At 40.2% G+C, this 144,179-nt stretch overlaps 1 protein-coding gene across 16 annotated transcripts; it reads left to right on the top strand.

The window, feature by feature from the left end:
• Positions 1-29,194: 29,194 nt before the first annotated feature.
• EPB41L2 (erythrocyte membrane protein band 4.1 like 2) lies at positions 29,195-140,110 on the top strand. Of its 16 annotated transcripts, none has more exons than XM_081942837.1 (24): positions 29,195-29,298; positions 72,191-72,630; positions 75,548-75,739; positions 85,257-85,361; positions 90,337-90,379; positions 93,601-93,676; positions 94,427-94,645; positions 95,805-95,892; positions 98,657-98,809; positions 100,957-101,054; positions 114,423-114,595; positions 115,799-115,956; positions 117,169-117,234; positions 119,962-119,994; positions 122,586-122,732; positions 126,022-126,192; positions 127,573-127,626; positions 127,844-128,389; positions 129,467-129,589; positions 130,592-130,684; positions 132,466-132,546; positions 136,453-136,558; positions 136,756-136,798; positions 138,730-140,110. In XM_081942837.1, exons 2-22 carry the CDS (start codon positions 72,205-72,207, stop codon positions 136,555-136,557), a joined length of 3,150 nt encoding a protein of 1,049 aa, XP_081798963.1. In that variant the 5' UTR covers positions 29,195-29,298; positions 72,191-72,204; the 3' UTR covers position 136,558; positions 136,756-136,798; positions 138,730-140,110. The 16 variants fall into 16 exon arrangements, with proteins under 16 accessions (XP_081798963.1, XP_081798974.1, XP_081798975.1 ...); XM_081942847.1 differs by having other exon boundaries at positions 29,271-29,294; XM_081942846.1 differs by lacking the exon at positions 29,195-29,298 and adding an exon at positions 29,329-29,487.
• Positions 140,111-144,179: the final 4,069 nt, after the last annotated feature.

Here is a 144,179-nt window from a genome sequence, read left to right as displayed (position 1 = left end):
TTAAGAACGGGATCCTATATATTTCAGTATGTCAGCGGATAGGATTTCAACCCAAGACTGAGGTGCCATGCACTAATATCTAAAAGCATAATAATAAAATATTCATTGCATCATAAATGACTACTGAATTTCAACAGAATATTAGGAATATTAACATTCATGAAATTCATTAACCATTTATGATGGTATTCTATATCCTTGTGTAAGTAAAACCCATTATATTCAATTCTAACCTAATAAGGTTAACACCTGTATCGTAGGAACCCCACTAAAGTGAGTATTAAGTGTATTTGTGAACAGAAAAGTTTAGGATAAGGACATAAGAAAAGCCTTGCTGAATCAATCTAAAGCTCCATTTGATCCTGCATTCTTTGTCATATGCTAGCTAACCAAATGCATCTAATCTATTATCTAGAAATTTGTATTTAGGATTCTAAAAGTAGAATCCTAAATTAGAATTGCAGCCTTCCATATTCAATAGGAAATCTAAGATTCTCTAGTAATATCTGATCAATATAAGAATTGGTAAATAAGTGCAAAAATATGGAGTTAGTTTTGCATGTTAGTAATTTATGAAGTTGAATCTGAACAAATATGCATCCAAATTTATTAAATGCTACCCAAGGCTTGCCACTTGTTTCTGTGGGGATGCAAAGCTGAGGGTTCTAGATCAGGATGAAGCAAAAATTTGGTTAAGATACTGGGGGATACTGAAGACCACATTAGGGAACAGAGCAAAGTAGGCAAGACCATGTAAGATATAAAGGTAAGCATTGTCTTTTCTAATGGTCTTGCATTCAGAAACATAGGGTTTCCTTTTATTTTAAATCACTTGCCACTTAAGATAATAGTTTCTTTACCAGTTTGCATAGATTCGGTGAATAAAAGACTCAAAAAATCTCCAATGTTGCAACATATGAATTAAAGTACATGGTCATCTGAAAGCAGTCCTGTTGCTGAGATTCTATGGTTTTTCTCTATCTTCTTTCAGTAAATATTGAGATCTAACACTCTAGGAAAAACTTTCTATTGCTATTGAAGTGGGTAGACAAGGTTTACATATGGTTAAAATTGCCTTAAATTAATGAGTTGGCTCTAATACAAACGCCTATGTAATCTAAATCAGATTACTATTCTGTAGGTCACTTACGAACCTCCCCAACAGTCCCAATCATGCTCTCAAAGTTCAGTGGCAAGATTATTCATTCCTGGTGGTAGAAATTGGATATGCCACCCTCAAAGCTAAGGATGGTGACACTAGCATTACTTGGCTGCTCAGCCTACCTACTCCTCCCACTATTTTCCTAGCCCCTTCCTTTCCTAACATCCCCTTTACTACCACCAATAATTTTGGGGTTTTCCTTTTCTCATCCTGAAGCATTTCTTGCCAAACATAGATCGCCTAGCTATCTGCACACAGAATAATGTGCATAGAAGGTTGCATAGCTCTATATTTTTGTAATTTGACAGTTGATGTATGGGAGGTTAGATATGGGTTGGCAGCAATTCCATGCACACTTGTAGCATGTTCTGCTCTGTTAGGTGCATTTTTTTCCTTATTAGATTGGGAATTCTAAAAGTAATTGGAAGAAGAAGGCAACGGCAAATCCCTTTCATGCTGATTTCTAGAAAACTTCATGGATCTCAAAGAGGCAAAGTTTGAAGGTGATTTAGTTGAAAAAAACAAAAACAAAATAATTAAGATGCATCTCTTTATTACGTCATTTGATTCTTCCTGATGAATTTGCTTCCAACTAATTTGTGCTATTTCTATTTTCTAGTTTGCATTTCATTTTCCTAGTAAATCATTTTGTGCTCACTGGAGAGCATTATGTAGTGAAATGTGTGTTCTTCTTAGCCTGTAGGCTTAGCCTGAGTGCAGTGTGATGAATTTGGGATGTTTACTTTTTTAACTATAGCAATTAAGTTTTCAAAATTGTATTCTTGTGGCTCTTCCAAATTCCCTAACATGCTATGGAAAACTGGTGTTTACATCTATTATAGCTGGGGTATTTTTTAATCCTCTAGGATACGAAGACAATGGTTTCAGTTGTCTTATTTTGAAAACAGGTAATCTTAACTTTTGTATGGAAACAAAGAATGATGAAGTCTTTAATTGGACTGCTGTGGCGCATGGCTTTTTGATGGAGCACTTCTGTTTACTTACAACTTATCTGATCCTATCAGAGAGCTTTCTGTATGCTTAGGATCCAAGATGCCTCCAGGCCTTATTGATCTCCAAGTAGTATTTCTCAGCATTGCATGGTGAAGGTTTATTACTCTTCCAAGCAAAATCCATATAGCTTACAGTTTCTGAATACAGAGTTTTGACACCATTCCAGGATGCCACATTGCATTACTGCATGAAGTCAGCACAAAGCAGGAAACTGTTTCAATGGGATGCCTGTTGCCTTTTTTGTTTCCTGCCTTTCGAAAAGAAAACGTATCTCTAAGTAAAAGGATATGCGCTTGAGAGGCCATTATCAGAAGTTATTCACCAAAGCAAGATGCCATGAAACAGCTTACTAAAATCCAAAAATCTCATACTTTTGAAACAGGTTGATGGGGGGGAAGTGTGCCTCTCTTGTACAACAACCCTAGCAAATCTTTGCACTCTGAAGAGAGAAAGGGGGCAGGGGTAGGATGGAAATCGTCCAACGCTGTAAGCATTTTGAATTAATTTTCAGTCTCAAATGGACTGCAGAGAAAATATGTGAAATGTAACATTAAAAAGCAACATCCACAATAAAAGACATAATTTCAACTTGATGCATATGCTGTGTAGTGATTTCCTTTCCGAGAAAAAGGCTGGATTTTGCATTTTTGCTCATGTGTATACATAGCTATCCTTTCCAACTAAACAGAACGCTCTTAATTGATTTCACTGGGATTTTCAGGGAGGAATGCAGAACTGGATCCAACATTTTTCTTGTTCCAGTTGGAAGAGATGCATTTTTGCAACCTAGTAAAACCATTGTTTTAAGACTAAATTCATTGTTGGATAAAAATCCAGATGTAAAACCTGCTTCCACAATATTATTTTTTTGTGAAACGTTATGGTTTCTATTTTTCTATGTATATTTTTTTCAAAATTTATCCTTCATTACTGTTATTATCTTTAAAAAAATTTTTTGGGAGATGTTTACTTTTTATCTGTCTAAAGACCTCTGTTGTGAAATAAAGGATATTGTTATCTCTCTATTTTTTTTAGGTGCGGAGGATATTAACAGTGTTGGAAGTTATCACCCAGCCCTCTCCCAGAAAAATGAAATATCCTCGGAAATATTGAAAAGGCAGAATATTATATTTTCCTGGATGTGAAAAAGGGAGAAACACACTGTTAGATATTAGCATATATCGTAGTAAGTCTCCCCTCTGGTCCGCTGCTACAGCGGGAAACAGGTATCGTTCTGATTGGTCGAGGGGCGTACCCGATCCCTATAAAAGGGGAACCCTCCGACCACAGAGCAAGCTGGATCACTACTACTATTAATAAAGAGCTGTTAAGTCACTTCGTGTCCGCAGTCTGTCTCTCGTTGCCCAGATCTAACATTGGCGACGAGGGTGGGATCGAGAGGCAGATAGGACGAAGAACGCTACCTCCAGAATCTCCGGATTTGATCCAGCCCAGGAATTCGGCAGAAATTCCGGCCGCCATATCAGATCACCGCAGCGCGGCAAATTCAAACAGAGAAGATGGCGATGCATGCTCCCCCCGCTCCTTTCGACCCAGAAAACGACGAATGGGAAGCCTTCATGATTCGTTTCGAGTGTTTCCTCGAAGCGAACGAATACACGGGGATTACCGACGCAAGGAAGAAAAACATTTTCCTCGGCTACTGCGGAAAGGAAGTCTTCAATACGGCCAGAGACCTCACCGCGCCTACTCCAATACAGGCAGTATCATGGGCGACGTTGCAACAAGCTCTACAGACTCATTACGCGCCAAAACCCTCCCGCCATGTTTGCCGCCAAGCGTTCAACACGAGGAACCAGAAGGCGGGAGAATCTATCAACCAATATGTTGCAGCCCTGCGTAAAGCAGCCACACATTGTGGATTCAGAGACCTGGATGAGCAGATTATGGATCGACTCGTTAGCGGGCTGAGAGACATTTCCCTACAAAAGCGGCTGTTAGCAAAAACCAATTTAAGCCTACAGATTGTACTCGAGGAGGCAAGAGCTTCAGAAGCAGCAGACAGATCAGCGGAAACAATTCAACGCGGGTTCAACACTGGCCAGCCAGCGCCAAGACACACCAAAGTTCATTACGAGGACACAAGCCCCGCCTACGAGGATCCCGAGTTCGAGGACAGTCACCTGATGCGGAGCAGTCACATGAGGCGTGGGGGGAGACCTGGATTCCGCTTGCCGCCCTGCGCAAGTTGCGGAGGGAATCACCTCAGGTCTACTTGTAGGTTCAGGAACGTTGTTTGTTCGCACTGCAACAAACTTGGGCACATCGCACGAGTGTGCCGGAGCGGAGTCCCTGCCTCATGGCAGCCACCCATGTACCGCCAACAGAAGCCCAACCCAGGGGCTTGGCGGAATCAGAAAGGGCGCCCAGAGAGAAATCCACAAGTGTATACCCAGAGAGAAAATTCCCAAAGAGCTGAGCGAGCGTATCCCCAGAGAGATTACTCACAAGGAGCTGAGCGAGCGTATCCCCAGAGAGAATACACACAAAGAGCTGAAAGAGCGTTCTATCAAGACGCTCAACGAGAGTATTTTCAGGATGTAGACGATGAGATAGAGTTGACCCAGAGAGAGGAGTTGCGAACGTATCTCACCACAATACATCAGGTCCGCCCTAAGCGGCCCAAAAGGCTGAGAGTCACAGTCCTCTTGGAGGGCTCACCCTGCGAGCTAGAAGTTGACACAGGATCGACCCTGACGATTATTTCATGGGCATCCATGAAACAGGCTATCCCTAGCCTCAGAAAGAGCCAACTACGCGCTCCAGACGTCCTGCTACGAGACTACCAGGGGAACCAAGTCCCCATCGTGGGCCAAGGCACATTCCACATCCGTTTCAAGGACATCGAAGCCCAGCTGCCCGTGACCATCGCCAGCGCACCATTACAGAACCTTCTGGGGCTTGATTGGTTTGAAGCCCTGGGGTTAGAAGTCACCGGAATCAACGCCGTGAGAAACAGCAGCGCTGAACAGATTTTTAAGGAGTTCGAGGATGTGTTCAGCCCCGGTCTTGGTAAGTATGTGGGTAAACCAATATCATTCAGTTTAGACCCCAAAGTGGCGCCAATCCGACTTAAACCGAGACGAGTGCCTTTTGCACTCCGCCCAAAAATAGATAAGGAAATAGATAAGTTAGTGGAGCAAGGAATCCTTGAGCCGGTAGATCACGCGCGCTGGGAAACACCCATCGTGACCCCAGTCAAACCAGACGGATCAGTCCGCATCTGCGCGGACTATAAATGCACAATTAATGTCGCGCTACAACAGAGCGCATATCCTGTGCCTGTAGTACAGCACTTATTGCACTCGTTGGGGCCAGGAAAGGTATTTGCTAAGTTAGACATGGCACAAGCTTACCAGCAACTGCCAGTTGATAGCGCCACAGCGGAGGCCCAAACTATAGTGACGCATAGAGGAGCATTCAAATGCAACCGGCTACAATTCGGCGTGAGCATTGCCCCAGGATTGTTCCAGAGCGTCATGGAACGACTTTTGCAAGGGATACCGGGAGCCGTCCCCTATTTTGACGACATCTTGGTGTCCGCTGCAAACGAGGAGCAATTAAATAAAAGAGTCAGAACTGTTTTGGCCAGAATCAGAGAAAAGGGTCTCCGCCTTAAAAAGGAAAAATGCCAAATTAACGTGCCTAGCGTAGAATTCCTGGGTTATAGAATCGATGGTCAGGGAATACACCCCACTTCAAAGAAAATTAAGGCGATCCAGGACGCCCCCACACCACGAAATCAGACCGAGTTGCAGGCCTTCCTCGGATTACTTAACTTCTACAGCGTTTTTCTGAGGCAGAAGGTGACCGTTGCTGAGCCACTACACCGTTTACTCCAGAGGAACGCACCATGGAAATGGGGACGATCCGAAGCTGCAGCTTTCGCCGGGGTAAAGCACCTGCTCACCACTGACTCACTGCTTGTCCAATACAGCCAGACCCTACCGCTGGTATTGACCTGCGACGCATCACCCTTCGGAGTTGGAGCAGTCCTCAGCCACAGGATGCCCGACGGAAAAGAAGCACCCATCGCCTTCTACTCCAGAACTCTTTCATCGGCCGAAAGGAATTATAGCCAAATGGACAGGGAAGCGCTGGCTGCTGTAGCTGGAGTAAAGCATTTCCATGAATACCTCTACGGCCGCGATTTTGAACTAATTACAGATCACAAACCGTTGTTGGGACTTTTGGCGGGAAACCGCCCCACCCCGGTCTCCCTTTCTCCACGCATGACCAGGTGGACTGTTTTCCTGGCTGCGTATTCATACAAATTGATTCATCGACCGGGCTCCACTCTCGGACACGCAGACGCACTCAGCCGTTGCCCATTACCTGACATTCTGCCAGACCCCACTCCAGAAGTACCGGTATTGCTCATTGACTGTTTGGATTCTGGACCGGTTTCTTCATACGACGTTGCAAGGTTCTCCTCTAAAGACAATGTAATAAAGCAAGTTCAAACTTGGGTTTGGAGGGGGTGGCCGAAGGGAAACGTGGGCCCGGAATTCAAAATGTTTTGGTCAAAACGGGACGAACTCTCAGTGTTACAAGGTTGTTTGTTGTGGGGGGATCGAGTTGTTATTCCGTATGTTTTACGTAGGAAGGTATTAGATGCTTTACATGTGGGTCATCCGGGGATTGTTAGAATGAAGGCGTTAGCAAGAAGTTACGTTTGGTCGCCAAACATGGACAAAGAAATAGAGGAGTGGGTGGCCACTTGCGACCCATGCCAGGAATCGAGACCAGCACCCCCGGAAGCGCCCGCCACAGAATGGGAGAAACCTAAAGCACCCTGGTCGCGAATACACATCGACTTCGCAGGGCCATTCCAAGGTCAGACTTTCCTTATAGTTGTGGATGCATACTCAAAATGGCTAGATGTAGTCCTAATGACTTCAACCACGGCAGAGGCAGTCATTAAGGTTCTACGGCGACTTTTCGCCACTCATGGCCTGCCCGACCTCCTAGTCTCCGATAACGGGCCCCAATTCACGGCCATGCATTTCGAAACGTTTCTAGCAGGTCAAGGAAGTGATGTCCCGGTGTTTGGAAGCCGTCGGGGTCTGGATGGGGGACAACAGACTCAAACTCAACCCCTCCAAGACCGAGTGGCTGTGGTTGCCGGCACCTCGGTTCAGCCAGCTGACTCCATCGCTGGCCATAGGGGGCGAACAGTTGTCCCCTGTGGAGCGGGCGCGCAATTTGGGTGTCCTCCTTGATGCCCGGCTGTCAATGGAGGACCATGTGGCAGCCGTGGCAAGGGGGGCATTCCACCAGGTTCGCCTGGTGCGCCAATTGCGCCCCCTACTGGACCGGAGTGCCCTGCGCATGGTCACTCATGCGCTGGTGACGTCTCGCCTGGACTACTGCAATGCCCTCTACATGGGGCTTCCCTTGGGACGCATCCGGAGACTGCAGCTAGTTCAGAACGCAGCCGCGCGGGTTATTATGGGAAGTACCCGTTACTCCCACGTAACACCTCTCCTGCGCGAGCTGCACTGGCTACCTGTGGCCTTCCGGGTGCGTTTCAAGGTATTGATCACCATCTTTAAAGCGCTCCATGGCAGAGGACCTAGTTATCTGCAGGATCGCATCCTACCACACACGTCCCTGCGACCTATCCGCTCACACAGGGAGGGCTCCTCCTGGTGCCGTCTGCTAGGCAATGTCAGCGGGCGACACCTAGGAGTAGATCCTTCTCTGTGATGGGCCCAACCCTCTGGAATGACCTCCCCCCAGACATTCGAACTACCACCGACCTCCGTTCCTTCCGGCAAAAGTTAAAGACTCACCTATTTCAATCAGCTGGCCTGGCACTCTCTTAGTTTTACCTCCCGGGATTTATTTATTTTAATTGGGTTTGGGGTTTTAATAGGCTTTTAACGTATTATATTTATTATTCTATTACAGTCTCACAACCTCCTTCACCTACGTATTTAATTTAATTGTTTTATGTATGTATTTTACAACGTATTTTAGTGACTGTACACCGCCCCGAGTCCTCTCCGGGAGAGGGGGCAGTCTATAAGTGTGAATAATAAATAAATAATAAATAAATAAATAAAGGAATTCGGCATGCCCTCGTCGCGCCATTCCATCCGGCATCAAACGGACAGGCGGAGAGAATGGTGCGATTCGCAAAAGAGGCCCTCGCTAGGATGGGTCCAGGTGATTGGCAAACACGCATTGACCATTACCTCCTAATTCAGCATATTACCCCAAGCGCAACGACGGGTAGGAGTCCCGCTGAACTACTCATGGGCCGCCGTCTACGGTCTCACCTGGACCGTCTTCACCCAAATTACTCTGCCACAGCTCCCCCAGACTCCACAAGCAAAATTCGGTCTTTCAGCATAGGGGATTCAGTATATGCCCACAACTATGCAGGGGGAACATTGTGGATGCCGGCAAAAGTCATTGGCATCACAGGTCCACGATCGTATCTGCTGGAACTAGAAGATGGGCGGAACTGGAAAAGGCACATCGATCAACTTCGGGGTCGCCTAGCACACTCAGACCTTCGAAACGAAGACGAGACTTTCCTACCTACAGAAAGTCAGCCACGCGAGAGCCCCATCATAGAAAACTACGACACCTGCGAACCAAGCGGGGAACAAGAAAACACGCACGAAGCAGAGCAAACCCCAGACATCGCAACCGAGCAGACTTCAGAACGCCCTAGCAATGAAGGCACAAAACCTCACGAACGTGAAACAGGAAAAGCACCTGATCCTGCAACCACTTCTAGCCAACCCGAACTGCGACGCTCCTCCCGAGCAAGACAAACACCCACATACCTAAAAGACTATGTTACCTACCGCAACGTTCCATCTAGGAGGGGAGGGGTGTTAAATATTAGCATATATCGTAGTAAGTCTCCCCTCTGGTCCGCTGCTACAGCGGGAAACAGGTATCGTTCTGATTGGTCGAGGGGCGTACCCGATCCCTATAAAAGGGGAACCCTCCGACCACAGAGCAAGCTGGATCACTACTACTATTAATAAAGAGCTGTTAAGTCACTTCGTGTCCGCAGTCTGTCTCTCGTTGCCCAGATCTAACACACACTTTAAACACAAAGTAAATTCCTGCAGCTTCCGGCCCATCCTCACTTTATCAATGGGCCATTAAGAAGGCCAAGCTAGTCCACTTTACATAATAAAGAGTTCTCCCCTTCAGCTCCAGGGGGATAGGTGTAGAGTTCTGGCAGTGACAATGAAGGCATGATAATATAAGCATTTATTCAACTGACCACATGGCATCTGAACTCAATCAAACCTGGATTCAAACTCAGCCTAGAGGGTTGCCCTTGCACAGGCCCATGGGAGTCTGGCAACCAATCAGAATACATTTCTTACACAGGAACAGAAAACAGATAGGTGGGGCCGAACAGATTATAAAAATCCCTGCAAGCCCTTCTTCAGTCCTTCTTCTTCTCTTCCCTTTCCTTCTCTTCTTCTCCACCAACATTGAAGCATGTGATCACCTTTTCTGTTCAGGACTCAAGCCATGCGGTCCTGTCCACCATTAAAGCCATCTTTCCAAGCAGCCTCCATGTCTCCAGTGTCTTTTTCCCCACTTGGAGCCGAACCCAGAAGGACATTTCTTCCAACAACAGCATTAGGTAAGATGCCATTAAACAGCTTGCACAGCAGGGAAGCTGAAGTTTTATAGAAGGATAAAGAAAACAGTAGATGAGGGATACAATGAAAAGACATCTTAATCACGGGTGGGCTGCTGCGGGTTCACACGGATTCAGGAGATCCTCTAGCTAAGGATCTGCCCAGTTTGGTGAACCCACAAATCCCACCCCTGGCTGGCCCCTCCTACCCCGCCCCTCCCACCCTGACCCTGCCCTCCCAGAAGTCTCTACATGGGCCATTTGGTAAGTACAGGGCCCGTATGGAGTCTTGGGGAGGGCGAAAAATGGGCCTCCTGAAAGTTCCAGAAGGCCGGAAACAGGCCTGGGGGAAGGCCTCCAGAGCCTGGTGGGGTGTTTTCGCCCTCCCGGAGGCTTGCAGAAAATCCCCACCCCTCGTGGTGCAGGAGGCCAACTAGACCACGCCCACCCAGCAACTGGGCAGAATTTTGCTAAAATTTTTGAAGCCCACCCCTGTGTCTTAATAATATCCAATAGCTACAGAATGCTAATTGACCAAAATGAAAAGAAGTTTACAGAAATTCAGCAACATGTTGAATACACATGCAGTCTCTTTTAAACTCAGTGCACTCATTTTTGGTCTCACTTTGCAAGAGCTCCTCTTTCCCCATATAGTTACCAATTGATTCATTCCTGTATATCTGTGTGGGCACAAAAGCACAGAAAGACACAGGTAGACACTCTCATGTAGAGTCGCTTTCCCAAATTGACAATGGATTTAGATACTGTTATTTTTATTTCACATATATTTTGAATCACAAATTAAGTTCAAATTTTCATTCAAAACTCCAACAATATTTAACAAAAGTAATGCAAAAATACACGTTATTTAAAAAGTAATGAGGAAACTAGGTCAATACATGTAATTTAGGAACACATTTACATGGGAATATAGAAAAAACAGTCGTAATCCTTTGTTCTTTACAGAGGAAAAACTGGATCATTTTACACATCTTCATAGCGTATGAGCTGGCAGACTAACCCTCAACTTAACTCTCTGAACTTAAAACAAATATGGGCGTCCATTCTATGTTTCTCTTTCCAAGACTGTTCCACATTTGAAAGGGAAAGTTGAATTATACATTCCTATTAAAGATCAACTTATTAGATCATGCAAGTTGTTTTTAAGGTGTGTGTGGGGGTGTAACTTGCAGCAAAATAGCTCTTTTAGATAGCAATATCTTGCAAACTTCTCTTTCAATCTGTGCAAGAAGATGCAAGATGCCATCACGTTCGTTCTGAGTATAGATCTTTCCATCCAGCTCCAGAAACTGGTTTCTTTATTTTTTTTCTTGCTCTTTGCACTGTTTGTCTTTGCCTGCTGCTTTCTCTATTTTATTTCTTCTGCCCCCAGTTCTTGATTCTGTAAGCTTTTCGTCACCCTTGGAAAGTATTACTCAACAGGTATAACAGTTTCTTCCACATATCTTGACTTCCAAAGGCTGCAACGCCTACCTTGCTTCTTATTACAATTTATTGTGCTTTGCTCATGGGGGCATAGGTGTTTGGACAGAGGCAACGTAAATGTGGGAGGACATTGAATGAATTATTGACATGTGTAAATTGTAAGCCAAAAATATATATTTGGACTCGTAAGTAGTAGAGATTCATCTAGGCCAGGGTTCCTGAAAGAAGTCAGTATTGACCCATGGGTTGAAGAGACCATTAAAGGGTTGCTAAAAGTTCAGAGATCAGCAGATGAACAATAAATGATTGAAGGTTGATTGTGAACAATTAATCTTTTGGGGATCTCTGTAGAGTTCCACACTAGTCCCTAATCCTGAAGATGAGATGAATATTAATAGTTCCAGTTAAGCTAAATCTTACATTGTTCACATTTTAAATATTACCTACTTTTATGATGTCATTATGATCAATTATTGTTATTCATGGTACTATTAAATTAGTATTTATTAAATTACTTTCATATAGTGGATGTTTGGAGGTCGATGAACAAACTTAAATGAAACTTAATGAAAGGATTGATGAGCTGAAGAGTTTGGGGACATCTGATCAGGCACAATCTTGCTAGGCAATAATATTAACTCAAAATTATGGCATGTACATTGCTAATTTAAATTGATTCACTATCGGTTTTCATAATCTGAATCTCGGTTGTGACAGCCAAAATGCAGATCTCTATCCTGTTTTTGATTATAACAAGTTAGGAGAGCCCAATTTAATATTTTGTATTGCTACACTTAGAGAGTGAGGCAACTAAAAGGATAAATATCAGAAGTAGTCATTATCTCCATCATCATTGCTGTCATCATCTTCATCTTCCTAGCATTATTACTGCAAGTGCAGGATCCACTTTTTGGATCAAAGAACGCCATCTTCAAATGACAGCATCCAGGTCATGTCTGCATTTTGACGGAGATGGCTGTAGATGGGTTGGGAGAAAAAAGTGACCAACTGGCTTGTCACCTGGCTTTATGTTAGTTTGATCTGTGTTCACCTTAGCACCGCCCAGGTGAGTGGGCAGTATCCAGCAGCACCACTAAGGGAAGCAGACCTCACTGCCAAATATCATAAGTAGTGATGACCACATTTTTTAAATTATCACAACATTTACAGATTCCTACATAGCACTTAGCAGAGAGTGTTCTTCTATCTTGCACCTAGTGCATTTCTTCTCTGAACATTTCCCATCATCAGGCCAAAGTCACTTTGACTAAGGAGATCCATCACCTTAAGACTCTTAAGAGCCAGTTTTCCTTTATTGCACAAACATTTGAACGTAACTTTTGATTGCCTTTTTTGACAGAGCCAGCAGCTAACCATCATGGGAAAAGCAGATAGACTTTCACTCTTCTTTGCCAATACAAGCTGGTTATATTCTGTGTCTTGGCACTTTTCTGAGTCTCTTTATTCTGGGTCACGTTACTAGAGCAGAAAAGCCTATCTTTTGTCCTTGTTTATAAAGGGATATTTTATTCACAAGGATATACTGTATACAGTACTGATTTGCAAGAGAACAGCTGGACTGAAATTCAAACCTATAATATTGTACTTTGGCGATGGTCCCTGAACGGATAGTCCCATGTTCTGGGTTCCATAGAAACAAGAACTTTGTTGAGATAAAAACATGAAGCTAACCTCTTTAAAAGGAAAATTAACACTTTAGTCTCCTCACATGTTTAACCTGGAGAATATATTTGAATTATGAGTTGCATTAGGGGTGTATATGTGTGCAGAGGGGATAGTAATGTAATGTCCAATGGTAATGTAAATCTTTGGACTGGAAATGGAGAAAAAAAAACATTTGTTTATAGCGATGTTTTGAAATATATCATATTGTGGGTTAACTTTTATTTGTAACTTCACAACAGGGTGCCCTGTCCACCAGCAGAGATACTGTACTTATAGCTCATTTTATTTCTTTAATGTTATTTCCACATTGTAAACCAGATGGTGAACAGAATAAGACACTGCTCTAGTGTTGTTGTATTGTTTTATGCTTTTTAACATTGTAAGCTGCCCAGAGTCATCTCGTAGTGTGATGGATGGCCAAATCTTCTTCTATCTTCTATCTATATAAATAAAAATGTAATGTTTGTTTGTTCAAAATCTCAAATCTTTGAAAGTTCTTCACCAATTGCTTTGAAATTTTGACACAATGTTGCATTTGACTACGCACATGTTTTTATATATGTATATTATAAAGATGTCACACCTGTGACATGTAAAACATGCTTTTTTGTAAAAAACATACTTTTTTGAAAACCAGCGCCATCTGCTGGACGTAAAAGCAACACACGCTATACCATAGCATTCATTTCTTGAGTATAGTATATTCGGAACAGTTCGGCCTCTCTCCAGCTTCGTCCCGATGGTCCCTTTATATGTGTGGCTGGGCTGCGGCTGCACTCTTTTCCCTTTCCGTCCCTCCTCCGACGAGCTTCGCTATTTCTACCAAGGGGAGCCGAAGCCTTTCGGCCTCCCCCTCCCCTCTCTCTCCTCCCCTCCCAACAGGCCTTTTCTGTCTGCAGTGGGGCGGCGCCTGCCCCATCCCTTGGCCTCCTCCTCCCACCCTTAAGCCAGCCTCCCCCAGCCCAGCCCAGTGGAGCTCCAGAGGAGGTGGAGGTGGAGCGTCTTCTCAGCATAGCTGGCTGCGTGCGCTCTCAACCCCCCTCACAGGGAGCCAGCTATGGCATCGCCAAGGCGGCTCCGATGGGGCGGCGGTGGTGTCAGCCTGAGGCGCAGCGAGGCTGGGGCGGCTGCTGGCTGCCCCGTGAGGCGGCGACTGCAGCGGCGACGGTGTCTCTGGATGGGGCCGTGGCCAGCGGGGGCTGCCTTGAATCCGCATTGCCAGGGGCGGCTCTTTCCTCCTCCTCCTCCTGCTCCTCAGGGGATGTTGGCTGCCTCCTCTCGTCGCCACCGCTGAGGAAAGGCGGGGCAGGGGCGGCGGCCACCTTCTCGTCCTCTCCTCCTCAGCTCGGCCAGGCCAGGGCCTGTGGGAGTGTCCTCCATGGAGGCTCTTGCAGGGGCCACTGTGGCTCACTTCCATGCAGGGGCCGCCTCTGCCAGGGGACTTGCGCTTTCTCTTTTCTTTCTTTTCCATTTAATCAGACTGGGCCACAGCAACGTGTGGCTGGGTACAGCTAGTGTATGTATGTATGTATGTATGTATGTATGTATGCATGCATGCATGCATGCATGCATGCATGCATGCATGTATATATGCTGCTCTTGTTGTATTCGGATCTTTTCCTGTGTAAGATTGAGATTGTCTTGGCAACGTTTGCAAAGACAATCTCAATCTTACACGGGAAAAACCCGAATACAACAAGACCAGCATACCTACACCCATGAAAATCGTTGACATGAGGGCTTCTGAACTGGGACAAAGCTCGATGGATTTCATCTGTTCGCTTCAATCCACAGTTCTTTCTGAGTTCACATACTGCCACACACCTTCTATTTGCAGACTTCGTGAAATTCACTGGACAAAGGGATCACACCTTGCTGCTATACACAATGGAAGGCTTTAGCATTTAAATATGTTTCCTGCAATACACATGTGCTTAATGTTATTCCAAGTTGATAGTGTTTAAGAACTAGAATGGACTTCTGTACCTCCTGGAATACTATGTTAAATCTAGAAAAAATTTCTAGAAACATTATCTTTTTAAAATCACTTTATGTTAAGCATTTGTGGATATTCTAACTTTAAAGATTTTCATACATTTTGCAGTATCTATTTGCTTAAAAAGAATTGGCTTGCTTAAAAAATAAATAAAGGTGATATGAAGAGAGCCAAGATGGTATAATAGTTCAGTTATGGAACTAGAACTTGGAAGTTCCAAGTTTCAAGCCCACCCTCAGCTATGGAAATTAACTTTGAACCAGTCATTCTGTCTCAGCCTAATCTTGAGGGGCACCTGTTGCCAATTGTTTCTGCTGGACACCAAATTTAAGCACAGTGGGTATGCTCCAGATCCCTTAAATGTTTCCATCATTGCCTCTGTCTTCAGGAACAGCATTCTTTCAACGGTATGTATGGCACATTTTATTTATTTAACTTAGATGCTGCCCATCTCACCTAGAAACAACTATTCTCCTGTGGCTCTGGAAGGCCTTGTTGTGTACCAAAGCTTGGGGTTAATGTGTTTCTGTTATATTTGTGGTATCCCTATTATAATTGTACCATCTATTGTTATAGTTGTTTTAGTCTGGCCTATCTGTTTATGTGTGTTTTAGTTTTTTTAATTTTTTACTGTTTGGGAGATCTAGCAAGCCACCCAAAAACCTCTGCAATGGGTGGCCGCTACACATCTAATAAAGCTAAAGCTAAAGGTTTGCCCTGCCCAGTTGTGTCTGAATTTAGAGGCTGGTGCTTATTTCTATTTCTTAGTCGAGGGAGTGAGCATTGTCCAAAGATATTTCCATGTGGCCAGCATGACTAGCCACACAGAACACTGTTATCTTCCCATTCCCATTTATTGACTCACATTTGCATGCTTTTCAATTTCTAGATGAGCAGGAGCTGGAACAAGTAACGGGAGCTTACTCTGTCGCATGGCACTTGGGGCTTGAATGCCTGCTGCCAGCTTTCCAGCTGACAAGCTCAGTGTTTTTAATTGTTGGGCCATTGTGCCCCCTCTTAACAAATCTAATAAATTAGTAAAATTAAATTAATTACATTAAATTGTGTTCTTGGAGGCATTATTGGATATAAATGCAGGGCAGGTGGTCCTTGCTCACTGTCTATTTGTTTAGCAATTTGTTGAAGTTGTAATGACTGGTATTTAAGTGCTGCCCATTGTAGCCATCCCATGGTCACATGATCACAATCCACTTACACTTACAATGCTTACAGCATCATGCAATCATGTGATTGCCATTTGCAACTTTCCTTCCTGACCTCCCACAAGCAAAGTCAATGGGGAAGATGGCAGGGAAAGTCACCAATTGCTGTGGTCTGTTCCCCCAGGCTCATGTGATCAGAGCCATGGTGGCGCAATTGTTAAAATGCAGTACTTCAGGCTAATTCTGCTGACTGCTGGCTGCCGGCTGCCTGCAATTTGGCAATTCGAATCTCACTAGGCTCAAGGTTGATTCAGCCTTCCATCCTTCCGAGGTTGGTAAAATGAGGACCCAGATTGTTGGCAATATGCTGACTCTGTAAACTGCGTGGAGGGGGCTGTAAAGCCCTGTGAAGTGGTATATAAGTCTAAGTACTATTGCTATTGCTATGCATTCGTGCCTGCACCATCCCCTCCCCATCCTTCCTGTGCTTGTGCCCTGCTGCACCATCAGCCTCTGACCTTCCTGCACTCACATGCAGCTTGCCTCCCCCATTCCTCCTGCAACACCCCTCCCCTCTGTACCATTCCTGCACTCATACCTGGGAGGCCCAACACTTCTTGCTTAACAACTTATTATGTGGAAAATCTTACCCATCTTGGGGTTACGGCAGCAACTGCCAAGATTATTGCCAATAGTTATGCAGTTTTATGATATCACTGCATCACTTGGTGACAGCAATGCCAGTCCCAATTGCTGTTGTAATGAGATCTACCTGTAATGTCAAATAAAAGATTGCTTTATTTCATGCCAGCCCTATCTGCAACTAAAATAATAAATGTAGCATTAGTGACATTCAGATGTGGTAAGCAGACAAAACTGGTTTTGAGTGCAACAAGTATGGGCCTTGATTCAGCAATAATATGTAATAAAAACGTCGTGATTTCTTATATGTGAACACCTGGCCAAATGTTGCATTGGGACAATATTTCTTAATCACAGGGAGCTCAGTAAATTATTCATATATCATGTCAAATATAAGCTATAATTAAGATTGGTCATCCTTATACATTAAAATTGAACTACTTTGTCTTACCTATCATTTCATAAATGGTAATAAATTGGGGGAGAAGTTAGTTTCTGCAGTACTATAGTTACAGAAATAATAGTGAGTCTTTATTTATTTGTTCTAATTTGCTCAGCATTGCACTAATGCTGACATGGTTTCTTTTTGTTAGATATTAGCATATATCGGAGTAAGTCTCCCCTCTGGTCCGCTGCTACAGCGGGAAACAGGTATCGTTCTGATTGGTCGAGGGGCGTACCCGATCCCTATAAAAGGGGAACCCTCCGACCACAGAGCAAGCTGGATCACTACTATTACTAATAAAGAGCTGTTAAGTCACTTCGTGTCCGCAGTCTGTCTCTCGTTGCCCAGATCCAACACTTTTGATAGACTTTAGTATTTCAATTCAAATAGCAGTGCAGCTTTCTTTTAGGCCAACAGAAAGATGAACATTTGTGTGGTTGGCACTCTTCCCAACTGGTACTTCTTATGTTTCAGAAAATGGGTAGACGCACACTTCTTTTCTACCTTTTATTCATGCACAAATTCATGAACAATGTTAACTGAAATTAATTTCTATAGACATTTCTATAGCCTCTCTAATGGCAGAAAACTATACAATTTTAAGAACACTCACTGCAAATAATGCTTTTATTAAGACTAATGGCACCTGCGTTATAATAGTGAAAGCAATGTATGGAACATGGCCTTTTGCCCAATTTAAACTGCTTATGATACCATTGCTTATGAAAGAATTCTGTATATTTCTTGGATAAAATCCCATTGTAATGGTACATGGGAATGACCTTGGGAGACAGGAGGTATCAGATAAGAGGCAGCTTAGCTCATGGAAGGAATGGGGGCATAGCAAACATTCCAGAAGAGACCCTCTCTAGTTTCTTGGATTGTAAAGTTGAGGGGAATAAGAAGATGTACTTTCAGGTTTGCAAGATTCTATTAATGCAAGGATGGGCAATTAATTTTCCCAAGGAGCCACATGGGAAAATGGGGCTGTTGCGGAGGGCCAAATCAATAAAGTTATGAAGGTGCATAGGCATGCAGGCACACACTTAAATTGGGGGAGAGGGGGGAAAGCAGTTGCCTTCAAAATAGAAGCAATGTAGTTTCACTGCAGCCATGGCATACACTTATTTGTATTTTTAATTTCCGACAGGGGATAGCCAAAGTGTCAATTGTGGCCCTGGAGCCATCAAATGCCCAGGTCTGTTTTAATGTAATCTTACAAGAAAGATAGAGCTATTACTTCTCAGTGTGTATCTTCTCTGGACTACCTACCACTTTGGAATGGATGCTAGCTGGGCAGAATCCACAGTGGGAAACAAGGCAAGGTCTTATGTAGTTAACTGGGCTTCTTTTCAGCTTGTAGAACCTGAGAAAGGGGGTAAGAGCCTTTCTCTTGCAAATTGTCTTCCTCCCACCTCTCTTGGCTCTCTTGGGGTGTGAGCATGCAAATTATAACTTCTTTTTTGAGGGAGGGAGGAATGCTGCCTGCCTTGAAGAGGCGGGAACATACTAGCACCCAAAGACCTCACTTGATCTGACCATTTTTGATCGTTATTGCTCAATCTCCCACTGTCCCTTTTTAAGGGAAGATTATTGAGAAGGTAATGCAATTCAGATACACGGAATCTTATAAGAAACAGTTTATCTGAATCCATGCCATTTAAGGTCCAATCCTAAACATTTTTACATCATTCAGAAATGGCACTGTGTGCTCCAGTTGATGACTGTCCCCAAGATCTTGATGGAGGGAAATCACCACTGTGGGCCCTATTGGCTTTTGATATTGTCAAACCATATTATCCTAATAAACCATCTGCAAGGAGTTGGGGCAGCATACTTTGATGGTTTATCTTCTAGATGGGCAATTATAGCATGCAATCATGTGGGACCAGAGCTGTAACCTTTGGCTGCTCCAGTATACTGATGACATATTTAGAATAAAGAAGAAACAAATCTATAACATGTAAGAAATCTAAGTTTCTGGTTTTTAAGAAAGATGTAAAGTGTTATATGTGAGTAACAACACATTATGTGGAGAATCAGTTTCGGTTGATGGGACTTTTTGTCAAAGATTCCCAGTGTGTTGCTTTCTGTATTATCATCTCAGATTCTATTTCTGGAGGACTTAAAGACTTCTAGAGCAATTTCTTTTCAAGACAGGAAGTATGAGCACAAAAGCATGTTACTGATATGAACATCTGCTTTTACAACATTGGATCTTACTCCCCGAAGAAGTCTAGTTTATTTGACTTTCAGCATAATCCAGTTCGTGCAAACCAATATATTATGATCTCTGAACCCAACTGTACTGACTCTCAAATAAGATTGCAGCTGATACGCGAAAGATCCCAGCTTATAAAGAATGGAATTTCAAACTGTTTTGTACTCAAATAAAATAAAATAAAAACTTGCTTTTGTGTCATCTCATTTAACGTTCTACCGTGTTTCCCCGAAAATAAGACAGAGTCTTATTTTCTTTTGACCTACCTCCAAAATTTTGCTTGGCCCTTATTATCGGGGGGAGGGGCTTATTGGTTTGGGGTTGCCAGGTGGTTGCTGTCTTGCAAGCAGGTGCCCGAAGAGCCGGGCACAGCCTCAGGGGCAAATAGCTGTGTTGCGCTGTCGCAGCAGCGCAACAAAGCCGCCATGAGGTGACCATGCTCATGACCAGCCACCCGGCAACCCCCCTTTCCAGCCGGGCAGAGCGCCACTCACCGACCCAGTAATATCCCAAAAGCACTAAGCCACGTGGCACTCTGCCCGGCTGGAAAGAGAGGTTGAGCGAGAACTTGTTCTGCCTCCAGCTTGCGTGCCACCCAGCCTCACCATGCCCAGCTCTCTCTGCAGAGCCGGGCCAGGGCGCCGCCACCGCCATGCTCCGAGCATAACCGGCTTCCAAATTCCAGAGATCTGCTGCCGAGTCTTCTGGCAGCGGCTGCTCTGGGACTACACTCTATGGTTGTGGGCTGGCTGCGGGAAGACTCTCTGTCCCACCAGAGTCTTCCAACATATTACTGGGTCGGTGAGTGGCGCTCTGGCCTGCTGGAAAGGGCCATTGCCGGGTGGCTGCTCGGCAACCCCCTGCTCCAGCTGGGCACAGCACCACCCACCAACCTAGTGGTATCCCAAAGGCGTCAAGCAATGTGAGCGCCTTTGCCCCCCTCCCCCCAGCTCCTGCGGCTTTGCGCCTTCGGGATTTCACTAGGTTGGTGAGTGGCGCTCTGCCTGGCTGGAGAGGGGGGTTGTCCAAGGGGCTTATTAATGGGGGAGGGTGTATATTTTTGCCCACAGGAAAAATATGGCATGGCCTTATTATCAGGACATGTCGTAATTTCGGGGAAACATAGTAATTTATGGTTTACTTTTCATTCTGAGCTTGAAATACATCTATATCTATTAAAATATGAATAACTAAACAACTACTGAAAGAATCATAAGGTTTGTGGATTATTTGATATAGATAACCAGGAATACTTTATGCCACTTACATACTGTTCATTTCAAAGTGTGGCACAGTAAAATAACAAGACTAATGATAGTTACGTATTAAATATTTTAAGGGGTTGCATTAGAAGCATCACAGATAAATAGGACAAGCTTTGCCGAGAGCATAATTACGCATAAACAGACACTTGAGAAAGACTGCTGGGCTTTCCTCAATAGAATAATAAAAGGCCAAAATCTAAGATGGAATTCTATTTAATGACATAAATAAAAAAAAAAATAAAGGAGTCAGTTTTGAGTTGCATGCTATATTTTCATCTGCTATATTTTTTTCTTCCCTATAATTTAAAGTAAGTGGTGCCTACAATGTTGATTAAATACAGTATGAAATTCATTAAATACAGTTTTAGAAGTTCTTACAATGACCAAAAACACTTCATATGATTATACCATGACCAGTACAATGGTTTTATGTATACATGCAAATATTTTTTATTTTGTGTATATCTTTTGCAAAAAGGAAATTATATTGGAAATCAATGCAAACATTACAAGCTTTGTATACATGTAACAGTTAAAGTATAGGCAGTTTTGAACCTGTATTTTAACAGCCTGTACTTTAACTGCTACATGTATAGTCTATTTAACACGAACATCTATACAGGATCTAGGTAGGTTTTTTTTAGCCTGGGCTAAGCATATATTGGGGGGGACGACTTTTGTTTATTAAAGCATATTTTTTCATAATGATGTTTAGTTATTAAACTTAGATTAAACATCTGATTTTATATGCCATTTGATTAAAAACAAGAAAAATAATCACACTATTCAAACTGGAAATTTGTATACTGTAGTGGAACTATGGTAATCCATTATAATGTAAGGAACCACTTTAATGATATTTCAAGGATTATCAAGTCAGAGTCAAATCAGGGCAGGTGAATTTAGGAATGTTATTTGGTTAGTTCATGACAACTGTAAAGTCACCAATGACAGCATGTAAACGATACCAGACACGCAATGATCAAAATACAATTGAACATCATTTTAGATAGCCTTTCATATCCTAATCAAAGCAATTTGTGAAAGGTGTGAAAAATAGCTCCTTGTTTATTTATAAAAGTAGAAAGATCTATGTAGTATGTAATATATTATGTAAAATAGTATTATCTTAGGTAAGAATAACTAAGATCAAACAATGTTTCTTTCTGTTTCAATTAGGTTTTATTTATGTGTTAGATGAGGATTGCAATGAATTAAGCTGAAAATAACTGACCTGCAAAATAAAAGTTAAGTGGAAAAGCAAATGTTTCATGAATACCAAAACAGAACAAAACAATATAACAAAGCCAACAAGCTGTTTTCCCATTTGGTTTTAGCCACACCTCCATTAGATATTTGCATTTTCAAAAGTGGCTTTAAATTAACTGCTTTTATTTTGAAGCAAAAGCAGCTTTAAGGACTTGTTTTGAAATATGCTTTTAATCCAGGCCAGGTATGTGACAGATGCCTGCTGCCCCACTTCTGACTACTATTTGCCTTTCAAAATGTTCCTTGCAATAAGCTATTTCAAAGGCAATATTTAATTTAATTAAAGTTGAGATGAGACTTTATCTGAATGAAAGCCTAATGGAAGTGCTATCCTGGATCTAAACTTGTCGGATTGGGGGAGGGAGATATAGAATAATCTGCAGGCAATTAACAAATATCCCAAAAAGTCTACATACAATATAGTAGAATGAGTACAAAAAAAACATGTTTCCACCATTTTTAGTTGCTATATAGAAAACTGAAGACAAAACATTTGTATGAAATCTTGAACATCTCAGTTGTACTGAATGACCTCCCTAGATGAATGCTTTGGTTATTACTGTTCTTCATTGGTCATAGATAGCAACAACTTGCCAGATTAGACATAAAAGGGATAAGATGGATGCTTATCCATCTTTAGATGGAACTACTATTGTAAGTAGTGGAACTACTCATATGCCTGTATTGTGCCTGTTCATGGCTGCAATTTAAACTTTCATCAAAGGTCTCATTTGTGAAGATTCTCCTTTATCACATTCTCTGTTATCTACTCACGGTGTGCCTCATACAGGGAGGTATCAGATCTATTTGTCCTCAATATAACATCACTTGCATAGCTCATGAAATTGACTCTGTCTCAGGACTATTTTTCCAGTTTTCTATTGAAACAATTTTAAATAATACTTTAAGAGTGTGGGCCCCATGTTTCTTTTCATGGCTTAGGATACAATAGACTTTTATCTTTCTTCAATTAAGGAGACTTGCTGTACATATTATCAGCCACCTTTCATCGGAGCAATAAATGTTAAACGCTCACAGATGATTTAGTGAAGCTATTTAAATATGCAGCTTCCAAACCAAGCTAATGTGCAAACATTGATTAGAAAGTAGGTAATGGCATTAATGCAAGCAGAAAGAAAATTAAAATGACCTGGAGGTGGGAAGCATTACCCTATGGGGCTTCTACCTCAAAAATACACTTCTGCTTAGTTAGATTTGATGCCATCCAGAAATATAATGCTGTTGAAGGCCCAACCTGTTAGCTGGAAGAAGAAGCTAGACATTATGATCATTAGGAATGGCAGTAGAATGGAGTTAGTACATCCTTGGATGTTAGCGCCTTCCTGCTAATGACTTTAGCATCTCCAATGAGGTATTACTAATTCAGTAAGTCTGAACAGTTGCCCATTAATATGGAACTGGAATCCTCTGCTTTGCAGGAATAGGAAGAAATATTACCAAAGTCCCAACCAGTTAATCATTCATGGAAAAGACAATGGGATGATTGGCAGATCTGAGGGAAAATGTTGATGTTCTCTTATGTATTCCTGATAAATTTATGCTTGCTTGTTCTTTCTAAATACCTCTAATGTTAATTTATGTATTATACAGTATATAATTCCCTTGAACCTGGGACCCATGACAGAAGTCAAAATAACAGACAACATAAATACTTGTTAAATTCATCTTTTAGCTGCCATTCCACCAAACTGCAGCGGTGTGCGTTGGAAACAGATGTTCGTCTCCAGAAAAAAATTCTCAAGAGGTGTTAGTTGTTTTAAGTTCCTCTTTTCTCTAAATAGATTGAGAACCTTATGAATTTGTGCCACAGTTAGTTTTTACTCATTCCCTCTCATGCCCTTTTTATTCTAGGGAAACACAAAAATGCAGTTATTACAATCCAAACTGTTGCTGTGTCCAAAATAAATAAAAAAAAACGAAGAAAAAACAGAAAGCAGCAGCAAACAATAACTAAAAATTTCTAGTTCAAGTTCCTGACCATTAACCCCTTTTGGAAATAGACACCCCCACCCCCAGAATGAATGAACCATTTAATTTTTTTATGGAAGTACAGTTTAATTTTTGGCAGTGAGAGCTGTAAGGAAGCAGTGTCCCTCAAAAGCTTGCTTAAAGCTCATAAATTCCACTTTGTCAAAGCATAAGTGAAAAGCATGACGGAGCAAGGAGACAGCATTGTTGTTTAAACCAACATTGCTGACAGCTAGACTGTTTACTTTCTGCCGAGGTTTTTCTTTTCTCTTTATACAAGCCTGTGTCAGTGGGTCACATTTTCAGCCAAGACAAATGGCTTTAAAAACATGAGAAGTATCAGAATGGAGTCAAAATCTGTGCATGCAATGGAAGGAATGTTAGATACCAAGTTTCTCTGACTATTAAGACAACTGGTTAAGGGAAAATGGGGAAGAAGAGACCTGCAAAATGCTTCCTTCCCTGTTTGGCTTTGTCTTGTCCAGGAAAACATCTTGCTAGCGACAGTATGCTTGGGAGGCTTAATTGAGAGAAGGGGCTCGTAGCTCCAGTTGTTTATAACACGGTGTTAATTAAACCTGCTGAGGCTAGTGTCATTAAAATCATTAAAAGCCATCCTAGCATCAGAGTGAAAGAGGAACTGGCTTGCATGTCTTCTATGCATCTTCAGAGCTTCACAATCTTTAAAGGCAAAAGTTGCTGCTGCTTCTGGGTCAGTGTTGGAGAACATTCTTTCCATTCTTTCTGAGATTTTCTAAACCATAGGGAAAACAGAAATGTGGAGAAAACACATAAGCTGTGTTGACTCAACTGCAAGTGCAAATCTTGCCAAAAGTATGCTGTTGAGAAGTAATTGCTTTGCTCTTCTATGGTTCAAACACAGCAATGGTAAAAATTACTGTGCTAAGCACCATAGGAGGTATCCTGCTACTCAGTTTGAAAATTGGTATGAGAAATGACATTTTGGAAGGCCCATCAGGTAAAATGAAACTGAATTAATTCTGAACTTATGTGTGACAAATCCCCATTTTAATATAAATGGATTATGTTGATTTCTTTAAGGCTAGAGGCAACCTTAACCTACCAGATGTTGGACTGCATCAATCATTATCCCATATCCATGACCATGGTGCTAGGATTTAAAGAGTTTTATATCAAAAGGAGATGTATTTCACTGAATACATTTTTGTAGGGGAGTTCATAATTTTAGGAGGTAAAGTTAAACTCTTTTGTGTTAAAAATCTATGCAATTGAATTTGTTTTATTCTCCCAACTTCACATCAATTTATCTCATTTTGGGTGATATGATACATGATTTATTACTTTAATCCTTTAGGTATGTGAAAAGCAAATAGCTATCCATATGTATCTATATACTTACACATTTATACTAAGCAGAAAATAAATGTTGAATATTGGGCCAATATATACTTCAAAGATTTTGCAAAAGAGCATAGATCTAAATGCTATGAGAGACAAGTCACCTTGAACAGTGAATTATTTTTTTAAAATATATATGATATAAAGTTTAAAGTGGTTTGACTCTTACCTCTCCGGCCGGATGCAATATGTGTTGACAGGGGGGCAGAGATCGACCCCGAGGCCACTCTCTTGTGGGGTGCCGCAGGGGTCGGTTCTCTCGCCCCTTCTGTTCAATGCATACGTGAAGCCGCTGGGCGAGATCATCCGTGATTTTGGGGTTGAATACCATCTGTACGCTGATGATACGCAGCTGTACATTTCAACCCCAAACCACCCCAACGAGGCTGTCGCAGTGATGTCCCGGTGTCTGGAAGCTGTCGGGGTCTGGATGGGGGACAACAGACTCAAACTCAACCCCTCCAAGACTGAGTGGCTGTGGCTTCCGGCACCTCGGTTCAGCCAGCTGACTCCATCGCTGGCCATAGGGGACGAGCTACTGCCCCCTGTGGAACGGGCGCGCAATTTGGGCGTCCTCCTAGATGCCCGGCTGTCAATGGATGACCATGTGGCAGCCGTGGCAAGGGGGGCGTTCCACCAGGTTCGCCTGGTGCGCCAATTGCGCCCCCTACTGGACCGGGATGCCCTACGCACAGTCACTCATGCGCTGGTGACGTCTCGCCCAGATTACTCTAATGCTCTCTACATGGGGCTTCCCTTGGGACGCGCCCGGAGACTGCAGTTAGTCCAGAACGCGGCCGCGCGGGTTATCATGGGGAGGTCTAGATACTCCCACGTAACACCGCTCCTGCGCGAGCTGCACTGGCTACCTGTGGTTTTTCGGGTGCGTTTCAAGGTCCTGATTACCATCTTTAAAGCGCTCCATGGCTCAGGACCTAGTTACTTGCGGGATCGCATCCTCCCACATACATCCCTGCGGCCAATCCGCTCTCACAGGAAGGGCCTTCTCCAAGTGCCGTCCACTAGGCAATGCCAGCGGGCGGCGCCAAGGAGTAGAGCCTTCTCTGTGATGGGCCCAACCCTCTGGAATGACCTCCCCCCCGACATTAGAACCACCTCAGACTTCCGCTCCTTCCGACAAAAATTGAAGACTCACCTGTTCCGACTAGCTGGCCTGGCATGATTATAAATGTTACATCTATGAACTCCTGGTAGTATATTCTCATCTGGTTATTTTAAGGGTAATGTTTTAGTTTTAATTGTTTTTAGGGCTTTTAGCCTCATATTTATTCTTCTGTACAGTACTCTTAATTTTAACCTCCTCCACATACATACATACATTTATAGTTCTATTTATATTTGTATTTTATCTGTGATTTATTGTGGACTGTACACCGCCCCGAGTCCCTTTTTGGGAGAGGGGGTGGTTTAGAAATGTGAATAAATAAATAAATAAATAAATAAATAAATAAATAAATAAATAAATAAATAAATAAATAAATAAATAAATAAATAAATAAATAAATAAATAAATAAATAAATAAATAAATAAATAAATAAATAAATAAATAAATAAAAAAGTGCAAATTAATTAATGAAATAAAAATCAGTCCAAATGGGTTGGGACTTGGCAATTTTCCCAACAATTTGGCAGGCACCTCTGTGTCCACATTTGGTAGATTTTTGGAATACGAAGGGAGCAGGGCATGGGATAAAACTAATGTAGGTGGTGAGCTTCGGCCATTCCAGAGTGGGATGATTCAGGCCCTGGCTCTAGGTCCTTTGTTACTTAACATCTATTTTGGGTTTTGATTATGATCTTTAAAGCGCTTCATGGCCCAGGACCTAGTTACATGCAGGATCGCATCCTGCCCCATACATCCCTACGACCAATCCGCTCACACAGAGGGACTTCTTCGGGTGCCGTCCGCTAAACAGTGTCGGGGGGCGACACCCAGGAGCAGAGCCTTCTCTGTGATGGGCCCAGCCCTGTGGAATGACCTCCCCCGTGACATCAGGATTACTTCCGATCTCCGCTCCTTCCGTGTACAGCTGAAGACCCACCTCTTTCAATTATCTGGCCTGGCTCAACCGTAAATTTTTCCTTATTCCTCCTGACAGTCCTTTTAAATTTTAAATTGTGGTATTACTAATGGGGTATTTTAATGGTGACTTTTAATTGTCTAAATGTGATGTAATTTGTTACCTCCTCCGTGCATGTATGTCTTTATATATGTGTGTATTTGGATGTTTATGTGTTTGCACATATGTTTTATGTTTTATATGTTTTATTGTACGCCGCCCCGAGTCCTGTCTGGAGAGGGAGCGGCTAATAAATTCAAATTTATTATTATTATTATTATTTGATATTTACTTGTCAATCAGAGGTGAGTTATATCAGTATGCTGAAGATGTGCTTATCTGTTAACTGTTTATTAGTCAACTGTTTATTGCCATCCTAGCCAATCTCTGGATGCTATGGAAGTCCTAAATTAGTGTCCAGAAGTGAAAGCAACCTGTGTGAGGAGAAATGAGTTCAAATAATTCCTACCAAGAGTTGTAAGACTCCAGCAGTATGATACGGTTGCATTCCACCATCCCCAATGCTTGTCTGTGACTTGAGCATCAGTGCAAGCCATGGTACCTTTGCTCAGCTCCAATTGATGTGTCACTTATGGCCTGGTTTGGACCAAGATGTTCAGGGGACATGCTCTGATCCTGACAGAACTGGACTATTTCACCCTATTCTACATAGGGCTATCGATGAATTCAAAATGGAAACTACAACTGATCCAAAATTTGGAGCTAGGGAAATTTGCTATTGTAGAATTATATTTATTCTTAGATCTACTGGTTACTAATACTCTACATTCAATTCAAATGTGCTGGTTGTGGCTATTTCTAAACCATGGCATCAGGATATATCCAGAATTGCCAGGCCCATCAAAAAAGCCCTATGGAGAATCCTGCATCCTCCTGCACCCGTTAGAGATTGATGTAGATCAGACAAAATGTCAAGTCCTTTTAATAAGACTCACTGCCTGACCTCCTTTACCTTAGAAATATAGCACGTCCCAACTTTTCTTTTCTTCAGAAAAACATTTTATTTTTTGATGTGTGCCAGTGTCTGTAAAGGATACCTTATTTATTGCCTGGATTTCAAGATACCAGAGACCAGAAAAGGCAGCTCATAAAATGTGGGTCATTATTACATTTAAATTGATTTTAATATAATTTTTCCCTTTTGAATTTTGGGAATCATTTCGTATCCTAGCGATTGGGCTAACACTCCTGAACAAATAAAAATATGAAGTGAGCTAACAAAGATTGCTGCTCGGTCCCCATTTGGTGCAAGTATCACACGTGGCTGCGTTTCTTGTTATCCCGAGGGCAATGCATAAATGGGACGGGAAGGATGACATAAGCGACATTAAAAGCTCCTGACCAAAGAAAACTCAGTCGTCGCGCTGCATCCCGGATTTGCCTCCCGCCTAAAATCGCAACAAACCATTTGGCAGGGGAAAAAAGGAAACCACTGAAACGTTTTAAATCGCCAATTCACTTAGGGCAGCTTATTCTGCCGCCTTCCTCGCCCCCCCCCTTGCATTCCCTTTGCATTTCTCGTCTCCAGAGCCGAAAACATTAAGGCTAAGACAGCGCGCGCCCGGCGGGCCCGAAGACGCGGTTCTTCAAACTTCAAGTCTGGCGATAGCTGGGCGTGGCTAGAAAAAGCAGGAGGGAGGCAGGCAACTGGCCATGCTTGTGATTGACGGGCCAGGAAAAAAAAAGCCCCCAAGAGGGTATAGGTGGGGTCGAGAGCTGTCCCAGGCCCTTGATTGGCTTAGAGGCGCAAAGGGGGCGTGGTTCCAGGCGGAGGCAGTTTAGGGTTGGGGTGGGGCTGACGGCCTCGGCCAGGGAATTTCAATTTTGAGTCAAACTGAGGGAGACGGTGCGCGGGGACGAGCTGGAAGAAGGCAGGTAGGGAGCGCTCAGCGCGTGTAGCCGGAGCGAGTTGTGCCTTTTGGTGGGCTGAGCTGGGAGTCAGGCGCCTTCTCCTTCCCTCGGAGCGTGGGAGGCGTGTGTGAGGCAGGCAGCTGGGCACCGAGGAGCGGGAGAGGCGGAGCGCAGAAGGCGCCGGGTTTCCCCTTCCTTCTTCGGGCGCCGGAGGTGAGTGGAGGTCGGTCGGTTCTGCTCCCTGGGCAGCGGTTACTGCCTCTGCCGGGAGGTGCAGCTCCTGTTCATTTTCAGCTCCAGACTTAGATCGGTGGGTCGGTGGGACATGTGGCCAGCGCTGCTTCTTGCCCTGCTTTCTACTCCCCCCCCTTTTTTTTCCTCCTCCCCCGGCCGGTCGCCTCCTCGTCTTCTGGGCCAGATCGGGGTGATGTAGTTCGAATCGGTGGCGCTTCAGCCTCCATCAAAGTCAGCCCGGGCTGAGGGGGAGAGGAAGAGTGGGGGCTGCAGCAGTTCCGCCAGGAAGGCGCTTGTCCGCTCGGCCTCGGGGAAATCCGTTCCTCTCTTTTCGTGGGATGAAAGGAGGGGTCTGGCGAGAGGAGTGGGGGGACGGACGGACGACGAGCGCACAACTTTCGGGCCGAGCCGGGTTCGAGCTCTTGACGAGTTGCGCCGCCATCGGGGGAGTGAGATGTAGAGATGCCCCGCGGCCCGGAGACGTTTCTTTCGCGCTGAGATTGGGAGCGGCGCCTTCACTGCCAGTTGCAAAAAAAGAAAGAAAGAAATAAAGAAAGAAAAAGAGAGGGGGGGAGAACGAGAGAAAGAAAAAGACAAGGAAAGAAAGAAAAAGAGAGGGAGGGAGAAAGAAAAAGATCACATGTGCGGTCTGAAACTTCCTTTAGTTAAGCTGCATCCTGGAACTGGCGCTAGTGTTTGTTGAAATCTCCCTCCTTTTTTACACCTTGCCGTGTGTGCGTGTGTATGTTTGTGTGTGCTCAACACCCAAAGTGCGCCCTGGGGCGAGGCGACATTTTTTTGGAAGTTCGCCCACAAAATCTCGGGATCATAACTTATTAGGGAAGCCGCTGCAAGTGGGAAAGGGGGAGATCTGTCAACTTTGTTTTTACACATTGGAGACAGCTGCTGTGGTTCGTTTTGTGGGGGAACCTCCGCCCCCACCGGGGAAGATCACCATTAAAAATGGTTTAAGAGGGAAGGCAGGAGCATTATATGAATGCAGCTAACATAGGAATCGTATCAAAATTATTGAGAAATGATGATTCTAACAGTTTTGGAAAAGATTACAGTATTTGTGAGGCTTATATCCTATCTTGTCTGCAGCAGCCCAACACAGTATACAGTAGGTAGTGCTTTCTCCTCCCGTTTTTTTTCTCACAATAGAAACCCTATGAGGTAAATGGAACTGAGAAAATTTATCCAGAATGCTGTGGGTGAAGGTGTGCTTGAATTTGTGCCTCTCCAATTCTACATCTACCACCTTCGCAATCATGCATCAGTGATTCACTTTAAAAATCTAAAAGCCACAATAGCACTCTTACAATGATAGTTTTAAAGGAAGATTGTAAGCTTTTTCTTTTTGTCCTGTTAATCTAAATACTGAGAGGGTGGCATTATGCAACAAGGTTCATTTAGGATTTTTCTATTTAACATTTGATAGGATAAAAGAAAAGGAAAAAAATAACCCTTGTCCTTCTCCCCAAAATAGTCACGCTTGTAAAATCCTAAATTTAATTTATGAAATTTAAAAATGAATATTAGGAGGACACATTTGGTATTAGATTATGCTAACATAAGTCTGAATCAGTATGAGGACATGTACATAGAGAAATGATCACCCAGTATTGTATGCACAGTCTCTGCATTAAAGGTAAAAGTGATAATTCTGGTTTAGGGTAGGTGAGATGGAGAATATAAGGTAGGTGAGATAGAGAAGACTGAAGTAACCAAGAGTTGGGCTGAACCTAATGTCTCATCTTTTAATCTTACCTAGATAATTGTTTTTCATTCCTGCGGGATATTCTAGGCTAGGATATTGTATGGTATGAGAAAATGGAATGGATGGAATAGGAAAGCTGTCACTTATTTATTTTATAATGTTATGGGGAAGCATTGTTTCTGGATAGCTTGTTGATGAAAATGAGAAAGTGGCTAGGAAACTATTAAGGATGGTGGAAATATAGATAATTTTCTTTATTTCAACAGAGCTCTATCTAGGTTGGCTTCAGTTTTGAATGTCAAAGGATAAACTGAACTAATATCTTTCTATTGTGACATACTGTAACAGGTATAAAAGTATGATACAAAGGATTTTGTCTTTATTAGTTTTCCTTTATGTTTTCCTTCTTTGCTTTTTTCAGCATTTTTCTGTAATTTAACCAATCTTCTGCCCTGGAAAAAGTCCAATGTACCTATCTAGGGATATGTCATGTAAGAATGGTACAGATGTGGCTTGAACACTATATTTCTTTGCCACAGCCTTTTTTCCTGAATTTTTGTACATCTTGTCTAATGAAAAGTTTTTCAAACTTTGATCATAGAATTGCTTTGTAAACTTTCAGTTATTTTAATGAATATATCTCAGTATAGTTCATTTAGTGGTTTACAAGTTCAAGTTGTTGATCAGCAGTTTTTGGAATAAACTTAGAACATACTGGAAATAAAATTACAGTCTTAAGTAAAATGATTTCAAAATTGTTTTGGGGTGAAATAATTTGATTATTAAACAATCATGGTAATAACTTTTGAACATAAGCAACTTTTGCAGCAATAATTATGAGCAATTTTGTCCCCTCTCCTGGGAATTGGTTAAAATTTAGCAAACATACAGTACAAAGACGTAACTAGATAAATAGAACAGGGAAAAATTGACAAGTGTACTTTAGTTAATTCAGGTTTTATAATAATATTTCCAAATTTCTGAAAAGTTAATAATGGCCAGATGTAGCATGAACTGTTGTACATGTAAGCAGCAAAAATACCACTAATTTATAGAGTTTAAAAAAAAATCTCTCTCATAAAAGAGTGTATTTCTAGGAATTATTTCTAAATTTTATAGTACTGAATTTCTTTCAAGATCTGTAACATATTGATTATGTGCCAGTCAATGTTAACACTTCCTGACTACGTAGATCTTCTCCTTGATGATTGGTCCCTGACTTTGTTCTTCCCGTCATCTACCAGTATCTTCAACAGAACCACTAAAACATTCTTCCAGGTCTACAAATGTTGTTGTTTTTTTTGTTACAATTGGACTATCAAAAGTATTTGGAGTAATTACCTTATTTGGGATGTATGATTGCTTGCCAGGTTAGGAAAAGTAAACATATTACCTTCCATTGTTTGAAGAGGAGGAATAACATGCCACTCCTTTTGAGACTGTTTGCTTTAATTGTCTTGCTTTCCCTGTTTATACACAAAGACAATGAAAAGTGTAATGAGAAAAAAAGGATGCCTCCCTTATAAGCATACATGTAGAATTACATTTAGGCGTAATTCTGAAATAAACATATTTAAAACCATATTGTTCTTTTTAATTCAACTTTACTGAAATGGGAAGTTTGGTTCTTTTATGCTTTAGGAGACATGCTTTGATTCTTCTAGTTTGAGAAGAAAACGGCTAACATTCATGTGCTCAGAACCAGAGTGCCATCTTGCAAAACTTCAGATGGGGCTTTTTACTTTTAGCACACAGAATGCAGTCCATTCTGATATTAATAAGACATTTATAGTGGCGTCTTTAAAATCGTTAATCTACCTTTTCATAAGCACCTCTATATGAATGTTGCATGAGTAGTTTCCATGTTTTCTTGTTTTCCCTCCCATCTTTTAAAAATAAATGCTATTTTTATTTTGCTTTAGCTTACTGTATTTAAAAGTAAAGATTCAAGTTGAGCTTGATCCTGAGTGACTGCATGGGCAAATCTGTCTTTTTCTTGACAGTTTTATGAAAGTGTTTTGGTGGTCTTTCAATGTAATCCAGAATTACCTAGGTGCTGCAATCTATCTGGCCATATTTTATTGTTATATTTTAATTTCCCTATTATAAAACATTCTGACATTTGCCAAATCTACTAATTTTGCTATCTACTTCTGTTATATAGTATAATAAAAACATATTTACATTGTTAACATTACTTATGTTAATATTATTTTTTTATCTAGCAAGCAGAGATTGATTTAATCTGGCCTTTCCAGGGTTTAACTTTTCCCAGTGGATTCCCTTTGAAGTGTCTTAGAATTTTTACCTGTTTTTTAAACTTGTTTCTTTACATTTTTCACATGCATGTTATGAGATGTGTTTATTAGATTTATATCTCACATTTTGTCCAAGAATTCAAGGCAGCATATATGACACTTGACCTGTCTCTTGACTTTCAAGAAGTTAAAATTAGAATACAGGTAGTCCTCGATTTACAACAGTTTATTTAGTGATTGTTCAAAGTTACAACTGTACTGAAAAAAATAACATCACAATTTTTCATATTTATATAGTTTAACTTTATTGTCATTGTACGTATATACACAGTATACCCATACAATGAAATGCACATAACACCCAGAGACCAGACCCAACACCCATGACAATCCCCTAATACACCCCTACCCACCAAAAATTTCCCACCCCTAAACCACCCAAGCATTCACGCAACAGACCAAATAATGCTATCCAACAGCTTATTGATGGTGAGCCTTAAGTTCATTGTTGGGTGCAATTTTAGCTCTGGGATAAAAACTATTCAGAAGATGTGTGGTCCGAGTTTTAATAGTTCTGTATCTTCTGCCAGAAGGCAACACGATCTGCCAGAAGGCAATATGATCATTGCAACATCCCCATGGTCATATGATCAAAATTCAGACACTTGGCAACTGACTCACAGGGCGGTTGCAGTGTCCTGGGGTCATGTGATCTCCTTTTGTGACCCTCTGACAAGCCAAGTCAATGGGAAAGCCAGACTCACTTAACAACCATGTTACTAAAGTAACAACTGCAGTGATTCACCTAACAACTGTGGTAAGAAAGGTCTTAAAATGGGGTAAAATTCACTTAACAGCTGTCTCATTTAGTAACAGAAATTTTGGACTCAATTGTTGTAAGTCAAGGATTACCTATATGTTTACAAAGGCTTAAACAAAGCTGTGCTTATAGTTCTAGGTCCAAGAATGTTTTAAATTTAGAAACTAGGAAGTTTATTCTATTAGAATATAGTGCGATCTAGTTCTCCCTACTGATTAAACTTCTTCAAAGGTAATGTAAAAACTGTTTTTCTAAGAAAAGGTAGTATACAGTATTCAAGCTCATTGCTTGGTTGAAGTAGGTTCATCTAACTTTAGTTTGTGGCCTTCGTTATAAGAAGATATTGATATTCCTTTTAAGATTTCTGTTAATAGTGAGGCAGTATTGTATATCTTCTCTTAGGTGCTGCTTGGAGTGTCCAAGCATGGGTTAACTTCAGCTTGCTGCCCAAGTACTGAGTTCAAATCTTTGTGTAGACACGCCTCCTGTTCCCCACAGAGGCTCAGTTTTAAAAACTCAGTCGCCCTAAAAGGATGCAGTTGGGGAGTTCCAGTCCTTGAACAGCAAATTGGACTCTCCAAGCAGTTAGTGTAGCCTTTTTCTTATTTTTGTGTTTAGCATATTGTGTTAGGATTCTTTATTTTTCCACTGTATGAAAGTTCACTCCTAATTGAAGCGCGGAACAGGTGCTTGGAGCGTGGCTGCCTTCCGCGACCACCGCGGTCAAGGCACCACCGGGAGGCTTGTCAGTGGCTGCTGGCGAGCTCTGGGGGCAGGTAGGTAGGCTAGGGACCCACTCAAGAAAGCTGTCGGTGGACTATTCTTAACCTGGAGGCTCTACTGAGTCTTCCAGATTACCGACAGCTCCCTGGTGCGCTCCAAAGTTTACGGCAGACATTTTGGACAGGAAAAAAAGCAGCGTGTTCTCAAGCCGTTTGCTTGCCACAATCTGTTTTCCATAGCAGATCGCCGCTGGGAGGGCTTCTTAATTTGGGATCTTGCTCTGGGGCTCCAGGCAGGTTTCTCCCCCTCCCCAGGAAGACTATTGAGAGCAGCTGCAAGGAGTTTGGCTTTCTCGGTTCATTCCTTGCTTTATCACAGCGCAGATCTGCAGCACCTTGGGACTTCCATTTTTGGCGCCAAAAATATTGCTGACGGTTACTGATCCCTGCAAGTCCCGTTTTCCTCAGAAATTGGACTGCGTTAAAGGGGCATACTTTCAGACCTTTGCATTGCTGAGACTAAACAACTAAAACTGACTAAAATAGAGTGCCATGGCCAGGGATCAAGCTGAACCTCCAGCTAACAAATGCAGCTGGCCCAACCCTGCTGCTAAAGGGAACAGTGCAGGCTGCCCTGCAAAAGGGAAGCAGCCCCAAGCCAAAAAAGTCTCAAAAGCTGCAGAAAGATTGGCTGAAAGGAGACAGAAGGCCCTGGAGAAACAGTTTCAAAAGGCAGTTAGTGCCCAGGCACAAACTGTGCAAGCCAGGGAACCACCTCCACCACCAGTCTCTACAGACATTCCCTTGGTGGAAACTCCAAGAGAAGGCTCTCCTTCTCTGGCAGAAGAAGGGAATTTTGGATTTTCTCTCAATCCTTCCAGGACATCCCCCACGTCTCCTATCTCCTCTCTGGAGGAGGTAGACATGGAAGAGGCTTGTTCCCTACTGGGGGAGGAGGCCCCTTCCACTGGCCCTAACTCTGGGGAAGCTCCTGAGCTACTCCAAGCAATGCAGGAGGTTGTTCAAAGGGTAATATCGTAGGGGATTGCTAATGGCATCCAACAACTGGGGTTATCCTTGCCCCTCCTGAGCAAAGCCAGAGGGCAGAATCCTGGGGTTCTCCCTCAACCCTCCGGGGCCTCCCCTCCTGCTTCCTCAGCTGTTAGCAAGGTGTCTGATGAGGAGGAGGGTGGACCGGACGCCCCTGATCTGTGGGAGGATGAGCACCCGGCCCCCGATGCCCCCGCATTTTCTGGCTTATTTAAGCCTACAATGTTCAAGGCCATTCTGACCAAGGCTAGGGATTCGTCCATTCAAATGGGGCTTCCCACCCAATCTGATAAGAATACCACTGATCAGGGTAACAAGGAGATTATAGGACCGGGGGATCCAGGTGCAGGCCTCTTTGAGGAAATCACTCCTCCTCAGGAGTTGGCTCCAGAACCACAGCGACAATGGGTCCAACCGGGTCAATGGCCAATCCTAGTGGGGTGGACAAGAAACTTTACCCTGTAGAGACCATCATGGAGGAGCTCGTAAAGCTTCCGCAAGTGGATGATCCCATAGTGGCGCTAACTTCCAACGCGGTCCTCCCAGCCGACCTACTGGAAGGTCTGAAAGCGGAATACAAAAGGGTGGAGAAAGCCTGTCATAAGATTCACGCCAAGACGTGAACAAGATTATTGCAGTGGTCGAGTACTCGGCCGACACATCACTTAACGCCCCCAAATTTTCCTCAAGTGCTATGGCTTCTAATGTGACCACTCGCCCCTTGCTGTGGCTACGCTACTGGCAGGCAGACATGAAGGCTAAGTGGAAGTTGGCCTCAGCTCCCTTCAAGGGTGGCAAGCTATTTGGGGAGCCTTGGATTCTGTTCTGATTGAGTCCAAGGACAAACGAACGATCCTACCGACGGTCACCAAGAAACCGGACCGCAAAGGCCGTTCCTATTTTCGTAGGCAGCCCTTTCGGAACAATGACTCCCCTTCCACTTCAGGGTTTTTTACCAGGTCCTATTCCCAATCACAGGACCTCACCCAGGATAGGGCCCCCTTCAGGGACAAAAACCAGACAACAGGGTAACCGCAGGTTCTTTCGAGGAGGGTTCTCCAACCCCTCCTTTCGCAGAACCAAGTGACCGTCACCAGTTGCCTCCCATCGGGGGTCGGCTACAGGTTTATGCCGGCCAGTGGGAGGAGACAATGACAAGACGCTTGGGTACTGAACACCATTCGTCACGGCCTCACCTTAGACTTCCTTTCTCTTCCTTCTTGGTCCTTCATTTGTTGTCCCATCCCAAAGTCACCCCACACGCGACAAATGATGCAGGCGTAGATCCAGCATCTACTGGACATAGCGGCCATAGAGCAGGTGCCCCGGGGTCAAGAAGGCAAGGGATTCTACTCAATCCTCTTTCTGGTTCCCAAAGCCTCGGGAGGGGTGAAAGCCATTCTGGACCTCAAGAAACTCAACATCCACATAGCGTACAAGTGCTTCAAGATGCAATCGCTCCAGACCATCTTGGGTTGCATCAGACAGGATGACTTCCTGTCTTCAATTGACCTGAAGGAAGCATACCTGCATGTCCCCATTCATCTAATGCATCACAAGTTTCTGAGGTTCCAGTTTGCAAACCAGCATTATTAATACAAGGCTCTTCCCTTCGGCCTATCATCGGCCCCCAGGACCTTCACCAACCTCCTGGCTGCTGTCGCTGCACACCTCAGAACTTGTCCAGTGAAGATCGTTTACTACCTGGATGACATCCTGTTAATGTCGGCGTCCAGACAGAGAGCATGCCAGGACCTCAACGCCACCGTCCACACACTACAGCAACACGGGTTCTCCGTCAATCTGGAGAAGAGCCATTTGGAGCCTACCTCCAGAATTCAACACCTGGACACTGTGATCGACTCCAGAACCTGCAGGGTCTTCCTCACGCAGGAACAAAGGGACAGCATCACATCTCTCGTACGCCAGATCAGGAAATCCAGGTCAGCACCTCTAGTGACTATCTCAGCTGCTGGGGAAGCTGATCTCGTGCATCGCTGTAGTTCCATGAGCGTGACTGCATGCACGAGAACTTCAGTGGTTCGTTCTCCCCATACAGCGACGCAAAGCCAGCAACTCCAAGAGGGTGGTCACCGTTCCCCCAAGAGTGGTTCGGTCTCTCGGGTGGTGGCACTAGCGAAGGGGTCCCTCTTCAAGGAACCAGAGCGCCTGGTCATAACAACAGACGCCAGCCTGTACGGCTGGGGTGCCCACCTACAGACTCATGTGAGGCAGGGCAGCTGGTCGCAGGTGGAGCTCGCCCACAATATTAACTGGCTGGAGTTCAGAGCCGCCAGACTTGCCCTGTGCCACTTCCGTCGGTTCATCGAAGGCCGTCATGTCCTCATTCTGACGGACAATATCGCCACCACGGCTTACATCAATCATCAGGGCAGCACTCGATCAACAGCCCTGATGTCGGAGGCAGAGGCGTTGGGGCATTGAATGGAACGCCACCTCGAGTCCTTGAGGGCAGACCACATCTCTGGGGAGGACAATGTGACAGCGGACTGGCTAAGCAGGATGACCATCAGCAATTTGGAATGGCAGCTATATTCATCTCTGTTCCACCAGCTGATGCAGAGGTTCCGTTTCCCGGTGATTGACCTGTTTGCCACTCCCGAGAATGCTCAGCTCCCCCGGTTCATTTCAAGGTTACAATGCCCCGACGCGGAAGGGATGGACGCTCTTCAGTGCTGCTGGCCCCCGGGACTGCTAAATGCGTTCCCGCCCCTCCCACTAATACCTCAGGTGATCAGGAAGATCCTGCTGGAGGGGGCCGAGGTACTGCTCGTGGCCCCGCACAGGCCAAGGAGGTCCTGGTTCGCCAACCTGTCAGTCTGTCGGGGACCAAGCATTGGCACAGAGCAGGTCTCCCTTTGCCATGGGGCCATTCCTCACCCGGACCCTCGATGGCTTCAATTGGCCGTGTGGCACTTGAGGGGGAGCTCCTGAGGCAGGACAACTTCTCTGACAAGATCATCTGCACCATCCAGGCATCCAGGAGACCTTCTACTGTGCAGATTTACAATGAGACATGGACCAGTTTTTCGCTCAAAACTGCCTTCCTCGTAGCCATTACTTCGGCGCGCAGAATCTCAGAGCTGGCTGCACTCTCTGTTAGGGAGGACCTTTGTATCATACTTCAGACAGGGTCATTCTGAGATTGGATCCAGCCTTCTTACCAAAAAATAGCTTATTCCACAGAACACAGGAGGTGATCCTCCCAGACTTTTGCCCGCACCCTAGCCATCCCAGGGAGCGGGTCTGGCACAAACTGGATGTGCACCGCGTTGTGCGGGTGTACAAAAAGAGGACGACCTCCTTTCGCAAGTCAGAATTGTTCTTCATTTCATTCCAACCTACTTCCATGGGCAGGAAAGTGTCATCTTCCACCCTAGGTTGCTGGCTGCGCGCATGCATCAAGTTGGCCTACGAACAACAAGCCAGGCCTGTTCCTCCTCATATAACAGCACACTCCATGAGGAGTGCCGCAACGACGGCCTCCAGGGCCACTCAAGCACCTATTGAGGAGATCTGTCGGGCGGCCAGTTGGTCCTCGCAAAGATTTGAACTCAGTCCTTGGCAGCAAGCTGAAGTTAACCCATGCTTGGACACTCCCACAGCGCCTAGAGAACAACCATTCAGGTAAGCCAACGGTCATTCTATAATTTGTACTGATTTATAACTTCATAGGAAATAATCCTGTTAAACCTGTTGCTATTAATTATATGCTGTGCTGTACAAATATTTAATATAATTTATAGAATAGTTTTATATACAGTATATCTTAGAATATATTAAATATAATACAAATTACAAAATCAATTTATTATTTATTTGGATTATTTATATACAATGCTTCTAAAATTTCTCAAAACTAATACATGGTTCAATTTGTTTATACTCTTGGCAAACACAGCCCTTTCTATATGTGAGGCCACAAAGAAACAGATTTCACATTAGAGATATAGGTACACTACAAAACCTTGTGAAGTTGAAATATTGAACTGCTTCTGGTAAGATTGGACCAAGTTGGCTTAATGATAAGTTGTTCTAAAGTTGAACTCAGGACAAGACATTTGGCATAAATATTACAGATTGCATGCTTCTACTATGACATCTGATTACCTGCTATTTTTTATCAGCTATTTGCTATTTTTGCTACCTTGGGAATAAATGAAATGCATGAGCAAAATGTTTTTGCCCCATATTACTTCCTTCAGTGAGTGGACTACCTATATATATATGGATAACCTTTAATTACTTTTCACTTTGTTTAAATAAATTATTGATATTAAATATAACAAAGATTCATCCAATTCATCTCTTCCCATGAATCAAGTTATTTTAAAATAGTGCTAAAACAAAAATGTGGCTTTAATTATTAATATTCTTCTGCCTCATGGATATTGCATCAACTCATTCATTGTCCACTTATCATAGTCTTTTCAAATAGTTTTAAGCACATCTCCTTGGCTTCAAATTTGGGACTTAGGTGCCTGGTTTTTGCTATAAAAGTAAGTGGTCTAACATCATCATGTGTTATTTTGAAATTGATAATTGATATTTGAAACAATAAACCTTGGTATTCTAATTTGAAGTCTACTGCTGAGTTATCCTATTTCAGGTCTACTCTTCTATTTCCCTGGTAGTCAGAGGTGGTATTCAGCCGATTCGGACCAGTTCGCCCAACTGGTAGTGGAAATTGCGGATAGGCCCACCTGCCCCACCTCGATGCCATCCTATTTAGGCACATTTTCAAGCCGTGTGCATGTGTGCAAGCCACACCCATTATCAAAGTGCATGCATGGAAGTCTGAGCGCAAGCGTGGCCGAGCACATTACGTTTTCGCCCTTCCCAGCCCCCAGAAGCACTCTGCAGGCCAAAAATGGGCCAGCTTTTGGTGAAAACAGGCTGTGCGGAGCACTGCAGATGCTCCTGGAGGCTTGGGAGGGTGAAAATGTGATGCATGGTAGGTTTGGGAGGCCAAAAGTACCTGTATTCTGTCTATAAGAAGCACTTAAATTTCACCCATTTTTAGGGGGGGAGGTGCGCCTTATACTCTGAAAAATATGGTAATTTTATGGTACTACTTCAAAAAAAAAGTGGTGTAGCCATCAAACCTCAGAAATACTGTACACTTTTCCATCAAATATAGCCATCAAACCTCAGAAATACTGTACACTTTTCCCAAAAGATTTCCACAATTTTGGCCACTATTGTATACATGCACAAAGCAATGTTAGGGATTTTTTAAAAATATAATTTGAACTAGATTGAATCTGATTTTCAGGAAACCTAGTAGTAGGCCTGCAATCTAACCTTTGCCTTTTTATATGTATTCCAAATGGCAGCATCATACTTGTCAGCATAGTGCTGTATGATCAGAAAGCTGTTCTTTTGTTTCCTGTTGATGGTTTATTTGCTTTGTCTTGCGTAAGTAGTTTTTTTTAAAAAAACACTTGAGATATGCTACTAACACATTGTGATTCTTTTTCTTTATTCAGCAAATGTTGAAACTGATGACAGTGCACATTCGTGGAATGCATAGATGTAAGCTGTGTATTTAAATAAACTGGTTATGGATTACAGCTTCTGTTTGCATTAAAAAAATCAAAAGTAGAGAAGCTGAGAAACAGTTTCTGGGATACTTCTACTGGAACAAGAAACATTTTTCTTTTCTCTTGCATTGTCCTATGCCAGTGGTGGGCAACCCGCGGCTCGGGAGCCACATGCGGCTCTTTACACCCTTTAATGCGGCTCTTCTGTGTGCCGGGTGCCCGCTCCCCTCCCTCCTCTCGGGCTTCGGAGGGAAGCTTCTGCAAAAGCCCGGGCGAGTGACAACCAATTTTGGTCCTATGACTGCAGAATGCTGCAAAATACCATAAATGCAGGCCAGTTGTTGAGTGTTTCAAATGTGATTGGAACACTCAACAAGGTGACCACAGTGTGTGTGTGTGTGTGTGTGTGTGTGTGTGTGTGTGTGTGTGTGTGTGAGAAAGACAGACAGAGAGAGGAACAGAGAGAGGGAGTGAGGGAGGGAATCAGAGAGAGACTGACAGACACACACACACACACACACACACACACAGACAGAGAGGGGGAGGGAGGGAGAGAAAGATAGACAGACAGAGAGACACACACAGAATGAGTGATTAAGTGAATGAGTGAGAGACAGACACACCCACATACACAGAGTGACAGAGAGAGAGAAAGGGAGGGGAGAGAGACAGAGGGAGAGACAGAGACAGACACACACACACACAGAGTGAGTGAGTGAGTGAGAGACAGACGGACAGACACACACACACAGAGTGACAGAGATGTGGGAGGGAGGGAGAGAGAGACAAAGAGCCAGAGAGAGAGAGAGAAAGAAAAAGAAAAAAAGAAAGAAAGTGGGAGAGAGAGATGAAATTAAAAACAACAACATACAAACCTGACTTACTCAAACTATCCAAGGAAATGCAAGGCCAATGTTCACATTAGTGGTTGTGACTTTGTCAGTCATTGTCAGGATGTAATTTTCTCTACATTGTAAGGCAAATTTTTCGGAATTTAACGTTATCGATAAATAATATCGTTCTAAAGTTTTTGTTTTATTAGTTGTGTTATTTGTATCCTCCCGACCTATGTGGATACTTGCATGCAGAATATTCTCAATAAAAACTTATTGAAACTAAAAACAGTGTACCATCCTATGTATTTTCGGTTTTAAAAATGTGGCTCTCAAAGTAAATTTCAATCGTGGTTTTGGCGAGATTTGGCTCAGTTGAAAAAAAAGGTTGCCCACCACTGTCCTATGCTATCTGGAAAATCTACTTTGGTGCATTGTGGTACCTTTGGAACAATGTTTATGAGTTGCCTGTGGGACTTCCAGGAAGGGGGAGCTAGCTAAAACACTTTCTTACTCTTATCGGTATAGGAGTCTTTTCATTCATGGAATGATAATTTTAGTTAGGTGGTATCCCCAATTTCACGAAAAGATAGTTTGTTTTTTGCAATTTGGAAACTCGTTGCTGAACCATCAAGTATACTACTCGTACTCAATGCAGGAGTCGTAAATTGAAATATCTCTGACAGATGGATGTCTAGTTGCTTTAACATATTCAGAGAATCAGAACCCATGACTAGCTGTTGAATTCTATTGAAAGCAACTGTTCTGTTTTTCTCAACTGGTACAAAATATTTGTATTTGTTTTGTCATAAAATCAAAGAATGAAATAAAATGAATCTTGAAATCTAGTGTTTTGTCAAAGCTGCATAAAGGAATGCTTTATGCTGCATATAGCATAAAGGAACTGCATTCTTGTGTATTAAAATGCATAATAATGAGCAAAGGTTTAACCACAATTAATTGAGCATGTCATCATGATTTACATGGTATACAAATCACAGTGGCTGGACTATCACAACATGCTTTCTCAAAGAAAATTATGTTGTGATGTAGCATAAATTTCTTGTCTGTCAAGTTGGCCCATTCAAAAAGAACATGGTAACTAACTCCACAAAAGTCTTTCATTGAATTTGAAATATAGGTAGTCCTCAACTGATGACCACAATTGAGCCCAAAATTTATGTTGCTAAGTGAGATATTTGATAGTGATATTGGCTTCATTTGGGGGACCTTTCTTGCAGTTATTAAGTGCATCACTGCAATTGTTAATGAGTGACATGGTTGCTAAGTGAATCTGGTGTCTATGTTGACTTTGCTTGTCAGAAGATCACAAAAGATGTGGGATACTGGGATACTGCAACCATCAAAAATATGAACCAGTTGTCAAGCATAATTTTTTTTTGATCATATGAAGTTGATACAGTGATTGTTAAGTGTAAAAAATGGTCATGTCACTTTTTTCAATGCCATTGTAACTTTGAATGGTCACTAAATGAAAGTCAAGAACTATTGTAGTTTTATATTGCATGTTTATGTTAAATATCTAATAACCAGTCATTCTTTTTATATAGTTAAATCCAAACTTTTTGTATATTCATCATTGTTGCATGCACATTTTTTCAATAAATAACTTCCCATAATTGTATATAATTCAAAAGGAACCCATGCCAGGCTACTGCTGAGGTGATGCTAGTTAGTTCTGTAGACATGAAAAAAAAACCCTAATGGTTCCTTTTGGGGTGACAACTGTTGTTTACCAAAGAATTTTGCTGGATGATTGGAAGTACTGGCAGTTAGTGTGTAGAAATGCTGAGTGTTGCTTGCTTATCCGTTCTATAGCAATATGAATAACGGAATCTACTTGTCACATTTATATATTTTGCAATTTTATTTAAATTTTAATTGAAAATAATCCCTAATGCAATGCAAAAAGAAAAATTCAAGTACAGATTTGCAAGTGTTCCTATACATATTTATCTGTAGTGGATTGCAATGCATTCATTTTTAATGAAAATGTGTATGTTTAGTAAGCAATCTGAATTACAATATTGAATAAGGAATATAAACAATGTTAGCTCAGAGGGTGCTGTAAAGCACTTATGGAATGGTATATTTGTATATTAATATACCATTGGTATATTAGTATACCAATTTCGTTGTATTTAAGTACAATGACAATAAAGATTATACTTACACTTATAAGTGTTGTTGCTATTATCTTTCTCTGAATAGAATTTATTGCTACTGGTAGTGACCAATCTTTAAAAAGATCCACGAAATTGTATTTCAATCAAAGAAAAAATAACTAAGCATATGATTGGCCAGGCTTTACTGAAAGTAATTTATCAGGGCATTTACATCTTACCAAAATTTTAGAGATTTATTTTGTTTAGATCTAGCAGAAATATGGATGTAGGTGATCATATTGACAAAGTATGCTTAGATTTTTCACAAGTGCTTAAGAAAATTATAATGTTCACGAGATTGCAAAAATTTCTTGGATAAATTTGATTTGGTTTATACTGTCTCTTTACATTTGTATTGTGATAATGTTTTAAATTAAATGAATACTTTTGAAAATGGCCAGATACTAAGTTCACAGTAATATTGCTTCAAATTTAACAAAATCAATATTCTAACTTTGATAGCATTTTTTCTTCTTTTGTTTATATTAAGAAAATTGTTCTTGAAGAAGTGGAAGTGTAATATTTAACATGCACTTATTAGTTTTAACACAATTGAGAATAAAATTGAAGATGCAGTCCAACAGTTCTTGATATTAAGAAATGGAAGCATAACCCGAAATGTATTAAGGCTTAAACTTTAAAATGAAATATTCATTTCTGAGATAACTTTATATGAAAATGTGAACAGACTAATAGTTAAAGTTAATAGCATCTTAAATTAGTTTTTGATCTAGCATTTCATCTGGTAGTTTCATTTTGATTTTAATCTTGAAGTCCTAGTGGACATTTCACTTAAATATGAGCCAGCAGTATGCTGCAGCTGCCAAAAAGCCATCACAGTTCTTGTCTACATTAACAGAAGGATATAATCAAGATCACGTGAAGTGTTTATACCATTTTATAATGCCCTGAGAAGACAGTTGAATACTGCATCCAGTTTTGGTTGCCATGATATAAAAAACTAAAATGCAGAATTGAACAGAAGCTTTTATGAGATAACCCAAACAACAAGAATGTCTTCTCAAGTTTTTAGTTATGAAAGAAACCAAAAGCAAGGTAAATAGGCTGTTGTTTCTGTTGACAGAAGAAAGCGATGAATTGGTAACAGGTGACAAGGCAGTCTTGTCTTATATTTTATAGTTATCTTTTCTTAGAAGAAAACAAACTCCTAGGTGGCCATTATTATGTCTCTAATGAAGTGTGTGTGGGGGGGAGGGGGAATTGCAATTTAAGGTGGTCAAAGAAAGATTTAAAAAATACTTTAAATGAATTCAAGTCTCCCAAGCCAGATGAAATATATCCTAAAATTTTGAACGAGCAGAAGTTAGCACAGAACCAGCATCTGTGATGCTGACTATGTTAACCACTTAGAAAGGGCTATAAAGCATTGGGAAGCAGTATGCAATCTAAATGCTATTACTATTGCTCTTTGTACTGGTTAAGAATTCATGGAGAACTGACAAAATTCCAAGAGACTGGAGGAGAACAAATCTTCACATGTGCAAAAAACAGAAGGGACAGAAAATTGCAGACCTGTCAGTTTGATTTCTGTGCTGTGCCAGGTTTTTGAGCAGATTAAGGAACGTTAATAAACACTTGGGTAGTAATGCAAAAAATGAGCAATAGCCAATATGGGCTGGTCACAAATAAGTAATGCTGGACTATTGCAGGCTATCTCCCATTTGACAGAATAGATAATTTAATTGATTGGGAGACTGATGTAGATGTATTTATTTCTTAGGCTTATATACTGCTCCAATTCTGAAGAAATCTGTTTGGTGAACGCTCCTATAATAAGAATGTTAAAATCAAAATGAACAACATAATTTACTACTATAATTACAATTGTAGTAACATAGACACAGAGGAACAATCCAGCATCATGCCAAAATCCATAATGGAGGCCCATTACTCAAAGTTCCACTTCCAGAACTCTCTTGATAACTGCTCTAACACCCAATAGCATGGGATTTGATCTTGAGAGGTACATTGCTCCAATGAATGAGAGCCGCAGGGAGAATACATGGCCCCTTATTAGTCTTAAGAGAAGTGACCTGGAGGGAACCTATCTTTTTAAATTTTATTGGGCTTGTAGAGAATGACAACTATCACTTTCAATTGTATACAGAAATAGTTTGTGATGTAAAGATATACTGTAGAAGCTCCTACCACAACACCGGTAGCTGAATTCTTGACCATTTGAAGTTTCTGGATACTCTTAAAAGGCAACCACATGTATCATAACTTGCTAAATCTGAGTTAATTAAGGCATAACTGGAAACAAAGGTCTGAAATCCAAGAATGCTTGTTATTGATGCACCAGATGTAGCTGTGTAAAAGTCTCCTTAGCCACACCTGCTACTTGCTCTTTGAACATGAACTGTGAGTTAGAAAACCCTCAAATTACAAACCATCACCTCATGAGGAAATGTGATCCAGAAGCAAGAATTTATTATATCTGGACCTGGAATGTTTTCTACGCCCACAGTCACTGTTTTCTGGAATTAAGGCTGATCCTGTTCTTCCTCACCCAGATCATAACCCTCAGGCATCCGATTAGAGCTTTTATTGGATCTCCTATTCAGCCTGGAATTGAGATGTATGAGTAAATATCATGAATGTAGTGTTGGTACCTGGCCATCTTCCATTCCCCTCCCCCCCCCCCCGCTTTCCCTCCAGGCAGTTGCTTCAAAGAGAAAAGTTCTCTTCAAAGTTGCTTTCAAGTTGAATAGGAGGAGTGAAGGTTTTAAGAACTGTGACATCTCAATCCGAGTATCCTTTAGGGCATAATCTCTTCACCTAAATTACCGTTGACTGAGACCTCCCTGTTAGGAAGAAATGGATACATTGGAAACCAATACTTCATTTCCAGCTCCTAAAATTGTTCAGGAGGATGCCATGAACAGTGAAACCAAAAGCCACAGGCATTCAATACGATTAGGAGAATACTAGTGTCATTGTCTCATACCTACCACACATCATCGACAGGAGTGATCAGTGTGATCACTGACTAAAAAGTGACTAGATACATTTCCTCCACAACTAAATCTGTTGTTCGCTACCTTCATAACAGCCTTCTTTAAAGAGAGGAGGTTTCAGACATGATCATAATTACCTAATAAGTTATATATTGTATTTTGAATTCAGTAAACCAGCCAGTGAAACCTAGAGATAATCCATTAATAAAACCATAAAATATAGGTTAGATGATAAACTATTAGATCCATTATTGGATGAATCCAGAGAAACTTCATACATTATGAGAAATCTATAGGAAATATGGGCAACAGATAGATAATTATTTCCTTTTCCTAAAATTCTTATTTCTGAATAGCAACTGATCAGAGATGGAAGTTTCTGCCTGTCTTGCAAAGCTTTAGAAAGCCTCTAAATGTTATTGGAAGCTAAGTTCAGAAGAGTTCCCATTTTTCAGCAATACAGAGACATCCTGTGAGAAATTTCATTCTTGTGCTATAGTCAAGATTTAAAATAGCCTTCGTGTAAACTGCTTGGTGCAATGTGATCTTGGGAGGTCTTTTGGTAAAGACGCACTTTTTGTACTCACAATATTTACTTCGTACAATACTGCACTGTTAGTTAAAGCAATTTTCAAGCACATTCCCAAGAAATGTTGCTTTGGAAGATTAATAAGAAAACCTGACCAGCATTCCTCAGCTGGTTTAGTATTGGAACAGCAAGTACTATACTTAGTACTAAGTATTATACTTAGTTTAAAACTCGGTTTTATATATTTCTTTTAAAAATACCATTGATCCACTGAAAACATCAGAATAAAATATCAGATATGTTACCACTGGCAAAGGATGATGTTGTCCTCCTGTGTTTTCATGTAGCTATTTAACAGGAATGGAAATAGCACTGATCTCTGTGGTACCCCACAAATGAAGGGCTAAGGATGATTGATGTTGGCCTCTAGGAAGGAAGAGAACCAGCACAATACAGTTGTACCCATTCCCAATCCCTAGTATCAACCCAGAAGATTACACTGGTCAATGATATTGAAATCCACCAAGAGATAAAATAGAGCCAGGATGGATGCACTATCTCCATTCTTCTCCTTCCAGAAATCATCCAAAAGTGCAATCATTGTCATTTCTGTCCTATGTCTGGGCCTGAAACCTGACTGGAAGAGGTCCATATAATCCACTTCCATCAAGGATCTGTTGAAGCTGCTGCACAACCACCACCTCCACAACCTTCCCTAAAAAAGGTTGGATACTGCTTGGTATAGTGGAAGCCAGTAATAGCTTCTTGTGGAGGGAGCAAACCCTCCTTGAGCAGATGACTAAGCTGTCATAAGGGCCCTCTTCCCTTATTCATGTCCAGCAGATTCAAAATGTTCTCAGAAAAGAGAACAAGACTGTCCACAGGCACCACCTTCAGACCTGCAAAATGGCTACCATCTAACTGGGAATGAATTTGAGCAATGTTGTCCAACAGATACACTGAAAATTCCTCTGTATGGCCTTGCAGATGAATCTCTAGATACCCCTTACCTAGAAGGGCTCAAGTCACCTGGAACAAAACTGCCAGGCTGCAATCCTCAAACACAGCAAGGATGGAAAAGTAATGATACTTTGCCACACTTACAACCCCTAGCAACATCTTAAAAGTGGCTGTCACTGGTGTTTGTTCAAGTTCATCCTTCATTGACCTCCAGCGATAGTCTTGGTATCTATTCTCTCATTTCATGTCTCTCAGTTCTTCCACACACCACAGAGATTGACCGATTCCATAGGAAGGAAGAGGTTGCATGAGTACAATCTGATCAAAAACCACAACTGCCTTCTCATTACAAGTGAAAACTAAGGCCTCAGTCAGACTATGCAGCAGACCATCAGGAACAACCCTAACTCTCTTGGGAGCTCTTCAAAGTCTATCAGTCTCCAGGGGCTGAATTTTATGGTTACCAGGACATGATGTGACCATGATAAAAGAAATAGAGGGAGCTTCCCCAACTCCAGATCATGTTGCCACTGCTGCAAGAAGAGGAACAGTTATTTGACCATTGATCCATGTGAGACACTGGATGACCTGGGATAGACCTATAGCTGTCATGTGGGCATGAACTCCTAAGCCACTTCAGGCTCTACTCTCAGGGAAGGCAAGTCAAAATCTTCCAGGACTATAAGCCTGTGGAATTGCACTGCCAACCCTGATACACAGTTGAGGAACTCAAATGAAGAGACAGCCACACAGCAGAGAGGTTGGTACAGTAGCAATACTATATAAATATTACCTATCAACTTCAGAATCTTTTAGAAATAATAGATATGTTTCCATATAAGTATAACAAACAGGAAATGTTTGTCATAATTTTTGGTCTGATAAAAAATATCTTCCCATATCTCAAAAACATCCTTTAGATTATTTGAAAATGTAACAGATGGATTGATTTTTCTGCCATTGCAGTATAGTAAAGCAGCTTAGCCATTAATCTAAGGATAAAATTCCCTGCTTACTATTCTGTGTTATATAAATGTTCTTCTTGTAATCAGCATATAAACCACAACTCTTTAGATTTTTTTCTTATTGTCTTCCAGATTTTCAACGAAGTAATTCTGGTTTTATTTTGATTTTCTAACTAATGATTTTATCTATTTCTGTAAATACTAAATCACAGCACTTTTTAATCTTTAGGCATACCCACCACCACTGTTTTAGATATCAAACAAATAGATCAAAATATATATGAAATGTATCAGCCTGCATTCCTTTTCTTGAAAACATGTATTTTTCCATTTATCTGTATTGTACTGTATGTGTTCTTCTGTATATCATTTAATTTTATATTCAGTAGTTCAAATTGTCTGCAGCATTTGGAGTGTTCATTTCTTTATATGGGCCATGCTTCTGTTTCTACTTATTAGAGGATTGATAATAATATTTGGGGAAAAAGCCCTTCTTAATGTGCATAATTATTTGAGGGGTGTGAGGAGACACTGGCAGCAATATAGCCAAACATTGGGCAGCAGTATAGCCAGTAACTATTAGAAATGCATCTAAACCCTTATGTAAAATTTGAAATTTCCCCTTTTGTAATGAAGGATATAGAATATAGAGACCATAACTGCCTTGCAAAGCAAGTTATTTGTTAATGAGTAGCAGAGACCTTGCAAATTTATGCAGATATTAGTTGACTTACAATCTGTCATTTAGTGACTGTTCAAAGTTATGACATCCCTTGCAAAAGGTACTTATGACCTGATTCCAATCTTCCAACAGCCAGAGCCTCTCCCTGTAGTCATGCAATCACATTTTAGACAATTGGCAATTGGCCCCGATTTACAGCCTTTTGCAATGTCCTGTGGTCACATGACCACAATGTGCATCATTTTTTGTTGTAAACTGGCTTTTGGTTTTGGTAAAAATGCCCCATAGCAAACAGTGGGTTTGTTTCATGACCACAGATTTGCTTAATTACCACCACAAAAAGGGTAATAAAATTGGATTGGTCATGTGAGTAACCTGCTTTATGACTTAATGGGCAAACTCCATTATGATTAAGTAAATTTTTCATATTCATGAGATGAGATTGAGTTTTTGCACTTTGAAAACGGCTGGGTATGGCTGGGATATCAAATTAAATGAAAAAAATCACCTTTGACACTCAGGAAGGATTAAAAATTAATGATAAAATAATTTGTTTTAATACTTAACAAAAGAAAATAGACTTGTTTACTTATACCTATTGTGAAGTTCCCAGAAGATGACCTAATTAATTTACGAGCCTCGAGACAAAGTTCAAAAGAAATCCATTCATTTATTAGGATCAACATTCTGGCATGTTCTCCTGTGGAACCGAAACTGACTTCCGCTTAATTGCGTTTGAACTTTACCCCTGTGACCCCTCCCCTCTGTCTGGGTCATAAATCACATTCACCAACAAAGTTATAGAAATATGAGATCCGACTCTGGCTGAAGGTATGCATGGAATCCTCCCTCCAATGCCAACCTGATAATAGTCATGGCAACGCTTTCAAGTTGACACCTATTTAATATATGCCCATTTAAGGCAGGGTATAAATGTAATAATCTTGTAAGGATTCTTAATATATTTTTCATATACTGTGCTTGGTTTGCATCATAGATTGCATTGTTTCACTTTTCTAGTAAGCCTTCAGAGTGTGATTAGAAACATTCTGTTTTACTTTCAACGGTAATTTTGCCTGAAAAAGGGAATTGCAATTTTAATTATGACTCTCCAAATGCGCTGGATTAGAATTAAAAACCATGAGTTGATCTTTGCTGTTTTTGGACAAAACATAGTTTAACCATGTTATTTCATGGTTTGTTATTTAATTTGATTTTTTGTCTCTAGCATAGAAATAATTTTTCAATAAAATAGCATTTGTCATAGTCATTTATGATACACAATAAAACATCCCCCATGTATGATATAAACTTCGATACTTTCATAGTGAAAATATAAAATAAAAATAGAAACAACTAATTCCGAGTAGTTGTTTTTATTTTTTTAATTGTATATTTTTTATTGTGGAAGTATTAAGGCTTATACCATACATGAGGATGTTTTAAAATATACATAATCACAATCCTCCAAAATAAAAAAAAAGATGCAACAAATGACTTAACACATCCTCTTCAGAAAAACTCCATCTTGAGTAGCTCGTAATGTAGAATGTTAAAATAAATTATTCAGTTATCATATTTATATAGACACCCACCTCATTAATAGCAACTCTATTAGAATACATAATAGTGACTATATAAGGATATGCAACAATAGAATAAAATCACAGATACATAAAACAATCATAAAAATATTTTTAAAATATCTCTGTTAAAAATATATTATAAAAATTAATATAAACCACCAATCTTATTCTAAGAGAAGACTACTCCACAGAGAGTTCACTCCAAATGAAAACCATTCTCTTTTCAGAAGTTGGGTTAATATACTTGGACCAAAATTGCCTGAAATTTTGGCATGGCAATATTACCAAAGCGGTATGACTTTTGGCATAGGACTACTTGTTAACTGATGGAACATACATAGTCCTCGACTTATAACAGTTCGCTTAGTGACTGTTTGAAATTACAATGACACTGAAAAAAGTGACATGATCATTTTTCACACTTATGACTATTGCAGCATCTCCATGTTCATTTAATTTACATTTGGATCCTTGACAATTGATTCACATTTATGAAGGTTGCAATGTTCCAGGATTATGTGATCACCTTTGGCAACCTTCTGACAAGCAAAGTCAATGGGGGAAATGAGATGCACTTAATAACCGTGTTACTAATTTAACCACTGCAGTGATTTTTTTAACAAATCTGGCAAGAAAAGTCATAAAATGGGACAAAACTCACTTAACAAATTTCTCACTTAACAAGATAACGTTTGGACTGAATTGTGGTTTTAAGTTGAGGATTAGATTCATATACCGGTAGCTTTGTTGAAATGAAGAGAATGACCATTGGCTTACCTGAAGGGTCCTTTTCTGTGCACCGCGGGAGAGTCCAAGCAATGGGTTAATTCAGTCTGGTTGCCCTTGGATACTGAGGAACTTTTTTTCTCCCTTTAACCACACCTCCTCGTGTGATTACTGCCAGAATTAATTCCGAAAAAGTCAATCTGTCGAGAGGATGGAGCGAAGGCGTCCAAGATGTCTTTAGTTGAGAAGAGGAACGAATCCCCGGGCCGAAGACCAGGGTGGGTTGGACTCTCCCGCGGTGCACAGAAAAGGACCCTTCAGGTAAGCCAATGGTCATTTTTCTGTGCACCGCTTGGAGAGTCCAAGCAATGGGACATACCCAAGTTATTGTCCGGTTGGGCGGGCAGAAGCAGAGTCCCGGGATTCGGTCGAAGACACAACCCCTTGAAGCACCCTCCTGCCAAAGGACGCCTCAGCCGAGGCGTAAATGTCTAGTTTGTAATGACGGATGAAGGGCGATGGGGAGGACCACGTAGCCGCCTTACAAATGTCTAGGATTGATGCCTGGGTGGCCCAGGCCGCCGTGGTGGCCGCGCTGCGAGTGGAGTGCGCAGTGATGCCCTGTGGCACCGACCTGGACTGGCTTTCGTAGGCCAAGGCGATGCAGGCGCGCAGCCACCTGCCAACAGTGGAAGAGGAGACTTTCTTGCCCAGGGAACCTGGATGAAAGGACACGAACAAGGACTCCGACTTCCGGAATTCGGAGGTGCGGGCGATGTATGTTTTCAGCGCCCTTCTCACGTCCAACATGTGCCACTGTCGTTCCCTGGGATGTGACGGTCGCGGACAGAAATCAGGAATAACAATTTCTTGCGTTCTATGGAACCAAGTATTAACCTTTGGAATAAAGGTAGGGTCTAGTCTCAACACCACCCTGTCTGGGTGGACGGTACATAGGTCCTGGCGAACCGACAGGGCTGCCAGTTCTGATATACGACGAGCTGACGTCACGGCGATGAGGAATGCCGTCTTGAGTGTGAGATGACGAAGTGACGTGCTGAGGGGCTCGAAGGGTGGAGCGGTGAGCGCCTGCAGAACCACGGACAGCTGCCAGGTGGGATAACGGTGGACCGTGGGAGGCCGTAAGTTACAAGCTCCTTTGAGAAAGGAACGGACCCTGGGAACCTTGCTAAGGGGCAAGACCGGGTCACCGGCCCAAACGGTGGAGAGGGCCGCCACCTGACGTCGAAGGGTATTTGGCGTGAGGCCCTTGGCAAGACCCCCTTGTAGAAAGTCCAGGATGCGGGAGACCGGAGCCGTCACCGGGTCTAAACGTAAGGCGTCGCACCATTTGGCGAAGGAAGCCCACGAGGCATCGTAGATCCGGGTGGTTGACGGTCGCCTAGCAGCCTGAATGGTGTGTACTACCTCCCTTGAGAAGCCCTCACGCATCAGCTGGTCCCCCTCAAGTGCCAGACGGCCAATTGGAACCATTGGGGCTCTGGATGAGTTACGGCCCCCTGGCTGAGGGAGACTTGGTCTGGAGGAATCTTCCACGGAGGTGACAGGGAGAGGCTGACCAGGTCGGCGAACCACGAACGACGGGGCCAGTGCGGGGCCACGAGGAGTACCTCCGCCTCCTCCGCGATGATCTTGTGGATGACTTGTGGAATCAGGGGCAGAGGAGGGAAGGCATAAAGCAGGCCCCGGGGCCAAGGGGAGCGAAGGGCATCCGTCCCTTCCGCCCCGGGGACTGGAAGCAGGAGAAATAGCGGTGAACTTGAGCATTTTCCCTGGATGCGAATAGGTCGACCGTGGGAGTGCCGAACCTGCGGGACAGCTGGCGAAACAGAGCCGGATCCAGTTTCCACTCTGCCGGGTCTATGGTGGTCCTGCTCAGCCAGTCCGCCCGGGTGTTGTCGACTCCCGAAATATGGTCGGAACGAAGAGATGCCAGATGCCTCTCCGCCCAGCGTCCCAGGGATTCCGCTTCCTTCATCAATGTCTTGGATCTGGTGCCCCCCTGGCGGTTTATGTGGGCCTTGGTGGCCACATTGTCCGTCATCAATAGGACATGTTGATGGTGAATGTCCTGGTGAAAATGTCGGAGTGCCAGGCGGGCCGCACGCAGTTCCAGAAGATTGATGCTGCAGGAGCTCTCTGCGAGTGACCATTTGCCTTGCACCACTAGATGACCCATGTGTGCCCCCCAGCCGGCGAGGCTTGCGTCTGTGGTGACCACTAACCGGTTGGGCTCCTTGAACAGGTGGCCCTTGAGGAGTGCAGGGGACGTCCACCATCGGAGCGATCTCTTCACTGCTGGGGGAATGCTCACCAGTCGATTTGAGTTGCTCCTTGAGGCCCGGGCAGTCACTTAGATTTGCGGAAGGGCCTGTTAGAGGCACCTCCGCGGTTGGATTTACGGAAGCCAAATTGTTGTCTACCTCTGTCCCTAAAGGAGGATCTGTCCTGGAACCTGTCCCCTGACTGACCGGCCGGTCGGTAGGACGAGGAGAAGGAAGAAGAGGTAGAGGGTTCAGAGGCACGAAAGGGCTGCCTCCTGGGGTATGGAGCGGACTTGCGGTCCTGCTTCTTAGTGGTGGAAGGTAAAATCTTTCTTTTATCTTTGGATTCAATGAGGAGAGGCTCAAGCGCCTCCCCAAATAACTTGGCGCCCTTAAAGGGGGCTGAGGCCAGCTTCCATTTATGCTTCTGGTCCGCCTGCCAGTGGCAGAGCCAGAGCAGGCGGCGTGAGGTGACGTTGGCCGCCAAGGCTCTAGAAGCAAATTTAGAGGCGTTAAGGGATGCGTCCGCCGCATATTGGGAGGCCGCGATTATTTTTGAAATATCCTGGCGGAGGCGCAAGTCTCCTGCCGGGAGTTTGGCCAACAGTTCCCTTAGCCATATAACGGAGGCCCTGTTAAAAAAGGAGGCGGAAGAGGAGGCTTTGATGGCCCAGGCAGCCGCCAGGTGGGCCTTATGGCAAACCCTCTCCGCCTTCTTATCCTCCGCCTTGAGCCCATCCAGCAGATCTGCTGGAAGGGAGGAGTTGGAGGTGAGGGCAGTGATAGGTGGTTCCACGGCTGGGAGAACCAAAAGGTCTTCCAAGGTGGGGTCCATAGAGTAAAGTTTCTTGTCTGCCCCACTGGGGGAAGACAAGGTGGCTGGTTGCACCCACTGGCGTTGGATTACGTCCAGGAATAAGTCTGGAACCGGGACCAGCTCTTGTTGGGGGGCTGGGACGTCGAACATGGCCGCATTGGGGTTTTCGGGAACAGCATCGGCCGAAGGTTGGGCCGGCTTAGGTTTAATCCCTACCCTGGTAGCTAGTTTGGCCTTGCGGAGAATGGACTTAAGGAGAGTAGGTTTGAAAAGTCCGGAAAAAGAAGGGGCGTCCGGGGGGAGGCCCTCGTCTTCAGATAGCTCCAGGCCGTCCTGGTCAGCGTCCTCGATGGCGGAGGTTTCGCTGACCACGGATGACTCAAGGGACGGATGGCGGGCACGCTTTGCTGGAGGAGGGGCCGCCGGGCCCTGGGGGGTGGCCCCTGGCCCTGAAGGGGGAGGGGAGCACTTTTGGAGACCCCCAGCAATGCCTCTGGCAATAGCACGATCGACCAGGGCCTGCACGTGCGGTGACAGCTCAGACTCCTGATCAGAATCTGATTCCGGGTCCCTGGGGTCCTGGAGATGGTAGTGGGAGCCCCCAGCAGGGGGAGCCCTGGTGTGACCCCCTGGAACTGGGTCCTGTTCATATGACCAGGACGGGGCAGGAGAAAATGGTTCCACCAGTGATCTGTCCGGGGACAGATCCTGAGACTCTACCTCCTCATTCAACAACGCCAAGATATCACCTCTGGATGGGGGAACGGGGGCCACCTCTGGGGGGGACCCAGTCCCAGCCTGGCGCCGGGCCTTCTCAAATTGTTTATCAAGGGCCCGCTGGCGCCTCTCAGCGTCCTTGGTTTTGGCTGCAGACGGGGCCTTGACAGGGTGCTTATTAGTGGCCCCTGAGACGGCCTTGCCCACACTCCCACCCCTACTGGAAGGGGGATCCTTGCTAGGGGCCTGAGAGGGGCCGGATCTAGCCTCAAGGGAACCTGGTGGAGGGGGCAGCTCCATGCCAATGACCGCACAAGGATGATGCAGAAAACACAGGCAAGCGGGTAGGCTGCAGCGGAATTCGATTGGCTACACTGAAAGGCATAAAAAAGACAATCATGATTAATAATGCAGACATAGGAAGATTCAATAAATCCATTTCAGCCTAACACTAGTAGCCAAATGAGAGGAGGACACCCAGGAGGTTGAGCTATAAGGTGGGCCCGCAGCTCAGGCTGCAGTAACCCCTGCAGGAGAGACAGGGAAGTCAGTAAGCCAGGAGACTAGATGCTTTAAAAATAAACAGAAAAGGCCTGGCCAGATCTTAAGGATAGAGAAAAAATCTTTCCTGTGCCGGTGCAAAGGACACGTGGTGGCCAAATTACCAGCGCCGCTGATGTCCAGTGAGTGGTGGCCGAGGGTCCGCTGGGCGGGCCCGGCGAGGCCCTGTGGCCACCAGGCGGCCTCCTGCATGAGCGTGGCTGAGCGGCAGAGGCCCAAAATTAAAGGCGCGAACTTTTTGCGCCTAAAAATGGCCGCCGCAACAGCGAGGAGCTGGGCGGAGAGGAAAGCGGCAGCCAGGATCAATCCGGGCCACTCGTTGCTCCGTGGCGGCTGAGGGGTGGAAAAAAACGCAGGGAAGTCAAAAAAATGAAAAAACTAGGCCGGAAAATAACAACCGGGGAGGAAACCGAGCCAAAAAAACAAAAGAAAAACCCCCTCGCCGCTGCTGCCGCGCTCTAGGAGCAAGCGGCAAGTTTCCAAGCCTGCACGAGTGCGAGGCTGTGGAAAGGAAACCTCCCCCACACACGCTTACCTCCTGGCCTTCGAGTTAGCTTGATGTTTGATTGCAGAAGAACAAAAGGCAAGGAGAAAAGTTCGCTTTAAAGAGGAAAAGGTTTTCCAAAAATTTAGGAGAGTCCAAGCCAAAGATTAATAGCCTGAACTCAAATATGCATCCGATCTGGGCACTGAGGAAATTAATTCTGGCAGTAATCACACGAGGAGGTGTGGTTAAAGGGAGAAAAAAAGTTCCTCAGTATCCAAGGGCAACCAGACTGAATTAACCCATTGCTTGGACTCTCCAAGCGGTGCACAGGAAAAGAACACGAGTATTTATAGGTATGTAACTGGTTTAAGAGGGGTGCATTTTTGCAGGTTTGGATTATTGCTGCTTATCTTTAGAAAACACCTCCGGCTGCGGTTCACGCTTCAAACTAAGCAGTAATGGGTTTTGCTTGGTTTTGGCTTAATGTATAGTATGACTCCAGTTATTGTGACTTGTAAACCATTGTATGTTTCTTTCCTCAATGCATAAACCAGCCATTGGGGTCCATTTAACAATGGTTAAGGAAAGACAGTTTATAAAAATGTTGATCTTAATGAGGGTTCTTTTTCTGAGAAGTAGTATTTCTCCACATCCCCCATACGAGTTCAGTTTTAACACAGTAGTGTTATGAAATTTGCATTTCTCACTTTAAAAAACATGGTGTCCTTTCTTTACTCTTCTTATTTTGTACCTGAATATAAAGTGCATGTGCAGGTTGTACACAATATGTAAGAGTCACCATAAATCAAATGATGAAGTACCTTTCTAGTTCTATCTCATGTTAAACATAACAGATTGTTCTTGACCCTTTTGGTCAGAATTTTAATTCACCACCACAGTCTCCTCAGAGCTTGAGTTTGACCTTACATTCTTTCAGCCTTTTTGCCTTGCAGCTGTGCTGGCCAACAGCCATGCTGGCTAGCTGTCATGGGAGTTGTCGTAGAGCAAGAGAAGGAAACAGATTGGGAAACACTGCAAATTTGAACTAAATTTGAGGAATGTTAAAATCCTTCAAAAGTTGTGCTTCAGAAGATACATGAGCTTTGGCTTCTGGAGGAGGAGGTTGTGCATTTAAACACATGCAGTGAGATAGAACTGCACCATATTTTTAGTTTTTGGTATTCTAAGAATTAATATTTACTGCAATGGTGGGAAATCTGTGGCCCTCCAAATGTCACAGTTTCAACTCTTAGTATAACCCAATGTTTCTCAACCTCGATAACTTGAAGATGTGTGAACCTGAGAATTCTGGGGATTGAAATCCACACATCTTCAAGTTGCCGAGGGTGAGAAACTGCTCTGAATGCCGATTGTGCCTCGGACAATTAGGGTTTGGCTAAATATATTTACAGGATAATATCATTTATAGAACTAAAAATTTCTTATTCCTATAGGATGGTGTGTAGGTTTATGAATAATATACTGTACATAGTCATTAACCTTTGGGGGGGGGGGCATAGAAAGAATCTAATTTAGTAGAAATTATGTTTATCAAATGCTTTATGTAACAAAATCTCAAATCCATTAGGATCCATAGATACTATTTTGATAATACGTTAGATTTTAATCAGTTTGTTCTCCTGGGCGCTGCTTGTAGTGTCCAAGCATGGGTTAACTTCAGCTTGCTGCCCAAGGACTGAGTTCAAAGTTTGTGTAGCCATGCCTCCTGCTCCCTTTAGAGGCTCTGTTTAAAAAACTCAGTCGCCCTAAAAGGACGCAGTTGGGGAGCTCCAGTCCTTGAGGATCAAGCTGGACTCTCCAAGCAGTGTGATTAGTGTAGCCTTTTCTTATTTTTGTATAGAGTAGATTAGACTAGTTATTTGCAAGGCATAAGTTTCTTTTCATCTCCTTCACGCGGAGCAGGCTGCTCGGAATGAGCCTGCTGAGGCTTCACTGCGGGAGGGGGGCTCATTCAGCAGCTGCTGTCGAGCTTAGGGCTAGATAGGTAGTTAGGAGGGCCCCACATTGGTTGTCGGAGGACTTGTTAAGAAGTCCTGAGGCTTTTTAAAGTCTTGCCAAACTTCAGATAGCACCCAGTGCTGTTCCGAGTCAAGTGGCAGCCATTTTGGGTGTTTTGAAGTGGCGTGAAAATTTCTCTCAGCCGTTTTATTGCCGCTGCCTATTTCCATCAGCAGATTGCTGCTCAGAGGGGTTGCCTACGCAAGGACCTTGCTCTGGGGTGCCAGGCAGGTCCCCCACTCCCCATCAGTGACTGTATTAGAGCGGCTGCAAGGTGTTTGGCTGCCCAGCTGGCCATACCTTGCTTAAAATTGGCGCAGATCTGCGGGCGCTCCGGAATCATGCAATGGACGCCATTTTGACTTGCTGCAGTCTATTTCAGCACTCCCGGATAGAGACTTGCAGATTGGACTCAGTTCAATTCCTTTTCCAGTGACAACTGTCCTGCGGTGTTGGCCTGATAGTTCCAGATTCAGCATGGCTTCCACCAGCGCAGCAAAGGACATAGCTTCAGCAGGTCCTTCCTCCCCAAAATGCAGCCAACCAGGGCCTGCAAGCAAGGGGGTGGCTAAGGGGCGCCCACCTAAAGGCAAGCAGCCCATAGCTAAGGGGATGTCTAAGGCTTCTCAAAGACTGGCAGAGAGGAGCCAAAAAGGCTTAGAAAAACAGTTCCAAAAGGCTCAGAGGCTTGCAATGCCTCCCTTTCTTCCTGTAGAGTCCATATCTGGGCCCCCATTGCCTCCTCCCCTTAGGGATGTTTCTCCATCCTTGGCAGAGGAAGGAGACTACGATCTGTCCTCAGACCCAGACCTATTCAGGGTGGGCCTGGAGTCACCTTGCCCTTCCCTGGGGGGAGAGTGAGTACACCCAGCAGAGGACCAGAGACAATATGTCCCCTGAGATGAGGGAGATCATTGCTAATGCGATATCTCAGGGCATAGCTGAGGGCATGAGGCAGCTAGGCCAGGGCCTCCCACGCTAGGCAAGACCCAAGCAGGGGACACAGGCCTCAGGTTCGAAGGGCCGGCTGGGAGATCATCCTCTGCGGCTTCTTCGGCTGTCAGCAAGGAGTCCAAGGTGGAGGAGGGGGGTCAGGAGGCTCCGGATTTGTCTGAAGATGAAAACTCTGCTCCTGACCCACCCGCCCTTCTCTGGATTGTTCAAGCCCTCGGTGTTCAAGGCCATCCTCACCAAGGCCAGGGCATCTTCTGTTCAGATGGGTGTCCCAGGCCATAGCAATAAGGACTCCACTGAGCAGGGGAATAAGGAGCCCACTGGTCCCTTCAAAGAAAATGCTCCACCCTAGGAGGTAGTATCAGCCCCTCAGTTGTTCTTGGATGTGATTCAGTGCCAGTGGGCGCAGCCGGGATCAATGGCCAAACCGAGCAGGGTGGACAAGAAGCTCTACTCCATGGAGAGCAGTATGGAGGATCTCTTGAAGCTTCCTCTGGTGGATGACCCCATTGTTGCCTTAACTTCCAACTCTGTTCTTCCAGTGGATTTGCTGGAAGGCCTTAAGGCAGAGGATAAGAGGGCTGAGAAGGCCTTTCATAAGACCCACCTCGCTACTGCTTGGGCTATGAGGGCCTCTTCCTCTTATTTTGGTAGGGCAGCCCTTTTCTGGCTCCGTAAGCTACTATCTAAATTGCCAGCGAGTGATACTAGACTGCGACAGGATGTCAATAAGATTATGGCTGCAGTCGAGTTCTCTGCTGATGCTTCACTCAACACCACAACATTTTCATCCAGAGCCTTAGCCTCCAATGTAATCGTGCCGCCTACTGTAGCTTAGACACTGGCAGGCGGACCTGAAGGCAAAGTAGAAACTCTCTTCCGCTCCCTTCAAAGGGGGAAAGCTCTTCGGGGAGGCCTTGGATTTGGTCTTAATTGAATCTAAGGACAAATGCAAGGTACTCCCAGCTGTCACCAAGAAGTCTGACCGCAAAGGCCAATCCTTCTTCTGCAGGCAGTCCTTTCGGAACATAGACCCTCCAGCCACTCTGGAGGATTTAACTGTTCCTATCCCCAGACGCAGGACCGTACTCACGACAGGGCAGCGCTCAGGGACAAAAATAGACAGCAGGGTAGTCGTAAGTCCTTCCGGGGCAGGTATCCCAATCGTTCCTTTCATAGGAATAAGTGACCATCACCGGTCCCCTCCCAAAGGGGGTCGGCTTCAACTCTGCCGACCAATGGGAGGAGACAACGACGCACACTTGGGTCTTGAACACAATCCACCATGGACTCACCTTATACTTCCTCTCAATGCCCCCTTGGACCTTTGTTCGTTGTCCACTCCCAAGGTCAATGTACAAACGCCAACTCATGCAGGCAGAGATCAAACACTTGATCGAGAGAACAGCCATCGAGCAAGTTCCCGCGGGCCTGGAACAGAGGGGGTTCCTGGTACCCAAGTCCTCGGGAGGGGTGAGAGCCATATTGGACCTCAAGAAACTCATCATCTATCTGGCGTACAAGCGCTTCAAGATGCAATCCCTCCAGACCATCTTGGGTTGCATCAGGCAGGGCGACTTCCTGACAACAATCAACCTGAAGAAGGTGTACCTGCATGTTCCCATTCATCCAGCGCACCGCAAGTTTCTGAGGTTCCAATTTGCAGACCAGCATTTCCGGTACAAGGCTCTTTCCTTCGGCCTTTCATCGGCCCCCAGAACGTTTACCAAACTTCTGGCCACTGTCGCTGCATGTCTTCGATCTCGTCCAGTGAGACTCATTTGTTATCTGGACGACTTCCTGCTGATGTCATCATCCAGGGAGCAGGCGTTTCGGGATCTCAATGTCACCATCCGCACGCTCGAACAACACGGCTTTTCCGTGAATCTGGAGAAAAGCCACCTGTCACCAATCACCAGAATCTAGCATCTGGGCATGGTGATTGACTCCAGACTCTGCAAGGTGTTCCTCACACAAGAGCGAATGGACAGCATCACATCCCTTGTGCATCAGGTCCAGAGGTCCAGGTCGGTGCCTCTCGTCACGCTAGCCCAACTGCTGGGGAAGTTGATCTCATGCATCGCAGTGGTCCCCTGGGCACGGCTGCATGCACGGGGGCTTCAATGTTTCCTCCTTCCGAATCAACGGCACAAGGCCAGCAACTCCAAGAGGGTGGTGAACATTCCTCCATGAGTGCTCCGATCGCTCAGATGGTGGCAGACAATGACGCTGAAGAAGGGATCTCTCTTCAAGGAACCAGAACACCTGGTCATAACAACAGACACCAGCTTGTACAGCTGGGGCACCCACCTACAGACACATGTGACATACGTAGATGGACTCCAGCGGAGCTCGCCCACAACATAAATTGGCTGAAGCTCAGGGCTGCCAGATTAGCCCTGCACCACTTCCAGCGGCTCATCGAGGGGTCTCATGTCCTCATATTGACGGACAATATCGCCACCAAGCCCTATGTAAATCACCAGGGTGGAACTCGATCGAAGGCCCTGATGTTAGAGGCAGAAGCCCTGGGGCGGTGGGCAGAATGCCATCTCCAGTCCATAAGGACAGACCACATTTCGGAGGAGGAGAACATGACAGCAGACTGGCTCAGTAGAATGACCATCAGCAATTTGGAATGGCGGCTTCATTCGTCAATGTTTCACCAACTGACCCAGAAGTTCAGCCTTCCGACAATAGACCTGTTTGCCAATCCAGAGAACACACACCTCCCCCGGTTCTTTTCAAGATTTCAATGCTCCGGCGTGGAAGGGACAGATGCTCTTCGATGCCACTGGCCTCCCGGCCTGTTATACACCTTTCCGCCCCTCCCATTGATATCTCAGGTGATCTGGAAGATCTTACTAGAGGGAGCCAAATCCTGGACTTCCTCCAGGAGGGGTTGGACAAGGGCCTCGCTCCCAACACACTTCGGAAGCAGACGGCAGCCCTAGCCACCATCTTGTCCAGAGACGATTCTCAACCGCTCAGCAGACACCCAAGGGTTCGCAGTTTCCTAAAAGGGGCTACCAACCTACGCCCTCCGACGGTACACCGTTACCCAACTTGGGACATCGATTTTCTTGCAGACCCTAACATCGCCACCATTCGAACCAATTCGCTCTGTTAGTCTACGGCATTTGTCATTCAAAACTGCCTTCCTCGTAGCCATCACAAGAGAAATTTTAATATCACTGTCTGATTAGTTTTGATCTCTATGATAATCATTTACTGAAAGAGAGTTGCTTAATGTTTATGGACCAAATCAATAATACCAGAAAGATTTGTCTGCTCATGGCTCCATCTTGGATTGGTTGGTGACAAGAGAATGTATATGTGAAAGTCTATAGTATATTATTGTTCTAGTAATATTTAAGCAACAGTACAGGGGTTCCATAAATTTGCATTTCTAATTTACAAAACAATATGCAAAACATCTCTTGTGTATAGTACAGTTCAGGAGATACAAAGTTTACATAGGTTTGCAATACTGTTATGAATTGGTTTGAGTCAGTTTAGTAATATGAAAAGAAACAAGACCAAAGATCTCAAACTAAATGAGTACAGATAGTCCTCGGCTTATAAGCACAATTGAGCCCAAAATGTATATTGCTAAGTGAGTCATTTGTTAAGAGACATTTGCCTCATTTTACATCTTTTTTTTGCTGCAGTTGTAAAGTGAATCACTGCAGTTGTTAAGTTAGTCACATGGTTGTTAACTGAATCTGGCTTTGCTTATCAGAAGGTCACAAAAGGGGATCACATGACCCCTCGACACTGCAACTTTCAAAAATATGAGCCAGTTGCCAAGCATCTGAATTTTGATCACATGACTGTATGGATGCAGCAATGGTGGTAAGTGCGAAAAAGGTGATAAATCACTTTTTTCAATGCTGTTGTAATTTCAAATGCTCACTAAATGAACTGTTGTAAGTCGAGGACTACCTGTAATGTAGATTAAATGGCAGTGCTTGAGAAATAAAACAAGAATCTCATTTTAATCTTTATATTCTCCTGTGCTGCTTGGAGAATCCAAGCATGGGTTCAACTTCAGTTTGTCTGCCCGGTGACTGAGTTAATTTTAGAGTCTTTTAGCCATGCCTCCCAGTTTGACTTCAGTTTTTATCAACTCAGTCAAGCCCATCAGAGTGACTTTTGACTCTCTCCTCAGTTACTGAGAAGAGAAATTGATTTGAACTATTCTTTAGATCTCCATTTGTTAATAACAGCAGCAATACAGAGAGAACTGGTGCGGGTATTTCTTGACAGCTGTCAAACGGCCTTTTGAGGCTTGCCAGCAATGAGAGCTCCCCTCAGACCTCGCACGAGATCGGAGCTGTCAAACCGCACCGCCGAACCTCCGTTTGTAAAAAGTGATCGCCCACGAGGTTTGTGACTTTAAACAAGGCACCGCAGCAGCTAGCAGGTCGGCTACCATGTTTTCGGACTGGGTGAGCGTCGCTTACGGCCTCAGCAGGGATCCTGAATGGTCTCCTGACGAGCTTTATTGGTGGAGAAGAGCGCGGCCGCCATTTTTGACACTAGCTCGAGGCGGCCACCATTTTGGATCACATTTTTTGTCACGCCCACCATTTTGGCCGCTAAATCGCAAACGGACAGCATTTTAGTGGCAGAGATAGTCTTTGCAGCGTAGCGAACCCCAGCGGACTCTTGGGATATCAGTGCTGGGCTATTCCTCCTTCCATTTTGCAGCCTTCTCGGGATTCCTCTGCAGCAACTTGAGCAATTTGGAGAGACTTTATTCCTGGCTGAAAGCTCTGGTCTACCATAGCAGCTCCTATTTGGCATTTCATTGCTTGCGCAGCTGTAGCAGTGCCAGCGCCATAGCCCCCAACGAGGCTGCCTGAGTGCTATTTGCAACCCAGCCCCGGGCTATTCCCTGTCCGAGTACTTGGTCAAAACCCAGTGAGGCTGTGGCAGACTCCTGTCCATGAAGTGAACCGCAGAAACCTAGTCCAGAGGTGGTAAGAGGGGCGGTTGCGTTGCCAGCATAATTACCTTCAATTATGGCTGATTGGGGTCATGAGGAGGAAGAACCTTGCCCAGGCCCATCCTCCATCCTTCAGCCTGCCCCAAGGAGGAAAGCGGCTAAGTATCCAAGAGCTCTGACAAGTCAGGCAGGGCCAAGACTTCTTCCATAAGTCCTCTTCAGCTGACAGAGAAGCCACTAGATGATTGAAAGCTTTGGAAAAGCAATTTGCTAAGGCACAGAAAGCCTTGATGGTTAATCCATCTTCCCCAAGACAGACTGAGGCAACTCAGACCAGGGATGAAGCACTAGATTGCCTTCCAGATGACATATCTATTTCCCAGGAGTTTCAGGCAACTTGCTTTGGGGAGGACTTTGCACCCTTTGAGTGTTTTCCCATGACTACGGAGGAGTCTCCTGATAACCCCAGGGAGGAGCAGGTTACACCAGACCCTAGACCAACCTCAGCATGTTTTTCTGCAGAACAGCAGGAATTTATTTTGCAGGCAATAATGCAAGCCATGGAGTTTGCTTTCCAGCGCAGACCCACCTCCACTAAACAGGGAACTCAGGCCCCAGCTCACCAGGACCATAGTAGGGACATTCCTCTCCCCATTCAGGATCCTCCTTCCCCAAAGCCTTCCGTGTGCAATGAGGACTCACTAGCAGCTGAAGAGATGGGCATGGAACAAATCATCTCGGATGATGAGGATATGACTCCTGACAAGCCAGCCTTCACTGGCCTCTTTAAGCCTGCTCTCTTCAAGTCCCTTCTTCACAAGGCAAAGGCGGTCACTAGTAATGAGATGGCTAGTACCTTAGCTGATGCAGCCATAGAACAACCTGTCAAGAAGTCCAAGAGCAGTAATTTATTTTCTGAATCTCCTGCCAAACATGTGGAGATCCCTGCCCTTCAGCTCTTCTTGGATGTTGTACAACGGCAATGTTCTCAACCTGGATCTATCCCGGCTCCCAGTGGCTCTGTAGCTCCTGAATTGGAGAACCTTTTACAGTGGCTCAAGGTAGACACCCCTGTGGCCGCTCTTACGTCCTCTGCGCTCATTCCCTCTGATCTCATGGAGGGGCTGAAGGCGGAGGACAAGAGAGCAGAGTCCTCTTTCAAAAACGTTCATCAAGCTGTGTCCTGGGCCATCAGGGTCTAGGCTTTGGTCTCATTTTTCAATAGAGCCACACTTATGTGGCTGAGACAACTCCTGAAAAAAATTCCCAGGCTCTGCCAGGATTGAAACAAAACAAAGAAGCATTATTCGGCCTGACACGGTCATCCTCTGTCTGGACCCGTCATTTATACCAAAAATAAACACTCACTTTCACAGGTCTGCCTGACTTTTGCCCTAAGTCCATTCACCCCACTGAAAAACGGTGGCATAAATTGGACGTCAGGAGAGCGATTCGACGTTACATCAAAAGAATGGCTTCCTTTCGTCAAACCGAATCATTAGTTATATCCTTTCAGCCAACCTCCATGGGCAAGAAGGTGTCATCTACGGTCATCGGCAGATGGTTGAGGGCCTGCATTGCGCTGTCTTATGAACATAAATCCAAACAACCACCAGGTCGTATCACGGCTCACTCCACTCACAGTGCAGCCATCATGGCAGCCTGGGCGATTCAAGCTTCGATGGAGGAAATATGTAGGGCAGCCACGTGGGTCTCTCCCTTGCTGTTCATCAAAAAGTATAAATCTGACTCATTTGCCTCGGCTGAGGCTTCGTTTGGGTGCAGGGTCCTACAAGTGGTCCATGAGGCTGACAGGGCCCCCGGCAATTCATCATCCCGCCCATAGAACTTAAGCTTGGGTATATCCCATGTTTGGATTTTCCAAGCAGCGCATAGGAGAAGGACTGTTGTCTTAACTAAACAGTGGTTCTCTGTGCACTGCCGGAGAATCCAACCCCACCTGAAGATCCGGTTCCACATCCAGATCAAGTGAAGATGACCAAGTCGACGCACACAAAGCCTTCAAATGGTCCATGTCTTCATTGATTAAAAATTGAAGTCAAGCTGGGAGGCATGGCTAAAAGACTCTAAAATTAACTCAGTCATCGGGCAGACAAACTGAAGTTGAACCCATGCTTGAATTCTCCCACACTGCACAGAAAACCACCTTTCAGGTAAGACATCGGTCCTTCTCTTACTTTGTTACAACTCTGCTTTGTGATTTATTTTAAATGATTGAAAATTTGTGTCCAGGTTATTTGTCATTACAAAAATATATTCTTAAGTACTCAAGAATTTTGATAGGTTTCATCTGAACCGTATTTTGGCCCTCAGCCTTTGTCATACTGAAATCTTATTTACTTTCTAATTTATCCCTTTCTCCAAGAAACACTCAAATTCATAAGTCATTCTGTTAGATTTGTAATTAACACCTCGGATTATCCAACTGTAGCAAATAAAAATTTTCTAGGCTACCAGGAAAGGCTTGCTAAAGGCAATAGAATTGTGTACTCATTCTCCTTATTTACTGAGAAACTTCATTCGTCTGTCATGACAAATTTGAACTACAAAGAAACTTAATGTTGCCTCATAAAAATAGCTGTGGAATCTGGCATGAAGAAAATACCACAGCAAATGGGTTTGATGAGTCATTTCCCACTTCTTTTTGACCTTAAGTTCATTCAGTTCACTGCTGTTTTTAGTTTTTCTCCGTCACTATTTCTGTTGGTTGACTTACATTCAGAGGTAATCAGGGACATGTTGGGATTTGCTCAATTGTAACACAGTTACATTGCATATGTTTATTTGTATGCATAGCATCAGAGGTGGGTTGTTCCTGGTTCGGCCCAGATTGGGTGAACCGGTAGTAGCAGTGGCGGGAAGCTCCCCCACTCGCCCGGATGCTCCTGCGCATATGCGTGCCCGAACCGGTAGTAACAAAATTGGCAACCCACCACTGTATAGCATAAACATCTCCATCTCATATACATATTTTTCTTGGTCTGTACTTGCTTTGGACATAGGCTTTCACTTTACTCTGGAAACAATGCTTATTGTATCCATTCCTGTTCTGTGAATTGTATCTACCAAATTAATGACTGAATTAACTTTTCAAGTAGGAAAATACACTGAAAATAGTAAACGTGTTTCTCTTGCTATTGAATAATCAAAATTTCAGGCCAATTGTATCTACCCAAAAACCTAGCTGACGATATAATATTAGATTTTGTATTCTTCAAGTTTGAATAGTATCATTAAAATAGTTAATGAATTTGAATAATAAGGTTGCAGCGTGCCAGAAACTGGACCACACAAACAAGTGAAACCCAATCCGTGGGATGCAGGCAGCACCCAAAACCACATGCCCTCTGGTCCATGGAAAAACCGCTCACCATGGAACCAGCCCTGGGGGCGGCTGTTTTAGAGTGCTGTTTTATACCCAGTTAGATCATACCCACTCACTTTATGTCAGTGTTGATGTATATAGACTTGCTTCCCATAGTTTCAAATTAGATTCTTTCCCAGTAGTGCTTGCAGAAGACAGGAATGAAACCCGAAGCCTTGAACATTCAAAGCAGAAAGAAATTCATTATACCAAGGGACGGAACAACAATCACGGACAATTGTATATATTTACTCTGCCCTATACCATTTTTTGTGCTACCCTGATCTCTAGGTACAGGGTGTGGCAGGGCTGTAGAGCACTGAATGGTACTTAGCTGACTCTACTACAGCCCCAACCCTACCAAGGAGTGCTGCTGTGCAAGATGGCTAAAAGGACATAGGGAGAGAGAAGATAGGTAGAGGAATTGAAACCCCACTGTGGTCATTACTGCGGACGGTTGCCAAGGGCCCAAACCTTAGATCATGTTTTGCAGTGGCTGCAACTTCAGAGATCAGTTGTAAATCCCTTCATTCAGCACTGCTGCAACTTAAACAGCCGCTGAATGAATAGTCATAGGTCAAGGATTATCTGTATGCAATTACTGGATTACCATGAAGGCCTGGCATAATGTATAATCTCTCTGTAGGCCATTGTAAAATGTTTATCCCCCACAATCATGTAACTACATTGTGAGGACTTAGCAAACAGGTCACCCTTATAGCCACAATTTGTGAGATTTTTTGGTCCACTTTTTTGTCAGTTTCCAGCAAAACCCCATTCAGAAGAATGGCTTTGCTAAACAGCTATGCTGTTTGCTTAACAACCACACGATTCACTTAATGATCACAATAAGCACTTGAATAATTTGATTTTATGACTGCAACAACTTACAACTGGATTTCAAAAGGCCAGTAGGTTGGGGGTCATCATCAGTTCTCAAGAGAAAATATTCCAGAGGCCAAGGGCTATGTCAGAGAAGACATACGTATCTCCTAGCCTCTTCCAGCTAGCATTTCTTGACTGGGCAGAACTGTTGCTTCTAGAAAGACTTGAAATTAGTTATTTTGTGTTTGCACATACTATAGATTAAGAACATTTACATAATTATTTGCTTTGAGTTCTGAGAACAAATTTGTGTACATTTCAGTAACTGAATAATAGATCCAAACAGCAGCAGATTTGCCTAGTAACTAGACATGTCATGATTAATTGTTTTTCTTGGTTTTGTTTCATGTTTTCTTTTGAGATTAGATAAATGGAAACAAGGTTAGCTCATGCATATTTATGTTAGAATGAAAGGAATAGAAAACATTTTCTATTTTCTGTTAAGGTTGAATTCTCCAGCAAAGTTGGGGCTTGAGTGGCACTACATTATAGAGACTGGATTTTCATCTTACAATTGCATCATTTGTAGTATCTAAGACTTGTAAACCACTGATTGAATATACTGGTTTGATTTCCCTAAAACTGTATATAACCTGCTGTAGAAATTAATTGATCAATATGTAAAAAAAATGTTTGAAATAGGATTTTCAGTAATAGGAAAGCATGAATTGGTTCCAATCTGTTGCAAAATAAAACTGTGTTTTTGATTAATAGTCCAAGTTTATATACAGTTTTAATATAAGTAGCATAATGAGTGGTCAAATTGTTTATCCTGGAATAAATCAAATAGTGTAGTTCAAAGCCATACGTTTTTGTGTCATTTGTGTCATTTTGTAATTATTAACTAAAACATATAAAGAACGGTTCCTGGAATTGTGTATGTCTAGTTTGAAAAGAAGGACTAGGCGTGACATGGTAGCAGTGTTCCAATATCTCAGGGAGTCAAGAAGAGGAAGTCAAGCTATTCTCCAAAGCACCTGAGGGCAGGACAAGAAGCAATGGGTGGAAACTAATCAAGGAGAGAAGCAACCTAGAACTAAGGAGAAATTTCCTGACAGTTAGAACAATTAATCAGTGGAACAACATGTCTCCAGAAGTTGTAAATGCTCCAACACTGGAAGTTTTTAAGAAGAGATTGGATGACCATTTGTCTGAAATGGTATAGGGTTTCCTGCCTAAGCAGGGGGTTGGACTAGAAGACCACCAGGGTCCCTTCCAACTCTGTTTATTCTGTTCTGTTCTATTCTATTCACTTTGAAATGAGATATTATGTAGTTTAGAGCTGCAAAAATGGTATAGATATACACCAACATTTTTACTAAAATGTAGTGAATTTCTAAGAAATCGTTACATTCTATTTTATTCCACGTCTGTCATTCCTTCATTAACATCCTTTAGACGTGGTCTGTCCATAGAAGTAGACCCCATTACTGACAACGTTGATATTGTGATTACTAATTTATGGCTCCATTCATTAAGGATCCCCTTGAATATTTCCAATGTTTTAATACTATGTGTCATTTTGTAATTTCCAGTATTAACTGCAATAAAATTCAAACTGAAAACAACCCACAGTAAATGCTTTTTAGACTTCACTGCTAGTTAATTCTATACATGTCTACTTGGAAATGAGTCCCAGTTAGCGTTTTTCTTAGTAAGGATGATCATCCAGGTGGAAGAATGAGATACGTTACTTAAACAGTATTTGAGGAAATGCATATAAACAGCTTCTAATTTTATTTGTAGGGATTAAAAAACTGGTGCATCTGATGACACATATTTGATAGTAATCTTTTAAAATGTGACATATACAGTACATGTGTATGCATGGTTAGCTACTATCTGCACTTTATTATCAACTTTCATTATCATGCTAGTACTTTGCAGCATATTTTTTGCAGTTTTACCAAAACGATTCAGTAACTCAAAATTGAGCTTTTGATACTGTACTTTATCTAGAGGCTTATATTAATTGATTGGAATTACCAAAAAAGTCATGTTTAAAAAATGTTCTAATAAAAAAAAAAATTGTATTTTTGTAGGGCAACCGGTGATAATGACAACTGAAGGTGGTTCAGATAGTGAAGTAAAAGAATCAGAGAATCTGAGGACTAACACAGGAAGTGAAAATGCTGGGGATGCACCAGAAAGTCAAGAAGATCAGCAACAAATAGAAGAAGGTTCTCCTGTCCTTCCAGCTGTAGCTACACAAAAGAGCCCTAAAAGCTTAGGTGGAAAGGGCATTTCTCGTTTTATCCCCCCCTGGCTTAAGAAACAAAAATCATACAGCATATCAGAACCCAAAGATGAAACTAAGAAAAGAGAGCACCTAGCATCAGAAGAAGAGACAGCAGTGGATGAAGGAGAATGTCATCTCTCAGAAGAAGAAGCTCAATCTAAAGGAAAATTAGAGGACATATCTGAGAATCTTCAAGAAGCTGAAGTGGATGGTGATAAAGAAGAAAAACATGTTGAGTCACAGGTACATCCTAGAAAGAAAAACAAAACGAACTATAGGAATCACACTTTAGTGGCCTCAACGTTGTTGTGGCTACCGTTATGTTACATTTTCTTTTGTTAATATGAATTAATACCATTCATTCTGAGGTGTATTTTGATTTGGCAGTGAATCATACTGTTCATTTCTGCCTAACCAAATATTATGATTTTATTACTTCAGTTTCAGCAAAATCTAGCTATTGTACTATTTAAAAAGGCATTGAAATTTACCTAATCTTTATAAACTAGAATACAGTTTTTTTCTTGTTTGCTGATACTTAAATAAGAAACTTAGGGGTTATAATGGCTCAGCACTTAAAGACACTGAGCTTGTCAGCTGACAGCCACGGGTTGAGACCCATGTTGCATGCATCTTCGGTGTATACTTATGCTGGCTACATGACCCTGGAAATGTCTTCAGACAATGCTGGCTCCCTTGCCTAGGAAATAGAGATGAGCACTGCCCCCTAGAGTCAGATATGACTGGACAGGGGAAAGCTTTACCTTTAAATAAGTAAGATAAGTAATACTGTGCACTGTTATGGGTTGTTGGGTAGGTTGATGATAGGTCTCCATTGGTTTCTGAAGGCTGTCTGAAAAAGTTCTGTCCTGAAATCCAAAGATTTTGGCACAGAGTGTTTGCAGCACGAGGTGTGCCAAAACCCTGCTTGGATTTCAGGACAGATCTTTTTCAGCCAGCCCCAAGACAAAAGGACTCCCTTTTGTTTCTAGCAGCTGGCTGTAAATGCCGCATGCTGCAGATGTTCTGTGCCAAAATCCTCCTTGGATTTCGAGATGGGCCTTTTTCAACCATTCCCCAGGAATGATAGGCAATCCATACTTCTTATCTGAGACTTTTTCTGCTTAAAAACCCACAAAATTGTTTAATAACTTCAACTGAATATGCTGAGATTTTGGCCACTGAGTGAAGTGGTCATATGATATCTTCCTTAATGACTGCTTCTTTCAATGACCAAGATTCCAGTTGTGGCAGTTAACCAAAAACTACCAGTGTTGCCATCAAGTTGGTGTCACTCTTATAGATCATGTAGGTAAATTTTCTACAAGATTTGGGTAGGTACACTAAGTAAAACACTTTTCAGAGTCCCGTCCCCCCCAAACATTTTACATTTTTAAATTTCAAACATGATCGTTTCATTTTTCAAATATGTTTAAGTGAAAACTTTCAGATAAGTCTTTCTACCTGCCTAGGTCTGGTTTCTATAATCAGCACTGTGAAACAGGAAAATAAAGGTTTGGAGTTGAGTGTTATAGTTACTCTCCAATCAGTTTCTTTCTCATAGTAATGTATTAATATGATTCAGTTTTCCACAACCTTTAATCTGCAAGCCAATTACAACAATGAAAAACATATTCAGGTTGCATCATCCTTGCTTTTTCTCCTTGTAATTTTTTTTTGCTCAGGTCCTCCTCCTCTCTCCACAGCCAATTTTGCCCAGGTCAGGTCTTCCTAATTTATATAATTTATTTTTCAAACATATGAAAACAGATGTTAAGTAACTTGCTTAGATGATGCAATATGTATGATAGGTAGCAACAATTGTAGCTTCCTTTATTATTGTCTTTTGCATTCATAACTTATTTGACTGCTTGAAAGCCTGCAATAGTTGCTGCTTGTAGAAGAATAAATTAGCTGTATAGATACTTTTTTTATTCTTAAAGAAGGAAATGTGTTTACTTGCTTGCATAGAGTATTCAATGATTCGGATTCTGGCAAAAATGTAGACATGATGAGGAAAGACAAAGTGAAATGACTTGTAATTAGATATTATTTTAAAATGAACAAACTTAAGTATGTGTTTCCACTTGTAATACTTTTGCTTCTGTTTGCCCTCCAGCAAAATAAAGTAATAATAAACAATAAAATAATATTAATAATAACAATAACAATAACAATTCTAAATTCACTTGACTCTACAAAAAAAACATCCTACTTGGAACAACTTATATCCTCCGACGTTACCTTAACAGTTCCTAGGTCCTTGGTTAGGACTCGAGCTGTTGAGCTACCAACCAGCCCCAAAGGCTGTGAATCTCACCAAAGATTAACCACATGATAAGAATAATAAGAATAATTAATAATAATTATTATTATTAATAATAAAATTAATAATTAATAATTAATAACAACAATAAAAATTCTAATAATTGAGTAAGCTAAGGTCTCAACATAACAGGCTAACTAAGTGTCCTACAGATTTGTTCTCTAAGATTGGTAGTCTAAAGGGACAGTTGCTAGGTTGACGTGCAGGCTCCATAGATGTCATACAACGTAGATTGAAACATAGTGTCATATGGTTTCTTTGTTATGAGGTTTTTTTCCTAAGTTGATTGTAAATCATTGTTAAAGAAAGAGCGAGGCTGATGGATAAAAAATTGATTTTAGCCAGTATATGAATATGGAAAGTCACATGCTTGTCTCAAGCTACAGTAGCCCTGTTTTCAGTGGAAGCTGTTTCAGAGCTCTCAATTTATGCGCACTAGTGAGACACATTTGCATTTCAGAATATCTAGACCTAACTGAGCAAAGAAAGAAGTCGAAGCTCTATTTTGTCATGATATCTTTAGGTTCTTTGTGACCAGTCTTCTCTACTTTCATGCAATAGAATCTCAGAATATCTGTCCTGATTCTGTGTATTTTTTTTACTTGCCTGAAGTATGAAAAAAATGTTTTATCATTAGTGAAGCATACTTGATGCCTCCTGCAATTTTTTTCCATAGACAATTTGTATTTTCTCTGAGAAAAATGATATCGAAAACAGATATATGCATATATTTATGTTTATCTGCTCTTGTAATTTGAAATGTGTGTGTGTGCATTTGATTAAATTTAAATTCTGTAACTATAATATTGTATTGTAATATACATTTTCTTGTAGTCTGATAAAGAAGACAAAGAAATTGTTTCTGAAGCTACTGAAAACATTGAAGATCGGAAAAGAGAGACAAAAGAGGTGCAAACAAGTGAAATCAGAGTAGAAAGAATGCTTGAAAAACCTCCTAAGAAGATCAGGATAGTACAGGCTAAAGTTGTGCTTTTGGATGGCACAGAATACAGTTGTGACCTTGAGGTAAGCTAGTGAGCTTTATGTTTTTCTCTAAGAGGAAGTAAGTGCAATACTTTTATAGAAATGGACTAAAACATGTAATGTGTTATATGTTAATAATATACACCATCCCAATGCAAAGTAGATTTATATAAAATAATTTCAGTCTTGGGGTTTTAATTTTCTGTGTTTTTCCTAATGATCCATAGCATGGAATTTTTCTTTGTAATAGTTGTTAACAATATTAATTTAGCCATCCACCATAACCCCAAAAGCATTATTTCTGGTTACTTACAAATAGTTCAGTCCTCATATATAAATGTAGGGTTTTTGCCCTAACGTGCATCACTTTGTTTACTTAAGCTGTACTTGTAATTTGGTAAACATGTACCAAATGTTTTTTTAAATCCTTTAGTCCTTCACAGTCACTTGGTTCTTATGACCCCAGACTCCTTAATATTATCCAGAAGTCAGTATCATTTAACCCATTATAAATACCCCATTTGTGATTTATTCATAAGCCAACATCTTAAAAACCACTGGCTCCAAGAATCTTCTTATGTTCTTCTATTAAAAAGTTACCCATGTATGCGTTCTTTTGTATTTTTATCCAATTAGCACTCCATAAAAAGCATTTCTTCTTATCCTATGAGCACTAAGTTTCAGAATCATTGAAGAACTTCGTTCTTTCAAAACGTGGGTTTTGAAAATCCAAATATCTAGTAACAGCAGGGTCACCTCCATCCAGGTCCTATTGTTTTCTTAGAAAACTCCGCAAGTTTGGAGAATTAGGATTTGTTTATGCTGATTTTTCTTTAACAAAGTTTATTCTTCAATGAACCTATTTATTTTTTCTTTGATTACCACTTCTGTTGAATGGCATAAAGCAGATGTTAAAGTGGCAGGGCTATAATTTCCTTTCCAGCTCTTGCTAGGTCTCTTTGAAACCTGGTATTACACCAGCTACCTTCAATTTCTTTGGCATTGAACCTGTTTTGAATGTTAAACTATATACTTTGGCAAAAGATTAGCAATTATCTTTAAAATTCAAATGTTTATTATATTGTACAACTGATTAATAATCAGTTTTTTCATTTGAGTTTAACATGCATTTTTGTAGAAGATGCTCATATGTAATGCTTAAAACAGCTTTTTAGACATAGGTATGTACCTGAATGTATTAATTTATTAAAATCAGAAAGTTTATAATGAATCTCATGTCAGCAGTACATTTTTACATAGTTTAATAGTTTTTTATTTTCTATAGAGAAGCATTTTTATCATCTGAAATTCACAAGGAAGCCTTACCAATGACTGTTTCACAGCCCTTATTAAATATATTTTGCTTTTCCTTGCATGTTAGAATTGCAGCATGGATCACAATTCCTGATGGCATTGGGTATGTGAACAATTGTTATAGAAGAGAGCAGAGTTTTTAAATTATTCATAGAGATTAGTGTCAGTTCTATAAGTCTAGATTCTAAACATTGCAAACCATTTACTATGAGTTGTTTAAATTTGCAACAGGTTGGGCTATCTTCAGTCAAGAAGACAATTATATTGACTTAATAATTCATGCTTGCTCACTGGATGTATTTGATATCAAAGCAGCCTTTCCTTGATCCCTAAATAGCCAGAAAATTACTTAGGATCTAGTAATCAGCAGGAATACTACATTGTGGTATTTATCTGGCATTCTATGTACAGTTGAACAAAGTGGGCAAAGTTACTTTTTTATTATTCGTGATTGAGACACATGATGCATCAATTTATTTAGAAACTTTAAGTGCTTCCAATTGTACATTTTGTGACACATCTATTCTCCAACACACTGTTTTGCTAACTCAAAAAAATTTGTGCTCACTTTGTTGATAAGAGCCAAGAGTAGGATTAGTTTAGATTCTCAAAGGAAAGTTGTGTGCAGAGAAGGAGGGAAATTTGGTCATCTATTAATATCAAAAAAGGGATTATTTGCCATGGGTTGTGTACCTCCTCCCCTCCCCAGAAATGTCATCAGGGACCCCAAGGGTGAGCTTCCTATTATGACACTCTTTCCGAAAATCTTACCTCTTAAGACTAGAAAAGTTTCTTCCTTTAGAGGGCTTTGGGAAAGAATTGGATATCGAATTGATTCATGAATCAGTAGTGCCAGGATGTATTTCTGTGAGGTCCAAATTCAATAGCACTGGCTCTTTAATACTTCATGATCAACTGATCACAAGGAGGCAATTGGGTCTGGATAGAAGGATTACTTTAGATCTTTGTCCATCATTTTAGACACTCTTTTGTCTAAAAGATTGCTAATCTGTACTTAGTTACTTCTGCCTTTCCTTCTCTGGTACATATATACAGAACATTTGCTTTTTTTAAAAAACTCGCCTACTAGTATGAATTTCCTGTCCCTAAGTTGTAAAGAAATCTCTTTTCTGCTATACTTATAAAACCTGCTTCACTAATCATCAGTCAAGTCACATTCTTTGTGTTGGGAACATTCACATCCCTATGTAGAACTCTTCAACTTCTCATACTAAAATTGTTGTACATGTTAAATCAGCAAATTTTTCTGCCACCAAACCATCTAAGGGGACCACAGTGAGGAGTATTAATGCTTTTTGGCAGATAAAGTCACTTGGAGTTGGAATTTGACTTGGCAGTCCAAGCCACAAGTTGAGTTGCCCATAGCACAAATTTGCAAAGTCATCTGGACTGAATTCAGTTTCATAACATTGAGCACATGGATAAGGCTCTTTAATCTGCTAGTTCAACCACATGATTGTTAAATTCTGGGCCCTCCTGAGTTGTCAGGCTGGCTTGGGAGATGACCAACGGATAATTCCATGCAGTATTATTATCGTTTTTGAAGTAGGATGTAATTTCTCCAGCCTTGGAACAGTTGATAGTATATTCCCTTCTCAAGAGGCCATTACTGGATCTCTCCATTCAGGACAACTATACACATCTCCACAGAAAAAGAACAAGGCAAAATGCACAACTTGCACATTGTATTATTTCTGCTGATATTGGTGCCATGACCATAGTATGCTCTTGTCGTCACCTGTTCTTATTTACTGGAGAAACTACCCATTTTTGCTACATGAAGGAAAAGGTCAGAATGGGGCAATTTGTAACGTCCACCTGATGAACTGCTCAGTTTATATAGCAATGATGAAACTATTGCAAACAAAGTCTGGAAGAACATCAGACAGTACAACTGCCTTTTCCAAATGACATTCTTTGATGCCTTACAATGTGGAATGAATGGAATCCTTCTGGGGCTTTTCAGGGGCAAATCCATAATTCAATGAGGCGTTTAATGCCAGATCCCAACCAGCAAATTTCATTTATTTAAATTTACTTTATGGATCCTTAAGACATACTAAATTTGGAATACCAAAAACAAGGACTGTCTTATTTATACTCTGCTCTGGCCTAATGACGCATCCAAGCCAAGACCAGAAGATTATAACATTGTGCACTTTGGGAGAACCGGTTGTTAACTTTCTGAGCAGTTTGGTGAACTGGTTGTTGGAAGAAATCATTAGAGCAGAGAACCGGTTGTTAAATTATTTGAATCCCACCACTGCATAAAAGGCATAGTGAGGACTCATATCCTCTGCAGGAGTTGCTCTTCAGAAATGGGAGAATATGAAGCAGGATAGAGTTGAACTATAACTTCTCAATGGGTGGTACCCTGATAATGCACTGCTATTAAGGTGTTCAATTGTCATCTCAGTGTCATATTTTTAAATAAATTAAATAATAAATATGCCGCCCATCTCACCAAATATGTCATCAAGTAATATGATTCCAAGAATTGTATTTATCAATAGAGTCATGCTTTGCTCTCACTATATATAAAGGACAAACTATGGAAAATGTGCTGATCCATTTGAAGAAACCAATAATCCAATATGGTTAGCTATGTATCACTTTAAGCCAGTGCTTCTCAATTATTTTCTGTCATGCCCCCCCTAGGAAGAAGAAAACATTTCGCGCGCCCCGCGCAACTGTAAATAGTATCATTTGTCTATAAAATTGTTATAAGTACACCTCTGCATAACACTGTATCCTTATTAACGTATAAGAGAATAAAAAAAAGAAAGAAATGTGGATCAATTTACAACAAAGAATAGCTTTATTAACTGTAGCAGAAAAGATTTAAAGGAGCACAGGATTTAAAGGAGCACAATATTAAAAAAAACTTTAACCTGCAAAACAAAAATATATAAAATAATTTGAGCTGAGCCCCCCTTTACGGAGCCTCGCGCCCCCCCTGGGGGGCCCGCCCCACTATTTGAGAAGCACTGCTTTAAGCCAAGGAAAAAGAAGTGGAAATGTTCTTTAAAAAATGGCAGATCAACCACAGATGTTGCGATCAAAATGTTCTTGAAAAATAAGGAAAAAAATCTATATTTGTCTTGTTACCCATCTCTCTTCTTTAATAAGATGTTTTCTTTTTAAAGTTTAAAATCAAACCTAGCAATCTGCCTATGCCCTTTCTGTTTCTGTGTTTAGGTAAGGAAATATCTCTGAAAGGATGACCCCAAGGATCATAGGTTCCCTAGTTTCACTTAATAAGGCAGCAGATGCAGCTCAAATGAGTGAAATTAGGCCACATTTCAACACTAGAATAACCTCCTTGTAAATTGTTAACATTGACATTTGACATTTATGATTTGTCTGAGAAGTCTATGTAAACCTATTGTGTTTATCTCCATTACTTTCCCTTTATGGAAATGTTGTAGGTCTATTTGTCCAAATTAAGGAACTTATTTTCTCTCTGACTGCTATGAAATATTTGAATGTTAAAAAGAAGAGTTGCAGCCAAGTCAGATATATGATATCTGTCTGTCTGTCTGTCTGTCTGTCTGTCTGTCTGTCTGTCTGTCTGTCTCTCTCGTCGATATATAAATACAAGAATCCTGCACCTTCACAAATATGTTTCAGACTATTTCCAGCTTCCTCTCTGCCCCTGCTTCCTTCTTATAGATGAATTACTTTCAGTCTTATGAGAGAGGAATAAATGTTAACGTTTAATATTTTCATTGCCCTTTATTCTTGGTTATTTACAATTTAGTAGAACATGGGGTATAGTATTTGTCAATAAGTAGAAAATACTAAATCCAGTAACTACATCTTTTATTCATTGAATTAAAATATCTAAATATATGTTTGAGATTATGTACAAGCTTTATTATATAGTTCATTTTAGGCACCCAATCATATAACTATTTATCAAGTCTAAAGAATGCCATAATGAGATCTAGGCAGCTGACGTATTGTAAAAACACTTTCCAAAGCAAATACAATTTTCATTAGAGCGTTCTACACAGGGGCATTCTGTTCTAATTAAAATGTTATGACAAGGACATTTAAATATGACTGCATGGCTATATTTTATGCACGTCTGAACAACTGATGTGTATTGGGCATGACATAACTGTTTCAAGTATTTTGTAGTTTGCTTGATTGAAGTGCAAGACTGCACTTGCTATCTTATAAAAAATTAAATACTCAAGTACCATATGTTTTACAATTTGCCAATGATTTCCTGGCCATAATAAGCTATATCAGGCATGTTTTTAAACATGTAAGTTGTCAATATTATTATGTTCCAGCAAAATACTAAAATAAAATATTTTATTTATAGTTTAAAACTTATAAACTATGTTTAAATTATTCCAAGTATTTTTCTTGTCTCAAACTGTGCTTTCTGTAAAAAGATTTGTCAATCATTAATATATAGTGTTAAATTTAGAAACATAGCTATAATAATGTAAAATGAAATAGCATGCTTGTTTTATTTTCACATAAAGCTATACATACAATATCCATTCTGACAGAATTCTTTTCACATTGATCTTTTAATACAAAATATGACTGAGAAGCTTCCAGCAGTTAGAATTCAGTTTATACTATTTTTCTTCTAAACAATGTCATTTTGCTAGTCCATGATACTAGTCCATGATGGCTCATTGGTCCGATTAAAAAGAATTTATTTATTTTAATATTTTCTTATAAATCAGTTTTTAAATGATAGATGATAGATTAAGATCAATATTTTCTCAGCATGAGTACATTTTCTTTGGATTGTTCCAACAAAATCCTCAACAAATTGGGTGGCAAATTGGATTTTATAACTGCTGCGAGTCATTTGGCAAAATTATATTGATAGTGAAATGTAAAATATCTAGAGTTTTACTTACTAGAATCTTAAATATTATTTAGAAAGTAAAAATGTAGCACCAGAAGCACAAAATAAGAATGCAAGATTTAACTGGTTATGTACGCTATGATTATCTTCTGGATACTGAAGATTTAGCAGTTGTAAATTCAATAGGAAGCATAATAATAATAACAACAGTACTTGTGATGTGTGATAGCTAACTTTATAGTGAAAAATATTTAACTCCTTTCTAATCGTTTTTCAAGTTTTTTACATAAGAAAGAAAACTTATTTCAATTTAATATGTTTGGCACATGGATGTCCTTTTTTCAATACAAGTCTAAACTGGAACATTCTACATATTTAATCCAATTTAGACTAGATTATTTAATTTCTTGGATTTATTTGTTATTACATTTTAAAGTTTTGCTTAAATGATAAATTGAACATATAAGGTGACAAGTAAAATCTCTTGAGCAATAAATACAGGTTTAAAAACTACACACACACCTAATTGTACCTTAGTATATTATTAGAAATAGTTTTGCATTGCCGCGGGTTTATTTGCATTATTCCTTGCGTTTCAGCTGATGAGATATAAAACTGAATGATCCAGTTAAAATTGTAAATGCTGAATATAAATTGAGCAGTTCAGTTCGGTATGAATGTGCTTTGATTTCTTTTGGACAACAAACAATGCTTTTATTGAGCTTGGTAGTTTTATTGCATACCTTTTCTCCCTTGTCCTTTGTATTTGTACAGTGTTTCTCACAACTACTGTGTAGCACATAGCTCAACAGCATAGATAATTCGTTCAGTTTAGAGCTTTCTGTCTCTGACTGTCAGGCACAATAACTTAGTGTTGCAAGAGCCTACACATAGGCACTCGAAGGGACTTCTCTGGAATTGCAGTGGCGTCTATTGAAATCTGTGTGATAAGCAATTGCAAAAATGCCTTTCAGTTGCCAGGTCTCAGAAATGTCACATTATAGTTGCTTTTTAAATGCCATAAATAGCCAAATAGGGATGTAGGACTTGCTTGAAAATGAAAGGCAGCATACTGCACCTCTTGAATTCTGCCAGTAGCAGACACTATTTCAATGTTTCAACAAATCTTGAAAAGCCAGAAAGGCGAGTTGTCTGTTCTCATTTATTAATTCAAGTCAAAGTACAGTACTTTGAATGCCCCAAATTTTCTCCTTTGGATGTTTATACCCATTGTTATTATATATCATGCTGCATTTAATTAATAATAATTAATAAAGATTACTATTTAATAGTACTAATTATTAACTTACTACCCTGTTTCCCCCAAAATAAAATATCTCCGGATAATAAGCCCAATCAGGCTTTTGAGTGTATGTGCTAAAATAAGCCCTCCCCCGAAAATAAGCCCTCCCTGAAAATATTGCAACGCCGCAGCCGTGAGGTGACCATGCTCGGCGCTTCCTGCACCTCAAAAATAATAAGACCTCCCTGAAAATAAGGCCAAGCGCTTTTTTGGGGGGGGGTCAAAAGAAAATAAGACTCTGTCTTATTTTCGGGGAAACACAGTATTAATAAAATTATATACAATATTTGATTCAAACCTAAGAACAAACCTTTTGAAATTTTATCTGTCTACTTATTGTGTACTTTTGCTGCACCAAATTATTTAAAACAGTAATACAGTTTTCTCTGACATTCTGTGTCATATGGAAATGTCAAAAATCATATTAATCAAATCAGTTATTTCTGATAATTTCTTCTATCAGTATCTTATATCCTATATTCTTTAAAATGTTAACATTTTATTTATTCTTTCTTTTTTTGTGTAGTTGGGGGAGTATCTTTGTTAAGGTGGCTTGAAAAAAGTTGGTTCTTTCATGTTTCACTTACAGACTCTGAATCATTCTATTAACTTTTATTATCTTCTAATCGATTCAAGTTTTATTAAGGCTATATGACAATGATGGCGAAACATTTTCGCCTTGGGTGCCAAAAGCATACACGCACGCATGCCCAGCTCCATAATTTCATCCCCCCATGCCATGCTGCCTGTGAATGCCCCTACCGCTGCCCCTCACATGTGCGCACCGCTTTTATGGAGCCTGGGAGTGCGAAAACGGCCAAACTCCACCCACTGGAGGCCGGAAACAGCCCATTTTCCAACTTCCAATGGGCTCGGTAGGTCCATTTTTTACTCTCCCAAGGCTCCAGAAGCTTTCTAGGAGTCTGGGGAGGGTGAAAATGTCCTCCCCTGTCTCCACGGAGGCCAGAAACAGCCTTTTTCTGACTTCCAGTGGGCTCGGTTGGTCCCCAGGCTCCAGAGGCTTTCTAGGAGCCTGGCGAGGGCGAACAATGGCCCAACACAAACCAGACGTTCGGGAACAGACTTCCAGGTTACCTGTTGGGCAATTTTTCTCCCTCCGGAGGCTTCAAGAGGCTTCCCTAAAGCCTCTGGAGGCCGAAAAACGGCCAAAAATAAAAGCCAAAACTCAGCTGGCTAGTGCGGGCATGCGTGCTGGAGCTGACAGGGCAACACCTCACATGCCATTAGAAATGGTTCCATATGCCACCTATGGCAAGCGTGCCATAGATTCGCTATCATGGCTAAATGGTCATGGTTGTAAGTGCACCTGAATGTTACATTTAATGCAAAAAGAAAAGGAAAAGTAATGAACTAAAATAAGATTACTTAAGTGTTATATTTCTTCATTACAAATCTAACATTAGACAATAGTACATTGATGGCTAACAGTTGTTTTAAATATTTAAATCAAAATCATTAGACTTTCGTAAGTCTAATGTTTAAAGCAAAGAGCAAAAATAATGAGGCTTGTGCTACTTACCAAGATATCAGATAATTGAAGGCTGAGCATGTAGCAAAAGTCCCTGAAATGCTGTCTCATGACCATGGACGTGTGCGGTACTCAGAAATCTGGATTATAAGTACTTTATGTGTCCCATTGTAACTTCGAACAGTTGGTAAGTGATAGTCGTAAGTTGAGGACTATCTGTATTTGATAATCAGCAAGTCCTCAGATAACAAACTATACATTTGATTCCTTTAAAAAAAAGTTTTAAGAGACATTGATTCCTAAATGTACAACACTATTTCAGGATTTTAAGAATTACTGCTGATTTTTCATTTGTCCTATTTAAATTTCAGTTATCCAAATAAATATCTCCCCTCTATTAATTAGCACTTTCCTATGTGCTGGGTATAGACTATGAAGCATCTATTCACTTTTGATTTATTTTCTGAAATAGCAAATTGAAACCAGTGGTAACAAAGACAGAGTAATTTTCTTTGGTATTGGTGTGTTTTAAAATAAAATGTATTTAGCATTGTATTATATAAATGTTTCATTGATTTATCCTATTTCTTCCTAGAAAAAAGCTAAAGGGCAGGTGTTGTTTGACAAAGTGTGTGAGCATCTTAATCTACTCGAAAGGGACTATTTTGGCTTGTTATTCCAAGACCATACAGATCAGAAGGTATGTATTAAATGTGTAAGAAAGATTTCTAAACGACTGGGAACTTTTGTAATATATGGAAATGTATTACTGAACATTAGTCTTTTATAGTCCGGAGCCTATATTTCTGAGCAGAAAAGGGGGTAACTATAATGCTATCTCTTATATCATATGGAGCGTGGGAGGGGGGAGGAAGAGCACACAACCTAAAACACCTGCATGTTTAGTTTACAGTAGGGTTTGTGCTTCTATGAGATTCTAATACCTGATGAGCTGAGTGGGTGATGTGGCTGTAAATACAGATCAGGTTTTGCTCATTTGCCTGCCGCTTACCTCCATCTGTGCGTTCCGGTTTCTAACAAGCCATAGACTGGTACTGATCCATGGCCCAGGGGTTGGGGACCCCTGGACTAGATGTTGTATGGATGTGATCAGCTGTAGGAGAGAATGCTGACTGAAAGTATTTGAACTCCAATTTTCACAATTAATTAGAAGGAACATTGGTCCTACCTGAACGTTCTTTCTCAATGTGGCTCAGGAGGGTCCAGTAATAGGTTGTTACGTCTTTATCTGCCCAGAGACTGAGTCATAATTTAAGCCACACCTCCAGTCCTCTCTTGCTTGGCCCCAGTTCCAACGAAGACGTAACTCCAACCTAGAGAATAAGAGAAGAGCAGCCCCTACCCCACAGCTTACCCAACCAGAGTAGACTACGGACCTAGCTAACAGAGAGGAGTCTAGACCCTCATGCCCAATGCTGAGAAAGAACGTTCAGGTAGGACCAATGTTCCTTCTCCAGCTGATGGCTCAGGAGGATCCAGTAGTGGGACATACCAAAGCAGCTATCCTTAGGGTGGGGAACTTACTGGTTCATAGTTCCTGATGGAGCATGCACTTTCTGAAGCACCCTTTGTCCGAAAGATGCCTTGGCGGATGCAAACGCATCCAACTGATAGTGCCTTATGAAGGGCAATGGAGATGCTGCCCATGTAGCTGCCCTGCCTATGTCCCCAATAGGGGCTGAGTGTTCCATGCGGCGTTTCTAGTCAAGGGTGCTTCAATGCCCAATGATAGAAGGGGAGACCCTAGAACCCACTGCAGAAGGCTGAAATGAAACGAATACAACCAGTTGTTCATTTTGCAGAAATATATAATTTCATTTAACAGAGGATGAGACATAAGAAATATCCTTCATGTTTTCCTGAAGTATTGGAGTTCAGTGTGGTTAAGTTTGTACAATAGACAAGGAGGCAAGGATTTCTAGCCCTGTAGTTTATATCATACAGAGGAGTCTTATGTTTACACTATGCCCATGATGGCGAACCTATGACATGCATGCCACAGATGGCATGCGGAGCCATTTCTGAGGGCATGCAAGGCATTGCCCTGTCAGCTCCGCTGATTTCTGCCATGATTATCTGCCATTTTCCGCCCTCAGGAGACTTCCCTGAAGCTTTTGGAGGGTGAAAAACAGCTCAATGCACAAACCGGAAGTTGGAAAACAGTCCGTTTGTGGCCTCTGGAGGGCCTCCGCGGGGAGCGGGGAGAGTGTTTTTGCCCTCCTCAGGCTCCTAGAAAGCCTCTGGAGCCTGGAGATGGCAAAAAATTGGTCCACCAGTTCGCCAAAAGCGGGGGGAGAGCGGGGGGTCTGGGCGTTCATGCACGGGGGGTGCATAGAATTATGGGTGTGGGCACATGCGCGCACGACCCTCCCCCCCGTTCCCCTTGCTTTTGGTACTCCATGGCAATAAGGTTAGCCATCACTGCACTATGCTCTGTTTAGGAATCTGCTCCTGCCATATAAGTCAAAATATGTGATTCCATTTCTCATCAGTTTTTGAGTGCAGAAATGATACGATAGAAGAACTTTATTATTTCTTTGTTTCTTTAGAAGACAAAGATTATTTGGTAGAATCTCTTGCTGAGTTTATCGATCAAGTCTTAGGGCTAGTGTTGCTTCTCCTATTACTTGTTGAATGATCTAATTCTAGGCTTCCAGGAAGGCTTGGGAATTTGTAAATGCAATAGTGATCACTTGTAATTTCCACCCTGATATATGTAGATGGTTGTATACTAGATCTTATGTAAATATAATACGCCAATGTATGTAAAAGGGCATATACTAGATCTTGCCTTTATCTAAGAGCAGATAATTAACAATCTGGATAAAAAGGATATAAATTACCTTGAGCCTCCTGCTGTGGTCGGGTGATTTCCTGGTTCAAATAAAATTGACTGTTAACTATGCCCACCAATGGGCAAACAAATCTAATACAATAGACTGCCTCAAGTGGATCTAGAGAGCTTTCCGAAGACACTTAGGGAATATCTCAACAATTTGGCAGCCAGTTCTGTTGCTTTTATAATGAATGACTGGGTACAGGAAGCTTTAATGAGTTTGCTCCTAAGTAGCCTCTCTTTCTTGTTAATTCTGATTGTCTCCTTGGTTTATTAAGGAGCTCCAAGAGACAAAGTGACAGTAAATCTGACTGAGTACAAGTTCAGGTTCAGACTCACATTGTGATAGTAACAGAAGCATTGATGAGCTGTTGCCCGATTGATTTGTTTTGGGTGTCATCTCCCAGTTTAGGAGAGTGTTATCTTCCACTTGGAAGCTTTGACAGTTTTTCACAGTACTTTGCCAACAAAGTGGCTCAAATTTGCCAGAGGTTGAACTCTTCCTGTGATTATCTAGACTAGAGTTTAACCCAGTACCTGGGATAACATGTTGGTTGGATTCCTTAAAGCTTGTACAGTCTTAGGAAGTAGATGGTATAAGCATTTTACTAGTATACAGAAGGCAATAAAAAGGTATTTTTATTTATTTTCAAGAAAAACCTGTGTATCAAAAGTTTTTCATAGAAAAAAATATCTTATACATGAATAATTAATTGTGAAAGCTATATTTTCTGCTTTGTAAAGGATTAAATGTATTTTATTCTAATTTTAATTGGTGCTCTATGTTTACAGAGAGACTGAACATCAGGCCACTTATACTTCTGGAACTGTTATTTTCATGAACTAGCATGAAAAAAACAATATCTGTAGAAAAATAATTTATAAGGAGGAAAACAGTAGAGGGCAATCTAATCTAAAAGGAAATTCTCTCATATTATTTGCATATTTGAAGAAGCAATTAAATTATTTTTTATGACCATAAAATCTAATATCTTTGAAAAAATGTTATAGACACTCAAGGTCTTTGTGTTTCTTCTCTTTTTTAAAAACATTTGTATGCCCTTTCACTTGCTCATGTAAAGAGAGTGATTTATGAAGGAGAAAGTGTTTGTAAATAAACAGCTAGCTCCCTAGAAATCCTCTGATAGAGAGAAAGCCGCAGACAAGAAAATATGAGACAGATCTCGTTTTCATTTTATAGTCCTCAGTAAAAAAGGAAATAGCTTGCTAGTATATATAGATAATAATTTTACATTGTCAGTTAATAGGCACAAAGAACATCAGTCTCTTGAGTTTTCCATCTGGTTTGCAAAGTTATCTCCTCGTTTCTATCTTTGATGTGCATATCCTATCCTGAGGGAAAAGGCAAAAGTCATATTTCTTGCTCAGCAACCTATCCAAGAAAAAAAAGTATTCCTTATTCATATCTAAATCATACTGGAAAGGAGGGACAATAAAAAAGCATCAGCACAACACTGCTTTCATCAACATGAAAATCTTAAGTCAAAATTTTGGAAGTATTAGATCCTGTAGATACCTCTGCCCGCATATAAGTTTAAAATTAACTCATCGGTCTATGACTTAGTTAAGACTATATTTCAAAGAACTGCATCTCTCCCAAAAATTACAGTGAGGTGATTTGAACAATATAATCAGTTGTGTGACTATTATCTTATTAGTTTCAGGAACATTTTATAATTGTATAGCAAATAGTAATCTTTTATTTTTGCAGAATAAAAGATAACTATTTTGAATACTCAGAACCTACCATTGATAAATATTGAAGTATATGGAAATTGGACATTTTTTTTAATGAATGAAGAAATTAACGTAAAGGAAAGTTAAAAAAAAGATGTAATTCAATTTTAATCACAATCTCTTTGGGAGCCCTCCTGGATTCTCAGATCCTAGCGCAGAGAGCAGATAACAGTACGGTCAGGAAGGCCTTGGAACAAACTTATCTTGTGTGAAAATTGTATCCTTTGCAGGCCATTCCCACAATCACTCATACCTTTATCATTTCATGCTCAAATCCTGTGAAATGTTATATAATGGTGCTTTCCCTGAAGACTACTCAGATGCCACAACTGGTTTGGAATGTGGCTACACAAATAGTTATGGATATTCCTTTTTTGTCAATGTAACATTTCTATTCTACAAGCTACAGAAGACACTAGCTGGTTTCTGGGTGCAGTTCAACATATTCTGTCTTATTGAACACTGAGTGGCCTAGGACTTGCAGGGCAGTTTTTCTCCTGACATTTCTTCCTGTTCAATAAAATCTGTAAGGGTTGACACATTTCTCATCCCAATTGTAAAGCATTTGTGAGACCTAGGCAATATTTATGTATTTTATTTGTTAAATTTACTTCCCACCTCTCTCACTGTGAGGCTACTCCATGCTTCTTCTGTAGCTGTATTGTCTTGTGAAACATCATTTCCCTGAGCTTCGTAGGACCCCAGTGCTGTTGCGATTTTTAAAGCCGTGGAAGTGTGACTCTTCCAATAAAGATAGGAGGGGTTCATTGATTTACTCACTGGTAGTTTATTGCTTATTGTTAACAATAGTTTTCAGTTGGTGAATTTCCAGGATGTTGGGCCATTTATTACTATCAGTTTTTGTATTTTATTACTTCTGTAGCTGTTTAAATCCTTACAGGTTAAAGCCCAAACTTTCTTCAGTGGTTGAGGCAATTTAGAAATTGATAGATGAAAAAGTCTCAGAGTATTTTATACTGATTTTGAATGAATCAGTAATAGATACACTATAAAACACATTAAATATTATATTTCTCATTATGTGTCTTTTTTTTTTTAGAATTGGCTTGATACTTCAAAGGAAATCAAGAAGCAAATTCGCAGTAAGTGCTCCAGCCATATCTCTTATTGTCACACGGCAGGCAGTCCTTGATATATGACTGTTCATTTAACAGTAATCTGGAATTACAATGTCATCAAGAAGAGTGCTTTACACCTTGTAAGGTATTTCTGGTTGTCACATAATGTTCCATTAATAACCCCCATGTGATTTTGATCTGGATGCTTGGCAACCTGTTCTCACAATTGGTTGCTAAGCGCTGCACGATCATGTGATCGCCATTTGCAATCTTTCTTCTGGATTCCCCCCAAAAATCCTCCTCCTCTCTGGGGGCTGGGAGTTGAACTTTTTTGGTAGGGTGCAGAAATGGAGCTGAACGAGTTATCTTCCATGCCCTGGATTTGGATTTCAGCTCCCTCTTGTTTCTGGGGGATGGCTGAAAGAGCTGCCTGCCAAAGAATTTCAGCTCCCCTCTATGAATGAAGGGGAGATAAGTCCTTTGGTGGGGCATAAAAATGGGGCTGAAATCCTGAGTTTTTCTTTTTGTTTGTTTTTATTGCCTAAATACAAAAAACAGATAGCTCCCTTGTATGCTTTAAGGCTGAGATTGCACACTTAATTTTGTCAAACCTTCTTATGTAATGTTGCATTTTAAATAAAACGTATATAATAAAGCCACAAATTAATATAATAAAAATTTCAGAAGTTTATAATACTGTATTTATTATATTTATAAGTATGTTAAGATTATTAGAAATCTTCAGTGTGCGTAGTGTTAAATGACCAGATCTTTCTAGAATAAGAAGAGTTAGATTAAATCTTTATCGGTATATATTGTCTTAGGTTCTGGTGAACTTTCCAAGTCATCTGTTAGAAAAGTTCCTAGAAAAATCAGGCCATTGAAAAGCGAACAGATGCAAATACTTTATCAGTCTGGCACAATACGCCAAAGCTCATTTGGTAAAACTGCATAATCTAATCTGGTATTAGTAGTACAATGTCTGTTAATCCTCCTTTGATTTTCATATAAAGAATGCAAGAAATTTTCTCCTCCTTTGTAATTCTTGTGATTGGAACATACTTATCAAGTTGCCGGTTACCTTTCCTTTAGCTAAATACATTTCTTTCATTTTGGTATATTTTAGGGTTTTTTTTTATTGTGAGCATTTTGTAAGAGTAGTGAGGCTGCTCACAAGGTGTTTTGCAGACAAATAAACAATATGTACAGTGTTCCTTGTTGTCCGTGCTTTTTGCCTCCTTTTATATTTATGCATGTGGAAATGATGAAAAGGCTTTTGTGCATGTTTATAGTACTTGTTTCACAGTCTCATTATCCACTGTTGTTCATCTGGAACAGAAGCGCTGCAAATGGGTGCCACCTGTACAGTCTGTTTTAATGATTTGCTTGCACAGCAGCTTCGGAGTTTTAATAATTCATTGTTCTGCATCTATACAGTTCATTATCAATAGAGTGACCTTAGACAGATCAATGAAGTATTTTTAAAGTATTTACATTATGAGAACAAATATTGCTGAAAAATAATGAAACAAATAAAATTTACAAAAATAAAAAATAGATATAAAAATATGGAGAGGTGGAGGGAGAAGTGAAATAAATTGGCTTCTTTTAATCATTAGCAATGGTTTCCCCCTCTGATAATGACTGATATTCTGTTTTAGAGATGATCTTCAACTACAATGTCCTCCCATATGCCCTTGGTAAAAATGAAACAATTCGTTTTTACCAACGGCATATTTTAACTATTTTTAACAATTCCTCTAATAATCAATCACCAAATAAAAATCAATATTGAAGTAGGCTAAAATTCTCAGAATTGGTTCCCAAAGACATCCAATTTATGGAATCTCCTTTTTCTATTTCACCTGGCCCTGATGGATTGTCAGGAAATTTTATAAAGAATTTAAAGAAAGTTTAATACCTGAATTTTTATTTTTATGCAATACTTTGCACTTTATATTAGACTGGTAGCAATCTAATATAATTTTGATCCTTAATTTGGACAAAGCTTTCTAGGATTTGGCACCATATAGGTCCATTTCATTTCTTAACATGGACCGCAAACTGTACACTAAACTGTTAGCTAATCAATTGATTATAGGTAAAATTATTCTTATGGTTCCATTTGTCTTTATTTCAAGTTGAAATCCCATCAAGAAATCATTAAAATGTATGCAATATAGTAAAATTATTCTTCCCTAGCTATTTGTTATTTAGATATATTAAAACTTTTGATTCTCTGGAAGTACAATTTTAATATAAATATTAATTAACTATAAATTTGTATTAATTAAATATAAATATATATTTATGGACCAACTAAAGTTCAGGTAAGACTTAATAGTTATGTTTCAGATCCCATTACAAATTTAAGAGGTACCAATAGTGTTGCTCTTTATCCCCTTTATTATCCAACCTAGCCATAGAAGTGTTGGCAATAGCATTTAGATCCAGTAATCAGATTTGTGGGATGAAAATGGGAGGTAAGACATAGCTTTTAAATCTATTTTCAGATTATATGATTTTGACTCTCTCAAACACTTCTTACTCAGTCAGTTATACTAATAAGGAGTTAAAGGAATTTGTAGAAGTGCCAGGACAATAAGTTAATTTTCATAAATCACACCTGATGCTTTTTCATACAGTCCCAAAAATTCAAAAGTTTTCATACTTTTCATAATTTTAATTATTCCAATTATATAAATATCAGTAATACATATATATCTATATATCTATTGATATAAACCTGTTAATAATAATTTTAAAAAGCTTTACGCAGTGCCAACATGCAAGAAATTAAGAAAACAGAAATTGGGCTTCAAAACATTTCAATGTTTTAGATGAATTGCAGCAATAAAGATGAAGACCCCATATGGCTTAACTTTTTATTTCAATGCCTTCCAGTGGTAATTTCAGTACAGGTTTTAAAACTTTGGGTGGGGGGAAGAATACTTATGCTTTCATGCAAAATAATTTGAGAGTAAATACAAGGATTCTATACATAGTTCAGACACAGGAAGATGCATTAATCTCAAATGGTATGGGCAAAACAATTTAAAATCTGGCATATTAGTAATTTTACAATATATAAACAGTTTCTTTACAATATATAAACAGTTTCTTACAAAAGAGTTTCTCTCCTATCCTTAGTGTCTACATTTTTTTCTATTTGTGGATAAAAATGTTTACTTTGAATGTTTTCATTTTTTCTCCCATGTATTCTCTGGTGAATATGTTAAATGTAGATTTGCCATGGCAGTTCACCTTTAATGTGAAGTTTTACCCACCTGACCCTTCACAATTGACAGAGGAAATCACCAGGTATGCTATTAAGCATTATTGAATCGAAATCCTACATTATTTAGGGTCTCTTGGAAAATCTGTAAAATATTACATTTCATAAGCCTAAAGAAAATGGCCAAATTCAAAAAAAGCTGCTATCACTTTCCTGTGTTTGATTTGTAGTATTTTTCATAAATTTGGTATAGAAATGTATGTACAGATAATTACTGCAGATAAATGTCATTTAAGAAAAACTAATCATCTATGGCAATGTTTTTTACTGAAAAAAAAGAATAAGTTAAAGCAAAAAAGCAACAATATTGAATCCACCCCAGATATTCAAAATATAGATCATAACCTGGGCATGTCAGGGAGGAAACACTATTGTAACTCTGACATTTCTATGGTTATGGTTAAAGGTGTGTGTGTGTAGTCTTAAAAAGTATACTACTTAAAAACTAGTAGTCAGAATAATTGCACTTTACTGATAGTATAATTTCCAGCTTTATATTAGAAATAGGTTTTATTTGTTTGTTTGTTTTTTGCAGTTTTTAAAATATAACCTTTTTATAATAAATAATTTCTGTGTTTGCAGATTGCTTTTGATGTAGATTTTTAAAATGTTAAAAATAGAGAAAAAAGTTAAGCTTTTTGTGGGGAAAATAAAAGGAAGGAGTATTATGAATGTTCTCTAACTTGTGTTACATATAAAGTAAATAAGGGAATAGGATAGAAAGGAAACAAGTAAATAAAATTTGTCAGACAATTTTCGTTGGTTTTTTTTCTTAGGTACTTCCTTTGTTTGCAGCTTCGTCAGGATATTGCTTCTGGACGTCTACCATGCTCTTTTGTGACCCATGCTCTGCTTGGTTCATATATTTTACAAGCTGAACTAGGTGACTTTGATCCTGAGGAGCATGATAGTGGTTACATACAGGAATTCCAATTTGCACCTAACCAGACGAAAGAGTTGGAGGATAAAGTAGTAGAACTACACAAGACACACAGGTGCGTCATGTTCCAAGTAATTTATTTGTATGCATTTTTGTTTGCTTGTGGCAGATAATGCTCCTGCAATTAAAAACAAAATCTATAACCCTAGGCTGTAGTCAGGCATTATGTAATATATCCTTACCATTCCCTCATAAATAGGTAAATTAATCAAGAGATTGTTATTAATAGCATACAAATAAATAAAGAGAGAAAGGAAAAGTAATGAAAATAATAAACTTCAATCATTCACTGAAGAAGTAAAAACAAGGGGAGAGAAGGAAATGAGCTTTAGAATAAAGTTTTGGGAGAAAGATCCCATAATATTTCCCATAGGACAAGTCTTTAATTAAGAACCAGTGGTAACAGAGTTTCAATTTGCAGGATACAAGTAAGCATAACAGTAAAACATATGGAAAAAAAGTTCATAGGGACACAGGAACTTTAAAATGCAAGATATTTTTCAGCTTTCATATGGTTATGAAATTATTTCTGAGTATAATTTAGAAATTTTAAAACAAAGATGACTAGAAACTAGGGATCCCCTCCCCCCCTTCTTGATTACATCAAAGAAATTCAACAGTACAAAAAATGTTCAATAATGCAGGGAGTACTGTTTGAGACAAGAATATTACTTCAGTAGGATTTTCATAAATCCTAATGAAGTAGCTCTGGCTATAGCTCTGGCTATTCTTCATCTTGAGAGATAATACAGTTTGAATCCCTCAAGAGCAAGTTCGGTTCTTTTTTTCTTGCTTAAATAGGAGATGTTCGACAAACACCAGGGCATTTCCCTTTATTGTTCGAGCTTTTAAAATTATCAAAATGTTGGTAACCAACTATCGGATATTGATTTAACACTTAATCCCTGGCATGTCTGTGCTAAGTGTGTTTCTACTCTGGTATGTTTTGATAATTTTCACAAATGCAAAGACTGGAAGCGATTATATTTCATACTGGACTCTCCTTCAGCATGATTAATAAATGTTTGAGATGTTTAAAATGGGTGGGATTCAAAGCAATGCTACCCCTTGCAAAAACTGGCCATATCTAGAAACAAAATGCTGGCTTAAATAAAACATGGTCTGAGTAGCAAGGGCTATGTTTTTATATACTAATAAGAACACAACATAACATAATATTGATTTTTTAATATTTTCTTTCTAAATATTTGCAGGGGTTTGACTCCAGCACAAGCAGATTCCCAATTCATAGAAAATGCCAAGCGGCTATCCATGTATGGAGTGGATTTACATCATGCTAAGGTATTAGCCAACATTTTTATAGAAAATGAAATTTTATTTAGAAAATGTAATAGATTCATGTACTTAAAAATACCTATTGTACAATATGCATGATATTGTTGTTTGTGAGGAAAAGAAGAGAGTGTTGTTGCTGGCAGCAAATCAATCTGAAGGGCGATTTGATTAGAATAAGGGAAGTAGATATGTGATTAGAATACAGGAAGTAGAATTCCTGGCAGATGTGTGAATCAGTCTAAAACCATCCTGTATCAGAGATGTATTCCTTAATATATTCTATTTCTCCTGCTTGAAAGACAGGGATATTTGGAGAATAATTTGAAATCCAGAGTAGATATTTTTGACATTTTTATTGCATATATGTCATTTCATGTTCGTTTAGGCTTGTTTTAACCTAGATCTGTATCTTCTGAATGCCATTTTCTTGCCGCATTCACTCCGCCAACATACACAAGCAAATGCAGAATTGCTTCTTCTTTCATGATCATACTATTGGGGGGAAATTACCTTTCCCCAGTGCTGCTGCTTCTGTAGTAGATGGTAGATGTGAAAAGAGAAGTGATACTATTTGCACATAATACCATTTCTAGTCCCAGATTCTATAAGTTCTGTCCAGAACTTACTGTATATTAGCCCGTTGCCATTTGAAAAAAAGAAAAGAAAAAAAATCTGAGCACTTGCCCTAAAGGGATATTTGTGAAGCTACCAAACTGCTATTCACACAGTACAGTGGTCGGCAAGCCGCGGCTCGCGAGCCACATGCGGCTCTTTACACACTTTAATGTGGCTCTTCTGTGTGCCGGGCGCCCGCTCCCCTCCCTCCTCTTGGGCACTTCAAAACAAGCGCCTCTTTCCCTTTTTTCTTTTCGACCCACAATGATTAGGGAGGATCTTGAAGTCGGGCGGGGACGAGAAGCGAGGAGGCAGAAAAAGAAACGGAGGCTAAGGAGCTTCCCCCCCACCTCCTCCCAGCAAAAATCTAACCGGGGAGCCGGGCGGGCAGTAGCAAATTAGCCGATCACGCCGCGTGATCAGCTAATTTGCTACTGCCCGCCAGCTCCCTGATAAGATTTTTGCGGGGGGGGGGGAAGCTGCTTGCCTCCGTCTCTTTTTCTCCCTCCTCGCTTCTTGGGGCTAGAAGACCTCCAAGGTCCCTTCCAACTCTGTTATTCTATAAGGTCGTTGCAAATTTGATGCAGGAGAAGTTTCTGACAAGTGGAATGACGAGAAGCGAGGAGGCAGAAAAAGAAACGGAGGCTAAGGAGCTTCCCCCCCGCCTCCTCCCAGCAAAAATCTAACCGGGGAGCCGGGCGGGCAGTAGCAAATTAGCCGATCACGCCGCGTGATCAGCTAATTTGCTACTGCCCGCCGGCTCCCTGATAAGATTTTTGCGGGGGGGGGGGGAGAAGCTCCTTGCCTCCGTCTCTTTTTCTCCATCCTCGCTTCCTGGGGCTCCACCAATGGGGAAGCAAGGCCCGCCCAGCGCCAGGCTTTGGGCTAACACAGAGGCCTGCAAAGTTGGCTGTTTTAAGACTGGTGGACTTCAATTCTCAGAATTCTGGGAGTTGAAGTCCACCAGTCTTAAGAGCCAATTTTGCAGATCCCTGCCTGGGCTAATATGATTGATGCCCTTGGTGGACTTCAACTCTCAGAATTCTGGGAGTTGAAGTCCACCAGTCTTAAGAGCCAATTTTGCAGATCCCTGGGCTAATATGATTGATGCCCTTGGTGGACTTCAATTCTCAGAATTCTGGGAGTTGAAGTCCACAAGTCTTCAAGCTGTCAGGTTTGAAGACCCTGGGTTTTTTTTTTCTAAAGGGTTAGGGGTGCAGGGGTCTTGCAACTTGACAGCTTTAAGACTTGCGTGCTTCAAATGCCAGAGTTTATTGAAACTAAAAACAGTGTACCATCCTATGTATTTTCGGTTTTAAAAATGTGGCTCTCAAAATAAATTTCAATCGTGGTTTTGGCGAGATTTGGCTCAGTTGAAAAAAAAGGTTGCCCACCACTGACCCAGTACATTTAAAAGACCTTTGTTAACTGTATTAATGCAAGACTATCATGCTGACATTTTCACAACTAGGAACTTTTCCTTATTGTTATAAATATATTGCTGCTGTTAGTACAATGGAGGAAATGGGGAAGTAGTGAACGTTCCAAAATGATCTGGAAAAGTAGGTGGGATGAATGAAAATTCCACAACTTTTAGCATATAGGAGTGTGTATGTGTTTGCTTTTGCCCTCGAAATTACATCTATGAAATGCTTCATTGTAAAAGATTTATTGTAAAAAATGTGAGTTCTCCCATGCTTTCATTTTAAAGCAGGATAGGTCTCCTCTACTAATAGGAAGACTAGCCAAATATTTGGATAGTTAATGACTTGAAATATTAAGTACAATACTGCATATTACAAAATTGAATAAATTAAACTATATATTGCAGATTTTTAATCATTAAAGCTTTTTAAAAATGTGTTTTGTTTCCATTCATATGATGGATTTCTATCTTCTGTGTACTATTTTGATATTCAGTTAGTATATCCAACTTTATATAACAAGGCAATGACTTATAATTTTATATTCCCTTCATTATCAACTGCCTATCTGTCCACTTCTGAAGTATTTTCTTAGATTCAGTATTGTTGCTCAGCTAAATTTCCATGACTTTTAAGTTAATCTTCTGTATTCCTGCTGCCTTGTTGTCTGCCTGCCTATGTGTATTCCTACTGTAATCAGGTTGAAATTGCTTTCATTCTTAATTTGATAGGATTCTGAAGGTGTGGACATCATGTTGGGGGTTTGTGCCAATGGGCTACTCATTTACAAAGACAGACTTCGAATAAATCGTTTTGCATGGCCCAAAATTTTGAAGATTTCTTATAAACGCAGTAATTTCTATATTAAAATCAGACCAACTGAAGTAAGTACATGATATCATGATTTACATGTCAGAAATTGTATGAACACATGTCAGGTAGTTCAGTAGTTCGTAGTGTGATATGTATCTGCCTTGTAAAGTGTTTTTAAAAAAAATCATACTAGATCTGTTGAAGAGCCATAGTGCAAAGCAGCCATAGCTACTGAAATGCTTCTTTCAGCTGGTGCATGACCTTCTTGAGATGTTCTCTATATTGAATATGTCTAAAAACATATTCTCCAACACTTTGATATTTCTACAGTATTTTGTTTTCTTGTTGCTTCATTTTCAGAATCATACACCAGTTCGAATCCATAAGTAATGAACAGTAAGACATATTTTTAAAGCATTTGATGTTCACTAATAATTCATAAGCCATTAAAAAGATTCCAAATGCCATTCAAAAAAATTGTCCTACAAATGAATTAGTATAGAATCTAATCAATTGTAGACTTACTTTTTGACACTTACCCAAATGTGTATTGTATGCAGCTCATTAAATCAGTGCAAAGCTTAATTATACAAAAATGAACATGTTTTTGTCTGAACATTAACTATAATAGGAAATAGAGACACTATCATTTTAATTCTTAATTATGTCAGACCAGTTCCTACTTTGCAGCAATTTTGTCTTGTTTAGAAATAGCTTTTCTGTATGTTAAATGTTATGGAAAAGACTTCCAAGAAAGCGTTTAGTTAGTCATCTGTACAGGTAATCCCCGGGTTCCCTTAGCAAATGTTCGAACTTACGTGACAAGCGCCCCCTAGCATTTGCGAACAAGGCCCAAAACTACGAATCTTGCAGCACCATGGCAGTTGTTTACCCTTATGAACAACCCCAGAGGCTCGGCAACATTTATCCTGCATATTGCCGGCCAAAATGGATTTGAGGGGGGCCCCTGCCCTCTGAAGGCCCGTTTGAGCATCTAGAGGCCTCGCCTGGCATGTTGCTGGACAAAATGGAGCTTCTGAGGGGCAGATCCAGCCCTCCGATGCTCCGTTCAGCCCTCCGCATGCTCTCCCCGGCCCATTGCAGGCTGAAATGGAGCCTCCACGGGAGCAGATCTGGCCCTCAGAAGCTGCATTTCGAATGGCGACCTATGAGGAGACTACTTGCTAGATCTTTACAAGGTAAGTGACCAGCGCGGCAGGTTGCAGGGGGGGGGGGAAAGCATTGTGGGGAGTATGAGTTATTTAAGTGGGTTGGGGAGGCCTTAGGTGGTCTTGACAGATGGCCTGTTCCATCAGTACCCCCTCACCATGGCCTTCCCCCCCCTGAAATATCTCATGTGCATTTAACGAGCCTCACATCTGATAAGCGAATGCGTGGACGAAAGGAGGGAGTGATCTCGTTCAAGGTAGAATATTCACTTCCACGAATCCTTGGGTTACGAATGGGATGGGCGGACTCCATTACATTCGTAACTCGAGGACTACCTGTTTATATTATGTTTGAATTGTAGCCTCTGAGTGAATCATTTGAGCCTCTGGTTTTGAGTTGTTAATTAAATTGCATTCTAAGATGATAGTGACAATAATGGTGATGATGTGATTTTTATAGTTAACTCAAAGTAGTGAACATATCTAATACTCCTGCCTCTTTTCCCCACAACAACAACTTTGAGAAGTGGATTGGACTAAGAGAGGGTGACTGGGTAAAAGTCACCTGGCCTAGAAATCTCCTGGTTTCTAGCCCAGCATCTTAACCACTGCACCAAGTGACTGAAAATGATTACATTAAGTTTAAGAGTAAATGAAATCCAATGCTAAAAAAAATAATTCCCACTGATTTAGTTTGATAGATACATTATGTACAATTGGAGCTGTAATCTTAATTTTTTAAAAATAGAATTTAGTTTGCATATGAAACTCAATAAAAATAAACATTTTTTATAAAATTTATAATGCTTATTGAAGGAAAGCAATGTATGGAAAGTTGTCAGTAGGATAACCAGCCAGTAAGGACATCCAAATATTTATAAATATCGGGGAGGGGTGTTCTTTATTTTCTGTAACTATTAGTATCTGTAATGGAGGGAAATAATGAAAATGAATCATAATACAAAATATAATATGAGGCCTAAACAGTTAGTTAGCGCAAATGGTTTTCAAAAATCATATTAATTTGATTGTATTAATTTTTTTTTCAGCTGGAGCAGTTTGAGAGTACTATTGGCTTTAAGCTGCCAAATCATAGGGCTGCAAAACGATTATGGAAGGTTTGTGTGGAGCATCATACTTTTTATAGGTAAAACTTACATTTTTAATTAATGGGTTATGGGATTTCCACGGCTTTTATGTTTTTTGAGGAAAAGTTTTAAATATGAAAAGAGCTTTTGATAAATGGGCTTCCTTTTAGCCTGTGACAAAAATACACATTCATTATAACTACCTTTCAGTTGTGTATGTCCCATGTGCAGGTTGATTTGGTCTTCATTTATTCCCTTGGTCTATCACAGTGATGGCGAACCCATTGCATGCGTGCCACAGGTGGCATGCGGAGCCATTTGTCAGGGCACGCGAGGCGCTGCCCTGTCAGCTGGCCAGTGTGCATGTGCGCGCTGGCCAGCTGAGTTCACCCTTTTGTAAAGCCATTTTTCGCCCTCCCCAGGCTCCAGAGCCTTTATAGGAGCCTGGGGAGGGCGAAAAGAGCCTCTTCCCCAGAGGCCCTCCGTAGGCTTCATGAGCTTCCCTGAAGCCTCCAGAGCACAAAAAAACGGCCCTATGGGCAAACCGGAAGTCACGTCCGGTTTGCTCGGAGGGTCGTTTTAAGCGCTCCGGAGGCTTCAGGGAAGTGTCCTGAAGGTCCCTCAAGCCCCCAGAGGGCTTCCGGGACGGGCGGGGAAGGCTGTTTTCGCCCTCCCCAGGCTCCAGAGGCTTTATAGGAGCCTGGGGAGGGTGAAAAGAGCCTCCCACACCGCCCCCTGAGGCCCTCCAGAGGCTTCATGAGCTTCCGTGAAGCCTCCGGTGCGCAAAAAAACGGCCCTATGGGCAAACCGGAGGTTTGGGAACGGACGTCCGGTTTGCTCGGAGGGTCGTTTTAACTGCTCCGGAGGCTTCAGGGAAGCCTCCTGAAGCCATCGTACCGCTTAAAACGACCCTCCGAGCAAACCGGACGTGACTTCCGGTTTGCTTGGAGGGTCGTTTTGAGCGCTCCGAAGGCATCAGGGAAGCCTCCTGACAGTCCCTGAAGCCTTCGGAGCGCTTAAAACGACCCTCCGAGCAAACCGGAAGTCACTTCCTGTTTGCTTGGAGGATTGTTTTGAGCGCTCCTGTTTGCTCCGAGGGTCATTTTGAGCGCTCCGAAGGCTTCTGACGGTCCCTGAAGCCTTCGGAGCACTCAAAACGACCCTCCGAGCAAACCGGAAGTCCGGTTTGCTTGGAGGGTCGTTTTGAGCACTCCGAAGGCGTCAGGGAAGCCTCCTGACGGTCCCTGAAGCCTCCGGAGGGTGTCCGGGGGGGTGGGGGAGGCTGTTTTCGCCCTCCCCAGGCTCCTATAAAGCCTCTGGAGCCTGGGGAGGGCGAAAAAGCATGTAAAAATGGGGGGGAGTGCCTGTGGTACGTGCATGCGCACGGGATGTGTGTGTTGCGCATTGCATTATGGGTGTGGCACGCCCCCCCTGCGCTCCCCCCACTTATGGCACGTGTGTCAAAAAAGGTTTGCCATCGCTGGTCTATCATGACATGGTGTCACAGTGTAATCTATTAAAAATAACAAAACAAGCTTTTTCCCTGAAGCTACATGCTGGATTTTTCTCCTAAAATATTGTTATGATACAATAAATGATAAGTTGATTATTTCTTTAGCCATCTGTAATATGATAACGGTAGGCCCCATCATGGTTGTTTGCAAAATGTTTATGCTAGGCAATCTGTAACATATTGATAGATACCTAGGGCATCAATTAGTAAAATAGACAATAAATGACTCAATAAATGGAATGAAAGGTTTCTGGTAAAAATAGATTTTTGTTTTGAATCCTAATATTCTCCCATCTTTAAGCACATTTTTTTCAATATTGTTTGCCTTCATTATAGTAGATTCTCTATGCTTCTGTTGATAAAATGTAGGCTGTAATAACTTAGCTATGGTAATATAGAATATTTTGTTAGAGGGGAATTTGCCTTGGAAAGAATTTTGAGTGAAAACAACACTGCCTTATTATTCCAGTTTTCCCTGCAGACAGAAAGTGCTGCTACTGTTCATTGGCTTTTTTTTTTTTTTTCAAAAAGTTTTATTGGTTTTTTTAAAAACATTTATGTGGAAAAGGGTAGGTGGAATTACAAATTTTGGCAGTTGCAAATGTGGCAGACGCCCCCTCCCTCCAAACTCCTAGGTTACATCAAAATATCAAATCTTAATACATAATCATAAAAAGTCAGCATCTTAATTCTAGAAAGAATAATTTTCAATCAATCTATATAATTATAATATATAGTCTAGTTATAAATTCATTTTTACTTTCGGTCTGTTTATAACATTGTGATTTTCTTATTTATTTTTGTGATCTGAGCTTTCTTGGTGTTGACCCTTCACCCCCCGCTGGCAGAGCTCCGGCCCCTCCCGTGTCTTGTATGACCGTTGTGGTGTCTTCTGTTTTTTCTAGGTTGGCTTTATTTTTTTCCATAAAGGCCTGTGCCTCTATGGGTGTATTAATTCTGATTCTTGTCTCCTCCCAGAATATCAGCATACCTTCAGGCATCAACCATCTAAACCACACCCCCTTCTGGTATAATTTATTCGCCAATTGCGAATAATTTTTCCTTTTTTCCCTAATTTTTTTGGGAATCTGCTTTAGAATGGTTATCTCCCTGTCGCAGTATGTCAATGTTTGCCCCCTTTGCACACCCAGAATTTCATCTCTTGTGGTTTTCCTAAGGAATTTAATGTGAACCTCCCTGGGTACATTATGTGTTCTGGCATATGCTGAATTCACTCTATAAGCTAGGTCTATCTCCCATTCCATCTGCTGTTTATCTTTGTGTATGTATTCAGCTAAAATATTAGTCATAATGTCCCTTATGTTTTCCCCATCTGCTTCTATTACATTTTGAAATCTAAGATAAAAGGACATTCTCTCAAACTCTATTTTCATTTGTTGGATGTCAAGTTCTTTGTTCCCCTTCTGTAAAGCCTCTACCCCCCCCCCCCTCGCCTCCGCCACCCCACCCTCCACAAGGTCCAGTCTCTGTGAGTTCTTAAAGATTTGGGCTTGGTTCTGTTTAATTTCATCTTTCATTTCCCTTAACTGTTTCTTAATTTCCTCCTGGCCCTGTAGAATTTGTTGAAGCATTTGTTGAAAGTCTATCTCTGTAGTCTTGGGTTGCATCAGTTCTGTTATCTTTGACTGTGTAGCTGGGCTAGACGTTGCAGACGTTGGGGCAGAAGTAGCAAATCCAGGCTTTCCAGGAGGTGGTCTTTTTGGAGACATGGTTTTTAAAGCAAGGAAATCAGTCAAAATAGAGACTGGGCAGCTGGAGAAGTAGAGCAGGCAGGCGAGTCCAGAAGGCAGAGGATCCAAACAGATGGGGATTTCTTTAGTCAGTCTAGCAATAGATGAAAATTTTTTCCCCAAAGAGTTCAGAAAAGAACAATCCACAGGAGATTCCTCTGGGTGACTCGGAGACAAAGACCGGAAGCCTGAATTTTAAAGGTGGAGTCAGGTTTCACAGTTCATGAAGACAACGGAAGTGTGCCATCTTGCCCTGCCAGCTTTGGGCTCAGAGGCATAATAAAGTTTTAAAAGTTCAAAAAGTTCTCAGTTCACCCATAGGTTCTGGAACTAAGTCCAATGAAAGTCACTTTTATGAGGGTGAGGCATCATTAGTTGGCTCTCCCCCCTCCTCCTTCCCCTGAGGGCGAAAGCAAAATCTTCTCAAGCCGCTTGTCCAAGGGAGGGGGGGAAATCCCCCTCCCTCTAGCCGCACCTCTAGCAAAAGTCCGAAAGTTTAACTTTTTTTTAAAAAAAAATGCTGAAAGGTCCATAAATTCAAAATAGAGGGAATGGAGAAGGGAAGCCTCTCACCACATTGCCGCTGCTTCGTTCAATAGCGCGTTCTCCGATCGGCATGGGGCGAGGCGCGCGCACACGGGCGCCCTCCGAGACTGCTCCCCGGTGCCTAGAACGAAGCGGAGAAGCCCCCGCCAGCCGCCGCCGACGCCAGGACCCTCCGCGAGCCGTTCCCTCGGCAGGACACCTCTCCGGGGCGTCCTGTGCCCCCCCAGAAGCGGGGGAAGCCCACCGGGAGAGCGGGAGCAGGCAAAGGCTTGCCTGTCGCCGTAGCCGCCGGAACCGGAAGTCTGTTCATTGGCTTTTTGACCTTCAAACCACATCTACTTTTTGCTTTCCAGTGAAAGCTTCAGCAGACAAATTATTGGACTCAAGAACTAGATTTATCTCAGACTTCTTTTTTCTTCTACTGGGAATTCACTTTTACCTGCTATTTGTTTTTCCTATCTAAAAATGTTAGTTTGTCCAGTTTACTTTTATTTTTAATTAATAATTAAAGTCATTCACATATGCACTCTATAGCCTGCTTGCAATTTCAATCATTGGGGTTTGATTATACACTTTATGGAAGACTGCCCTTATTTATGATCAAGAACTCCCAAGCACAAAATGCAACACATATGTTTGTTGGAGCTAAGTGATCATGTTAAGCTTATTTGCTACATCTGTTCTACAGGAGTTAGGTTGTTTTCATTCTAATTTAAGGAGCTAGTTTTAGCCTCTAAAACCTTAAGTGGTTTAAGACAAGGTTATCTGAAAGGCTATTGATATCAAACTGCCCAGCATATGGGGCTCTCTTTTCATTCATTCCTGAAAATGATTTCACTGGGGAGGAAAATTGAATGGTGCTGGGTGATTGCAACTCACAGCTGTGTGCAAATAAAACTCAATATCTGCATTTGTTCATTCTGTTGATTAGAATCTCATTCTGTTGTATTTAAAAGCCTGCTCAGGGTGGCAGAAAATACTGGGACCTTGAAAGAATTAATGCTAAAGAATTTTTGATTCAATCCTTATACAAGAATAATCCAGAAACCAACAAAGTTTTATTAGAGATGGAAGACAGAAAAAAACACTAACACTAGGAAAAAGGAAAGTAAACTGCACAAAATGCAGAAAAACTATTGTCGTGTATTAGTATCTTCTGGCATCACCATTTTAATTACAGCATTGACAGTCTTCAAATTTGTCAGAAAAATGTTCTAGAATGATTTTCTTCCATTTGGAAACATTGGTAATCTTTTATTGGAAAGACATAAGGCTTTGCAAGTAATGACTTGGTATTGAGGAGAAGTTAATGCTCTTTATGAGGCTTTAAGATATCTAACAGATCCTAAATAATTTATTTTGCATTCCGTTTATTATCAGGTAGTTTTTATATTTGTTACATTATACTTACAGCTGTGTGAAAAAGTCCTGCACGCTTTCAGTTTTAAGCTGTATTTACATGTTTAATCAACTTTTCACTCATAGAAACAATGCAGAATTAGTACTTTGATGAAAATTTCTGTAGTCGGATTGATATGCGTAATTTTTATTAATATAACCAAAGTCTTTTTAAGGTTTTGAGTGAGTTTATGTGCTAAAACAAACACAACTTGAATTTTAGAGAATCTTAGGATCGAAAGTAGCCAATCAGCAGCGAGATTTGGCTGACCAATCAAAATGCACAGAGGCTAAATCTATGAGCCAATGAATGTTGTCATATTCTCTGACTATAAATAGGCATGAAAAGCATTGAGAAAATTAATTTAGCTCTGGCTGCGGGCAAGGATGAAGGCTTTTGCTTTCACCAGTACTGAGCAACAGCATCACATCATTGTGCTTCATGAAGAGTGTTACTCCTGTACAGAAATAGCCAAGAGAGTGAAATGTCATCACACCACAGTGAGCAGAGTAGTTGAAAAATACCAAATAACTGGCTTAGTTGATGACAGGCTCCGCTCTGGAAGACCAAGAAAGTCAACAAAACTGCAAGATTGGGCTCTGCGATGCATTTCAGTGGCTGACAGGAAGCTCACCTCAACTCAAATTACAAGACTTTGGGGTGAAACATGTGATGTAAAAGTGTGCACAAGCACAGTGTGTTGCAGACTCCTTGCCAGAGGGCTCAAAGGCTGCAGGGCTCGAAGTAAACCTTTGCTCACAGACGCTCACCGCTCTCGTCGATGTGCATGGGCCAAGAAGTATGCTAAGTGGACCAATGAACAGTGGGCCAAGGTCATCTTCAGTGACGAGAGCTATTTCTACTTGACTGGGAAGCAGTGCAATAAGTATGTCAGAAGATTTCCAGCTGAAGAACTTAGGCCGTACTGCCTGAATCTATCTGTGAAGCATCCATTGCACATGATGATCTGGGGCTGTATCGCTGCTTCTAGTATTGGTTGGATACAAATCGTGCAGGGAATCATGAATTCTAAGCAGTATGTTGAAGTCCTGGAAAAGACCATGCTTCCTTCAGCTAAGTAACTTGAAGGGAAGGATTTTTACTTCCAGGATGACAACGTTCCTTGTCATTGAGCCAAGTCCGTCCAGCAGTGGATGAAGAAGCATGGTGTTCGACTCCTGGATTGGCCAGCTCAGAGCGCGGATTTGAACCCAATTGAGAACTTGTGGATCAAGATTGGTTACGAAGCAAGCAAGAAGCATCCGAAGATCAAGCAGGAGCTGATTGAATCCATTATTGCAGCCTGGCACCACATTGTCACCAAAGATCACATGCAAAGGCTTATACAGTCTCTGCCGAAGCAACGCTGCCTGGTGATCAGCAATAAGGGCTGGCCAATTTCATATTAGTAACCATATTTGGTTACCTAAACGGTCCTTTTCAGGGCCACAAACAATAAAAATGTTAACAAAACACTAGCATCGGCCTTAGTAATTGCAACACGTAATTTAGGTATGCATCAGTTAATCTGTTTTCATAGTCATTGTAAGCATGCATTGTACGCTGCATTGTAAGCATGCAAGAAAATTCACAATCCCTATCCAAACATCACCAAATTGCAAAAAGCTTATGCTTTTCACTTAAAAACCACCAGTATTTATTTAAATATAGCAATATTTGCACAGCAATTAGCATAAAATATCATAAAATTAATGGCCTATCCAAAAAATGTCATAAACTGTAAACCGTAAAGTGTGCAGGACTTTTTCACACAGCTGTACATATTACTTGAGCTCTGGATTGAAAATATGTTCTTCTGAGATTGCATACCTTTTTTCCAAAATTGCCCATTTTGTGCCTGAATCTACATTTTTAATAGTATAAAAGATCTTTAGGATTATATTAATGCTAAGGATTACATTAATGCTAGTTAAATTGTGGTTTACTGAACTCAATTGCAACCAACAACTCCATCACTAAATAAAGTGGTTGATAGGAGGAAAATCATGTGACTAGACTGTGCTTTCATTTGCCTGTTTTTTCCCCGCCTGCCCCCCAAATTGGAGGTCACTCTAGAGGTGCTGGGAGAACTTTCACAAAACTGACCAAACTAATCAGTTTCACACTTTGTTTTTCTTTATTTTGGAATGCTCATCGCAGCAATGGGATAATTAGCAAGAAGTAAATTAATGTTTGCATTTACTTTCATTGGAGGGTAAAGAATTACAAGAGAGTAAAGAGACACATGATGGGGAATGCACATTGGAAATAGTGCACTGATGCCAGCATATTATGCAAACGGCCTGATTTATTTCCCACTGTCCAATCTCTCTGCTTTGCAAGGGAGGAATGGGTCAGGAACAGGTGAGATTGCCTACAGAAATTGATGTTTTTTCCTTCTCCCTCTTGTGGATCAGAGAGCTTGGAGTAAAGAATTATTAGAGAAGAAGCTGGCACATTATGGGAAATTGTGACATGCTCACAACTGCCAATGCCACTACATTGCTTTCAATGCATGCCTTTTTACTTTGTTGTAATCCCATCCTCTCAATCTTTGCTCTGCAAGGAGGAAAAAACAAATCAGGCACAAGAAAGCACTGAATGCAGTGGTAGTCACATGAATGAGGGATGCTGCACAGGTTGTAAATGTATGCATTATTCTTGAAGTTATTTTGTCCAGAACTGTTGTAATTTCAGTCATTGAACACAGCAATTGGTGAGGACTATCTGTATTCAATCTAGTGACTGATTAATGCTTTGGATTATATCAGTTCTAATCTTTTCCCCCCTGAATATAATTAATATGGGGAATAAGCTTACTGACACTAGTGTGTCAGTATGCAATCTACTCATAGAAACTGCCTTCCAGACAATACATAAAGAAATATTCATAACAGTAGTGTTATTGCTACAAAATATTAGGGTAGAAATCTTGGTTTTCTAACTTTAAATGCTATTGAATTACAACTTTCATTACACCACATATTTAGCTGGCAGGAGCTGCTGAGAATTGTATTTCAGAACCTGCAAAGATCTTAAGATTTCATAGCCCTAAATAAACTTCTTTGGTCCTAGATGATGTAAAAATGAGGCAATGATTAGCAAGCGAAGATAGATAAGGCTGCTGATGGGATCAGGGATATCAATGGACTGTCTTAGGACTGTGATAGCAAATCTATTGTACGTGTGCCGGACATTCTTTCAGTTTCCGGTGCGCGCATGCGCACTGGCCAGCTGGTCTTCACATGCGCATGCACACCGTGTGGCTGCTCTTCCAATTTCCGGAATTCATGCTCCCGTTTTGGCATTTGGTGCTGAAAAGGTTCGCCAATACTGTTCTAGGAAGAGCTATTCTCACTTGTGGAGATGCCAGACACTTATCTATAAAGCCACTAACAAATGTGTCTGATTCAATTGTACCGAATTTAATTCTGAAGCACCAAATTACTTTGCTTTAGCTTAAAGCCTGCATTAAGAAAAATGTCTTCTAAAATCAAAGAGAAACTAAAAATTTGCAGGAATTTAGTGCTTAATAAACTGCACCAGTGTTAGTCAGTTTTGGAGCCTGGTATACATTTTTTTTAAATGTACACACACCAGCAAAATGTTGGAAGTGGTTAACTTTTTAATAAAATAAATGCATAGTGTGTGTCCTATCTCACGCTGTATATGCAGCAGAAGTGTTCTTAATGAAAGCTTAGTATCTACGGTAGTGATTATGGTCATCTAATGAAACTGGAACTATTCTAATTTTCACTCCATGCAGATTTTTATGTCTGCTTTCTGGGACATCTGTGAGATTTCAAGGACTTTTTCTGTGATGGCCCAATCACTTTCTAATGACCTTTCCTACAAGCAATATAGTCTTTTCTTTAAAGTACTGTATTAGTTATCTTCAGCTAATGTAGTTGTTTTTTAACTGAACAATGTTCTTTGTTGGTTAATGAATTGCAAATTAATGTCTTTAAGATTTCTGGTTTTTCTGCAGTGATTTTTTATTTTCATTTTTGGGTGACATTTTCACATTGTATAAAGAAACACCCAAGCATTTTTCATTCTTTCTCTGAATAGGGACAAAAGCATGCTTCTAACAATGCCAATTGTTCTAGGTCCCCTACTATTTTATATTGCCTTCTTACAACTGATGCCATTATGCAGAAAATCCAAAGAAGTTCAAATCTTGACTTAACAGTATTACATTCATAGTTTCTTTTAGAAAAAATAAAACTGGAAAATGATCTACTAGGACATGGCTGTGACTTCAGCATTTGGAAGATAAAATCACTTATATTAACTTGGAGTTGGACACCAGCTGGGCAAATCCAGCTGAGATAACAGGTTTATTTCTGGAATTACCTGGATTGTTTTCAGCATATGACTGCTAAGAAAATAAGGCAGTGTCATCTGCATTGTTAGCTTTGCCATCTGTTGATTAGTTCCTTGCTCTACCAGGTTGGTGAAAGCAGCCAGGGAACTGATAGGAACTGGATGTAGGTGGTGGTATATGCCCTCTATCTTGAAAGAGGTGATGGTAATAACCTGCCCTCCTTGGGTAATCATAATCTAATCCAACTATTTTATAAAACTGTTGACAACTCTCAGTTACAACTGGATGAAATAGGCTATCTGGATCTACTATTTAGTTAGGAATCAGGCCCAAGTGGACAATCAAAACAGGACTGGTTGCTTTTTTTTTGATATTTGACAGAATGTGGAAAGAGGTAGTAAATTTATCTTGATCTTCCTTGACCTCTGGGTGGCTTTCAGTGCCATGGAACATGTTGTACCAACAGCCAGAGTTGAAAGTCGGAGGGGCACTTGTCTTTGGTGATTAACCTGCTTCCCGAGTAGCTGACTTTTTAGTGGAGAGTGGGGAGAGATTGCATCCTCAGGCACTGTGTATGGCAGGGGTGTCCAAACTTGGGAACTTTAAGACTTGTGGACTTCAACTCCCAGAATTCTCCAGCCAGCATGGCTGGCTGGGGAATTCTGGGAGTTGAAATCCACAAGTCTTAAAGTTCCCAAGTTTGGACACCCCTGGTGTATGTGATACTATATGCTATTTACTCATTTAGTTTGTCATCTATTTATTGGAATTTGTATTACTGTCCAACTCTAATAATGAGGTTCACTTAAAAAAGTAACAACGAAACAGGATTTATTTATTTAATTTGTACAGCCACCCATCTCACAGTTAAAAACAACCAAAGAACACAATCAGTAAAATTCAGGAAAGCAGTAAATACACAGCAACTTTTAAAATCAAATAAAAAGCCTAATTAAAACCAAAATTGAAACAGAAAACCCAGAAAGCAGGCAAGTACAAGTTATGGATCAATCAATAACAAAAGCTATCAATCTCCAAACTATAACCAGATCCCAGCCCATTGGCACAACCATGTTTTTCACAGCATTTCAAAAGGTAAACAAGGTTGAGGCCAGTCTAACCTCCAGGGGAGGATATGCCAAAAGACAGGCACTGTGGCAAAAAAGGCTCTCCTCCAGAATTCTGTCAGATGATATTCCTTAATTGATGGCAGCCTGCTCTTTCTGTTTGCCATGATGGGATAGGTAGATGCAACAGGGGAGAAGCAGTCCCAAAAATAACCCGGCCCCCTGCCATTTAGGTCTTTATAACCAGCACCTTAAATTGAAGCTGGAAGTAGACTGGCACCCAATGTAGCTCATGCCTTAATATGCACTGAAGCTTCTGGATGTTTTTCAAGGGCAGTCCCACTTATGGTAATCCATTTGGGAGCTGACAGGGCCTAAGTGAGAGTAAAACCTCACAGTTCAGTAACAGGTACAAGTGGTGTATAACAAGAACCTGTGCAAAGGCATCCAGGCCATGATTGCTAACTGTACTTTAAGTAGGAATCATGTTTCCAGAAAATTGTGCACAGGCCTTGCTTGGGATAGTGCGACACATCCAGCTTTAAAAATGGTAAGCCCCCGGAACCTAAGGGTCTGGAAGCCACTCAGTCTTGCTAGGGTTGAGGTGAAGCTTGTTTCCCACTCGAATTCCCACAATCCCAGAGCTATAATGTATGCCAGTTGTGGTCTTTCTTGAATCAAGACGCTTTACTCACAGTCACTCATGCCTGTGTCACTTCACAGAAGAGGATTATTGCAATGTGTTTTCGTGGGATTACCTCTAAAGATCATCCTTGAAGTTTCAGCTAGTGTAATTATGTCTGTTCTAAGGTTTACCCATATAATACTATTATTGCTGCCAGTTAAGGTGCTGGTTGTCACATTTAGATCTGAAATGGTTCAGGGCTGGGATACTCCTGCTGCTACCTTCTCTGAATTGAATATGGTTATTTAGTGCAAGGTGGGAGTGTGGATTTCTTGATAGTTCTATCAACTTCAGAGAGCCCAGGCTCAAGTGTATTCAGCAATTATCCTCCTCCTTGGGAATAAGTTACTCCCAAGATATTTGAATGAAACCATTCTTATTACATTAATGGGGAGCTATAACAAAATAATCCTTCAGAAATACATTTTTAGACTTGTAAGATCATGTTGTCTGCAAATGGTGGCCATTAGATTAATTGCAATTGTATTCTTGTTTTTTATAAGCCTCACAGTCTTCCAATACAAAGCGGCATGTAAACTATAATAATTACGATTAAGACAACTTTCATCTTCATGTGCTCCTTGAATACTGTACCACTAAATAAGAGCAGTCTCTTAGGACAGGAATAAAAAATATTGTTTTGTTACTAGCATTTGTTTCCTTTAAACTCAGAGATTTTATGTAGGTGTTTTTGAAATAAATAGTAATTCATATGTCTTCCAACGAATGTTGTATGTTCATGATGTGCTTCTGAGGAGCTGGCATGCAAAAGAATACAGCAGTTCCAGTTGTCATTAATGTAAGCGGCTTAATCCAAGAGTAGATTCATGATAGTTAGGGTTAGAGTTTGCTTCTTATTTTCTTCTCTCACTTGATTACCTTTTATACGTTTAAATACAGACCTTCTAAAACTTACTTTCTCTGTAATACTAAAGTAGCCTTGTACTGTACTTAAGTCCTAGGATTCTTGCTAGGAACAAGAAATTGAATATAGAAAAATAGGGAATGTGGTAGAAAAGAAACTGTATGAACACTCAGTCTATTCTCTAAAAGAGGGTGTCAAACTCAATTTCATTGAGGACCACATCAGGGTTGTGTTTGACCTTGGGGGCCAGGGGGCCTGTGACCAGCTTGGGGGTGGGCAGCTCGACATTACTCATGTCGGGGGAGCCTATGGTGGCCAGAGCGTTCTGCCAGCGAAAATGGGCTCCCAAGCTCCGTTTCAGCTACAACAGCCTCCTGCAACCCTCTGCCAGCAAAAACTGAGTTGGGAGTGCCACCTGCAGCCCTCACAAGCTCCATTTTTGGCTTCAACGGTCTCCTGTAACCCTCTGCCAGCAAAAATGGAACTTTGGAGTGTTGCCCATGGTCCTCACGAGCTCCATTTTCGGCTGCAGTGGTTTCCTGCAACCCTCTGCCAGCGAAAACAGCGCTCGGGAGGGCCACACACAGCCCTCCCAAGCTCCATTTTCACTGGAAGAGGTACTGGTCCGCAGCTGTTTCCAGGGTGGCCGCACAGGCCAGATCCGGGCCTTGAACTTTGAGTCTGATACCCTGCTCTAAAATATGGAAATATTGGAAAATATTTTTGTCTCTGTTTCATAATCCTCTAGCATGCTCGCTGGGGAATTCTGGGAGCTGAAGTCCACATATCTTAAAATTGCCAAGTTTGAAAAACACTGCTCTAGCACAAGGTTTTTGAAACTATGTCTCATGTAACTCTAGATTTCCACAAAAACTTGATAGATTCTATAAGAGACTTAAGGGGAGAAATTCACTCATATGCTACAAGTTTTTTCACTATAGCTTTGTCTTGGTCTGGGGTTTCAGTATTTTCCTTTCATTATTTTCCTTTCCTTTCATTCCATGGCTTAAAAGCATTTGAAATCTTGCTCTAGCAGATGAATTACAATTTTTGGCAGGAACTTTATAATAAAATGTCATCCTTCTTGTAATAAATTAAATATGACATATGGACAAAAGACAATATTAAAGAAAGGAATATTTTGAGAACTGTACAGACTTATAATTCCTAGAAATCAGTTGGCCTAATTTATTAAAGAAAAAAGGAAGTACTGTGTTTGGTGACTATCCTTTTACAGTCTGGAAATGACCTTGTTTACTTTTTCACGGTTGTAGGCTTGTATCACCAGAACAGCCTCCAAAAGCCAAATTTCTGACACTGGGCTCCAAGTTCCGTTACAGTGGACGTACCCAAGCACAAACACGCCAGGCTAGCAATCTCATAGATAGACCTGCCCCATACTTTGAACGGACCTCAAGCAAACGAATTTCCAGGAGTCTTGATGGTGGTAAGAGCTGGACAGAAACTATAGTGATCATCTTATTTATTACTTAAAGAATCTTATACATTGGAATAGTGGTAACCCTGTTTATCCTTTAGCTTTCATGTGTAAGTACATTTTTCATGGGTCTTGCCAAACCTGTTTTTTAAGAGAGAAATCCTGCTGAACTTCTTTTTAAAATAGAAATGCTACTTTTTCAGTGGAAATGCTACTTTTTTCAGTATATAATAGATTGGGTTGGATTTTAAAAAATGTATTGAAGAACTGTTCCATAGAAGTTGCTGCTAGTTCCTCTTGCAGAACTGTAGATGTCAAGCTATTTGTCCATAGTTTATTTACAGCTAAGTATCTCATCCAAATTCAAAAAAGTGGATTGACCAATTCAAAATTAATTGGAGAATATGGTCCAGATTGACTGATTTTTGTTCTATGTATGGATTGACCAAACATACCATAGGCAGTAGTTTATAAGCTGCTATTTGAGTGAGGAGCATTAGACATTGACTAGCACATTCAGCAGTAAATCAGAAGTTTTCGTAATATTAATTTATAGAGCAGTTTTCATTTTATGTATGCATATGCACAAATATGCAGAAATAGTAGGGCAGGTTATAAATACTGCAACTGTAACATGCTTTATTGTGATAAATGTAGTTGTTTTTATAGTTTACCTATATAACATGTATCTAGTGATATTTATATTCTGTAACATTTGCTTATAGTTAAAAATTATTGTAATTTTATTGTAATTCTGTCTTACTGTGTTTTATTTCCCCTTTGTAAAACTTTATTGACATAGCATATTTTCTCAAACTATGTGATATCATAGTCCCTTAAAATAAGGTCCACCTACCCCACATGGATAAATTTACTTCATTGGTGATAATGTGGGTAAGAAATAAGTATACAAGTTTTAATTTCTATATCAAAGTCTATATCAGATTTGTAGAACAAACAAACACAGGCCAAATGAAGAGCAAAGCCCAGATTGAGCTTTGACATTAATTCCCAGTTAACCATGCAAGACTGATCAGGTTTATAAAAAAAATACGTATATGACCCCCTACAGTTGGTTTTGACCACCAGAGAATCTGAACGCTGATGTACCCACTTATCCTGGTGGAATGCTTGTTTGTTTTTAAAGGAAACAAGTCAAAATTCATCTGAAAACTAATAGGGGATTTTTTTTAAAAAAATGTATTTTCACAGCTCCAGTAGGCATTGTAGACCAGAGTCTGCTAAAGGGCTTTTTGGTTGCTGCTGGTGAGAGGACCTTTGAAACAGCTGGACAGCACAAGTTAAAAGACGAGGAAGGCAGAGATGTGGATGGAGGCATTGCTAAAATGTCACAATTAGAAGATGGAAAGGTATGATTGTTGAAAACAGTCTATTTTGTAGAAATAACATTAAATTGGAATGCTATCTAAGTTGTAGTAGTTACATTGTAGCTTCAACCTCTATGGCTGTTTTTATAACTTACCCTATGTAGGAGAAGGTGTGGACTGGTCTACTGACTGACATAACATGACATCAGATTATGATCTACCTCTTAAGGTTCCAACCCATTGAGTAACTGTTGGAATAGCAAATGTGTGTACTTTAATGATTAAACATTAATATTTAACTGCTTTGTAAGAGTGACTTAAAATCTGGAAATTTTTTGAGATCTATAATTAGAAGCATTGTGTGTCCTTGTGCTGCCGTCTCCCCTTCTGCTAAATCTTTGAATGTCTGTCTGTTTCCATTTACACTGCTCTTCACAGACAACAAAAAGCTGTTTGAGATGACATAATCCAAATGTTTGGATTGTATGTTGTTTAATTAGATAACAAATGGGGCTTTATAAATGTTTATACATTCATATTCTAACAGTACTGCTTGTCCTATTTTTGAGTAAAAATTCTCACTAACAAATTTCTCCCTTCCCTCTTCTCTACGCTTTCCTTCTGCTTACAAATACACCTTTATATTATGGTCATGTCTGCATCTAAGATTAGACTTTCTCTACCACTATACTCCTCCCATTTTGTTTTTCTCCTCTCCACTCTGTATTTTATGCATTTATGCATTAGCTTTCATCTTTCATTCATTCCTTTTCATCCCGTTCCTCAAACTTAATCAATATTCATGAAATGGACATGGTTTTAGATATTTTAGATTATCATAACCTTAGTAAACATGCATGGAGAGCAGAAACTTTCAGTACTGTGGCTGAAAAGCCAAAATGTAATAGAAATGAAGATAAATCATTTACCAGCTACTAGCTTGTAACCCATGGGAGGGGGACATTTTTTCCTTCTTGCAATAGACAGAGAAGCTGATAAAATTACTAAAAGTGAAGAGGCTGTATCTACAGTATTTAGTTTGAGATGGTTTTCTTTAGTGTGTTGGCTGTCTTAGTTTTACAGAAATGTGCATCTCCTTCCTCCCACTTCGTGTTCAACAATATCTTTCTGGTACTTCTCTCTCATTTCTTCCTCTCTTTCGCATTATTTGTGTCATTTCTCCTTACTTTCTAATCAGTTCCTTTTTCACTCACATTGTCCCTTCCTGTCCTTCTGTTATGTTGCAACCTGGAGCCTAAAGCAACTTCTCTGAATGTTTTTAATGGCGCTACTCTAACAGACAAAGCAAAGGAAGAGAAGGTGTGTAACTTTGTTGCCTAATTGTCTTTTGTATATAAATTTGCTAATACATGTTCAGAAGTAATCTGTATTTCTAGAATGAGGCCAAGGTGGCTGTGTGTTTAGTGCCATCTATTGATACATAACCATCTATATAAATTCTGCAATATTAAAAAGTAGATTAAATATAGATATATTTTTATATGGATTAACCATCTATATAAATTCTGCAGTATTAAAATAGTATGATTTACTTGACACTATTCTTAGAAAAGTTTTAGAACACAAGCTACATTAAGATGTTTCCTGGTATGTTTAGAATCTCATAAATCAAAAATTGCACTGTCAAAAACTGGCTACCAGATTTTAGAAATGCAATCTTAGGCTACTGGAGGGCCTCAAATTGCACACCTCTGAATTAAATAAACTCTTTTTACATTGAAGCTTTGCTTCATGCTTGTAGCAATCAAGTCCATACAAATCTATGCACTTAGGTGCTACTCTTATGGCATATCTCTTCCAAAATGGATTAGGTCAAGGCATTCCCAAAGATGAAACATACAACTTCCGAAACAAGCAACTGGCCTTTAGACATAATATTCTGTAAATTGTTTAGCATTCTTTAGTCATATGAAAAATAATTGAACTGGTTTCCTTTAATATGTGTTCTTTCCTCCCTATTTCCGTTAGATATTTCTGCCTCTTTTAGATACTAGTGTCTCATTTTGACAAATGCTCAAAAGGCTTTGTTCAAATGTAACAATAAGCAGTTGTGTATTATGATTAGAATAAGGCTTTATACAAGTTTGTGTGCTATTCCTTCCTCCAGCGTAGATATAAGAGGAGGCTGGAAGCATTTATTTTCACTCATAATAAACCACAGTCTTAGTTAGGGTTTGCCGATACAAACCAACTTCAAAGCAAGTACTGTGAAACTTTGTTGTACATAAATGATTTTAAAAACTGATTTGGGGAATTGTTCAACAGGGGTCACGGGTCAGTAATTCAATAGCTAATTCTGATTTTTTTTTTGTCGCATCATGGCAAAGCTGCATCTGACTTTTGAAACTTTAGTCGTGGCTTCCTAGTTTTCCAAAACTAGAAGCTTGTTAGAACTTATTAAACCTATTGAAAAGCAGTCATTAAATATACTTATACTTAATTAAATATTAATGAAACAAAAAAAATCAATCATGAACCCATCCTGTATTGTATCTTGTGTGCCACTCATATCAAATACAACTCTTGGGCCAGAAAAAGAACTGAGTAAATAGTGTTGAATTCTGTATATAGTACATTTAAAGCAAGCCCTGTGTTGGAACTATATTTCAATGCCAATCATATGTGCAAATGTTAAACATGCTAATCTTATTGAAGATAACTTGTCATTAGTTGCATTTGGTATTATATTTGAATAATATTTCATAAGTGAAAGGGCCAGACCTGTGCTACCTCTGCCCTGGTGTTTACATTGGCCCTACTTCAACTTCTCCAACATGGGTCATACAAAATCAATAATTTACTCAGAAAGCAATTAAATATTGTTAAACTTCTGATTTTTTTTCTGGTTATAATTGTTCTACATGTCTTTGGATTTAAATTTCCTGTCCAATGTTATCCCGAACAGACTCTAAATCAGTAAGATTAACTACCAGATTTTTAGAATACAAAATGCTATAGGTTAACAAGAGATTCCAGATGCCCTCTCTTGACTGTGCAAAGAAAGAAATGATTCAGTGCTTAACAAAAACCATCCGTTGGTGTTAATATGACTGACCTGTGCATTTGTGTATTTTCAGTATCATCATTTATCTACTCCAGTAATGTCTTGTCTTACTGTTAATGTAGATCAATTGCATCTAAAGATAGTTTGTGCTTCTCTTGTAAAGTACTGCCAACCAGTTGCAAATAGTAATTTGCATTATTGGCTTATGCAAGGAGTAGGCAAAATGTTTCAGATTTAGAATGACTTGAAAACCCAATTATGAGAGGCAGATGGTCTATTTCAACCATTTTGGAAATATACCCAGCACTTAAAACACTTTTGAAATTCAATGCAACAATCAGCTTCATGCTAAAAAAATTGACAGCCACACCATGCTGAAGTAGTTTGAATTTGAGACATTTTGCACATATCTAAATAAATAGGTATTAATAGTAATAGATAATAGATAATACATTTTGGAGATAAAATAATGCATTGAAACGTATGATGGGGGGGGGGGGAGAGGTGCAAGTTCAAATCTTAACCTGAGTTTGATATTATATATGTACCAAGATCTCATTTATCAATTTTATTTGGACTATGCTGTGTTCTTTGAATGACCTTTGTTGATTTCAAACATTTTTAACAAAACAAATAAAATCCCGAAAGACCACTTTACTGAGCATAGACAGCAGACTTTATTCTAAATATAATTAAAATAGCTCACTCAGAAAGTTCAAAACTCAAAAACTTATTTTTTTCAAGCTATTCTGTTTTTACAATCCTTTAAAGTTATGGAGAAAAATATACTAATACAGAGTTCTGTCTGTAGAATGGCAGAATTTTCAATTCAGCCATTGCTACAGTGCTGTAGGTAGATGACTAGTCGTTTAATACACTGAGCAATATTTGAAGCCAATACATTCTGTGCTTGTAAAGAGGTTAAGTTGTTTGCAGTATTTCCAGTTAAAGATTCCATTATGCTCCAGTAGCTTCCTCTAATTCTCCTTTTTTGCTGATCTCTGGGTGATTCCACTACATAGACGGAAATGGAAGAGGACGAAATTCACAAGAAGGTTGCTGATTGCATTATTAGTGTTTGAAGCGTCTATAGTTTGTGTTTGCATGGTGCACTTCTGTATTTAATTTCAAAGCCCTGTTTATTGAATTTTTAAGCACTTTTTTGGCCTTTTTGATTATCATGGGCTTTTTCTCCCCCCTTGTTCTCTTTTATGTGTGTGTATGTGCTTTAATTTTACAGATTTATTCCTTGAGAGTAAATGGGGAAAATATTTATGTCAGACATAGCAATTTAATGTTGGAGGTCTGTATAATTAAACCAGTTCTTTCTGTTCTCATGGGCTGCTAGGCTGCACGAGATGGGAAATCACTTGCAGGCTGCTCTGGGCACAATGCATGAAATGCATGGAGATGTTCAACTTGAACATGCATGTTCTATTTTGGTAATTCTGTAAAATGAGCTACATTTTCAACTGTTAAAAATACTCTGCAGTGGCAAGTGGAACATGGCCCTGTTTAGATGTTCAGACTTAAAAGTAATATGACTTTTTAGAAATGTCTATCACTTCATAGTTGCAGGAGCTTCCCTTATGTTGCAACACTTCCTAAACCTGACTGGAAGTATAAGAATAGAGAAAATGTGGCTTTTGAGTTAAAACAGAAATTCCGAGTTCTTTTCCTAAGTTATTTGTGGGCAACCTACCAAACTTTTTAAAGCATTGTAAGTTTAATTGCCAAAGGTTTGAAGATAAAATTGTGGATGTAGATTATTTTGGCAAAATAATTTGTAAATAACAAATATGTATCATCCAGATGGGGCTATTTCCAATATTAAATTTAGGATATCTCAGAGACAGGTAGATATATAATGTATAGGCCTGTAGATTTACAGTAACCTTACTAATATGTTTTGTTGCTTTCTGGCAGCTTCTGATAATTTAATATATATTGGCGTAACTTTATCAAAACATTGTTGAGATTATTGCATAACATTGCATTGAACAAATCCAAGAAAAGTGCCTAATCTTAAAGTTATTATTTTTAAATATTATATTGAGACAAGTTGTAATAAATTCAAATTGATTTCCATTTTTAGATTACCATTAAAATTTAAATTGTCCCCTGAAATTTTTGTATTTATATAGTTTATCTTGTCATAGATTGCTATGTTTCAATCTTGTCAAATAAGAGTTTTGTTTATACAAATAGCAACACAAAGCTTCCAGTTTCCCCAAAACTGTGGGAAAATATTTTCTCTACTTGCTGGTTTAATGTTCTCTTTCATCAGCATAATCCTGAATCTGTTTTTCTTTTTTCCTTAACATATATAGCATATTAGTTTTCTCAGACTTCCCTACTATGTATCTTCTTAGCTTTATCACCACAAGGATAATATAAAAGAACAGAATGTTATTTCTCGGTTTAATTAAATTAACTAGCCCAATTCCTTACTATTTCATTTGTTTTATAAATTAATTTGCAGATTAATTGCAGAGTAGCTTTTGCCCCTCCCCTTCATGTGTCATTAACAATGGCATAACATTTAAAAGGAACTGCAGAAGTCAGGTTTATACTTGAAATAATTCATCTGAAAGCTCAGTAGGTGGATGACAAAATCATCTGTTTTCATCAAGCTATATTTTGTTACATTAAAAAAGATAATAATGGAATTTGCTGCTTCCTCCTAGTAAATTCACTGGCAGACAAGGAAAGATTATAGTTCTTCCAGAAAATATTTCCAAATGAATTATTTTACTTTTTTTCTATGGTGGATTGCAAATAAATGCAAATTCATTGATAAAGATCCTGTTGTAGCAAGAGCATATTCTGGCTCTTACTCTGATAGCTAAGCCAAGATACTCTAATTCCCAGTCCCCTTCTTAGTGATGTATGTGATGTATGCTTCTTTGATATAAAAATGAATCATCTGATTCTGTAATGTATAACAGGCAATTATAATTGCAAGGTTATACTTGTAAGAAGGCTTAGAATATGCAGATTCACTGCAGCAATTCATTTGTTGCATAAACATCAGTCCCTCATAGTTGTAGAATTTATTGTGTACTAGTTGGTAGCATAAAGCCTCTGACAGCCACCTGCCCAAGTTACTGTTTTTTTGTCAGGTTCCAAAACCCAAGAAAGACATGCAAGGTTACTTTTAAGAGTTTCTTGTATTGTTCCTCACATATAGGCATAAATTTTCCCAACCAACTATTTGCTTCATTAAAAATATACTGAGAACTTCTAAGGAGGACCTGCTGTTTCCTTTTTCTCTCAACCAAACTGTCTTAATTTCACTGTACCTTGGTTCTCTGGAATGCAGCCCCTCCCTCCTGGGAATCCAGGCTACATTTCACCACAGTTTTGCAGCAGACTGCATTATGGTGCATAAAAACTTCAAATGTGCCAGTAGTACAGCAACACCAAATTTTTATTTTATTTGAAATACGTGTATTACATGATTTTCAACAGTATAATGGAAATAAAAACAAGGTATTTATTTTCCTGAAAAAGGTATAAATGAATATTTTTAAATTGATAAACTGCTGTTATATTTTCAAACACTAGGCACTTTTCATGGTGTTTTTTTAAAAAAATTGTCTTTGTTGTATGAATCCCCTACTCTTTTTACATTACACATTGGTAGGAACTGGATAAGACTCAGGATGAATTACTGAAGCATCAGGCTAGCATTAGTGAACTCAAGCGCAATTTTATGGAATCCACTCCTGAGCCACGCCCCAATGAATGGGAAAAACGGCGTATCACACCTCTAACTCTACAAACACAAGGGGTATGTCATTAAAGACCCTTGTCAGCATTCCATAATAAGCAATATGTATTATTTCATATTAATAAGAAAAATAAGAACCGTCTCTTCATTGCTAATGTGTGATTTATTTGCAGCTAATACTTATTAACTTGGTGTGCATGTTTTGCTTTGTTCACAAGTTGTAAGGAAACCAGAGTTGAAGATATTGGTCATATCTCATTAGAGTAATAGTGTAGTTCTAATCATATTCATTCAAAGTTTTTAAGTAACTTTGTTGGTTCACTGTTAACAATAAATGGCAGGACACAATCTATCAGAAAAAGGAAACTAGGGAAAAAGCATCATATACAGCATTATCTCTCCATCTCACAAACTAATACATTTAAAATTTCTGCAGAATGGAATGCAGTCAGAGTATCAGGGATTTATAATAGAAGATTTTGAAACATAATAGCATTAAGGGTATCTATGGAACTTTAGTATAATTCTTTCGCTATTCAATTAGCGATCATAGTTAACAATTGTGTAGAAAAAAAGGATACTTTGAAATAGATATATCCTTTTAATAAGTTGGCATTTAGAGATTCTTGTTGGAGATTGCTACCAACCTGAGTATAGATTAGTGGAATTTGAATTTTATTCTAATACAGTTTTAATCTGTATGAACATTGAACTCCTGAAATTGTTAACTTTGGGGTTATCCTCTTGATTTGACCAGCACTTCTTTATAAAATATATAAGCACTGAAAGACTGAGAGTATTTTTTTCATTTTTCTGTAAACTATGTTAGTGTAATGTTATAAATTCATAAAATAAGTTTGATGTGTTTGTGTAGTGTAAATGATGTCCTATACCTAGTGAGCTTCATATCTTGAATATTCCGAGAAAAGTAGCATGTAGCTTCTCATGTAAGATAGCATATAGGTTTTTTAGATAGTTGGCAAGACACTGTTTTTCAATGTTGTGTCGGCATTTTGCTGGGCATTCTTGTCTGACATTTCTGTGGGTTTTGAATACAAAAATTGCATACATCTCAATGCCTGTGTTTCTGGGAGGTATTCTACCTTGTGGGTTGACACTTTGTAAAGCTCTTTAACTCTCTTCTTACATGTTGATTTGGAAAAAAGAATGCAAATTTCCCACAATGAATGTAAAACTAGGAGCAATGGGAATATGCCTTCAGTGGAATAGGAATGGACTTAAAGGGTCTATTGGTTGACAGAAGAGCACAATGAGGCTGCCTACAAACTTATCTTTTATTCCTATACTTCCAAGCATCTGGGGCCCTGTTATCTGTTGTTATTACTTTGCTTAATTGTTCAATGTCTTGTCTTTCCCCCCCTCTAGCTGCAGATAGCAATTTCCCAAGTAGATATTCAACTTAAACTTTAACAAGCTATCCCCAGCACAGTGGCAGTTCTTTTAAGTTTGAAGAATACTTGTTTTTTTCCCCAAACTCAGAGCCCTTGATGAACTATCTTTGATATTCTGAACAGCATTTTCATCCACTATTGCCTAGCACAGCATATGTGATAATATATATGTGATGGAGTAATTTTGGATTTCCTTAACAATAATGTTAAGGAATTTCTTCATCTTGGATATAAACCAAATTACTGAGCAGAAAGTGAATATAATTCTAAAGTTGTAGTAGTTTATTTAATGGCACCCATTTAATGAGATAAATATACTAGCGTTAGCATTCATATACATTTTCATTCATATAGGCTAGAATTTATATGTAGTATTAAAATGCGTCATATTTAAACAGTTTACCTCTTAAATCTCTAAAGTTCACAAACTGAAGGATCTACTTCTAATTCACTCTTTTCTTTTTCTTGTCTTTTATTCTATGCACATGAATGTTATATGTTGTATGTAATTGGACAGTGTTGCTATTTCAGTTTCTTATGCTACATCCTGTCTTATCTCTTAGTTCTGGTTTCAGTATAGTTTTTAAAATATTAATCTATGTAGTTTTAATGTTTTAATATGTTCATTATTTTTTTACTTGTAGACTTCCCAAAGTTACCTTATAAAGGAGATGGACAGCATAAAATTTAAATAAATAAACAAACAAACAATAGCATTGATAAATCTTATTTCTGAATTTTATCATTGCTATTGCTAGTGTGTGTGTGTGTGTGTGTGTGTGTGTGTGTATGTGAGAGTAAGAGAGAGAGAGAGAGACTAATTGCATGCATGCACACGCATATGCACAAATAAATGGGGCATATTTAAGTGAGGCAACATCAGTAATTATTTCATATTGCTTTTACCTATTTGAAAGGACAGGATCTTTTCAGGAAAAGTAAATATTACAATAATCTATTAGAGCAATGTTAAGATTCTGTAATATAGTCCTGATCAAGATATACTCTAATTTTAAACATATCACTATTAGACATAATGAGAAATCTTGGTGTATGGCAAATATACTAAGCTTAATCAATAAATGTAAATGTAGACCTTTTGCAGCCTTAACAAGAAAATGAAATTAGAGCTTTACAAAAGAAGAGATAGATTTTGTAGTATTAAATATTTTTAAAATAAAACTGGGTTTACCCCCTACCCCCCTTTCAGAAAGCTGTAATTCTTTCTTTCCAGGACTATCCAAATAAGATACTTTTTTGCCGTACTTTGAAACTGATTACAGTTGTTTAATAAATGCTCCTATTTGATCCAACTTGTTTAGTCATATATGCAAATCATTTTATTCAAAAATATTTAAAGAGACAATCAAAACTTAGTTCAACTGTATTCGTGTTACAAACTAACTCCAGCTTTACTGTCCATCTTCCATATTGAGTTGCTGTACATATATGCAAAATTGTTAAATTTTAAGTAAAACTGCAGAATTAAGCAGAATAAAATCATTTGGTTCGTATTGATTATGCAGGTTTATTATACATATTCATTGTTGAACCTACTCTTACCTATAGCATTAATATTACAATGAGAGTAAATTTATTAAACAAATTCAACTAATATGAAGAGGGGGGGAATTGAAAATGTGATCAATTTTTTTTGACATCATGTCAGGGTGCTTTAATTTGAAATTTGTAGATTTAAAAATGGAAGATGATTATGAGCAATGGCAAATATTGAATTAAACTTTAAAATATATTTTTGTCATAGAAGTAAAATAATTTCTATCTTGAAAACACATTTGAATATACCATTCTATGTATTTCTCTTCTTGCATGATCTTTCCCTTTTATTCTCCCTGTTTCTTTGCTTCTTTCTTTCTTTCAGCTTACTTCTGTCTTCTAGTGTTAATTTGTTGATTTCCACTTTCTGACTTGTCTAGAGCCTAGAAGAGGAGATAGCATCCATTTTATTTAGTAAAGAGGGGTTTTCCACTAGCATGAAATCTGCCTTCACTTCAGCTTTCTCGTGGACAGCAGAGGGCGCTGTTGGGAAAGATAATACACCTTCTGAAAAATTCTCTGCCTCATCCATCTCTCAGCTATTACCTGAGGTGCTCTTACACATTTCCTTTTCCCAAATCAAAGCATAGAGTTGTGGATGGGAGGATGGGCAATTTTTAACATGTCAGATAAATGCTTATGTCCAAATTGAATGTCCTATCATATTTTAAAAGATATATAAGCTGAAATTATTTTGAAAAGCCTTAATGTTCAATGGGAACCAAAATATGCTGAAAATGTTTGCATGGTGGGCTTTTTCCATCAATGCTATTTCAGAGTTACCTCCCCAAATGCATTGAAAATAGATGAGTAGACGACAGGCACTTGCATTATTATTATTTTTAAAAAATCAATATCTAATGAAATGTTAAATGCAATATGTTTGATAGAGAAAAAATTAGTAAGGTAAAAGTATTTTACCAGAAATCTATTTCTTGGAGATAGATCTTAAAAATTATTTTTCACTATTTGTATATATACATAGATACACACACACAGTGTTGAAAAAACCCATAAACGTCAACTATATCAAACTTTATACTTGTCAAAGTATAAAATTCCCTATTATGTCACACATGCTGTGCTAGATTTAATTGAACAAATATACCATTTTCCTACTTGCTCATATCTCTATCATTTAGCTTTTAAGCTCTGTTAACTAATTTGTCTATACCGTAGGAAATGTGGAATAGATCATAAAAGATGCTAAATGTTAACAGTTAATGTCAGTTTCTATACAGCTGGAAATCATTATTATGTTCTAGTCATATTGCTTTATCCTTCCATTATTAAATATACTCCTTCACCTGATGCAGTATTGTTAAGGAACAAATTTCACATTTCTTTAGAGCTGCATTAGCTCCATAGTTCCTACATTATAATAACTTAGGAAGTCTTATTACTTTCACTGAAATATGAATATTTTGGTAGTTGTAGCAACGTAGTCAGAAGTCCCTATCAGTTAACTAGAAACTAGTACTGCATGTACATGTATGAAATTTATGAACATTTCTTTGATTTGACTGAATGAAGTCTGTACTTGTTAGCATTAGCTTGGATGGTTTGGCTTTTGTTATTTATGAGATAAATAGTATTTTAATGCCACTATTTGAGTGTGTGTGTGTGTGTGTGTGTGTGTGTGTGTGTGTGTGAGAGAGAGAGAGAGAGAGAGAGAGAGAGAGAGAGAGAGAGAGAGAGTTTTTATATTGATGTTTAACATAACCCATAATAAGGCCCTGGCAGTCACCAGCCCAAGTATTTTTTTTTAATATTTTCAATGTTCTTGTGTGTGATCTAACAAAATTGTCCCATAAGTGTATGAGTGTATAGTCAGCCCCTCTGTGCTGTTGTAAAATGTAAAGGCACATGTTTGTGTCAGTTGAGTGTAAACATGTATTTATATCTCTTCCAATTGCTTTTTTGTTTCACAGAAATTTACTTTCCAAACGGAAGAATCTTCCATTGGAACCAGCAGGAATATTAAGGTTCTAATATATTGCCATAGTCCATTGAGCTTTTACATTTCAAAATCTTCTTTTGTCTTTTCTTTGTTTGTTATTGTTGTGTTTTTTTCATTTAACAATTGCAAGTCATCTTTGCTCTTCATATGACCTGCCCACCTATCTTTTAGTTTTATGTTCGTTATTTTATTTATTCATATGTTCTACTTTTTGTTTTTTCTCACCCATTTGTTTTGTGCAGAGTTCACATGAGACTCTGGACATAGTGGAGAAGAAACAGGCAGAGGTTGGGATAGCAGAGACAATAGTCACAGATGATACCAACAGGGGGAAAATGCCATTTGTCTGTGGTGGTGGGGAAAGTCAGAAGATGGAACATCTAGCAAATAAAGACTCTTCATCACTGTCATCCAATAGCAGCAGTAGTGAGAGTGAAGATGAAGTAGGAGAGTATCAGCCACACCAGCCGATTATACAAGATACTATAAAAGAAGAATTGGAAGAAAATGAAACTACCAAAGAGGAAGAACAGAGCTCAACAGCAGATGTTTGCGTTAAATTTTCAGAAGAAGTCAGTCCAATTCAAACAGCAATTGAGCAGAAGCAGTTGACTGAAGCTCTGGTCCAAACAAATGAAGCTTCCATAAACACATCAGAAAAGACAAAGTTAAGAAGATTGGATGATGAAGGCCCAAAAGAAGAAAAGGAGGAAGACCTACCCAAACTAAATGGAGAAGCATTGCATATTGACATTGATGTTTCACCACAATTAATTTGTTGCTCAGAGGTAAATGGTAGAAGAGGAAGTGACCCAGAGGTGCCTCCATCATAGGGTCAAATATTTCTGCCTTTCTTCTTCTCTATCTTATTCAGATTTCATAATATTGAAGATTGGGGGAGTCAAATTTTTCATTTCTCTCAGAAGGAATTTGTTTGGGATTATATCATCTTTTTCTCCTTTTTTTAAGTTTCTCATGTTTCTCTTCTGTTTGCATGCTTTATGAATCTTCAAGCATTTAGTTGATTGATCTTTCATGACAAATATGAAGCTTTATATAATGTGTATGGCAAAAATAGCCAGCATCTTTAATATATTTCTCTCTTAAAACACAATTTTTTCTAAACGTTTGTGAAAAGTTACTGTTTAGAGCTTGGCACAATATCACTTCACTTGTACATGGATATTTGTGCTTCCTAAAACATCATTGGAAGTGATAATTATCAGATTATTGCTGTTTGCATTTACACTTCTCCTTATTTTATATGATAAATCAAAGTTTTCTGAGTCCAAAATAGACAGTCAAATTATAGTGAATGATAGGAGTAAAACAACTTAAAGTATCCTATCGCACATGATAGGTTAGTGAGCATTCTTGTCAAAAAAACAATAGTGCCAATCAGTTAAATCTGAGTATATGGAGAGGCAGGGATTAAGCAGCATAGATTAATAACTGAGTGTCATCTTTAGTAGATATTACTTGACCATTCCTGGTCAGGCATTACTGGTATATTGAGAAGCCAAACAATGTCTGATTTATTCTGTTCTTCCTACTTGTTTAAGATATTTTTGGAGTTGCATATTTAAAGGACTTGGACATTTTTTCCCCTTAATCGGTCAACATTATCCATTAATATAGAATGGAATATCTACTAATATAGTTTGAAAATGCTTTATAAGTAGGTTATTGATGCTATTGTTTGTCAGGATTGTGCACCTGGTGTTAAGATTTGACTTTTAAAAAATGGAAGATATCTTTACAATAACCATTATTTTCTCACGTCAAGCTCGATCGTAGTCTAAATACTGTATATTTCACTGTTTCATGACTTTTGAATATAGATTTCTGTATTTTCTGAACACTAGCCTCCACTTATTAAAACTGAGATGGTGACGATTTCAGATGCTTCACAAAGAACTGAAATATCCACCAAAGAAGTCCCAATTGTTCAGACAGAGACTAAAACGATCACCTATGAATCTCCTCAGGTACAGATGTTCAAATTAAAATAGCTATATTTAATTAAAGTGATCATGCTGCCTATCTAGGTAAGAATTTAAGAAGATAGGAATCAAAACAATCGTGATCACAACAATCATGGCTTACTTTCCATATATACTTCCCAAATGTTTGAGAGAAATAATTGCTTTTGATTTTATATAGATTACAGAATAAGTTACATCACATTTACTGATTTCTTCCATACACTGTGCAATAGCCTGTCTAAACAAATTGGGATGCCTAGTACATTTGCAACATGAGTAAGTTACTGTCCTGGCTGTAAGCCCTGTCACCAGCCTATCTTTACATTTCTAATGTCATTACTCACTATAAGCACTTCCCTCTTCATATATCCTCAGCACAAGACAATATTGTACTGGCCCTTGATAAATTGAACTATAGAATGATTCCTCCTCAGGTTCCTGCTATACTGCCTCATTGTGATGGTAGTGGTAGTTGTGGGATGTTCCTGGGAAAACATGCACAAAAAATGCCCAGAGTGTATGCCAGGAATATCTGTTGATGATATTTTGGAGTATTTGTGTTGTTCAATGACACTGATAGATTCAAGTCTTTGAGATAGCTAATCACTGATTTTGCCTAACAGCAAATAATACTTCAATTCTCTTCAAAGAGAATTATTGAGCAATCATAAAATAGAAGAAGCACAAACATGGGAAAGCTCAACACAATGAAGGATGAAATAAATCAGCTACACATTGATATCTTAGGCATCAGCAAATTGAAAAGGATTGGAATTGGATATTTTTCTGTCCAAAGATCATACTGTTTACTACTCAGGTCACAAAGAAAAAATGGCATTGCTTTCACAATCAGGATATAAGCAGACACTGTGCTTGAATACAATCTACTTGATAAGAGACAGCATTTGATTTCTTATCAGATTGGTTCTGCTTTAAAAAATCATTTGTATTTTTATTTAATTTTATTTAATTTTTAATCAGTATGTGCTTTTCTTGCCTATGTAGTTTGATGATGGTGTTGATGCTGGTATGTTGTTGAGTGCGCAGACAATCACATCAGAATCTGTCTCTACTACCACAACCACACATATTACTAAGGTAGGAGAAAAGAAATAATTTAGAGTGTGAAGCTCTTTGTCACTCAGGTTTTTTTCCCGAGTCTTTGAGCTTTATAATTCTGATTTACATGAACAAATTTAATTGCTTCTATTTGATTCCTCCTGCTGTGGGGGCATCTCAGCAGTTTGTAACGGTCCTTGTTCTTTTCCTAACTGGAGTTGGAAGCCATATTTGCATGTTCATCTAAATAAAGTATAAACATTGCTTTAATATGCTATTATAAGAGAATGCATGAAGCCAAAGTAATCATTTACATAAGCATTTTTGCTCACTGTGATACGTTTATGCTTCCCTAAAGAAAATTTTTTCAATAGTAATTGGCTTGATTAGAGATGGGTTTTGTAGTTGGCTTCTCATGCATGAATACTAGCTTTTTAAGTGTCTTTATAGTTTTGTATGTTACTCTATGCTAAGAAACGTAGTTCTTGCTAAGCTTTTCTTTTTTTAAAATGTTTTAGCAAATACTTCTATAGGTACTGCCCAATAAAATTATTCAAGTAACATACAAAATAATATATTAACTTAATAAAAGTATGGATGTGTGTCAGAATAAAAAGTGAAATAACATTTAATGAGCAACAGAGCAAGTTGATTGCATCACACTCATGTCAGAAGCGCCCTGGCACTTGGTGAGGTTGAAAAGATTAGCCAATGACATCACCATTGCCTGGGGGATGCCCAGTTGGAGGCTCCGCTCCTATTCCTGGCAGGAGCTGGAGTGTAGGACAGGAGCTCATCTGCTCCACAACAGCACTCGGGTCTTGAACTCAGGCTTGCTAAGCTCCAACCCAGCATCCTAGCCATGCGAGCCACCAGGCTCCTATAGAGCAGTTGATAAAAATACTATAATAGTTGCAACCCATCAAGAATTTACAGAAGAGTATTCCAAAAGCTCTGCAACGGTGGAATTTTGCTGACTATCTTAAAGTAGAGTAGATTATTATTTTTTGCTTCCCACCACTATTTTATTGCTTCTGAACTTTCTAGAAAACGTTAATTTCAAAATAACTTAATGAAAGCTAGACAACTGGTAGAAGAAAAGTTTTTTCTAACCTGGCAGAGGGAATAGTATATGTAACTCAAAAGTCAAATCTGTCCCTCTTTTATGGGTTTCCCTCTCAAAAAGGGTTTCAAGCTCACCTTTGAACAGAATTCCCCTTCCCTCCTCTCTCCTTGATAAAAATATGAATCAATTGAAGCCAGCGATCAAACAAATAGCCACAAGTTGATGGGATGGTGGTAAAAATGTACTTTTATCTCTTCATCTATGAGGCTTTTTTTATTTGACTAGTAAAAAACAGAGAAGTGCTGGATGCTCTGATTTTGGCACAATTAAATTTTCTAGGCAAGAACTATTTTAATTTGCATTTTGAATTCTGTTTTTTAAATTTATAGGCTGGTAAAATATCAGCTGGACATATATTTTAGGAATTGTGTTTCCAGTTATTATTTTCTTTCTTGTACCCTTTCCCCTAATATGCATTCAAGGGAGGGTGTGCTGAAGAGAGGTTAGAAATGATTGCAGTTATCAATAAAATGCACCTGTAGCAGAAACAGTTCTAGATAGCAGAAATATTAATCTAGAAGTGACAATGCATTAACTTTTACCTCTTTACTCCAACGGCATTTGAAGTGTGTGTTGTAGCTCTTCTAATTTTACACAGATGGATTTCTGTTGAATAGCTTTTTCATTGCAATATATGTCAAGTAAATTCACAGCATTATAGAATTAAATAAACCTTTTCTGATGAAACCTGTAGATGGTAAAAGGTGGTGTATCAGAAACCAGAATCGAAAAGCGTATTGTTATCACGGGAGATGCAGATCTTGATCATGATCAGGTGAGACAAAATGAATGCTTATAATGAGGAAATTATATATAGAGTAAAGGAAGATTTAAGAATACATATAAGGTATAAGAATTGAAATTCATGATAACATGAACAATAGTTAAAACATGCTTTATTTATATAAATATTGATTATTGTAGATAAAAGAAAAAAAATCATGGATGTTCATTAAACTCAGCATGTCCTCATAAAATTCTTCATAAATAAATGTAACCAGGATTTAATTTTAATTTCTTAATGGTAATGTATCAAGGCCTCGAAATAAATTTAATCTGAGATTTGGATGTATGAGACAAATTCAATGTCACTCATCCCTCCGGCTGGACTTCCCTGGCGCTATCCCCCACCGCGAGGAGGCGGAACCAGACTCTATAAACTGGTACCGCCCCAGGCACCTGATGGAATCTGATAGATTCCTGACGGAGCTTGGGCCAATACCTGTAGCCTTGTCCCGCTCCCGTTCCGAGGACCTAGTGACTGCCTGGAATAGGGCGACGACTGGGGCCTTGGACCGGGTTGCGCCTTTGCGACCTCTCCTGCGGCATCGACCCACCCGGGCTCCTTGGTTTACTGAGGAGCTCAGGGTGATGAAGCGCCACAGGAGACGTCTAGAGAGCAGGTGGAGATCCTCGCGCTCCGAATCTGACCGAACACAGGTAAGAGCCTATTTGCGGACTTACCTTGTGGCAATAAGAGCGGCCAAACGTAGACATTGCGCTGCTCTTATTGCGTCCGCGGATAACCGCCCTGCCGCCCTGTTTAGGGTGACTCGCTCCCTTTTATCGCAGGGGGCGCGGGAGACACCCTTACAGGGTAGAGCAGAGGAGTTTGGGGAATATCTTCAGGACAAAATCGATCAGATCCGGAGCGGGTGGACCTCCGTCAGTGGACCAGACGAGCCGCCAACAGCGAGTCTTGAGAGACCATTCTGGGAGGAGTTTGACTCTGTTGCCCTCGAGGATTTGGACAGGCTGCGTGGACGGCTGCGACCCACCACTTGTTTAACGGACCCGTGCCCCTCCTGGCTGGTACTGGCAGCCTGGGAGGTGACACGAGGCTGGCTCCTGGGCCTGGTGAGCGCCTCACTGAGTGAGGGATACTTACCAACCGCCTTGAAAGAGGCGGTGGTGAGACCCTTGCTCAAGAGGCCTGCGCTCGACCCAATGGAGCTAGCTAACTATCGTCCAGTCTCCAACCTCCCCTTCTTGGCGAAGGTTGTCGAGAATGTGGTGGCGCAGCAGCTCCCACGACACCTAGACGAATCCGACTATCTAGACCCACGCCAGTCCGGCTTCCGACCCGGGCACAGCACCGAGACAGCCTTGGTCGCGTTGGTTGATGATCTCTGGAGGGCCAGAGATAGGGGTTGCTCCTCTATCCTGGTCCTATTAGACCTCTCGGCGGCTTTTGATACCATCGACCATGGTATCCTATTGCGCCGGTTGGAGGGGATGGGAGTCGGAGGCACCGTTTTGCGGTGGTTCGGCTCCTACCTCTCCGACCGGAAGCAATGTGTGTTGACAGGGGGGCAGAGATCGTCCCTGAGGCCACTCACTTGTGGGGTGCCACAGGGGTCGGTTCTCTCGCCTCTCCTGTTCAACGCATATGTGAAGCCGCTGGGCGAGATCATCCGTGGTTTTGGGGTTGAGTACCATCTTTACGCTGATGATACTCAGCTGTATATTTCAACCCCAAACCACCCCAACGAGGCTGTCGAAGTGATGTCCCGGTGTTTGGAAGCCGTCGGGGTCTGGATGGGGGACAACAGACTCAAACTCAACCCCTCCAAGACCGAGTGGCTGTGGTTACCGGCACCTCGGTTCAGCCAGCTGACTCCATCGCTGGCCATAGGGGGCGAACAATTGTCCCCTGTGGAGCGGGCGCGCAATTTGGGCGTCCTCCTTGATGCCCGGCTGTCAATGGAGGACCATGTGGCAGCCGTGGCAAGGGGGGCGTTCCACCAGGTTCGCCTGGTGCGCCAATTGCGCCCCCTACTGGACCGGAGTGCCCTGCGCACGGTCACTCATGCGCTGGTGACGTCTCGCCTGGACTACTGCAATGCCCTCTACATGGGGCTTCCCTTGGGACGCATCCGGAGACTGCAGCTAGTTCAGAACGCAGCCGCGCGGGTTATTATGGGAAGTACACGTTACTCCCACGTAACACCTCTCCTGCGCGAGCTGCACTGGCTACCTGTGGCCTTTCGGGTGCGTTTCAAGGTATTGATCACCATCTTTAAAGCGCTCCATGGCAGAGGACCTAGTTACCTGCAGGATCGCATCCTACCACACACGTCCCTGCGACCTATCCGCTCACACAGAGAGGGGCTCCTCCTGGTGCCGTCTGCTAGTCAATGCCAGCGGGCGACACCTAGGAGTAGATCCTTCTCTGTGATGGGCCCAACCCTCTGGAATGACCTCCCCCCAGACATTCGAACTACCACCGACCTCCGTTCCTTCCGGCAAAAGTTAAAGACTCACCTGTTTCAATCAGCTGGCCTGGCACTTTCTTAGTTTTACCTCCCAGGGATTTATTTTATTTTAGGGTTTGGGGTTTTAATTGTGATGTTTTAAGATTAGAATTATTTATTTCTTAGTACAGCCTATTTCCCCCTCCAAATGTATCTTAAATGTAGTTTAAATGTATTTAATTATTATGAATGATTTTATTATATTGACTGTACACCGCCCCGAGTCCCTTTTTGGGAGAGGGGCGGTCTAAAAATCTAAGAAATAAATAAATAAATAAATGTCTCCTTGAAATGAAATGGAAGAGTTGCTTAGCATTAGATCGGAGGGATATCCTTCCCAACACATGCCCAGTATGGTTGGGAAATTTGAAACATTTTGTTTTCATAAAATTTAAAATTATCTCTATTTGGGAGTCCATAAAATTATGACATCCTAAAGTAAATTTACAGTGGGACCTATGCATTTGTATAAATTTAATCCATAAATGGTGTGTGTGTGTGTATATATGTGTGTGTGTGTGTATAAAATAACATGAGTGCTTTTTTCAGTAGTATGCCGGTCATTGTTTCTGTGATAGACCTAAATAGGAATCGTTATTTATACACTTGTATTCTTTTTGTTTCCATACATTCTGAAAAACTTGCTGCTAAAGAAATGTCAGGCAGCGAAACAAAATATATGTTTGTATATTTCTTTGTGCTGTTCCTTAGGATTTGTTTTTGCATTTTTTTCAAGTTTGAAGTTTAGGGTAACTATATATAGAAAGCAGTTATTAATTTTGGCTTAGGCTTAGGGTATATATGGAGATTGCTGACCTTTTCCCCCATCAGCAAGTAAAATTTTAGAGTAAAATCACTGTCTAGTGTTCTGGAATGCATTTTCCAAATTCTGCAGTTACCACATTAGCACAAACTGGAGAGAGAAGGACAAAATTGTAGAGTAGAAATGATGAACAAGAAAAAGATAATAACTTTTCCATTTGTTTGCTAAACTGTATTTCATTAGTCTGAGATTGTAGATCAGCTCAAGTAGGGGAAAATAGGGTAAACATTAGAACAAAGCATATTGGAAACTAGCAGAAGAAAACAGTTGCTGTAGTATGCATATGCTATGGAGAAGTCTTCAGTACCTTACAAAACAAAACATGAAAAAGAAAACTTACTTTAACAAGCTTTCTACAAATTTTAATACTTTAAAATATTTGATATCATTCAGCAAATTTGTAAATGTATTTATAGCTTTCAATATAACACTTTAAAAGTTTTTTCTTCTTCTACAGTTGGTTGTTTTATTACGGGATTGATATGCTTGGTTTAATATTTAATTTAAATTGTTCCAGAAAGATAAGCATTAAGAGCTTTATTACACATTAAACTCTGTTAATTTTAATTTGCCATATAGTTAGTCCATTTTTCTGGCATTGCAGGCATTGGCACAAGCCATTAAGGAAGCCAAAGAGCAGCACCCTGACATGTCTGTAACAAGAGTAGTGGTGCATAAGGAGAGTGAACTTGAAGAGGAAGGCCATTAAGGTATGAATCTTCAGCCCATAATGTATTACAGCAATCGTTGATATAACAATTGTAGGAGAATTTATTTATAATAGCTTTAGAAGTGCTGATTGTTGATACCAACCATATGAACACTTCAGCTTGAATATTCCTTATGGTAGGTAAATGGGTCTTCTGATTTTGCAATGATTTTTTTCTTCCATATTTTTTTTTTAAAGAATGGTTCAGGAAACAAGACTACAGGAAAGAAAAAGGGAAAAGGTATGTAGGCAGTTTGCAGTATCAAAACATGGAGAAATGGCAAAAACGATACCTGTTTATTGAGAATACTGTCAAAATATCTGATGTCACCTGATGATATATTAAATATTTGTCCATGCAGATCTCATGCAATCTTCTGTTCCAACATATAGTATTTTTTGTTTTCCTTATCCAGGAAGATTTAAATCCTACTTAAGCTATATATATATATCATAGACACCTTATATGTATCATAATACTCTACGTGTTTACTCTAAAATTCACAGCAACAAAGAAAATATAAAAATGTAAAAGTAATCAGTTTTAAATGATCTTTGGAATAATTAACAAATATCTGGTGAAAGAATTATGTTTTTACCATCATCCTAAATAATACAGCTCTTAGAAAGCATTATCCTTTGTATGAAAGCCACACAAGCCCTTTTAATGATAATTAGACAGGTTTTCCTATATATGACTATTTGTCATACAGCTTGTACAGTTTTGGAACTGACCTCCAGATCAGTGGTGGGTTCCGGTACAGTTGCAATGGAGCCCGGCAGCCACCACATGAATGCATGCAGCGCGCGCGCATATGCGTCCTTACCTCTTGCAATGCCTCCGCAATGCTCCAGCTGCTTGGTGGAGCGTTGCACAGGCGCCGTGCGCTCTATGTGCGGAAGCACAGAGGAGCTCAAATATAGGTAAGGAGCTCAGGTGGGCAGGTGGGCCCTCCGGAGCACCGTAGCAGAATGGTACCCCATGCTCTGGGCAGGCACCAGTACGCTCGTATCGGGGCGTACTGCCTTCAACCCACCACTGCTGCAGATAGTATTCAACATTTAAAAAAAAAATCCGAAGTATGGTAAGAAAGTTTTGCATTGTTACATTCAACAACATGCTTTTTTTAAATGGTATGTAAATGCTGTAGGTAAATTATTAACAATATGGATTTTCAAATTATTTTGGCATATCAAACTGAATATTCATAAACTAGAACATTATAAGAAAAGTATACTGTATTCCAGCATTATCAGTGATCTTGATAGAAAGGTGCAGCTTTATGCTAACCCTGTGTTTTCTAAATTGCAAGCCTTGAATTTTAATGTAGATAATATCAAAAAAATCATTACCAATTTTCTGCATAACGGAGGCAAAGCATTCTCTCTTGCATCCTATTCTGATTAATGACTTTACTGTAAATTAAGTAGTAAAAATCTCTTGATCCTGCCTTGAAGTCACAACTATATTTGGATGTCAGGGAAGTATCCGTTATATTCCTGCCCTTAGCATTGTGGATTAGTAAAACAGCACCTTGAGAGATTCCCGGATTTCAAAGCGATTTGTGGTCTACATTGGCAGAACTCAAATGTCTCTGTTCCCACCACAGGTTTTCAAAGCTACCCAGATGTGGAAGTGAGGTAGTAACATGTAATACCTGACTTTGTCTCTGACTTTAAGCCAGGCAGAACTGGGTATACCTATCTTAAAAATTATGTTATACGTAGTGATTTTAATTTTTATATCTTATATTCTATTTTGTGATACATTGGTGTTGAGAAGAAATTTACCATTTGACTTAGCAGTTGCTTTAGTAACTTGAGGCCAGATGGGCAGCAAATAAATTTAAAAATAAATAAAACAAACAGGAGATATTTCCAAAAGTAGGAGTTATGTTTATCTAAAGAGGATTTTTAACAGTAGCTTGGTTTTAGCTTCTACCCACTAAGTATAATACTGCTATTTATAATTATAGAATAAAGTGGCAGGTTCTGTCCATCTCCAGCTTAATGGTGGTTGGACCAATTAGAGTCCGAAGTTTATTGGAAAAATATAGCATGAGGCCTTGGAAAGGAAAACTGTTTTCAAAAGAGGAAAAAAAGGCAATTAAAATGTTTTAATATAGTTTCAGATTTATAACAATAATTGTATTAAATTGCTTGCTTCTTTAGATTGATGAAGAATGCTTTGAGACTATGAAGAACTTAAATAATTCCAAGTTGATATCCCAGCCAGTCTTTCACTGAATACACCAAGTTCATCACAGGGACCAAACTTCTCTAGACCGAATTACCAACCTTACAGTTTTTCGTGTATGTCTTTGTTTTTATAACCGATTTTTAACATTCTTGGATTTATTTTTAACGAGGTATAGAGATTTTTTTTTGTTCAATTCCCTGCTATTTTTGTATAACTGATTTCTTGTTTGCATGAAAGTAAGCAAAAATATTTAGAAAGCACTGTTTACTTGAGCAGTTTTAATATGCAGGGAAAAGGAACCCTGACTAATTTAGATATAGACTTTTTTCAAAAATGTCTCAAAGACTTAACTGGAAAAATTTTACTTTTTCAGATAAATATCAAATAATACAAGAAAAATATTCTTTTTATTAAAACAAAATAGCTTGGCAGGGAAAGTAAACTGAAAACCCATATGATTTTATATAGATTCCTATATTAAACAAAAATTCTGTTTATTCTGATGATCTCTTATTTTTTGAGGGAACTGGTGCTGATATCATATAGAATCGATGTTTTAGCTATTAAAAAAAAAACATTTCTACTGACCAGCCACTGTTCAAATAGCCTTTTGTTTGCACTTCACTGTCCTCAGCCAGTCCCTTCAGAGAGACCTATAGGGGTCTGCAACATTCCAGAGTTGGAAGGATTTTGCTCTGTCCTTCCAGCAAATTTAGGCAGCTTAAAACTTAACGCTTTTCTCTTCCTATGCTAAATGTCAGATACTCCCATTATATAAATGCATCTGCAGAAAAAGCTTGCTTTGCCTAAAAAAACCAGGGCTGGCAGCGCTTGTGATTCAAAGGCTGAAAGCAACATGCAGAGTATCTCTCTGCAACTCCTTAAACAAAGCAGGAGTTTTCCATAGGTCTGTCTGTGCGATCCCAGGAATAGACATATCTCACTTAAAGAGTTGCAGTCCAGCACCACAGATGGTCTCTCTCTTGGACTCTTCGATGTGCCTTTTTGTCTTTGAATCTTAAGTGTTGCCCAGCGCTAATAAAAACTCATTAACTCCTGTTATAACTGACATTTGTTGAGCAGTTATTGTTTAAGTAGCTTGCCTAATAATAGGAACAGGTTTTGAGGACCAGAAGGAACCAAGGGTATGGCCTTTAGGCCCATAATTAGTGGTGCCTGCTACTGAGGAGGTCTCTATGAAAACCTGTTGACTATATCCATTTTTCTCCATTGTTCACCATATGAACTGTATAGTTAAGATGCCATATTAAATTTATAGCAGCTTGAAGTTGTATTAAGTGATATTTTGCTTGCATAATACTGTTATAAAATAAAGTTTCTTTATTCTCTAAATGTTTCTCTGCTTTTAATATTTGACATTAAAAATTATGTAAACCTTTCAACATAACTTAATGTTTACATTGTGTTGGGATTAAAAAAAACTTCATAGGAACAAATTCTTACATACTTAAACATATATTTCAAGTGCTTTGCTTTTGTTCTTTTTAATATTTAGAGAAAATATTTTTCTGACTCTCAGAGGATCACTTAGAAGTGGCAAAATGGAGTTGTGGCCCACTCTTATCGCCTTTGATCAATTGGATTCCCTAAACTTCATTTGTGGCTCTTGTACTTTTCAGCAGGTACATGAAACCAAAAGATTTGGACTGAAATGTCACTGTGTTGGTGACACTCTACCTCTGATTTCCATTCTCAGACCTGTTAAAAATATTGATGTTTTACAGTTAGTGTTAGGTAGTATTTATACCATTTGTTTCCATGAAAGGTCTTATTTTTATAAATAAAATAACTGCTGACCTAAAAGAACTATGAAGAATGTATTAGTTCATTGAAACAAGTAGGCTACATTAATTCAAATTATAGGTGGGAGCAATTGTAAAGTTTTAAGAAATACAAATTCAAATGGTGTAGTAATAAAAGAACATGGCTTGTTTATGAGTTACAAACTTTTGAGTCAGAACTTGGTGATTGCCAATCGTGTCAGCCTGTCCCATGTGATGATCCACAGCTTTTTCAATGACATTCCAATAATGTTTTTGGTCCACTTGAATTTTACCTATTTTCCTTCCCTTTTTATGCTTCCCTCAAAGGATATTTGGAAAAGATCTTTTTCTAATTATCACCTGCTCATGCCACATGACCAAAATATGTTTGTTTGCTGATAATTCTCTTAAGGGAATAATCAATTTTTATTTCATCCAGGACATATTTATGTTTCTCCCAATCCATTGCTCTGTTAGTAACTGATTTAACAGACTCTAAAATCCATAATTTAAAAACATGTATCTTCTTTGCCACAAAGAAGAGGGAGTCAAACTATTCTCCAAGGCACCTGAGGTGGCTTGGAGCAAGAAGCAACGGGTGGAAACTAATCAAGGAGAGAAGCAACTTAGAACTGAGGAGAAATTTCCTGACAGTTAGAACAATTAATCAGGGGAACAGCTTGCTTCCAGAAGTTGTGAATGCCCCAACACTGGAAGTCGTTAAGAAGATGTTGGATAGCTATTTGTCTGAAACGGTATAGGGTTTCCTGCCTAGGCAGGGGGTTGGACTAGAAGACCTCCAAGGTCCCTTCCAACTCTACTATTGTATTGTATTGTATTGTATTGTATTGCATTGTATTACTCAACAGCTATATACGGCTATTGGAAAAGCCATTGCTTTAATTACTCTGATTTTTGTTGTCCTGGCAATGTCCTTAGCCTTCATTGCCTTGTTTAAATTTGTAAATTTCATTCTTCCCTAGGACTAATCTCATTTTTAATGTTTTATACCCATTTTGTTGTTGTTGCTGAACACAAAAAAAAAGCCCTATATGTGTTTGTTTTCTTCATTGTGGGTTCACTAAGCATGCTGGTTGACATTTGTTGTCCTGTTATTTAACATTAGCCCAGATTTTTCATTTCCCATTTTTACTTTCACGATGAGCTCTTCTGAATCATTTTTATTTTCAGATAATAAAATAGCACACTCTGCATATTTCATTAGTGTCTCCAAATTTGATTCCAAGTTTCAATTCTGCCTGTCAGGTTCTTTTAAACTATACCTAGCATGGTGGGCTCAAGACACAAACAACAGGTCAGCAGCACAGCTCCCTAGACAACACACATGCTATTATTCAATACTACTGACTTTTCTACACTTCTCCTGCTATTCCTCCTCCTTACAAATACTGCTAGAGAAAATGTCTCTTTCTGGATGCTTTACTTCCAACAAACAAATCTTCCCAACATTCTCAGCTGTTTCACAGCATAGCTTTTGTAGATATCTGTGGTGCTGACACTGGGGAGGGGGCTTAAATAGAAGAGACAGAAACAGCACAAATTGTTTAAGCACCCTACCACACACCTCATCTCCTTTAATTTTAAAAAAAATCAACTGTTTTTTTCATGAGGCTAATGCCATTTATTTCTGTGCCTTTTTCATGCCATGGTAACAAATCAGCAATTGTATTGTGCTGTCCGTATCTTGATGTATAATATTGAATTGGCAAGGTTGTAATGTGAGACACCATTTGGGTTAACTGTGAATTGGTTTCTTTCATTTGTTGCAGCCAAGTGAGTGGTTGATGGGTATTACAATGACTTCCCAACCCCATAAATATACACGTAGAACATTGATTGCCCATTTTAGTGCACAGGCTTCTTTTTCAATGGTGCTGTATTTTTGTTCTCTTGAGAGGAGCTTCTTTGAGAGATAAATTACAGGGTTGTCCATCCCTTCATGATTAATGCAAGCTCTGTGCCTAAGCCCGTTAGATATGTCTATTTGTAGGACAAAGGATTGGTTAAAATTCAGCCATTTCAATATTGGCTTCATGCACAGTGTGTGTCTTTTATCAAAGACCTTCCTTTCATTTCAGTAGGGGCTAAAGGCTTCTTTAGACCTTTCTCCTTTAACCTTTCCAGATCTTAATGCTTCCTACTTTCTGAAACAGGCTTTCTTATTCTTTCTCCTATGTCTTCCTTCCAAACATCTTCTGTTCATTTTGCTGCCCTTTGACCTGTTTCTGGGTAGTGGTCTTGTGCCCAAAATCTCATTTTGGAAATGAGTACATGTAGAAACTGTTCTAAAATTACTTTCTCTCCCAATTTTTCTTGGCTGCTGGCCTCAACTATTTCCTACCTAGGTCTTCCAGTCTTCTCCACAATACATGAATCCCTTCTTGTTCGTCATCTGTGTAGCTCCTAATCCTCTGCCTGTAGGTGTAAAGAGTTACATGATACCTGCATAGGATTTACTCTTTAATATAATCCATTTCTTTCCTGGACCTAGTTGAAAGACGTTAAAAGCCCTTAGAGCATTTCCTGATAAACAATCTGGCCATCCATTCAGTCACACCACCACTTTGTCATAGGATTTTTTAAAAACTATACACAATTAGGTGTGCTCAAGACACAAAAGAGCTAACAACAAGCACAGGTCCCTAGACAAAACACACACGCATTCTCACACACTATTAGTCACTACTCACTCTTCCCCACTCCTATTAGTGCTGCTACTCCTACTTATTGTGAGTATTGCTATTGGAAACATCCCTTTCTGGCTGGGGCTGCTTCTTTACTTCCACACACAAACACTTCTCACCCTCAGCAGCTGTTTCACAGCAAAGCTTTTATAGCCAACTGCTGTGCAGCCATACAGGAAAGGGGTTAAAGAGAAGTGCCAGAAGCAGCACAGGTGCTGGCAATTTGAGCAACCCACTCGCCCACACTGCTATTCCTAATAATCAGTGTAAGTTAAACACGTTCAGGGACAGTAGGGGTTCTTCTCTTACTCCTAACATTATTCTGAGCCATGTGTTTCTCCAAACTCTTGTTATTAAGAGTAACTTCTTACTCATTGTAAAGAGTCCTCCAAGGAATAACCAAATGTTCTAGCACGTCCACTTGGTTTATTTTCAAATGCTGACATGAGCTACCTTCAAAACAAACTTGCTGTTATCAATAAAACAAAATAAAATGTTTAAATTCTGTTAAATATCTTCTCAAGTGCTCCCCCCCTTTATTTTTTTTAAATCTAATATGTACATATGACACCAGTAATTCATGAATTCGTCCACACTCTGCACTGATTGACTGGATTCTACTTCCCCATCTTGCGTTTTCCAGTATATTACCAATTGTATTCCGCTGTTTTCCAAACCAGTTACACACGAGATTTAGCCTGTTTTGGTTGCTTAAAATAGGCTGCAGTGAACGATGAATTCACTTTGCTAAATTCTACAACCCTATGTCCTGCATTCTTGCATTTACAGTACTCAGAATGAGATTTTGTGATTAGGGTGGATTTTAACCTGGATAATCCCTAGTTTTAAAGCAATGTACAAAAACTTGAATTAAAATTATTAAATAGTAATAAGCACCTCACAGATACCAAGGGAAGCAATCTATACAGATGG

This window comes from Natrix helvetica, assembly GCF_964273705.1.
Source record: "Natrix helvetica genome assembly, chromosome: 2".
Lineage (NCBI taxonomy): Eukaryota > Metazoa > Chordata > Lepidosauria > Squamata > Natricidae > Natrix > Natrix helvetica.
The sequence above is the reverse complement of the archived record's forward strand: the minus strand, read 5'-3'. Positions and strand labels throughout refer to the sequence as shown.

Bases quoted from the DNA above. Each gene is read 5' to 3' on its own strand.
- EPB41L2 (XM_081942845.1), top strand. From the start codon at position 72,205: ATGACAACTGAAGGTGGTTCAGATAGTGAAGTAAAAGAATCAGAGAAT. The intron at 101,055-114,422 runs GTAAAACTTACA...TCACGGTTGTAG, and splicing joins GAGCATCATACTTTTTATAG to GCTTGTATCACCAGAACAGC. The intron at 115,957-117,168 runs GTATGATTGTTG...TGCAACCTGGAG, and splicing joins CACAATTAGAAGATGGAAAG to CCTAAAGCAACTTCTCTGAA.